General features: G+C 38.3%; 16 protein-coding genes and 2 pseudogenes across 27 annotated transcripts; 10 read left to right on the top strand and 8 right to left on the bottom strand.

Moving 5' to 3' along the window:
* Positions 1 to 5874: 5874 nt before the first annotated feature.
* LOC110751771 (uncharacterized) lies at positions 5875 to 7367 on the top strand. The gene is made up of 2 exons (XM_088248190.1): positions 5875 to 6821; positions 6941 to 7367. The coding sequence occupies exons 1-2, from the start codon at positions 5934 to 5936 to the stop codon at positions 7175 to 7177; spliced, it is 1125 nt and encodes a 374-aa protein (XP_088104316.1). The 5' UTR covers positions 5875 to 5933; the 3' UTR covers positions 7178 to 7367.
* Positions 7368 to 13119: 5752 nt separating this feature from the next.
* Positions 13120 to 14492, top strand: LOC110751833 (uncharacterized). Of its 2 annotated transcripts, none has more exons than XM_021952362.2 (2): positions 13120 to 14100; positions 14189 to 14492. In XM_021952362.2, exons 1-2 carry the CDS (start codon positions 13204 to 13206, stop codon positions 14312 to 14314), a joined length of 1023 nt encoding a protein of 340 aa, XP_021808054.2. In that variant the 5' UTR covers positions 13120 to 13203; the 3' UTR covers positions 14315 to 14492. The 2 variants fall into 2 exon arrangements, with proteins under 2 accessions (XP_021808054.2, XP_021808053.2); XM_021952361.2 differs by having other exon boundaries at positions 13121 to 14100; positions 14186 to 14492.
* Positions 14493 to 16239: 1747 nt separating this feature from the next.
* Positions 16240 to 19356, top strand: LOC110751758 (uncharacterized). Of its 2 annotated transcripts, XM_021952262.2 has the most exons (8): positions 16240 to 16386; positions 16502 to 16747; positions 16869 to 17081; positions 17956 to 18026; positions 18144 to 18290; positions 18406 to 18543; positions 18635 to 18846; positions 18956 to 19356. In XM_021952262.2, the coding sequence occupies exons 2-7, from the start codon at positions 16531 to 16533 to the stop codon at positions 18839 to 18841; spliced, it is 993 nt and encodes a 330-aa protein (XP_021807954.1). In that variant the 5' UTR covers positions 16240 to 16386; positions 16502 to 16530; the 3' UTR covers positions 18842 to 18846; positions 18956 to 19356. The 2 variants fall into 2 exon arrangements, with proteins under 2 accessions (XP_021807954.1, XP_021807955.1); XM_021952263.2 differs by lacking the exon at positions 16869 to 17081.
* Positions 19357 to 19464: 108 nt separating this feature from the next.
* Positions 19465 to 22617, bottom strand: LOC110751760 (PIN domain-like family protein). Its single transcript, XM_021952264.2, has 9 exons — positions 22393 to 22617; positions 22223 to 22288; positions 22035 to 22140; positions 21764 to 21806; positions 21448 to 21520; positions 21066 to 21153; positions 20157 to 20213; positions 19994 to 20072; positions 19465 to 19716 (listed from the first exon to the last, which is right to left on the bottom strand). The coding sequence occupies exons 1-9, from the start codon at positions 22461 to 22463 to the stop codon at positions 19703 to 19705; spliced, it is 597 nt and encodes a 198-aa protein (XP_021807956.1). The 5' UTR covers positions 22464 to 22617; the 3' UTR covers positions 19465 to 19702.
* Positions 22618 to 23009: 392 nt separating this feature from the next.
* On the bottom strand, positions 23010 to 24204 carry LOC110751817 (acidic endochitinase). Its single transcript, XM_021952341.2, has one exon. The coding sequence runs from the start codon at positions 24154 to 24156 to the stop codon at positions 23215 to 23217; it is 942 nt and encodes a 313-aa protein (XP_021808033.1). The 5' UTR covers positions 24157 to 24204; the 3' UTR covers positions 23010 to 23214.
* A 4296-nt stretch (positions 24205 to 28500) lies between these two features.
* Positions 28501 to 29544, bottom strand: LOC110751861 (basic endochitinase pseudogene; annotated as a pseudogene).
* Positions 29545 to 32691: 3147 nt separating this feature from the next.
* LOC110751766 (acidic endochitinase-like) lies at positions 32692 to 33729 on the bottom strand. Its single transcript, XM_021952271.2, has one exon. The coding sequence runs from the start codon at positions 33689 to 33691 to the stop codon at positions 32789 to 32791; it is 903 nt and encodes a 300-aa protein (XP_021807963.1). The 5' UTR covers positions 33692 to 33729; the 3' UTR covers positions 32692 to 32788.
* Positions 33730 to 43090: 9361 nt separating this feature from the next.
* On the bottom strand, positions 43091 to 48819 carry LOC110751859 (hevamine-A-like; annotated as a pseudogene).
* A 758-nt stretch (positions 48820 to 49577) lies between these two features.
* On the bottom strand, positions 49578 to 50480 carry LOC110751792 (acidic endochitinase-like). Its single transcript, XM_021952306.1, has one exon. The coding sequence runs from the start codon at positions 50478 to 50480 to the stop codon at positions 49578 to 49580; it is 903 nt and encodes a 300-aa protein (XP_021807998.1).
* Positions 50481 to 53841: 3361 nt separating this feature from the next.
* BAG6 (BCL-2-associated athanogene 6) lies at positions 53842 to 64059 on the top strand. Its single transcript, XM_021952305.2, has 3 exons — positions 53842 to 54014; positions 54648 to 56654; positions 62147 to 64059. The coding sequence occupies exons 2-3, from the start codon at positions 54714 to 54716 to the stop codon at positions 63914 to 63916; spliced, it is 3711 nt and encodes a 1236-aa protein (XP_021807997.1). The 5' UTR covers positions 53842 to 54014; positions 54648 to 54713; the 3' UTR covers positions 63917 to 64059.
* Positions 64060 to 64606: 547 nt separating this feature from the next.
* Positions 64607 to 66166, top strand: LOC110751838 (Calcium-dependent lipid-binding (CaLB domain) family protein). The gene has a single exon (XM_021952368.2). It carries the CDS (start codon positions 64882 to 64884, stop codon positions 65698 to 65700), a length of 819 nt encoding a protein of 272 aa, XP_021808060.1. The 5' UTR covers positions 64607 to 64881; the 3' UTR covers positions 65701 to 66166.
* A 5769-nt stretch (positions 66167 to 71935) lies between these two features.
* Positions 71936 to 75236, top strand: HWS (Galactose oxidase/kelch repeat superfamily protein). 6 transcript variants are annotated; one of them, XM_088249342.1, is made up of 3 exons: positions 71936 to 72449; positions 73530 to 73679; positions 73770 to 75236. In XM_088249342.1, coding segments are annotated over exons 2-3 (1245 nt in total). In that variant the 5' UTR covers positions 71936 to 72449; positions 73530 to 73677; the 3' UTR covers positions 75013 to 75236. The 6 variants fall into 6 exon arrangements, with proteins under 6 accessions (XP_088105468.1, XP_021808016.1, XP_021808017.1 ...); XM_021952324.2 differs by having other exon boundaries at positions 73619 to 73679; XM_021952325.2 differs by having other exon boundaries at positions 73626 to 73679.
* A 1608-nt stretch (positions 75237 to 76844) lies between these two features.
* On the top strand, positions 76845 to 89417 carry PIPK10 (phosphatidylinositol phosphate kinase 10). Of its 4 annotated transcripts, none has more exons than XM_021952350.2 (9): positions 76845 to 77114; positions 77942 to 78095; positions 78607 to 78772; positions 79176 to 79286; positions 79655 to 79842; positions 80854 to 80945; positions 81787 to 81904; positions 88252 to 88560; positions 88955 to 89417. In XM_021952350.2, exons 1-8 carry the CDS (start codon positions 76907 to 76909, stop codon positions 88544 to 88546), a joined length of 1332 nt encoding a protein of 443 aa, XP_021808042.1. In that variant the 5' UTR covers positions 76845 to 76906; the 3' UTR covers positions 88547 to 88560; positions 88955 to 89417. The 4 variants fall into 4 exon arrangements, with proteins under 4 accessions (XP_021808042.1, XP_088104964.1, XP_088104962.1 ...); XM_088248838.1 differs by lacking the exons at positions 88252 to 88560; positions 88955 to 89417 and adding exons at positions 82617 to 83692; positions 83983 to 84167; XM_088248836.1 differs by lacking the exons at positions 88252 to 88560; positions 88955 to 89417 and adding an exon at positions 82617 to 88223.
* Positions 89418 to 91372: 1955 nt separating this feature from the next.
* Positions 91373 to 94766, top strand: LOC110751815 (uncharacterized protein At5g41620). Its single transcript, XM_021952338.2, has 3 exons — positions 91373 to 92010; positions 92405 to 92530; positions 93159 to 94766. Exons 1-3 carry the CDS (start codon positions 91615 to 91617, stop codon positions 94617 to 94619), a joined length of 1983 nt encoding a protein of 660 aa, XP_021808030.1. The 5' UTR covers positions 91373 to 91614; the 3' UTR covers positions 94620 to 94766.
* A 24609-nt stretch (positions 94767 to 119375) lies between these two features.
* Positions 119376 to 123154, top strand: LOC110751805 (BTB/POZ domain-containing protein POB1). The gene is made up of 6 exons (XM_021952327.2): positions 119376 to 119952; positions 120827 to 120952; positions 121348 to 121469; positions 121557 to 121620; positions 121748 to 122027; positions 122136 to 123154. Exons 1-6 carry the CDS (start codon positions 119688 to 119690, stop codon positions 122947 to 122949), a joined length of 1671 nt encoding a protein of 556 aa, XP_021808019.1. The 5' UTR covers positions 119376 to 119687; the 3' UTR covers positions 122950 to 123154.
* A 798-nt stretch (positions 123155 to 123952) lies between these two features.
* On the bottom strand, positions 123953 to 126750 carry LOC110751808 (CURVATURE THYLAKOID 1A-like protein). Its single transcript, XM_021952329.2, has 5 exons — positions 126475 to 126750; positions 124930 to 125027; positions 124656 to 124763; positions 124416 to 124487; positions 123953 to 124238 (listed from the first exon to the last, which is right to left on the bottom strand). Exons 1-5 carry the CDS (start codon positions 126617 to 126619, stop codon positions 124173 to 124175), a joined length of 489 nt encoding a protein of 162 aa, XP_021808021.1. The 5' UTR covers positions 126620 to 126750; the 3' UTR covers positions 123953 to 124172.
* A 2849-nt stretch (positions 126751 to 129599) lies between these two features.
* On the top strand, positions 129600 to 131210 carry LOC110751806 (uncharacterized). Its single transcript, XM_021952328.2, has one exon. The coding sequence runs from the start codon at positions 130124 to 130126 to the stop codon at positions 131048 to 131050; it is 927 nt and encodes a 308-aa protein (XP_021808020.1). The 5' UTR covers positions 129600 to 130123; the 3' UTR covers positions 131051 to 131210.
* A 246-nt stretch (positions 131211 to 131456) lies between these two features.
* On the bottom strand, positions 131457 to 134229 carry LOC110751736 (GDSL-like Lipase/Acylhydrolase superfamily protein). Of its 2 annotated transcripts, XR_015833419.1 has the most exons (6): positions 133858 to 134228; positions 133209 to 133424; positions 132952 to 133109; positions 132261 to 132525; positions 131708 to 132026; positions 131457 to 131632 (listed from the first exon to the last, which is right to left on the bottom strand). XR_015833419.1 is itself a non-coding variant. In XM_088247830.1 (5 exons), exons 1-5 carry the CDS (start codon positions 134108 to 134110, stop codon positions 131758 to 131760), a joined length of 1161 nt encoding a protein of 386 aa, XP_088103956.1. In that variant the 5' UTR covers positions 134111 to 134229; the 3' UTR covers positions 131457 to 131757. The 2 variants fall into 2 exon arrangements, 1 of the variants encoding a protein (XP_088103956.1); XM_088247830.1 differs by having other exon boundaries at positions 131457 to 132026; positions 133858 to 134229.
* Between the last annotated feature and the right edge of the window lie 5502 nt (positions 134230 to 139731).

The raw sequence follows: 139731 nt of genomic DNA on the forward strand, positions 1-139731 counted from the left end.
CACATCAGCTTTGACAATTCGGTTGGAGTGATGTGAGATGTTATTTCTAGCCGTTAAATATCTATATGACACTTTTAACATATCGGTTGGAGATGCTCTAATGAATATTAAATAAGGTTGAAATGAATTGATATAGTTAAAGCCATATAATAAGATTTGTGTAGGGGTCTTTTTCTTCCGGCGGCAGGTGGGCTTAGCTAATGAAATTGTCCCCTTTGTCTGAGTTCGAAAATTAAGCCCCAAAATGCTTCGAAAGGGCAGCAGGGCCTTAGGAAGTATTTTGGTTACCTTCACCAACCAAAACAACAGCAACTTACAGATAATTTATTCATGCTTACAGATAAAATCTTGGGCTTTGCATGAGAGGCATGTGGCATGGAAGCAAAATCAACATGAGTTTAGCACTGAGGGAAAATTAAGTGTTTCTAGGGGAAAGATGGGGTATTAAGGTAGGAGAGGAAAGGGTTTTGCAGACAGGTTTGGTTGAGATTGAGGGAAAGAGAGAAATGGGTGACTTTAGTATCACTTCCGGCAGCTCATCGGTGACTCTGAGCAGCCTGCCAGAAGAGGAAAAAATGAGGGGAATAAGGGTGATAGACCAGCAAAGCATGAAAATTACTGAGCTTGCAGGTAGGAGAGGAAGCTTGCTCTCCCAAGTGTGTGTTGTGTTGGGTAGAGAGGGGTCCTATTTATAGCTGCTGGGATTTGCTCTTCTCCAAGAAACCCTAATGGTTTCCTCCCAATCTAGCTAAGCTTTCCTCCTTCTTTCTTCTCCTCCCCCTTGACTTACCTTATGGTGGCAACAATTAGCTCTGTCCAATCCCACAAAATCAGAGACTTTTGGGGGCTCAAGGCTCCATCCCTTGGCTGCTTCAGAAGAGAGCCTCTATTTTCACCCATCTTCTTTATCTTCTTTCTTCCTTTTTCCATGGCCAAATTTGATGAAGGAAAGAAACTGGGTTTGTATGCTGGTTCAAGGGATGGCATCCCTCCTTGCGTGCTAATATCCCTTGGTTCCTTGAAGGATTTTTGCTTGGAACTTGCTCTCCCATGTGCTGGAACCTCCAGCAGCTTTACTCAATAAACCTTCAGACCTCCTTCTTCGTGGCTTTTGTTCTCCCAACCAGCTGTGGTAATTGTATGGGCCAAGATGGCTCATTAAGTAAGTGGGCTTTTTGGTTGAGTCAATATGCTACTTTTTGATTGGGCTATTTTCATTAAACGTTTGGGCTTTTGGTAAGGTTCATAGGCTATTTTGACTGGGCTATTTCTTCCTCTTGTGCTCACCCACATGTTTGGGCCTAAGAAATGGGCTTGAGTCCCGAGGCTCCCAAGCGACTCGGGGCTTCCATTTCTCGGCCCATAAATGGGCCTCATGTTGATTTATTACCATCCATACCACAACCCACTCAAGCAAGCCCCGGGCATTTGAGTAGCTTGGGCCCACTTAAGCTTGTAGCGTGACGTGTTGCTTATTTGCTTGGCGTGGCATGTGTGCAAGTGCGTATGAAGAACTTTCGCGTGCCCTAATCGGGCTTCTCCTCGGTAAGGTATTGCATTAGGCCGAGAATTTATTTAGGCCGAACCGTGGATTTTTTGGGCCTCAACAATTTGATAGGCTATAGATAGATTCATTTGGGTTGCCATACAACTAATATATATATATATATATATATATATATATATATATATATATATATATATAGTATTGAAAATTAATAATTATAATTATTTAATTTTCATGAAATATTAATATACGTATTTAAAAATAGGGAAATTTGCATAAATACCACTTGAACTTTTAGGCATGTGCGCCATTACCACCTGAACTTTTAATTTTTATTTTTAACCGCCTGAACTTTGTTAAGTGTTGTAATCCATCACCTAAGTCTAACTCTGTTAAAGTTTCCGTTAAATATAAGGGCATTTTTGATAATTCAATAGAACTAAAAAATAAAAAATAGAATTTAAAACAAAATAAATAAATAAAGAAAAATTAACCTAATTATACCACGCCTTCCCCTACCCTTTTCCAAAGCCACTTCTCCCCAAATCCCCCACCCGTTTTGAAGCCAGGTTAAAAAAAAAATTAACACGCCTAGCGGCATCAGTTCTTCCCAAAACCTATTTTTTTTTCTTCAAAATTCCCTTTCCTTTAAAAACCTAACTAATCCCCAACCTCCACCCCGTTGCCGTCGCCAACCACGTCAAGAAAAAATTAATGTTGTTGATTCAATATATTAATTAATTAATTCAATATAGATTAGTCTTTATGATTTCCCTCTCTAATATAATTAATTAATTGATTCAATATATTAATGTTGTTGTGTGGGTTTATAATTGATGGATTTAATTAATTTATGTGTAGAAAAATTATCATGGAACGATTAAAAAATAAAAGTGCCTATGGATAGTGAGTCTAATTCGGGTAGTTCTAGTTCTAGTGGACAATTGTAACTTGTATTTTTTAGTGTTATTTTCTTCTTGACAAAATTTCAAGACTTTACACTATGACCCCATGGCAACACAATCCTGCGTCCGCCACTGCATACACCCCTAACTTCTCTTTGTCTTTGTCTTTTGCCGTCTCTTGGAGTGGGTTGTTGAAATTGAAGGGGCATGCCTTAAATGAAATGGATCATAACTTCATATATTTACTGGGGAGGCACCAAATTGTGACAGCAACAACCTCAAGCGAATCCAAACAAAGTTGCAAGTATGCATAAGGAAGATTTGCAATTCCTATTTTATAGAATATAGTTATAAAATGACTTATATGTATATAAAGGGTGTTTTGGAGGGGAGTGGCGTTGGAAAATGGGACGATGGGTGGCGGGTGAGTGGCGTTGGAAAAGGGAAGGGTAGGGGAAGTGGCGTAGGTTAACTTTATTTTTTACTTTATTTTTTATTTTTTAGTTCTATTGAATTGTCGAAAATACCCTCATATTTAACGGAAACTTTAACGGAATTAGACTTAGGTGGTGGATTACAACACTTAACAAAGTTCAGGTGATTAACAATTAAAATTAAAAGTTCAGGTGGTAATGGCGCACATACTTAAAAGTTGAAGTGGTATTTATGCAAATTTCCCTTAAAAATATGGGATTTCACATTAACACTACAACCCTATAGACGATTGACAATCCGCCATTGGCCTCGCTCGCTTCACTTCTCTCACTTGTTTTTCCAAACTACTATTCTAGTTGGCTCTTTATGCTGTGCGTTTTGGGCATCTTGCTGTTATTTGGTTGGCTGCTGCTGGGCTTGGCTCGTAGGCTGTGGGGACAGATCCAAACTCCCACGGCTGCACAATGATGGCTTATCAGATGCCACCTTCTTTTTTATAACATATCAGCCATTGTTTTTATTTGGTAGGCAGTTTTATTTAATATTATTTGTTGTCTTTTTCACTGTATTTATATTTTTCTCTTGACTTGTATAAATCTATTCTCGTGTATCTCAAAAAATAGATAAATACTAAATAATTGTATTTTCATGTATCGACGTTGTATTTTTCTCTTGACTTGCCACACAAGTAATTCGTTGTATTTATATATGCTTTTCGTTTCGTTTTATGAAGTGATTGAATTCTTGATTGTCAACCAAAAGTTTTCCTTCTTTGCATAACTAAGTTGATGAATTTAGTCCAAAATAGGCAACATATAACAGTTAATTTGATGCAAAGTCATAGCTGGGGTCAAAGTTGGACCAACTTGGTTCAACACTCTAGCTCAAAAAATGTAAACCTCTTTATTCCACTTTAATAAAACTTCTATATTCTAGCAAATATGTTGGAATTAAGTGAGATATTTAGGGCATGTTTGGTATTCAACTTGAATCCAACTTTTTAAACTCAAAAACAGAATTTGAGTCCAAAACAAAGAAAACCTGTTTGGTAGTCCTATTTTTAAAAACTCAAACTCAAGAACAACTAAAAAACACCCCAATTATTAAAAACAAAAAATATATATTTTTTCAGTTTTTTTCTAACAACCCATAAGTTCTCACATTTTTAAGATTTGAAAACAGTTTTCAAGTTGGATACCAAACAAGTTTTTGAATCTTAAAAATAGATTTAAGAACTTATTGTTTTTAAGAAAAATTAAAGTTTTGAGTTCTCTATTTGAATAGGATACCAAACGATCCCTTATTCTTTTAAAATCTCATAACTAAGTATCATATGACGGCTAAGTTAAACTAAATCAATATAGCACATGACCAACACTTTATTTTGAAACTTTTCAACAAACTCCAATCGAAAATTATTAATTAAGGGTTCGTTTGATAACTATTTCTTTAGTTTTCAATTTTTTGTGCTAATGTATAAAGGAAAAAGAGGGAGAATGAAACTGAGAATGAGAGTGGAGATGAGATTGATGGGGAAGATGAGAGAGGATGATGGGAGGAATGAGTAACAAAACTGAAAATAAAAACTGAAAACTGAAATCTATTTGAAATTAAATTCACTTTCAAGTTTTTGTTTTCACTTTTATTACTCCTCCCTCCAACCCTCCCCTCTCATCCTCTATCTTGATCTCATCCCCACTTCCATTCACTCTCATTTTCCTCTATACTCTAGCACACAAAAAAAAAAAAAAATTATCAAAAGGGCAATTAACATAATGCTAATATTAAGTCACTTATTCACTCGAAGCTAAGTCGGCTCAGTTGGGTCTACCACCAACCTCCATGCCACAAGCATATTATTTTACCTTGATTAATTATAATTAGCTTCCCTTTTTTTTATTGATTTGGTTGTTTGACCCCTTCGCAGCTAGTTGTGTACGGTTTGGTGGATAAGGCCGATAGAAAGATGATGTGTCCTTATGGTGGTGGTGGTCTCAATCGGGTCTTGGCAAATTTTTCTTCGCAGCTAGCTGTATTTACTTTTTTTCATAATCTTCTGTCAAATTATTTCTGACCCAGTTTTTAAAATGAGACTAAGTATTTCTAATCCAATATTTTATGTTTTTTCAATATATGATTTAGAGTTGGGGCTACCGGACACTACATTCCAAAACCCCAACGTGATGATCTCTCCCTCTCTCTCTCTCTCTCTCTCTCTCTTTCTCATGACTAGGTCAATCCCAAATCAATTCAGAATTTATAGCTAATAGATTTTGTCTGTCATATCTTTGTTTGAAAATTAATTAAAATGTCGTTGAACTTGAACATTATTATACTGCCAAAAATTAATTAATTCCTCAGGTGTGAGAGAAAATGGATAATTATATTAATAAATTAATCATAAAGACCATTAGCCACAAGTGCAAATACAAATGCCCACAAATTGTCCACTACTGTTCGCTCTAGAAAGATAAAAATGAACTCCTTCTAAAATGAAGATGTGGCTCAATCAGAAATGGCCATATGTCCATACAATTAAAAAAACATTAAACCCACCAATAGGACTCAGAAAAACTTCCCACCCCACCAGCCACTTGCCTATCCGAACTCCCCCAAACTCAAAACACGAAGGTGATAAAAATACTTGAATTGTCAAAGGGCATAAAATCAAAACACCATGGGAATTCTTTTGTGTTGCTTTGGAAGGTTCTGAGTTTCCGACGCACGTACAGTGTTTCTGACGTTGATAGTAAAATGTGCTTTAAAATTTGAATGACGTATTTAAATTCATTTCAGTGGAAACAGTCACCTTCTTTTTCATGTATATTCACATTATGATGGGTGAAATTCAACAAAGTAAACAAATTTCATATAAATTTAATGCGTGAAATTTCATTATTAGTTTACTGTTTCGTATATATTAAAAATATTCAAAAGGGTCCCATATCTACAAGTTGATGAAATGGATCCTTTCATGGGAAAAAATTAATTAAATTTCTCTATAAATTAACGGGATTCAACATTCAAACACCCCTCACCTCTCTCTCCTCTCTCTCTCTCTAGTCTCAGACTCACAGAGCTAAGCTATGACTATCTCGTCTCTTCTTCAAAACCCCTTTGAAATGATCACTTCTCCTTCTTCTTCTTCTTCTTCTTCTTCTTCAGTCAATTTATTCCGTCTCCACCAACAAGAAGTCCGTTTCCATGCGATGAAAGCTGCAGAGGTTGAAGAAAGCAGTAACAAACAAGAAAGGGTCCGTTCACGCCCAATCAATGGACCCTCTTCAGCTGCTTTCATGTCACCAAATGCCAGTCTACTCTACTCGGCTGCAGTAACCAACGGCACAAACAGTACCACAAGCTTGAGCCCAGAGAGGGTCTTTTTGTCTTCGATCCCCGTCAACGGCCCGAGCCGAGAAGATGCAATCGCTGCAAGCTCGGCCTTCCGCTTGAAGATGGACTTACACAGCAGCAGCAGCAGCCACCAACTCTTGGGTTTCTGTTTTCTGCCGCCACCAGAGCTTTCCGACATGAACTACACGGCGGAGGGAATCCCGGACCTCAACTTGCCACCATCAGATGTCTCAGCTTCGGAGCTGGTCCTAAGAACCAAGAACAGAAACATCTTCCGTTTTATCGATGCTGTGTGTTTGTTGGTTGCCAAGCACGGGGGCAAAGAGGAGCTGGCGGAGTATATGAAGAACAAGAGCAGCTTGACCGAACTCCAGTTTTGGAATCTGTATACCATTCGGATCTGGCATATGCTGTCCCTCTCCCTGGGAGGAGAAATTGAGAAGGAGCTGGTGGAGGAAGGCCTAATCGAAGCCCTAATCCGCGTCGAGGATGTTCCATCGCCGCTGGAGCTGGTCCTCGCTCCACCACATCACTTTAAGGCCCCCGCCAACCAAGATGCTAGGATTGATTACAGATACAAGCAAGCATCAACTGGGTTCGACGACAAGAAAGAGACTTTGGTATTTATAAATTTTTTATGTATCCAGCTCTCTCAGACTGCCGTCTTTTTTTTACCTTTGATTATTATTATCGATTTTTATTATACATCCCATATTTGTTTGTTAAACCCAATTTTCAGTCGGATGCTCGCAATTATGATGTTGTTGATGATGAGGAAGAGGACCAGGGCAGCGGTAATTATGATGTTGATGAGGAGGAGGACGAGAGCAGCGGTGATGAGGCTGATCATCATCAGGACCAGAAGCGCAAGGCGGTGGCTGTAATGGACCACCAGGATCCGTATGATGAGCATCTGCAGAGGAAGAAGGCCAGGCACGGTGGAGCTCTTCGTATTGATGAGCCCGCCAATCCATGAGTCTGAAGCTGCAGAGGAGAGGACTCATCATCATCAGCCTCAACCCACCCGTCCAAATGCCCCCATCCATCCATCCACTTTTTTCTTTAATTTTTTGGTGCAATTATATATACACGAATGTATGACTTTAGTTATACATAAATAAGATGCTGGTGGTCTTTTGGGATCATCACCGAGAATTCTATAGTGAGGGCCATCACTAAGAGCAACGTATCATTACCAGCCTTCGAACCCGAGACCTTGCGGTTTCATGCAAGCGCACTTAACCACAGGGCTAGGATGAAGGTCGGTCTACAATATCAATGACCAAAGTTTGTCCTTGCACTGTGAGTTTGGGCAAACCACGTTTTTTATTTCTTCAATTAAAGCAGCGGATGAATTATATTCAACTTTCTCCAATACAAGACACACGAATGAAGGCCGCGATATATGTCATTGGAATACTTTTTTTGAAATGTTAAAAGTTACATGAATGTGACCGACGTACGTCTACTATCCAAAATTCAAAGGCTATCTTCTTCTCTTCCATAAAAGAATAAAAAGTAAACAAAAGCACTCCATCTCCATCAGTCCATCTCCATGTCCTAATCAACCATGGTAGTAGAGATTGCACAGTTAAAAACTTTGAGAATCAAAGGGTGGAGAAAAAGGAATCTTGGGGAGATGAAAGTTGTTGGGTTTTTTTTTAAGAGATAGAGGGAATTATAGTGTATCAAGGGTATTTTTGGTAGTTAAATAGGGTGTACTTAGTTCATTTTGCATTTTGATTTAAATATTAAGGTGTACTCAGGGACGGACCCACAGTGGGGTCAAACGACCCTATGGACTCCATGAACGCAAGGTAGAAGGTTCCTTTGAAATGGTATGTGACCCCATGAATGGGTGAAAGAGGAAGCTGCAGAACCTGAGGAAGAAGAAGCTGAACAGGGGATCTGTTTTGTTTTTTTAAAAGAAGCTGACCAAAACGGCGTCGTTTTGGCACAGCTTCTAATTTTTTTTTAAAAACCGCTGACGCCAAAACGGCGTCGTTTTGGAGAAGCCCAGCGAATTTTTTTTTAAAATGCGCTGGCCAAAACGCCGTCGTTTTAGACCAGCTGCAACGAATTTTTTTTTAAAAAACCTGGCCAAAACGACGTCGTTTTGGTCCAGGTCTTTGAAAAAAAAAAAAAACATATTGTATAACAGATCCTCTTCGACCAGACATACCCTCAGAGCTCCAAAACCCCCCATTTCCTAAACCTCAAACCTAAATCCCCAATCTCCACCTCCCACCTCCCACAAACCTTTAACCCTCTCCCCCACCAAGCTTTTAAGCCCCAACTCCTCCATTGTTGTAGGGAAAATTTGAACTTTTACACTATGACCCTACGAGCTAAGAATCCTGGGTCCGTCCCTGGGTGTACTTAGATCATATGGTGCACTTAGAGGGTTTGTTTAGCAGCACTCTTTTTATAAACAAAAATATTTATATTTAGCAACATTTTGTTGTTTTTTTCATACCTCTTCCGTTTGGTTGGTTTATTTGTGCAATATTGTCTAGAAAGTAATAAATCGATGTGTGTTTTGGTTACCATTTTCGTGACTATTTACTGCCATTTTTCTATGGAAAATGCTATATATACTCAGATCAACTTATGATAATTTAATATTTATCTTGGTATCAATAATATAGTTTCTAACTAATGACATGATTCGGGACTAGGATGCCTAATAGCTCATCTCAGTCTCCTGTCGATTTTGCTGATGTGAAGTGAAGAAACAGGTTTGCTTGCATTCTACGTGGGAGACGATCCGGTGAGTTGTTGACCCCTTTTGCTAAATGGTGAATTATCAATAGATGGCGACACGTGTGTATGTAGAAGCACAAGCTACATGAAATAAAAGAAGAAAAAAATCTAAAATTGTAAACCATCTACATGCTAGTATGCTACACCTACACACACTGTATTCTCATTGATAACTAGAAACAGAATCTTTGCCTTCCCAATCAATCACCTGTCCCACCATTTGCTCGTGCATTCTGGTTGGTGTCTATTAACAACTAATTAGCATTATCTCATAGCGGGTTTGATAATTATTCAAATTTTAGTTTTTAGTTTTTAGTTTTTATTCTTTCGGTTTTTTGGCAAAACATCATCCATCTATGCTCTTGGTGATAGACAAATTAATTGAGAATCATGTGTCACAAATTTGTCTTTGAAACTGAAATTTAGATATAGGGAGACTGAATCCATACAAGACCAAATGGCCCCCTGTGCCTGTACAGATGTTGTTGAATTTGTCTTCGATTGATTTGCATGAATTCTGTCTACCACTTTTTGATTGGTGACTTTTGACAAATGGTTGCTTGTCATGATGTTAAGCTGGTATATTTTATTATCCGATTCAGGATAATAAATTAGCATAGATGGATGATGTAAGAGGCACTAAGCTATTTGAAATTATAAAAAAATAAACATTGTTAAAGAAAATTATATATAAAAAAACCCATCCAGTTTCAACACTTACAATCGATGGTAGGACCGTTTTATCAACACCACCATGCATTTTTGGTTGCTATATTTTATCGACAACTAATCGATCAGCATTATATTACTTATTATTATAAATAAATGAAAATGGAAACAAAGCTTAGCTCCTTTCCTTGATGAAACCAAACAAATTTCAACTGTCTGTTTTTGTTTCTTCAGTTTTTCTTGCCTAAAATAATAATAATAGCAGAAATTCTTGTTTATGAAGAGTACATATATAAAAGAATTAACTATAATTAATGATAGAAAGAAACATGCGCCTTTCCTAGTTCGTTGGTTTCAACTTTGTTTTGGCCTTATGCTGAACCAAATCAACAGCCAACCCATTCTTCTTCCTTTCTATGATCGACATGGCACTCTTAGGATCGTTGGTTCGGTGACAGCTGTCTGTATATGAAGAAAAAGACTTGCCTTAATTTGCTCCATCTGATCCGAGAACGCCTTTCCAATTCATAATCATGTCTTAGTCCTTCATCCTCTTTCATGTGTACTTGGATTCAATGGCGAATCTTGGATTCAAAGTCAAATAGGCGAAATTTATTTTAAAAATTTCTACGAGGCTTAGAAATTTTAGGGCCCGTTCGGTAACGTTTTAAGAGGTTGTTTTCATTTTCTGAGAACAAAAATGAGGCAAAAACACGTTAGGTGGCCCAAAAACAGAAAACACTGATAATGTTTTCATAAAATGAAAACAAATTCATGTGTATTTGTAGAAAACAGAAAAAAGTGGTTTTCATTCTCGTGGAAAACATTTTCATAAAAATAACTCACATATTATTATTTCAAATTGTACTACCAGATACGTTTTCATTGTTTTTGTTTTCTGAAGATGATTTCTAATTAATCTACCAAATGCATTTTCATTTCCTGAAAATGCAAATTTGTTTTCTTATTTTCATTCTCTGAAAATATTCTCAGAAAACACTCTCCGAAAACGTTACCAGACGGGCCCTTAAATTCTTCAATTATCTCTATGTTATCGATACTATTAGCAAACTCCAAAAATTTCTAGAAATTGCTGAAAATTTTCTCACTTGACCATTTTCGTCCACAAAATCATTACGTGTGCTAACCTGGCATGGGCATTTTAGTAATTTTAACTCTTATATCTTCTCTCTTTGCCACCTCTATCGCACCCCACCTCTCACTCTCTCTCTCTCTCTGACTCGACTCGACCCAACCCTCACCATAGACATATTTTTCGTTTAGTAATTTCATTGAAAATTTCCACTTATGTATTTTATTTTTCTTGTCTTTGCACTCAGTGGTGGATCCACAAAGAAGCAAGGGTGGTAAAGTGAACCCCGCAACCCAAAATCCTCCATTTGAGAGAAGAATTTGACCCCTGCAAATGTCCACCATCTGTTCGATAAAATGCCCCAAAGGATGCTCATTGAGCCTTGCGCGTAGTGCATTCTTATTCTTCCCCTTTTTTTTAAGCAATAAGGTAAAACGACGTTGTTTCGATTATGTTTTTTGTTTGTTTTTAAAACCTAGGTAGACAACCTCGTTTTTGCTAAATTGAAAGCGAAAAATAAAAAAGGCCAACAGTGACTGCATAGCGATAACCCTATCCCCAATAAATCCCCAACCCAACCCTCAATCTTACCCAACCACCACCCAATCCGACACCCCAACTACCCTCCCGTGCTAGAGGCAACCCTATTTAGAGGTGATAGTAAGGCAAAGAACCCACCCAAAATTCAATTTATTTTGAAATTTGGATTTCTCCCTAAAATTTGAAGGTATCTTATCCTATTTTCTAATCTCTTAATAAAGGTTATTGTTTTTTATTTATTAATTAAGTTAGGTTTTGTGGTAATATCAATATTTCAGCTATTAATAACAAACAAAATTTAAGCAAGTAAATTAATATTTCAGCTAATTAATTAAATTATTAAATGCTATATATATGTATGTTTCTTGGGAGGGGGGATTCTAGACGAGAATTTTGATGAAGTGATGAGACGGTTAAAAGATGCCCACGCCACATCAGCACATAAAAAATGTGGACATGAATGGACATAAGTGATAAAGTAAGAAAATTTTATCAATTTTTAGAGATTTTGGGGGTTAGAGCATCTCCAACCAATATTTCAAATTGCCACATGGACATGAAATGACAAAAATTAAAGGTTAAAATTGCTCCAATCGAGTAGTCAAATCCTACATAGATTTTGAAGGTTGTAAGAGATATGTCAAAAATAATATATCAAAAAGCTTGATGTCAAATATTTTTTTAATATTTTTTAGTCATGAACCCCACTATCATTATTTACTCCCTTTTAAAACTTTATGCATCATATAGGCCCTATTTGCTCTTTAAAATATAATAAAATAATATGATATTTGACATTTCGGGTGGAGGTTAATTTTTTCAAAAGTGTCAAATTGCCACATAAGCCATCAAATTCAAAATTAACATTTTGCATTTGAAATCTCCCTTAGAGATGCTCTAAGTGAGAAAATTTTAATTTTAAAGGGGTAAAGTAAGATATAGTGTCCGTTCTAGGAGTGAAATAGTAATTAAGCCTAATGGCAATGACATATATATGTTGTTGCTCATTCAATTTTTTTTTTGTTTGGGGATGATGGGACTGAAATGAGGGAAGGGGGATGGGGGGAGATTAAAAATCTTTCTAATTTGAATATTAGAAAAATACTTAACTATGATGAGTTGGAATGGAAATGACAAACCCGGCTTCAATATGCCTGTTACCATCACTAATTAATGAGATTGCCTCTTATTTTAAGGAAGGCTAGAATGTTGCACTTTCTTAATTTTATAATTTTTATGAGCCGCTATCTTTGACTTTCCCTCATAGCTAGCTCAACCCTCATTCCCTTCCCTCCAACTCGGGTGTCCTCCTTGAGCATTTCACATTGGAGCAATTCAGCAAGAAAAAGGATGTTGTCACTGATTTTATTTTGAATGACGTGCGACGTCACCTATAACTCAAACTTAGTACACAATTTCAAATCCATAACATTTTTCTTTGGCTTTTATATGATGAGTAGAGTAGGATTGTAATAGAGACATTAGATTCTATTCGCTTCCTTTCACTCAACGCGGTTTCTTTTATTTTTAATAAAATAATCATTATTTTTGGAGTTTTGTTAACTCGACTGGTTAACTCAATCAAGACTCAAGAGAATCGTTGTATTTAGAAGTTGTTAAAATCAAATGTGCCCCGAGTCCGCAGTGCATTAGGAGGTGACTCAGTTGAGTCACTAAATTTCCTTCGATCGAGTCATATCTCGCTAAATTTCCTTTTTTCCTATTCCGATTTTACCCTCCGCAGCCCTATTGCATTAGCCTGACATCACCTTTCGGACACGTGGAGTGATACAAAGTGAGAGACTGACTAGCATTCTTGATTTGGATTAAATGGTGAGCAAAGATTCTCCCCCCTTTATATATCCCAAATTTCCAAAACAAACGTCTCATCTCTCCCCTTCTCTTCATCCCGAAATTATTCATCCCTTGAAGTAACTATGTCGTCGTCTTCTCCAATTGCTCCCTCTATTTGCCACAACTTGGCCGATACGCTTCTCAAACAACTCCGATATCATCCGCTTGCCCTCTACCCCGAAATGAACCATGACCTCGTAACGGGTAACCCGGTTGCCCGTGCACCCGAACCTTTGGCCGCAGCCTTAGGACCCAAGTCAAAAACCGGTGACCCGGTTGACTGTAGTGCCAAAACAACCCGATACTACGTGGTCCTCCTGACCGCCGGAGACAAGGCTCTTAGCCCAGAAAGCATCCGAGTGATGGACGTCACCGACCTGATTCCGAAGGGCTGTATGGTCAAAGCTCGCGCCTTTTGCTCCGGTGTCGCCTTCAACTTCAATTTCTCGGCGGCGGACAAGTTCGACTTCATGAAACTTTGCGTGATATCGAGTGATGATGGAGACCGCACGATGATTGATCTGGATCGGGTCAGTAACTCCGAAATGCCCGACCCGAACATCATACACAGCCTGGCGAGTTCGGCGGCGATGAAGGCACTGGTGTCGTCCTCGAAGGAGATCAACCTCGCCGAATTTGTGGGTCGTGTGGGCGACTACGTGGCCACCAAATTCGGCGAGGAGAAGAAAACCGAGTACCTGAAGATGTTGACTTCCAGTGGACTCGGAAGTTTGGACTCGGTGGAGATATGGCACATGTTGACTCTGCAAGACCGAGTTATGGAGGCAGTGATGGAAAGCGTCCGAGTCGGGCTGTTTATGAAAAGGCCCATAACCATTGACATGCCAATGCCATCCACCGCCTCCATGACCCACCCAACTCCGCGGGCATTGGGGTGGAAGGTGGGTTGCTCTTCAGCGAAAGGGTTGAAGCACAGGCCTTGCATTCCAGACCTCAACCAAGTTGCAGTGGACCTACTGGTATATATATATATATATTCTCTGTTTTTTTGTGTAAACATATATACATTTTTGCATATGAATCCTTATGACATGATAATTTCAGCAGGAGGAGGAGGATAATGATAAAAGTAGTGTTGTTGGTGAGGTGGAGGGAAGCAATGCCAAGAAAAGGAAGGTGGAGGAGGCTGCTGGAGAAGAAGCACAGGCTGAGGTGCCCAAAACAGCTGACTGATGAACCAACATGATGAGTTTGATGGTTTAATTTTGCACTTGCTCAGTTGAATAATTTTTGTATGGTGTGCTTGAAGCTGACTAGCTAGAAAATATAAAAAAACAAAAAAATAGCTAGTAGCTTAGTGTTATATGTTTGGATATTTTATTAAGAAGCTGAGCAGATTTTCGGTGTGCCACTCACTTGTTACTTGCATATTGAATGGTTTTATTATGAGGTTGACGATGAAACAATAACTTTTTGAGTAATAATGGGAGGAAAATCACATTTTGTATCACGTTTGAATATAACATAATGAGGGATCCGCCACCGCTTCCCTCTCTCCCTCTTCCTCTCCTCTCCCCATCACCGGCGCTTCGCCGGACCTCTGCCTTCGATCCACCACCACTCCACTCCCTCCTCCTTTGAGATGATGTCTACAGTCTATGGTCAACGGTAGTTGAGGGGTCATAACACTGCTCCTTGCATCACCAGCCCCGACCACCTCCATAACCTCTCATAGAAGGACCATTATACCGCGATGATGTTGATCATGATATGGGTCTTCATCAAGCAGATCTGCAGTTGTTATTACATGTGTGCTGAAAACTTAAAAGTCTCTAATTCAGTAGGGTTAGGTTTTTTAAATTAATGAAGATAATAAGAAATTGATATGTCAAAAAATATATATAATTTTAATGAGTTGGATGTCCATCCATGTGAGATGGTATTAAAATATGATATAATTATGTGATAAGTATAGTATTAGCCTACAATAATATATTCAATGAATTAATTAGGTGTCATGCTCCTCATCTTTGTTATTGTATGCACATAAACGAGTCTTAGGGTCAGTTTGGCATTGCTGTGCTGTGAAAATAATCGTTGTTAGACTTGCTGTGAGAGAAATCAGCTGTAAGAGAAAGCAGTTTGGCGTTTGTAAAATTTTTGTTAAAAGTGTTGTTGATATTGATTTCAACAAAATCAGAAAATAATTGTTGCATAATTATTAAACCCAATGCCTCTTCGAAACTGATTTCTGCATAATCAGAAAATGACAGCACCTCATTAGCTGCTTTCCCTTATAGCTTTCTCTCACAGCAATTTTTAGCAATAAGTGATTTTCTCACAGTTTACCATACGGGTTGGGCTTCCCAATTTTTTTTTAAAATCACTTATCACCTCAAATAAGCAATATCAAACGAGCACTTAGCCTCTTACATAAATGAGTCTCTTAAAATATTAGGCCGTTATAATCATTCTGTGATCTTCTTCCACACAAACACAAATATATATATATATATACATATATATATACACACATATGAACCACAAAATTGCAAAGGGCGAGCTACCTTTGCAGCACAGCACACTCAAAAGAATGGAAGTAATCAAGATGAAGGAAGGTGAAAGAAAAAAGAAGAAGAAAAGAAGCACGAAGCAGGATGTTTTTCTTTTTAAGAGATTCAAATTTTATTATCTGATAAAAGGACAACTATCTCTCAACCATCGCTCCAGCGAAGTGAGTTATGAGCTTTGCTTCTTATTCTTAGAGTATTTATACTAGGGATTTCTCAACAACCAAACAATTTATATTATTATCACTGCTTGTATATTTTCCATGAGCTTTCAAATTAATTGTCGCTGGCCCCCCAATAATTTTGTGACTTTTGTCGACATGTAACAAAATGTCCAAAAACAAAACAGAAAAGTCAACACAAGTCGCTCTCTAAATGAAAAATAATAGAGCAAGGCTACTTTTCAATTGCGTGACAAGACAAGCAGGCCCCTCCTAACTTTTATCAAAGAAAAATTAAATCTCCAAAAACTCCTTTTATATTTGAGTGGCCAATAGCAAATAGATCTGACCTGTACCACGTTTCGCGGCACAATCTCAGCCGTCAATCTGCCATCAATTACGTGTTCGGTGGGTAGCCGCTGGTTGAAGAAAACGATGGGGGGTTAAAGATTGACAAGGACCGAAAGCATTAGATCCACCGCCACTTAATTGTCTCCTTCTTCACAAAGCGAATCGGTCCAGGTTGGCTGCCGAATCTGGGGAAATTGCATCGAGACCCAGCGGAAACTTCTGAGTAAGTCATGCTTCCCAAACGGTTGACTCAATTTTCGCATATTTATATATAGTAGATTTGGATGTTCAAGTACATCAGTTGAGGGTTTTCTCTGTATGTTCAATTTCGAATTCAGCTGTTCGTTAAATGTCCTGAATTTCTAGCATGCCAAGCTCTTCTAAATCCCGAGTGATACTATCGATTAGCAATCATCATGAACAACATGATGATTTCAGCAAGGATCGCTTCATGGATGATGCTAATGGTTCATGCAAAGGGAAGAATTTAGAATGTGTATCAGGTTGTAGTGAAAGGAATTTGAGGAGAAAATTGGATGATGAGGATGATGAGACCAATTGTTCACAAGATGCTTGTTATGCAGGTTACTAATCAATTTGTCAATTTGATGTCTATGTCTGTGTTTCATGGTATATGGTATGGTATGGTATGGTGAGTTTTCATTTTGGGAGCTGAAATATATTTGACATAGGTCTCCTTTATAGGTAGCCAAAGTAAGGCACAAATTACAACCAGCAAGTGTGTGGAAGTTGAGGTTTCAACAGGCTCAAGTTCAAGTTCAAGTTCAGTAGATATTGCAAATGAATCTTCCAACCATGTTTCTTTAGGTGCTCATGAGGATGCCCCTCTGTCTACCCAAGGAAGACTAGAGAGCAGAGATAATCTTCATGATGTTGAGAATATAAGTACTATCTCAGGTATCTCAAGTTTTGCGCCGCAATATATAAATGTTTTCAGCCCGCGCATTGTCAATTGGTTTTGGGTTGGAAGCTTATACTTATAATAGTGTCAGCGCAGATGAATCCACATGTAAGGCCCTGTGGCCGCATATGCTTCATGTCACGCAATATAATTAACGACATGTTTCACTTAGCCCCGTTGCACGTTAGGATCGTGTTGGCTAGTATAGAATTCCACGGCGGGAAAATAAAGCGTCCCAAAATGAGATATAACATCTTAAGTCTCTCCACCTATTGTCATGTGATTTTGGGTTGGATTGTCTAATTTTAACACGGTATCATATTGTGCAATACGCATGTAATACCGTATGCTCGCATTGGCTTCTCGTCAATCAATAAAGTTGACGACGTGTTCACCTCTGTCCCACCATACGCGAGGGTCGTGTTTGTGAGTATAGAATTTCATGTTGTAAATTCTAAGCATTACATAGCAATACTTAAAATGTTAGGCCTCTATGGTATCAGAGGGGGCTATCCATAAGTAAGGTCATATGGCCACATATGCTTCCCGTCAGTTAATGTAATTGATGACGTGGTTACCTTAGTCCCGCCTTATGTTGGGGCGTGCTTGTGTGTGTAAAATTGCACATTGGGAATTTAAGACATATTTTGCAATATATTGTACGTCTTCACTCATTGCCATTTGGTTTTGGGTTGTATGCACAAACTTCTACGTATGTGCTCCATTCTGTCTCTTCTATCCTAGAAAATTAATGCGTGCCTATCGTGTTGAAATCCTCTTCTCATCATTTATTTGTTGAAGTGCATGATTCTTAGCAAGGACTATTGCAATTTAGAAAACAAGTGGTGAATTTCTTATTTCTCTTTTCAGGGAGTAATGTCAGGGAAGGTGGCTGTGTAGAGAGAGTAAGCAACAGCCTATCATCGGATAGGACTAATAAGGTATGTTCTCATGTTTATAGTCAATCTTCAAAACAATCCACTTCAATTTAGTTCAGTATTTTGGTCTTCGTTATATAACTAATTTTTCTGCTTGCCTCCTTTGGAATCTCTCCTTAGGGAAGTTACACGAGTACAAAACCAACACAAGCATCTAAGATGCAATGGCCAAAGTGGACAGTGTCGCACATGTTGAGTTTGTCAAGCATGGAGCAAGTGATGAATTATTACCGTGTTTTGAATTTGGCCGATAACTTGAATGATGAGGTGAGGGGTGTGATCTTCAGTTTGTTCTTCAGTTTTATGTTACGTAATAAGTAGGGATGAAGGTAAACATACTGTCATGAAAATTAAGTACATAACAGGTCGTGTATCCTTGCAGGATCTACGTTGTTTCTTGGAGGAACAGCTTTCCAAGGAGAAAGCTGGGTTGTCAGAGACGACCATTACGAACCGTTTAAGAACAAGACTCCATGTATCAGAAACAGTGCGCGAACCCGATAGTTGCAGCATTTGCATGGTATGCTATAATGTTCACTGATAAACTGTCCCAACTCCGCCCTTATTTGTTTTCTTGCAGCATTTGCTCATCTTTTGTTGAATCTCTGCAGATTGAATACAAGGACCAAGACAAGATTGCGAGTTTATATTACTGCTCTCATGAATATCATGCAGACTGCATAAAGGAGTGGCTTCTGAAGAACAACCTTTGCCCGATGTGTAGGGCACTAGCTGTAATCCCAGAGGACTACCCCTGTTGGGATGGTGATGTGCGGTTACACCAAGCATTCTTTGTGCATTTGAAGCTTGCAGTTTGAAAAAGGTTATTCTTTTGTCCTTTGTTTTTTCAAGCCACATTTACAGAATTTTCTGTTGATATATTTTTTTGAAGTTGCTCACTGTTCGTTATTTAATTTGGTTTAAAATTACAGGCTTCTGGGTTGATGGCTTTGATTCGAGGCATTTATAATTATGGTCTTTATAGAAACTTGAAGATAATGGTAATATTATTAACAGCTGCCATACAATAGCCGAATGTGCCAGTTGAAAAAGTCAGAGACGAGTACGCTACTTAAAAAAGACCTTGAGCCTTTGATCCTAATCAGCCTGTACCCGTTGCACTTTGGAGTGTTTCTTCGAGTCAAACTCATCAAACTTTATTGAAGTAATTACAGAAAAAAAAAATCTTTGTTTAAATAAAATAGTTGTCGGTATGTGTGGCAAGTTGTGTTTTGTGCATTGTTTGTGTGCTCTGTTTCTGGGTTTTGTTATTTTTGTTTCTTTTCGTTTGGATTTTGAGTTGATTTGTAATAAAGAACCATCATTATCTGAAGCGAATTCAGAATCGATCATGCAGCTTGGCACGCTAGCATCTGATGATCCCAAAAGAATAGCCATGTAATGGATATAATTACCCATTTAACTACAAAAGTTAACAGAGTTGCATGAGTAACTATCCATTTCTTCTTTAATGATAGCATGAATGAAAAAAGTTCACAAGTTCTAACCGAAACAAAATTCACCTAACTCGAAAACGGATAACTTAGCCTTGATGAAGAGCATTACCAAAGATTTAAAAAAAGCCAGAGACGTTTTTGTTGCTGGTCTCTCAGCTTGTGATTCGCATCACATGGTGGAACTAGCCTTTGCTTTGCTTTGTAAAGGTCACATCCCCATCATCAAAATCTTGGAGCTGCACCAAAACAGAAAATACAAGTATCAATAAGTATCTTACCTGAAGTAAACTAGTTTTTTAAAACACTGAATATGGCATATCCCATTCAAATAAAATCCCAAAAGTTTGGCTCTCATCTTCCTATTCATTAAAAAGAACCGGCCATAATCATCTTGCGTTCTTTTTAGGAACACCTCAGTGACAAGATCTATAACATGAGCCCATAAATTTTATGAAAACTATAAAACAGCATTGACCATTAACAATACTTTTGTGACTGGTATCTAACGCCTACCTCCACCAATTGTTGCTTCTGGCAACCGCTCAATTGAATACTTGTGTTGAGTGATGTACATGATTGGCACACCAGGTATCTGCACTTAAACAAGAAAAGTTACACAGTTGTTACACATTAACGTCGTACTGTCACATAACATTGTTAGAAATTGCTATTCCACCTTTCGGATCCTTCGCTTTAAATCTCGATCGCATGTAGCAACAATGTAGCATTTGTGCTGTACCCAACAAAACAAGGTGGTCAGTCAATATCAGTCAGCAGAAAATTACACCCAGGTGCACCAGAAAATTCTCATAAGCTGCAACAGAAATCATCAAAACACCACAATCTGGCCAGTAACTTTGCCAGTATGTTAACAGAAAGAATATACAAAACCCATAATGCACAACCACTCTATGCAATGGACAAACTTTGAAATTATAGCCTGAAGTGAACTGTTGCAGGAGAGAAAAGATGCATTTTCTTTTTTCTTCAAAAGCCACCTGATTTCTTGTTGATGAGATTGACTATCCCAAGTCTAAACATTACATGCAGACTGTAGTTGCTTACATAAACATAGAAGAATGTGAATGAAACGTGTGACAGTCCAGACACACTGTAGCAAATACCTATTATACAAATTTAACATTCATGCAGTAGCAAACATCCACCATTTTAGTTATAAAGCAATATCCATAGTTCAATGCCTTCTCAGAAGGGTTGGATGCAATTTGTGGCTTTTTTCCAACCTGAAATTTTCCTTTTACACTTAAATAGAGCAAACTGGGAGACTGTTGTTTGCAAAAAGAGAACAGGTTATCTGTTCACATGAGCAGAATCTTGTGCCTCTCAAATGCCAAAGGTTGAGCTACGACTACTTGGAAAGGAAAAATCAAGCACACTTCAGCCAGTCTAGGCAGCAACTTACTGATTATACTACAAATTGGAAACTTAATTGTACAGTAGAAGATAGGCTATAAAGCCTCTATACTTCACCCTCCCAACTACCCCTACCCCCAAATGAAAAGAGAGGGGGTAAAGAATCCAAAAAACAAACCGGGAAAGTGCAGTTACTGGGTGTAAATCATACCTGAGTAACTCTTTCAACGAGACAGTCATCAGCGTAGGTTCCTTTATGAGTGCAGGGTAGTCTCTCAAAACGAGGATCCTTGGCAATCCTGTCAGGATACAATAATTTCTTTGTTAGAAACACTATTTTTGCCACTTCAAGCAAACAAATTATCAAGGCTAATGAGTGAAGCTGGAGTCAACTCACTGGTTAGAACCCGACCAATAGAAAAAAAGAAGAAGAAAAAACACAATTGAACAAATAGAATATGTAAAAAAAAACAGTAAAAAACTGCTAGACAGAACAATGAAGAGGGATGGAAGTACAAGACATGCATCCATGCATCCACCAATTGCAAACCATTTCGCCATGAAATATATTAGTAGAGAACATGGGAAAATACCTCAGAGCCACACGATATTTCTGACCTAACTTCTCAAGCTCTGCCATTACACAATCCGTGATACAAGGAGTGCCTATAAATTCAAAAGATACGCAAGTTGTTATAAAACAGAAGAGAAACTGAATGATGGAACACTCCCCAGCATTCATTGTACAGAAAACCAAAATGATATTTTGGCGACCATTATAAACCACCAACTGAGGAGTGTCTGCAATCAAGACGAGGTACTGATTTCTTGTATTGAAAATTCAAGATTCAAAACCAGTTCCCCATAAACAATACATAAAAGTGAATAAACGAGTGATTGAAGACTCACACTTTGCGTATAGGCAATCCATCATTCCCTTCTCCAAATCCAACTACATAAAGTGAAAGGGAAAAACAGAAGTCAAACTATGCCCAATACATACAGCTTCTAACTAAAGCTTTGGCTCATCAAAAAGAACAAAACGAGCTTAAACTTATCAAAGAGTACACCATGCATCAAGATTTTTCAACCATAACTATAGAAATGCTTAAGATGTTTCATTCACTAATCAAACAAAATTCCAGGTAAGACGGCTATATGCATAGTATTGAACACTCACCTTATTCTGAATAGAGAAATTGATGAAGTTAGTATCGACCAAAACCCGGTATGGCGGCCCCAACGCAGTGTTGTATTTGAAGAAAAGCGCCGACGAAACATTTGGCCTAAATTACAAAGACAATATAATTATGCCCAAACCAATAAACAAAAGCAACAAATTGAAAAAGACTTGATAAAAAAACTTACACATTTCTTGGTAGCTTTTCTTTGGTGAGATCTTTCTTGTTTGGGTTCAAAACCTCCTCTTTGTAGCTGAATTTAAAACATACAACAAAAAAGAATGAACTTATAAAGTTTCCTATGAAGAAAATCGAAGAAATAAACACAAATAAGAAAGATTTTATCAAAAGGCTCACCTTTTAATTGCTTTGGAGGTAACGACCTTCTTCATGACTGCGAACTTAGGACCTTTTCGTGCCCTCCCCATCTCTTTGTTGATCACAGAGCAAAACAAGCTTGCAAATTTGGGATTGCGCAGAACCCTAAAACCTTTTACTTTGTCCCTAATAAACCCTACGAAAACCAACAAATAGAGAGAGAGCTCAACTTCTCACTTGGGTCGGTTAGTCTGGCTGGGCAGACAGGAAGAAGGACAGGACGACGACAATAATTGCTTTAGCCGCAGTTTGGGCTATGAATCTGTAACAGGCCTGCTTGAGTCCAGGCCCAAGACTCCCTTGGGTTTTAGAGCCAAATATTTTTTTTACAGGCTTTGGATTACATCGTTTGGTCAACATATTTGACTGTGAGAATTTAACAATCCCCACCGCTAGATCGAAATTCAATGATTGACTTGAAGCAAAGGATCGCCTTCATCTTCCGATGGTGATACTAATTTAGTCATTGGAGAGTTCTTCTTTTTGTTTTCTGACACTAATTTTCTTAATTTGATCTAATGGTATATGATTAAAATTTTGATCGCTGTGCAAGAAAACTTGTAATTTAAGTGATTAGAAGATTGGTGTGATCGAGATTTGAGAGCAACAAGACAAATGGAAGATTATTATTATTATTTTTTAAAATCATACACTCTAAAGATTGTGCTATAGTAATAACTTTATATAAGATGATAAGCACAGGATTTTGACATCATCAACTTTTATTATAATTAAAAACGATGAAAGAGCATTACTGCTTTATTTTACTTATTTTAAGCCTTCTGATAGTCAGGGCTGAAGTTACACACTGCCTCGAATTTGAGAACTATAGCCACTCCTGTCATCGTTGAACTTATCATAGAGCATGACACCTCCATACTTGGGAGATCCCTTAACAAAAGGCAACACTTGGTTTTTCAAATCATTTGGATTCACAAAGCCACTGCCAGCAGCTTGACTGGAAGCCGGAAGCCCGACGAAGAACTGGCCGGCTTTTATGGACGAGGTCCATTTGTTCCATGAGTTCTTGAAGGCATTGGGGTTGCCGGTGGTAAATTCACATTGAGGGTTGTTGTAGAATTGAACCCAAACATAGTCAAAGAGGCCAGTGGACAAAGCACCATTGAGATACTGGTCAGGAAATGGGCATTGTGGTGCTGCACTTAAGTAGACCTTTTTGCCTCTTTTGCTGTAGTCAGACAACCTCCTAGCAAGTGCAGCATAGAAAGGTCCACCTTTCTCGATGTCGAAATCTATGCCGTCCAAAACGGCGTTGCCTAGAGGCCGTGAGTTTGATTGGCCCCCTAAGAAGTTGTTCCATAGGTAGTCTGCTACACTGTTAGCATCAGCATCAGATGACAGTCCATAGTTCCCTGCGCCGCCACCGATCGAAAGCAAGACCTTGATGCCTTTGCTTTGGCAGTTTTTGATGCCAGCCCCCACTCCTTGGCAGCCGTTTGATGCTGGGTTACAGTGGCCAGCTAAGTTGATTTCAGGTCTTTGGCCATTGCCAAATTTTGAGAGAAATCCTATGTTTACAATTCGATATTTTCCAGTATTACATGTGTCTGTGAGTGAGCCTTCACCACCATTTTGACCCCAATACACCACAACGACTCCGGCATAGGATTGGGAAAACAAGGCTGGGAGAAGTAGTAGGAAGATAGTGAGAGCTTGAGAACAAAACTTGGTGAACGAGGCAGCCATAGTTGTTGTGTTATGAGTTTGATGCCAAAGGCTCATGCGGGATTAATCTATTTATAGACTTTGCAGGATCTGAGTTTGGGAAGACATTTGGAACTTTGTTTCTTAGTCAATTTTGTGCATACGGGTTTATTGGGTTCTTGCCAAACATATGTAATAATTACTAAGGAGAAAAGTATACAAAGTTAATGTTCATATTTGTATACTTTTCTCAATAGTTGTGTACAAGTTGGACATAGAAGGGTTTTGGAGGTTGATCCCCATTATGCCAAACTAAAAAGTTATCCTAACTAGTGGTAAACAAAAGCAATGTCGAATTACCAAACATATTGAGATGGATTGTCACTCTCTCAAACATATTTGGCAATTGCCATTGCAAGATTTATTTTGGCCCCAAAAACGGAATTTGCATGATGTAGAATTTTCCATCTAAACAAAACAATGTGATCAGATCATTTGCTTGACTTCAAGTCAAGCAAGCATACAGTAATTGCTAGGATCCACCTAGCTATCTGGTGGTGGGTGGTTCTTTCGTCCTTTACCAAACTTTTCCACAGATTGAAGTAAATGGACACACTTTTGGCTTTACTAATCACGAGTGCTAAGACTTGACCAAAACAAAAAATCACGAGTGCTAAGACGTACCGGCTGGGCTACCAGGGTACAGAATATCAGCAGGAACTGGATAAGATATGCTTTTGTTTTGGGTCTGAGGATAAGATATGCTTAGACTTGAAGTCAATAGCGAACAACAGGCTTTGTCATCACTTAAAATATGTATATTTGGGTAGAATAATTCATAGTAGTTTATTCTTCTTTCTAGGAGAGTATTTATATGAAGCATTTTTGCTCACCATTTTAACCTAAGGTATATGCTTACCATCATTTTTAATACTTGACATGTATTCATAAGCATAATCATGGTTATGCCTATGAAAATGTGTAGTAAGAAGGATGGTGAGCATACATTTTGGGTTAAAGTGATAGAGCAAAAATATTTCCATTTATATATGCACAAATATATAACAATTAGGAAAGTAAATAGGAAAGTAATTACAATCCCATCTATAATAAGGGAATCCTACAATTTTACGGGATAACAATTTCTAATTAATCACAATTATATGATTTATGCCAACACTCTCCCTCAAGGTGGTGCATATACATCTCCAATGCCCAACTTAACAAGTGAATCATGGAATGCTTGACTTGATACGGCTTTTGTTAGAATATCTGCCAGCTCCTTTGTAGTCTTCACATATGGAATATGTATAATATTATCTTCCAATTTTTCACACACATAATTACGATCAATCTCCGCATACTTCCAATTTTTCACACACATTCTCTGCAATTTTAATCACTTACTGATTATCACAATAAAGCTTCATAGTCTCTTTAGGACCGAAACCCAGTTCTTCCACAAGTCTTTTCAACCACAATAATTCACATATGCCTTTAACTATAGCCCTGTACTCTTCCTCTGCATTGGACAGAGCAACCACTTTATATTTTTTACTATGCCATATGTAACTAGATTTCCTCCTACAAAGGTAAAATACCCAGAAGTGGATATCCGTCTGAAACCTTTGCCACCCCAAGTAAAGTCTATATATCCCGCAATCTCAAGGTGTCCATGTCTGGAAAACATAAGACCATTCCCATGAGCAGATTTCAAATAACAAAAAATTCTCATCACTTCACTCATATGGACTTCACTTGGATTATGTATAAACTGATTCACAATACTTACTGCATATGCAATATCTGGTTTACTGCATAAACTGACACAATGCTTATGTCAGCAACCAAAAAAAAAAAAAAAAAAACCAAAAATTTCAGAAATTTCAATTTTTTTTATAAAATAAATACCTAGCCATATTCTTTACTTCCCACACCAAAAACTCTATAAAAATTCATCTCCTCATATCTCATGTGAATAATAATTGCCCTAGCCCTAGCCCATAGGGGTGGAAACAAAAGTGACGGCCCTTGCCTTGCCCTTTTCTTGCCTTTGCCCATTGGGGTGGAAGTGCTATAATTGTAATGAGCTTAACTACAAAGAGTTTGTTCTGGAGCAATCTCTATATTTATATATGCATAATCAGAGATTTCATGTTGTACTGGATTCTCTGCAATTTTAATCACTGACTGGTTATCACAATAAAGCTTCATAGTCTCTTTAGGCCCGAAACCCAATTCTTCCACAAGTCTTTTCAACCACTATAGCCTTGTACTCTTCCTTTGCACTAGACAAAGCAACCACTTTATATTTTTTACTATGCCACATGTAACCAGATTTCCTCCTACCAAGAAGTGGATATTCGTCTGAAACCTTTGCCACCCCAATCAGAGTTGTTTGTACCATATCTGACCCTCCACTCATCCAGTGACACGTGGATCAGAGAATCTCCCCAAGTGCCCAAGGCTCCGAACGATCGACATCAGCTACCGATGAGATTGTCTCGAATCAACAAACGGTCTCTACATGCCCAGTAGAGTCTACAATCGGTACCTCCTACCGATTCTGCAGAATCAACCTCGAAGAGCCTGCCCAAAATATCTAAAGACTCGTGTCAACCTCATAGGGCCCTCCCACGAGTCCCACATCGAAATTAAGTACTAAGAGCATACAAAATGCCCTTTATAAATAGGCCCATTCACTACAATACAGGGGTAAGACTTTTCAGCTTGACTTTTATACTAATATATTGTCAACAGCAAAAGCTCTCAGAAAACAAACTTACTTTGGCATCGGAGGGTCTTAGGTTGGTTCCACACCGGTTCCATAGACCTTACGAATCCTGGCTTCCTTTTATTCAGGATCAGCATCCAAGGACAGGAAGAATCAGCATCTAGCACTCAATCGATCTCTAAGATCGTCCGTATCACTTGTAAGTTGCACTCATCTCTATCTGTTCAGTTTTAGTGCCAACAAGAGTCTATATATCCTACAATCTCAAGGTGTCCATATCTAGAAAACATAAGACCTTTCCCAGGAGCAGATTTCAAATAACACAAAATTCTCAGCACTGCACTCATATGGACTTCACTTGGATTATGCATAAACTGACTCAGAACACTTACTGCATATGCAATATCTGGTCTAATGTGTGACAAATAAATCAGTCTACCAACTAACCTCTGATATCCTTCCTTATTAGTTGGTACTTGATCTGGAAGCTCTTCCATACCATGATTCTGCTCAATGGGCGTATCAATAGGTTGACATCCCAACATTCCAGTTTCTTTTAATAAATCTAAAACATATTTTTTTTTGGAATAGATATATACCTAGCTTTGAATGAGTAACTTCTATGCCCAGAAAATATTTTAATCCTCCAAGGTCCTTCATATCAAACTTAGAAGCTAAATAAGTCTTCAACTTCTCTATCTCCTCAACGTCATCGTCTTTTTCCTCTACAATTTCTCTAAATCTAAACAATATTTTCAATCACTAACAATTTTCTTATTCAGAGAACCAAAATTAAAATGTGAGTGTGTGATTATGGGAAGTTTTAGAACTACGTAGGGTTGTAAAGCAAACCTCTTAGTGGAGAGAACGTTAGGCCAGTGTTGTGAAGTTTAAGAGCACTTCCACTGCTAGTGTTTGACCCTGGTAGGAGGGGGCCCAAGGGCCAGAATCCAACTCCACTGCGCCAAGTCCAGCTCGGGTAAGGGGTGGGTACCACGAGCCTAGGCCCATGGGCAAGTTCAGCCCAAGCTGCTGCCTGAACAAAATGACACAATGTTGACGTCAGCAACAAAAACAAAATTGAAAAAAATACCAAAAATTTCATATTTTTTTTATGAATACCTAGCCATATTCTTTACTTCCCACACCAAAAACTCTATACAAATTCTTCTCCTCATATCTCATGTGAATAGTAATTGCCCTTACCCTAGCCCATAGGGGTGGAAACAATAGTGACATCCCTTACTTTGCCCTTGACTTGCCTTTGCCCATAGGCGTGGAAGTGCTCTTATTGTAATGAGCTTAACTACAAAGAGTTTGTTCTGGAGCAACCTCTATATTTATATATGCAGAATCAGAGATTTTATTTTGAGAGAGAGAGAGAGAGAGAGAGAGAGAGAGAGAGATGTCTGTCTTGTTAGTCCTCATATAATTTTGACAAGGTTAGCAGGATTTGCGAGTTACTTCTAAGTCAAGCCTTAGTGGACTTCTTTCAAGCTTTTGTATTACTTCCTAAGAAACATAACTATGGACTTGTTTTCAATTATTGTCAATTAATTTTGAGTTGGACACTTCACTTCCATCATGTTCACGAATGTTAGTATCAAGTAGCTAGTTTAATGTAATTTGGAAGGAACTAGTGTATTTTCTAATAACAATTTTATTGCGTATCAGTATAATAAACTTAGGATTACAACAGCATTAACCATACCATAAAAATCAAACTGACGAAAGAGCAAGAGTGCAGCAAGCGACTGCTTTATTTACTTATAAGTTAGAAGCCACTCTGATAGTCCAGGATGCACAGATTACACATTGTTTCGAATTTTAGAACTATAGTCACTCCTTATATCCCCGGCCCTATCAAAGAGCATGACACCTCCATACTTGTCGCCAGACTTCTTAACAAAAGGCAACACTTGGCATATTAGATCACCTAAACGCAAATAACCAGTGCCAGCAGATGTCGTGGAAGCCGGAAGCCCGACAAAGAATTGTGCGGCGTGTACAAACGATGTCCATTGGTTCCATGCGTCCTTGAAGCCACTGGGACTAAAGCTGTATTCGCACTTCTGGTTGTTGTAGAACTGAACTAAAACATAGTCAAATAGGCCAGTGTTTAGTGTACTTTTGAGATAATGTTCGTCAGAGTACAGGCATTGTGGTGCTGCAGTTAACAGCACTTTCTTCCCTCCTTGGCTATGCTCGGACAACCTCCTAGCAAGAGCATCGTAGTAAAGTTCACCCCCTCCCTCAATGTCGAAATCTACACCGTCCAATACCGCATTGCCTAGAGGCCTTGACTTTGATTGGCCACCTAAGAAGTTATCCTAGATGTAGTCTGCTACATGCCTAGCATCATCTGCAGATGTTAGTCCGTAGTTCACCTTACCGTTCACTGCGCCGCCGCCAATTGAAAGCAGGACCTTGATGCCTCGATTTTGGCCGTCTTTGATGTTCTTGCCCAGCTTTTGGCAGCCGTTTGACGCCGGGGTACACTGGCCAGCTAAGTTGAGTTCAGGTGGTTGGTCGTTGCCAAATTTTGAGAAGAATGCTATGTTTACAATGTTATATCTTCCTGTGTTACATGTGTCTGTCAGTGTGCCATCCTCGTTATGTTGGCCCCAATAAATCACAATGCGCCCGGCACATGATTTGGAGACCAAAAAAGGGAGAATAAGCAGGAAGAAAATGAGAACTTGAGAAGAAAACTTGGTGAACGTGGCAACCATAGTTGTTGTAATTATGAGTGATGTGTTTGGTTGATACTTGGTGGTACCTATATATGGCTACGGGACTAGTCTATGTATAGACTTGCAAATGAGTTGTGGAGGATATTTTGAAATCTCTTTCTTCTTTCTTAATCAATATTGTGAACATGCACGGAATTTACTTGTGAGTTGCAACAATAACACTCTCTAGGCATTTTAAAATTTACCACAACGAAGGGTAAGTGCAAAGAGTTCAGACAAAAAAAAAAAGGGTAAGTGCAAAGAGTGGTTTAATTGATCCACCTAGCACGGTGGTTCTTCGTCCTCTCACGAAACTGTGCATAAAGGAGATGACGATTGACTTTACTTGAAGTCAAGCGTGCTACTGGGGAATGGACTATCAGCAGATGGTTAGACTTGAAGTAAAGCCAACTATGTCTATATGTTCATGGACCTACGCATACGACAGATCCAACGGTTCATCTACAAGTCTAGTATGGAAAGACAAACCCGTCAAATCCCAAGGGTTAATTTATGTGAAAGGAATGGTACTGATTACTGGTGTGGAAACACAGTTCTTCCACAAGTCTTTTCAACCACAATAATTCGCATATGCCTTTAACTATAGCCCTGTACTCTTCCTTTGCACTGGACAAAGCAACCACTGTATATTTTTTACTATGCCATATGTAACCAGATTTCCTCCTACAAAGGTAAAATACCTAGAAGTGAATATCCGTCTGAAACCTTTGCCACCCCAATCAAAGTCTATATATCCTGCAATCTCAAGGTGTCCGTGTCTAGAAAACATTAGATTCTTCCCAGGAGCAGATTTCAAATAACACAAAATTCTCATCATTGCACTCATATGGACTTCACTTGGGTTACGTATAAATGTCCAACACTTACTGCATATGCAATATCTGGTTTACTGCATAAACTGACACAATGCTAACATCAGCAACCAAAAATTTCAAAAATTTCAATTTAAAAATAAAAATAAATACCTAGCCATATTCTTTACTTCCCACACCAAAAACTCTATACAAATTCCTCTTCTCATATCTCATGTGAATAGTAATTGCTCTTGCCCTAGCCCATAGGGGTGTAAACAAAAGTGCTAAGCCCTATCTACTAGGCTACTAGGAAACATAACAGAAAATATTAATGAAAAGGATCGAAGACGGTTTTCTGAAAGAACTTCATATATGGATGGAAAGAAATAATAAACCATTTAACAACATATCCATGTCTCTCAGCCTGACAAATTAAACAACTCTCATGGAGAGGATTAAGAAGCCTGCCGTGATCCAGGTTCCTAATCCAAAAACTTAAGCCATGTATATATGCACCAAATGTCTCTCTAAGACAATTTGATTTCAATAATATATATTTTCCTAATAAGAACAGGCTTTTGAGTTATGATGAAGTCCAAATCTTTCTTTGCATTATATATTTTTGCTTTTGTGATTTCAGAAACAATTAACAAAAGAATATTGTTATAGTAGAGCTAGCAGTGAATTGCTTAGATTAAAGTAGAGCTAGCTGTGTTAATTCTTTCTTTGTGATTAAAGAGCTCATCGATCCGTAGAGGGCCCTACAGGGAAAATGGAAAACTTTGGGCTTTGTGGTTATTTTGGTCTTAACTGGCAGGCTTAGTAAATGAGGTTTTTTGGGTTGTACTTTCTTGTTAGTCCATGTCAAGGGGTGTGTGTGAGCATGTGATTGCTATAAAACTCCCCATACTCACAACGCCTAACCAAAACTGATGCAGGTGCATAGGGGTGGATCAAGATAGATATTTGCCATTTACTTATATTATAAGCCATTTTGATCACAGTCCAGGCTTAAATTACACCTTGCCTTTTGTCATCATTGAACTTAATTGTCATAGAGCATGACACACCATATTTTGGGTGACTTCTTAACAAAAGGTAATACTTTGTTTATCAGATCATTCGAGCGTACAAAGCCACTATGGACCACACACATGATGAAGTCGACACACACCACCATTCATAATAGATTTGCAACTCACCACCATTCATAATAGATATTTGCAACTGAGTGTAAGACTAAACAACGAGTGCAAAGGATAAGTTATATTTTGATAGCATAGTTAGTATATTTGCAAACAATACTCATATTATACACGTTCAAGAATACTTTTGTCTCATGTATACATCTCAAGAATAAAGTAAAAATACATGTTTCTTGAAATCAAATATACTCACCTTTAAAACATATATTTTAATAATACATGTAAAATTAACGTATATTTCATATATTATCGAATAAAAATAATAAAAATTAAAGCATTTAAATAAAATAATAATATAATGGCTGAATTTTTCGCTATATTTTTTTTATAAAATAAAATTTACCGAATAATATAAGTACACATTTTATTCTTATATTATCGAATAAAAATTAAAACATTAAAAATATATATATAATATAATGGCTGAATTTTTTGCGGTTGAGCGATATTGTTTTTAATTTACCGATAATATAAGTATGGGAATTCACATGGTTGGATTTTTTTTTTGCGGTTGAGCGATAACATAAGTATGGGAATTCCCATAGTCATCATTTTGAGCCAACAAGACTTGTTCCAATCCTACTAAAACTCAAAAACAAGAAAAAAAAAATCATACATTGTAACATTGTACAAGTGAAACTTTAGGGTTAATTTTAGTTTAGTACCCTGAACTCTTAACTTTAAAGCACGTTTGTCCCTGCTCTCTCAATTTTAACGATTACATACCCTAAGCTTTTCAATTTTGTGCAATCTAGTTACGACGTTAACTTCATTGTCAAAATTTCCATAAATTGCTTGTGTGACAAGCCTGGGTCCCACCTATTCACTTCTTTTAATGTCAATTGAAGGGTATTTTGTTAAAAATTGATTTGGTATTAATGCATGTAATGTGTTCTTCATAGGCTGGAAGACACCAATTACCTGAAAATACTCTTCAACTGACATCGAAATAAGCGAATAGGTGAGACCCATGCCTGCCATGCAAGCAATTAATTGAAATTTTGATGTGAAGTTAATGCCGAAACCATATTGCAAAAAATTGAAAAACTTAGGGTATGTAATCATTAAAATTGAGAGTATAGGGGCAAACGTGCCTTAAGGATAAGAGTTCCGGACCAAATTGGAGATTTTCACATCATCAACTTTAATTATAAATCAAAACGATAAAAGAGCATGACTGCTTTATTTTACGTATTTTAAGCCTTCTGATAGTCAGGGCTGAAGTTACACACTGCCTCGAATTTGAGAACTATAGCCACTCCTGTCATCGTTGAACTTATCATAGAGCATGATACCTCCATACTTGGGAGATCCCTTAACAAAAGGAAACACTTGGTTTTTCAGATCATTTGGATTCACAAAGCCACTGCCAGCAGCTTGACGGGAAGCCGGAAGCCCAACGAAGAACTGGCCGGCTTTTATGGAGGTCCATTTGTTCCATGAGTCCCTGAAGGCATTGGGGTTGCTGGTAGTAAATTGACACTGAGGGTTGTTGTAGAATTGGACCCAAACGTAGTCAAATAGGCCAGTGGACAGAGCACCATTGAGATACTGGTCAGGAAATGGGCATTGTGGTGCTGCACTTAAGTAGACTTTTTTGCCTCTTTTGCTGTACTCAGACAACTTCCTAGCAAGTGCAGCATAGTGAGGTCCGCCTTTCTCGATGTCGAAATCTATGCCGTCCAAAACGGCGTTGCCTAGAGGCCTTGAGTTTGATTGGCCCCCTAAGAAGTTGTTCCATAGGTAGTTTGCTACACTGCCAGCATCAGCTTCGGATGACAGTCCATAGTTCCCTGCGCCGCCACCGATCGAAAGCAGGACCTTAATGCCTTTGCTTTGGCAGTTTTTGATGCCAGCCCCCACTCCTTGGCAGCCGTTTGATGCTGGGTTACAGTGGCCAGCTAGGTTGATTTCAGGTTTTTGGCCATTGCCAAATTTTGAGAGAAATCCTATGTTTACGACTCGAAATTTTCCGGTGTTACATGTTTTTGTGAGTGAGCCCTCACCACCATTTTGACCCCAATAAACCACAATGACTCCGGCATTGGATTTGGAAAACAGGGCTGGGAGAATCAGTAGGAAGATAGTGAAAGCTTGAGAAAAAAACTTAGTGAACAAGGCAGCCATAGTTGTTGTCTTATGAGTTTGATGCCAAATGTTCCTGTGGGATTATTCTATTTATAGACTTTGCAGGATCTGAGTTTGGGAAGATATTTGGAGCTTTGTTTCTTAGTCAATTTTGTCAATACGGGTTTAGTGGGTTGTTGCCAAACATGTAATAATCACTAAGGAGAAAAGTATTATGTCGACAATTCTTCTTTTAAAGCCTGTGCAATGGTTAAGGCCAACGCAATTTTATTGCATGAATTGAACTAAAACAGTAAAATCTCAATTGTAATGATGTGATTTAGTTCATTACAATAGATGCAATTGTAATGGAAGGTGCTATGTGATGAACCCTCTATTGAATTGCAATAGGCTAATCATGGAACTCACATGCCAATAAAAAAACTAGAAAAAATACAGCAATTAATGCATTATGTCGTTAATGCATAATACAACAATTAATGCATGTGTAGCATGCATACTTGAACCTTTCTTTGCCTATATCTTTGAAAAAAATCCAAATATACAAGTTTGGCATGAAATTTATTTATTTATTTAAATATATTCAAAATTGGTCTCCTTTTAAAGATCTCTTTGAGAATATTTCAATGGTACAATTTTTAGTGTTATTAAATTCATCCATTTTATTTTATTTGACTATGTAAAAAAACATGTAAGAAGATAACTATTGATCTGAAGTTATTGTACTGTACCATTGTAAGTAAATTGCAGTTCAATTCAATAAATGCCAAAATAGTTTAATAAATTAAACTATTGCATTGAACTATTAAACAACATTGCGGACGCTCTCAACAAAATTGATGCTCATCATGAATTTTGTATATACTTTTCTCCTTAGTTGTGATAACACTAGTTAGACATAGAAGGGTTTTGGAGGTCTTTTTTTTTTGGTCTGAAAGAAGGGTTTTGGAGGTTGATCCCCAATATGCCAAACTAAAAAAGTTATCCTAGTGTTAAATAAGAAAAGTACAAAATTGACTTTGAGCATGAATTTTGTGGACATGGTTTCTTGAGTTCTCGCCTAGGGTACATGTTGATATTTCTTTTTCTTTTTTCAATAATTAATTAATGACGTTTTTTGATAGTGGGACTAGCTAGTCAGGCGTAAGAAGTTCCGAAGGTTGATTCCCAATAAACCACAATGCGCACGGCACGTGATCGTGGACCGACAAAGGGAGAATCAGAAGGAAGACAATGAGAGCTTGAGAACAAAACTTGGTGGACATGGCAATCATAGTTGTTGTAATTAAGAATAATATTTGTGTTTGACTAATCTTTTGTGGTACCTACCTATGGCAGCATGGCTACGGGGTTAGTCGACTAATTATACACTTGCAAATGAGTTGCGGAAGATATTTTGAAACCCTCTTTCTTCTTTCTCTGTGAATATGTGATGCAGTGGAACAAGAACAAAAGATAATTTTGAGCAAACTTAACTCCGTTGATTTTAAGAATACCCGGAATTAAAACTCTATTATATTAATTCTGAGAATACACAGGAAAAGAGTAAAGATATGAGAGAAAAATCTCAATCTTCATTCAATAACAAACATCAACTGCCCCTTTACAATTTCATGCATTATTTATAGGAGCCTCTTAATCAAGATGAGATAACTCCTTATAACTCCCCTAAGATGAGATAAGATAAGATTAGACAATTATGATGAGATAACTCCTTATAACTCTCTTAAACCTATCCTATCCCAACTTCCCTCCTAATGATAACTTCACATTAAATCTCCCTATAACTCACAAAGATGATAAGACTCTCCATAACTTTATTCATGAACCTAGATAACTCCCACATACAAAGAGATACTCATTTAATGTAGGTTATTAAGACTTTCCTTATGCATGAACGTGATCCCAATGGTCCATGTATGTATTTGCTAAACTCACTGCATCATCCTCTCTAGATTGACAAAAATTCACCCTCGAATTTGGATCATCATCGGAGTTGGAGCCATGGAAAGGAACAACATATTTCACATTGAACACATCAAACGTGCGAACATGGCTGGGAAGCTTCAATTTGTAAGCATTCGGATTAATCTTCTCAAGGATTTCCATAGGTCCAATTTTGCGAGCAGCCAATTTGTTATATTCACCAACAGGAAAATGATCCTTGGTAAGAATGGCCCAAACAAAATCTCCAACATTAAACTCCATAACACGACGCTTCTTATTAGCATCATGTTTATACTTGCTAGTAGCGTCCACCAAGTGCTGCTGTGTTGTGCAATGGACATTTTGGAGTTTTGAAATCAAATCTTCAGCCTGTCTGCCGCGCAAATCTCACGGCCTGGAGTTCTGGGCCGAGGGGATATGCGTTAACACGCAGTTTCCTGCTTTTGGATGTGGTGCGGTTGTGCGCGGGCGTGCCAGCACGGTCTACCGTGCGTCGAGGTGTTGATGAGTGTTGGATGGATAAGTGGTGTGCCTGTTTGAACTCGTCTTCTTAATCAAACGATTGTAGCCGAGAGAGGAACTGGTCTCGGCTGTAAGGTTCACGGCCTGAACTACAAGGCCGTTGAGTGATGGTGTTGGTGGTGGGTTTTGGGCGGTGCTCCGGCGCGCTGCTCAGGGAGCGGCGGTCATGTGATATATGGGGTGAGTGAACGAACAACAAGGATGGTGCTCCGGCGCCTTGAAAATCAAGGGTCGTATGATATATTGATGAATGGATTTTCCTTACAATCTAACACTACTCCTAGGAAAGCAAGTAAAGATATTGAAAGTGCATTACAGGAAAAAATAAGTTGCTCCGTGGGAGGCTTTGTTTTGGTGTTGAACCCTTTGAATGTAGCTCGAGCCCTGTATTTATAGGGAGAGTCCCTGGAGGAGTAATCGAGGCTGAAAATCTGCGTGGTGGAGCTTGATTAGAGCAAGTGGGCAGTCCAATCGACATTTGGGATCGTGAAGTATGGTGGTGTGACCCCAGAAATCCTGGTGAATCTCGGCCGCCGCTCCTGATCGTGGGTTCTGAGCTTCTGGCCGTGGAGACGCATTTATGGCCTGGATAGCTGGTGAACCAATATCTCAAGCTATCAGAATTCTTGTGAGAATGTCCACGTCTAATCATTCTGATCCGCATCACCAAATCCTGACTTCAATCACTTCCCACCTTCCCTCGTGCATTAAATGCTCCTTCGTGGCCAGTGGGTTTGCTGCATTAAACAGGCACTACTTCATTAAATGAAGCCTGGGACCCTGTTGTCACGTGATGATTTGCCTTTAATGCCTCTGGCAGTGAAATTGCCCGGCCTCGGCCTCGACCTGAGCTTGAGGCCGAGATGACCATGCCTTAGCATTTCTTCTTTTGTCTTTAGAAAGGCGAAGTACCCTGGCGAAACGCCGCGTTTCAGCATTACGAACAAATGCCAGGGCCGAGACAAAGGGGCTCCTTCGGCCAGCTTGTGGCCGTGATTTATTAGGCATAAACACAGCCTTGCTATGAACTCGCTTTAAATCAGCAACAGGGGCTAAATCAATTAGAGCTCGGGGATTGTAGCCATAGTTGACAAGAAATGGACTAAAGCCAGTGTTGCGATTAATTGAGCGGTTAAAGGGGAATTCTACTTGATATAATTTTTTATCCCAAGACTTGAGATGTTCACCCACCAAACTTCGTAATAAATTACCCAAAGATCGATTCACGACTTCGGTTTGTCCATCGGTTTGTGGATGGTAAGCGTTGCTAAAATCAAGCTTGGTGTTAGATAGACGCCACAAACAACGCCAAAAATGATTACGGAAGCGGGTATCTCTGTCTGACACAATGGACAAAGGCAGCGAAGATGATAAACTTCTCGAATAATGCAGATAAAGAGCCATTAAACCGTTTAGCAATGGAAAAAGAAACTAAACAACATCTTGAAACACTTACGTCATTTTCTTTCTTTAACCACGATAATTTGTAAGGATGAAGATGCTTCTCTATCGCCAATCCCAACTTTTGAACCGTCTCTTCAGCAACTACATTTTCACAGCTACCAGAGTCGATAACAAGTCGACAAACCTTGCCCCCAATTGTGCATGTGGACTAGAAAATATTATTACGAAGCCATGAATCACCATCAGCTGCTCATGGAGTGAGACAAACCCTTCGAACCACCAATAAAGGGCCATTATCACCATGAACATGTGCTTCTTCAAAATCGTCATAATGGCTATCATACTTGGGGTCTTGTTCAATACTCTATTGCTCGTCTGGTGGTGTGTCTTCATTGTCAATGAATAATCCCTTCCCGTACTGATCTCCCTTCTTGCAGTCAGCCATTTTGTGCCCAAGTTCACCGCATTTAAAACAGCGTGTTGCAACTCTACGGGCTCCGCTAACAGCTGTGCGAGTAGGTGGAGGGTTTACTAGTGGTTTTCCAATTTGTGCTATAGAATTGACACTTTGGGACTGAATTGGGGATGAGGTATTCTGGCAATTACCATCACTACCTTCCATTCCTGGCTTTCTATTCATTTGCTTTTCTAATTGCAAAGCCCGCTGGTGTGCTTTAGAAACAGAAATAGGATCAAATAAATTCAATGAATCTTGAAATTGAATTCTCATACCACCAATATAGCGAGATACCAACTGATCTTCAAACTCTCCCAAATCAATATGGGTAATCTATTGATAGAACTATGTTGTGTATTCATTGACAGAGCGAGAACCTTGGCGCAAATTATGGAGTTGTTGATACAATGTTCTGGAATAATTGTGTGGAAGGAAGGTGGAGTGCATATACTTTAGCAATTTTTCCCATGTATCGATTTTCTGCTTTCCTTTTCGGACTCGAGTTTGCTTCAGTTGTTGCCACCATGCAGCCGCTCTGCCTCGAAATTGAGTAGCCACTAAGGGAACCCGCTTATCTTGTGGCACATCTTTGAAATTCAAAACTTCTTCAACTGCAGCAACCCAATCTAAGAATTCTTCTGGTTGCAAACATCCTTTAAATTCTGGAATTTCGAGTTTGAAACCCGACTCCCATCTTCCATGATCTCGTGGAGGAACATGTCTTCTCTGTCTATGATTCCCAAATGGATTTTCAGTCTCTTGACTTTCATACCGTTCTTCCTCCTCTTCATGACGACTTTGAGATCGGTTCTCGATATTGAGTGCATCAATCTGTTCTGCAATCATGTCAAAGCGCTCCTCAAATTGCTGGATTCGTTCCTCCAAATGTGCGTACCTTGCATCTTCAACATTTTGCCGTCCACTGCGTCCTCCACCTCTTGGAGCCATAAAGCTAGACTTTTTCTTTTTGTTTTTGTTTTTGTTTTTTTTGGGCACCAGGATTTCGGAGTGCAAGCCGAAAGCCCGCTCTAATACCAACTGATGCAGCGGAACAAGAACAAAAGATAATTTCGAGCGAACTTAACTTCATTGATTCTAAAAATAACCGAAATTAAAACTCTAATCTGTTCATTTTGAGAATCCCCAGGAAAATAGTAAAGAGATGAGAGAAAAATCTCAATCTTCATTCCATAACAAACATCAACTACCCCCTTTCTTACAATTTCATGCATTATTTATAGGAGCGTCTCAATCAAGATGAGATAACTCCTCATTACTCCCCTAAGATGAGATAAGATAAGATTAGACAATTATGACGAGATAACTCCTTATAACTCTCCTAAACCTTTTCTATCCCAACTTCTCTCCTAATGATAACTTCACATTAAATCTCCCTTTAACTCACAAAGATGAAAAGACTCTCTATAACTTTATTCATGAACCTAGATAACTCCCACATACGAAGAGACACTTATTTAATACAAGTTATTAAGACTTTCTTCATGCATGAATGTGATCCCAATGGTCCATGTATGTATTTGCTAAACTCGCTGCATCAGTATGCATGGAATTTACTTGCAAAGTTGCAACAACACTAGATAGATTCCAAAATTTTCCAATTATGCATATTGCTGTTCTTGAACAATTTCCTTGTTTATGCATATATCGCTAAAATCAAACATAACTAACATGTGATGAGTTAATTTGGGTATTGAGTTGGCCGTACGTCGTCAACTTAAATTTCTTTGTACAAGATGTGAGTATGGCGAATTTTAGAGTTTAGAGAGAGTTAAGACTTGGGGTTTGATGAGTCAAGCTTACAGTAATTACTAGGAAAGGAACCAACCACCTAGCTAGCTGGTGGTTCTTTTTGCGTCCTTTATTACAAAATTTTTTCCAGAGATATCAACTAGATGATCCCCAATGTCAAGTTTGCTAAGACTTTGCTGCTAGGAGGGACGGTCCCTCAGTATTATGAATTGAACTATAGTCTATAGCCCATGTGGGATCTTTTTTTTCAGCCCAAAATCTCTAATACAGCCCACCCGAGCCTACTCATATAGCACAGCACCCCTTCATGCGTAACCCCTTCATGTAAGGTAAATTAAGTCAACCCCATTTTGAAATCATGGTTCGTCGGTCAGCAGGAGCTGGAATATGCTTAGAGTTGAACTCAAGCCAACCGTAGATGCGTATGTCCATTACCTTGAGTTTGTGGACAATTTTCGTAAAGGATGACAGAAGCACTGGGCTAGTTGTGTTCGCGAGTTCGTCTTTAGTGTGGATTCGTAATTGTATGTTTTAAGACAGATCTAATAATGAAGTGGTTCACAAATCTAAACCTATAAAGGATCTGGCTGCATGCCATACAAATATCTGCACTGTAGAATTTTATGTTCTAACGAATGTGATTACGTGAACATTTGTTTGTTTGCCTTGGAGTCACACTTGCAGAGGAAAACAAAATATGAGAAGATATGTTCCTTCCACCTTTAATTAATCTAAATGGAATGGTACTGATTACTGGTGCTATGTGATCGGTTCATAATTGTATATCATTTTGTACCCTTCTAGCTTATGATTTGGTTATGTTTTTGAGTTAAACTTGTGCTTTTAATCCTTTTTGTGTTTATCTTTCAGTTCATTGAGCTTTAGGTAATAATGATGGCTTTAGAGAGCATAATTCATGCAATTCAAGCATGTTAAGGCCTAATTTGGATGAATGGATGAAGAGCTTAAAGACAAACTCATTTTGGCTACAGCCCCCTGCCAGTCCAGTTCCGTAGGTCATATTGCAAGCTTTGTTTCAACAACCTACATAGCTCGAATGAGGCCACATTCTTCATGAAAGTTGTTCCAATTGGTGTGTACTATAACATATCCAAAATTCAACCCCATTGGATAAATCTGGAGTCCGTTACCTAGCAAACACAGAACCATGCTCAGGATGGATCTTATCAGCGCGGAAAATGAGTTAGCAATTTGTTTTGGCCTTAACTTCCTCCTCCGACCTTGGATTGGCCCAAATGATATATGGCTGGAAAGAAGACATTCTGAACTTCAAGTTTGAGTGCTTCAAGTCTTAATTTGCTTAAGGGAAGCCCAAGTTGTAAGCCCTTGAAGTTGCTGGTCATGCTGACCTCAGCATGTGCTGGTTGGATGCTTGGTCATGGTGAGCTAGGTATGAGCTATCATTTCTGGTTGGAAGCTTGGTCATGGTGACATGAAGATGAGCTAGGGCTGTTGGTGGGATCTATTGGTGAAGTGCATCAACCAATTCAAGATTTTCTAATACAAGTGCATCACCCAATTTAGATTTTCTAATACAAGTGCATCAACCATTTCAGATTTTATAAAACAAGTGTTGTATGCATTAGCCATATTGAATTCAGATTTTCACTTCCCCTAGGCCTATAAATAGGGAGGTTCTCTAAGCTTGTAAACACACCCCAAGGGGGGGAGCTCTCAAACACTTCTCTAGAGCTCCCTTCCCTTCTCTCCCTCAAATTCTCTTAGTTACATTTTCTAGTTTTCAATTGTTGTAATGAAATATTTGTGCTGAAATTCTCTTTAAGTCTTTCCAAGTTCTACTTTAATTTTCATTGTTATGTAAATTCTTTTCTTTAGTTTCAAGTTTGATTAGTTTCCAAGTTTCAATTATGGTTCATGTTCTTATTCATTATGCTTATAAGTTAATATGCTAGTTTGAATGATTGATCACCATTTAGGCTTGCATGTTAGCTATCTTGGTTTGAATTAAGAGTATACACCATGCTTTAATTCGAATTGAACTATGAATAGGAAGAGTATGTATGGACATTCGACAACAGGGATTAGATACATACTTGGTTGTTTAAAATGTTCTTCTATGCTTAATGGGTTCCTAATGCTTAATTTTAGGTTAGACAACAAATGATCAAATTAGGGAATTAGGAACACAAGGTTATGACCACACACCATGGCTTAATCATACTTTAGCTAGAATCAATCCATTAATCTAAATTGAACTTGGGAACTTATCTGCTTGAGTTAGTTATTTTCTTTCTTTCTTGTTGTATTTATTTCCTTTTTTTTTTCATTTCTATTTTGTGTAGGGAAATGAATTGGATCATTCAATCACCAATCCTCGTGGGATCGACCTCGCACTTACATATGCTAAACTACCAACGGCTCGTGCACTTGCGAGTATCACAAGTTGAGGATGCAACTGAATCGATTTTGGTGCAGCTGTATCTACACAACACTATGCCACAGACTCTAGGTAATGTACAAGGTTGGCTTGACTTCAAGTCAATGGTGCTAAGCCGTATCAACTAGGCTACTTTGCAACAGATAATATAAAAATGAAACGGATCGAAGACGGTTGTCTGAACTAAAGTCTGAATAGCTTTAGATATGGATACAAGTGTTTTTTTTTTTGGGGTCATTCGCTAGGGAGTAATATATTGGGTTGGCTTAAGATTGTCTCCTTTTTCTGTCTTAGTCAATTTTGTGAACATGGTTTTCTTGAGTTCTCGCCAAACATGTAATAACTACTTAGAAGAGAAGTCTGCAAAATTCATGTTGATCTTTCTTCTTTTAACAAAATTAATTGATGTAGGGTAGTGGAGACTTGGCTAGTTAGAGAGGCATGGGACGTTTTGGAGGTTGATCCCCAGTGCCTAACTAAAACCAAAATTGGAGATAGCAAAAACAGAGTGATATATTTACTGCTTCTCTTGAACAATTTCCTTATTTGTAGAACTAAAACCAAAACATAATTTAGACGTAACGAGTTAAATTTGGTTACAGCATTGTTCTGGCTGCGGTCAACGTAAATTTCATTATACAAAATGTGAGCATAGGGAGTTTTAGACTTTGGTTGGAGAGAGTTAGAAGTTGATCAGAGACAATTCTAAAGCAGCCTCTCTCAGTGGGTGTGAAGACAATGTGAAGTTTCATTGTTCTATATAATCTTAATAAGGTGAGCATGATTTGCTAGGAAACAGAATTACAATTGTTATTTGCTATATATTCTTTCTTTATTATAAAATTAAACTAACGAAAGAACAGGACTGCATCTTTATTTACTTTATTAGAAGCCATTTTGATCACAATCCAGGCTTAAATTACAATTTGCCTTTGATCTCAGAACTATAGCCACTCTTGTCATCATTGAACTTGTCATAGAGCATGACACCACCATATTTGGGTGACCTCTTAACAGAAGGTAATGCTTTGTTTATCAGATCATTCGAGCGCACAAAACCACTGCCAGCAGTTGTACACGAAGCCGGAAGCCCAACGAAGAACTGACCTGCTTTTATAGAGGACGTCCATCTGTTCCATGAGTTCTGGAAGGCATTGGGGTTGCTGGAGGTAAATTCACACCGAGGGTTGTTGTAGAATTGAACCCAAACGTAGTCAAATAGGCCAGTGGATAGTGCGCTATTGAGATACTGGTCAGGAAATGGGCATTGTGGTGCTGCACTTAAGTACACTTTTTTTGCCTCTTTTGCTATACTCAGACAACCTCCTGTCTACCGCGCAAATCTCACGGCCTGGAGTTCCGGGCCGAGGGGACGTGCGTTAACACGGGGTTTCCTGCTTTTGGGTGCGGTGCGGTTGTGCGCGGGCGTGCCAGCACGGTTTACCGTGCGTTGATGTTTTGATGAGCGTTGGATGGGTGAATGGTGCGCCTGTTTGATCTGTCTTCTTGGTCAAACGATTGTAGCCGAGAGAGGAACTGGTCTCGGCTGTTAGGTTCACGGCCTGAACTACAAGGCCGTTGAGTGATGGTGTTGGTGGTGGGTTTTGGGCGGTGCTCCGGCGCGCTGCTCAGGGAGCGACAGTCGTGTGATATATGGGGTGAGTGAGCGAACAAACAGAGATGGTGCTCCGGCGCCTTGAAAATCAAGGGTCGTATGATATATTGATGAATGGATTCTACTTACAACCTAACACTACTCCTAGGAAAGCAAGTAAAGATATTGAAAGTGCATTACAGAAGAAAATAAGTTGCTCCGTGGGAGGCTTGTTTTGGTGTTTGAACCCTTTGAATGTAGCTCGAGTCTTGTATTTATAGGAAGAGTCCCTGGATGAGTAATCGAGGCTGAATTTACGCATAGTGGAGTCTGATTAGCGCAAGTGGGCAATCCAATCGACATTTGGGATCGTGAAGTATGGTGATGAGACCCCAGAAATCCTGGTGAATCTCGGCCGCCGTGCTCAATCGTGGGTTTTGAACTTCTGGCCGTGGAGACGCATTTATTGCCTGGATAGCTGGTGAACCAACATCTCAAGCTGTCAGAATCTTTGTGAGAATGTCCACGTCTAATCACTCTGATCTTCATCACCAAATCCTGACTTCAGTCACTTCCCACCTTCCCTCATGCATTAAATGCTACTTTGTGGCCAATGGGTTTTGCTGCATTAAACAGGCACTACTTCATTAAATGAAGCCTGGGACCCTGCTGTCACGTGATGATTTGCCTTTAATGCCTTGGCCGCAAATTTGTTCGGCCTCGGCCTCGGTCTATGCTTGAGGCCGAGATGATCGTGCCTTAGCATTTTCTTCTTTTATTTTTAAGAAGGCGAAGTACCCTGGCGAAACACTGCGTTTCAGCCTCTGCAAACAAGTGCCAGGGCCGAGATAAAGGGCTCCTTCGGCCTGCTCATGGCCGTGATTTATCAGGTACAAACATTGCCCCCACATCCCTGGATTCTTCGGCCTCGGCATGGGTAGGGGCCGAATGGATTCCAAGGGATGGACCCTTTGCATTCCTTTCTGAAGTGATTGACAACTGGGGCATTAAATGCGTCAGTCAGTCGGCGCTTTTAACGTTTTGGGGCACGTCGTGCAGGTCATTATTGCCCAAGGCGTCGCTTCACCTTGTCAAGTGAAATGACGGTCGCGGGACCTTTAACACGCCATTGCCCCCTTTATTCGCACGAGCCATCATTTCTCTTGCGAATCGAATCGCCGGCCGCCAGGCTCCTGCCATAATTTCACGTGCTCTGAATATGCTGTCGGGCCATTCCGTTTTACGAGAATCACACCCCCTCATCTCGAACTCCAGTATGAGTATAAAAACCTAACTCCTTCGCCCTTTCTTCATACCCCAAAAATCCCCGAGTTCATCCCTTTCAAAAAGCTACTCCGAGCCTCTCTTTTAATTTCTGCCCTAATAGCCTCTGCTGCAGCCCTTCCAAAAAAAAACAAAAAAATCCCCTCTGCTGATCCCCATGACTCGGCAGTTTGGCCTGGCCTAGATGGCTTCTCCCTCTCTGCCGTCCACTAATCGTCTTTTTTTTTTCTGGAAAGTCGTTGTGGGCCAGGGGCAAAAAACGGCCGAGATTCCTTCTCGCTCGTGGAAGAAGACGACATTTCTTCGTGCGAAGCCGAGGAGGAACTGCAAAGTGATTGACGGAGATGGAACGACCTGGCATGATGACTTCAAAACGGTTGTATTCGTCCGGCTGAGTACCGTGGTTGCGTCTACGGCAGAAGCGACGGCCCTCAATATGGCCGGAGTGACGACCCTTAATTCGGCCAGAATGACGGCCGCTTACCGTAGGCAGAGGGATGGCCACTTACCATGGCCGGGGTGACGGCCCTTAACGTGGCCGAAGTGCCGGTTCTAGCCACGCCTGGCTGCGCCTATATCCAGAAATACGGCCCGGCCACTGGTCATAATGACGGCCTTGGGTTTACCCTGCCGCACCTGTATCCTGAGTGAAGGCCCTTACGTTTATGAAGGCCGGAATAAAACCCTGGTTTTTAGGCTAACACATCTGTGTACCGTTTTGGCCTCGACTGGCCGTTCTAACCCTCTGTACAAATGATCTCTCAAAACATGAATATAGGGTGGATCCCCCCTTTTCTGAATGACCGAATGCATGTCTTTTCGCTTTATATTGACCGCACCGTTTATTTGAATCGCTCACCTACCTCCCTCTTTTCTTTTTCTTAACTTTTTTATCATAGGTCCTCGGTGCCGTCTTCTTTTGAACTTGCGCCGAGTGGTAGTCGTCGAGCTTCGACCGCCCTGATTTCTTCGATCTCCTGAGCATCATCTGTGAGTGAGCCTTCCCCTTTCGGCCACGTTGCCCGACAGCCCGAAGGACTCGAACCCTTCTCTCTAATAGTTTATTAGGGTCATGGCCGTCGGCCAAGATATAGAGAGGCATGACCACGACCGGATTCTCTGAGGCGCGGCTGGCCCAAAAAACTTTGGGAAACAAGTTGTGCCGCTCGCTAGGTCCCCTTGGTAGGCACGGTCTTGGGTAACAGGGTGCCCCCGGTTCCCCCTGTATCACACCGTCTTTTGTGACAGGCCGGATGTGCTCGGATTGAAGCCTTTGAAGCGGTCTGTCCTGTTGCACGCCGTTTTGCGGCCTTACATGCTGGGCCGTTTGAACGTAAAGCTCGGCCGTCATAACCGGGCCGAGTTGTTTTATAGAGACGCCGTGGGTTTGGCCGAGATAATCTCGGTCGGCTGGCCATCGAGGTATAGTCACCTGATTCTGCTGATCTATACCATGGAGGGAACCTGGGCGCGTTTGCGTTGTCGTCTGACTGACCGAATCCTGTATTTGCAACGATAGCGCAGCAGTAGTGCCTTTTTGCTCGTATTGTTGTGGTGACGCTTCGGTCATACTGCTCTGGCCGGACCGTGCCTGATCGGCCAAAGTATGGGTTGGGCCGAATTGCTCGGCCGTAGACACCATAGGACTCCCCCTCAAAGCCTTGGCTAGAGCGTGGAGTGGGCTACATGCCTTCTTTGCCGGTTGGTTTGGCCCGGGGTTCGCCCTTGTAGGCTGGGCCTGCCCCCAGCTGTTGGCCGGTCGTAGAGAGTGCTGGCCGTAACCTAATACCTCGGCATGGTTAGAGACGCCGAGACTGCTGTTTTTGTCACCAGGTTCGGCCTTTCGTGCTCTCGGCCTCTTTGTCCAGCTCCAGGAGACAACGCGGGCGAGGCCGTCAGCATCTCCTCTTGGAAAAGTGTCCGCAACTCGGAGGAGAATCTGTCCATTGCGGCCGCGAAGGATGTTTCTATCCTATAGGCCTGCTTGGACATCAGTTCTTCCATCACTGCCGGTCTCTGTATGGACCTGGCCATGCGGTCCGTCGTGATTGGAACGCTGGTTTCCATCATAAGTTTTTGACAAGAGTCCCACCGGGCGTGCCAAAAGTGTCTGCCGCGCAAATCTCACGGCCTGGAGTTCCGGGCCGAGGGGACGTGCGTTAACACGGGGTTTCCTGCTTTTGGGTGCGGTGCGGTTGTGCGCGGGCGTGCCAGCACGGTTTACCGTGCGTTGATGTTTTGATGAGCGTTGGATGGGTGAATGGTGCGCCTGTTTGATCTGTCTTCTTGGTCAAACGATTGTAGCCGAGAGAGGAACTGGTCTCGGCTGTTAGGTTCACGGCCTGAACTACAAGGCCGTTGAGTGATGGTGTTGGTGGTGGGTTTTGGGCGGTGCTCCGGCGCGCTGCTCAGGGAGCGACGGTCGTGTGATATATGGGGTGAGTGAGCGAACAAACAGAGATGGTGCTCCGGCGCCTTGAAAATCAAGGGTCGTATGATATATTGATGAATGGATTCTGCTTACAACCTAACACTACTCCTAGGAAAGCAAGTAAATATATTGAAAGTGCATTACATAAGAAAATAAGTTGCTCCGTAGGAGGCTTGTTTTGGTGTTTGAACCCTTTGAATGTAGCTCGAGTCTTGTATTTATAGGAAGAGTCCCTGGATGAGTAATCGAGGCTGAATTTACGCATAGTGGAGTCTGATTAGCGCAAGTGGGCAATCCAATCGACATTTGGGATCGTGAAGTATGGTGATGAGACCCCAGAAATCCTGGTGAATCTCGGCCGCCGCGCTCAATCGTGGGTTTTGAACTTCTGGCCGTGGAAACGCATTTATTGCCTGGATAGCTAGTGAACCAACATCTCAAGCTGTCAGAATCTTTGTGAGAATGTCCACGTCTAATCACTCTGATCTTCATCACCAAATCCTGACTTCAGTCACTTCCCACCTTCCCTCATGCATTAAATGCTACTTTGTGGCCAATGGGTTTTGCTGCATTAAACAGGCACTACTTCATTAAATGAAGCCTGGGACCCTGCTGTCACGTGATGATTTGCCTTTAATGCCTTGGCCGCAAATTTGTTCGGCCTCGGCCTCGGTCTATGCTTGAGGCCGAGATGATCGTGCCTTAGCATTTCCTTCTTTTATTTTTAAGAAGGCGAAGTACCCTGGCGAAACGCTGCGTTTCAGCCTCTGCAAACAAGTGCCAGGGCCGAGATAAAGGGCTCCTTCGGCCTGCTCATGGCCGTGATTTATCAGGCACAAACACCTCCTAGCAAGTGTATCATAGTGAGGTCCACCTTTCTCAATGTCGAAATCTATACCGTCCAAACCGGCGTTGCCTAGAGGCCTTGACTTTGATTTCCCCCATAAGAAGTTGTTCGATAGGTAGTCTGCTACACTATTAGCATCAGCTTCAGATGATAGTCCATAATTCCCTGCGCTGCCACCAATCGAAAGAAGGACCTTAATGCCCTTCCTTTGGCAGTTTTTGATGCCAGCACTCACTTTTCGGCAACCGTTGGATGCTGGATCACATTGACCTGCTAAGTTGATTTGAGGTGCTATTGCCCAATTTTGAAAGGAATGCTATGTTAACAACTTGATATCTACCGGTGTTACATGTTTTTGTTAGTGAGCCCTCGCCACCATTTTGGCCCCAATAAATCACAATGACTCCGGCATTGGATTTGGAAAACAAGACTGGGAGAATCAATAGGAAGACAGTGAGCTTGAGAACAAAACTTGGTGAACAAGGCAACCATACTTGTTTTCTTATGAGTTTGATGCCGAAGGTTCCTTTGGGATTAACCTATTTATAGACTTTGCGGTATCTGAGTTCGGCATATTTCAATTTTGTGAACATGGGTTTTTTGAGTTCTTTCCAAACAAGTAATAATTACCAAGGAGAAAAGGTATACAAAGTTCAAGTTGATGGTTCTTCTTTCAACAAATTAATGGTGGTTTTTAATTCTATTATTGTAGCTAGAAGGGTATTGGGACTAGCTAATAGGCATATGGAAGGTTTTGGAGGTTGATCCCCCACTCCTAACTAAAGGGCTACCCAAGTCGTAAACAACTAAGGAAACTATTAGGGAGAAAGGTATACAAAATTCATGGTGAGCATGAATTCTGTGAATTTGGATACTTTTCTGTCTTAGTCAATTTTGTGAACATGGTTTTGCTATGAAACAGAGTTATCATTAATCTTCGATATATCTGTTCTTTCTTTTTCATTTTCATTTTTTGTGACGTTAACTAGTGTCGACAGTTAGTTTAATGCAACTTGAAAGGAAGGTGTACTGATAACAATGTTTCATTGGACCAAAAAAACTTGGGATTTATTACAGCGTTAACTTTATCATAAAATTACACTGATGAAAGGGCAACAACTGCTTTATTCATTTATTTTGAGCCATTTTGATCATATTCCAGGCTTAAATTACAACGATGAAAGAGCAGGACTGCAGCAACTGCTTTATTAACTTGTTATAAGCCATTTTAATCATAGTCCAGGCTTAAATTACACTCTGCCTCTGATTTTAGGACTATAGCCACTCTTGTCATCATTGAACTTGTCATAGAGCATGACACCGCCATATTTGGGAGACCTCTTAACAAAAGGTAACACTTCGTTTATTAGATCATTTGCAGGCACGAAACCACTGCCAGCAACTGTGCTCGAAGCTGGAAGCCCAACAAAGATTTTGGCACGTATAGAGGAGGTCCATCGGTTCCAATATCTCCTGAAGGCATTGGGGTTTCTGGAGCTAAATTCACACTGTGGGTTGTTGTAGAACTGAACCCAAACATAGTCAAACAGACCGGTGGATAATGCAGCATTGAGATGCTGGTCAGGAAATGGGCATTGTGGTGCTGCTGATAAGTACACTTTTCTGCCTCTTGTGCTATGCGCAGCCAACATTCTAGCAAGTGTAACATAATGAGGCCCACCTTTCTCAATGTCGAAATCAACGCCGTCCAATATGGCATCACCTAGAGGCCTTGAATTTGATCTCCCCCCTAAGAAGTTGTTCCATATGTAGTTGGCTACATTCTTAGCATCATTTTCAGATGATAGCCCATAGCTCCCAAAACCACCACCAATCGAAAGCAGGACTTTAATCCCCTTCCTTTGGCAGTTTTTGATGCCAATACTCGCTCTATGGCAACCATTTGACTTCGGGTTACAGTGGCCGGCTAGGTTGATCTCAGGTGTTTGGCCTCTGCCAAATTTTGAGAGGAATCCAATGTTGACAATTCGGTATCTTCCAGTGTTACATGTTTCTGTTAGGGTGCCCTCCCCACCATTTTGGCCCCAATAAACCACAATGCTCCCGGCATCTGATTTGGAAACCAAGGAAGGGAGAACCAATAGGAAGACTATGGCAGCTTGAGAACAAAACTTGGTAAACAAGGCAGCCATAATTGTACTTCCAATGAGTTTGGTACCAGGGTTCCTGTGGGTTTACTCTATTTATAGACTTGCATCTGAGCGTACTGAATGTATATTCTGAAACCTTAAAATTCTTTCTTGGAATAATACCAGACCCATGTATAAATATAATCAAAATTTTGAGCTGTACTTTGGACTCAATGACATTACTCAATTTGCTTGAGTTGTGGTCAAACATTTAGTAACTTACTGACAAGGACAATACAAATGATTGTATTGGGCTAGCTATTTTTTTAGGGGTTGACAAACTTGGCTTGGTGCCATTTGTCAAGCAGCACCAGTAGGTAGAGAGTTTAGGGTTGAGAAAATAAATAGGTTAATCCCATTTTTTTTCAGGGGTTGATAAAAAATATTGTAGTCCAGCCTGCTGGTTGGCTTGACTTTAATTCAGACGTGCTAAGCACTAGGCCACTACTCTAGGTCACATTTTTCTGAAAGGAATTATGAAATTGATGAACACATAAACATGTAGCTTTCTACTGGTTTCAATGCATTGCTTCCCTTGCTAGACCAGAAGCCAATCAAAACAGCTTCAATATTTGCAATTAGGAGGATCTTATATCCTCCAAGTTGTACCAAAACGGGGATCGCTTTTGCGTAGGAAAAACCAGTCTGGAAAGGTTCATTTCCCAGATTGCTAGATACAGAAACAAAAACGATATCACTTGAAGTTAAGCCTGCAGTACATGGTTCGCTTGACTAAGCACCAGGCCACGACTATCTAATAGGGGTTTGTAAATGCCCCTAATTGGCTGTGTAATTTCCTTGCTCTAGGTCACATTTTTTTCTTTAGGAACGTATGAGACTGATGAACACTTGTAACTTTCTACTGATTTCAATATATTGATGCATCATGCATTGCTTCCTTTGCTGGAGCAGAAGCCAGAGTGGTAGACACTATATTTAACCAAACAATCAGCTAATTAACTAATAATTCATGTTGACAATCTTTTCTTAAACAAAAACAAATCAGATTTGAGACCCGAAAGATGCCTTTGCTCTTCTTCTGTCCTGCATAATCTTAATAAGGCGGGCAATGATTTGCTTGGTTACTTCAAGTCAAGCCTCTAGTATTACTTGCTAAGGAACGGAATTATCAAATGGTATATGTACATTTGTTCGACTTTTCAGGATAAATGATCTACATCCAAGTTCATGAATTTTAATGCACTTTTTCTTGCTGGTTTAGAGGTTAGTTTTATGCAATTTGAAAGGAAAGTCTACCAATAATGATTTATAGGACATCTTATATAACTAACTAAAGATTATTTCAACAGCATTAGCTTTATTATTAAATTAAACTGATGAAAGAGCATGAGTGCTTTATTTTAAGCCGATCTCATAGTCAGGGCGTAAATTACACACAGTCTTGGTGTAAGTGGCTCAATACAAGCAATGATGTGTAAGTCCCGTGTGGGAACCGAATTAATTCATAACCCTAGGTCAAATAATTCCTACCATTTGGGGATTATTTGACCTAATTAGGAATTATTCAATTTAATTGGAGATTACCCAATTAAATAGAATGTTACCTAATTAGGTTGAGGATTGATTTGATTCCTACGACAATTCTCAATTAAAGGAGGAGTTACCTAATTAAATTAGGTATTGATTTGATTGATTACCACAATTAGGGATTTGATTTATATCCCTAATAAATCAAATCCCTAATTAGTCAAATCTCGCCAAATGGGAGAGAAATAATTCCCTTTCAGCTACGGAATTATTCCTCTGAAACCCTAGCTCCCGAGACCTCTATAAAAGGATGGTCACACACAAGGGTTGAGGGACAAAAAAAAATTACTACCAAATCTCTGCAGAAATTATTTCTCACAAACCCTAGCCACCTCCTTTCTCTCCCTCTTTTACATAAGGCTCCGGCCGCCCGGTTTACCCCATAAACACATATAACTCCGTACCCTAGTTAGCTAGTGTTTTCTTTACAAAACTCTTGAACTAATTTAGGCATCGGAGGGCCTTTGGCCAACACCCCCCGGGTGTGGTCCTCTCATTTGTTCTATTTTGCAGGGAGAAAGAGGCGGCGAAGAAGACGAAGGAATCTGTCAACCGAATATTCCCGTGGGAGGAAATTTGCTCCCACATCCCGCATCAGAAAATACAACAATAATCTACAATTCAAATATAGGTGATTCGCATATAATCAAACTGTGAATTGTATGCCATGTGGATTGTTGTAGAATTAAACCCAAACATAGTCAAATATGCCAGTGGAAAGTGCACCATTGAGCCATTTCCAAATTTTTAGAGGAATCCTATGTTCACAATGCGATATCTTCCTGTGGTTTCTGTTAGTGTGCACTCCCTTCATTTTGGCCCCAGCAAACGACAATGAACCCAGCACATAATTTCGGAACCAGTAGGAAGATTACCAACACAAGTTGGTGAAAAAGGCAGCCATAGTTGTTCTAATGAGTTTATTTTATTTATTTTTATGCGAGAAAGGAAAACTAGCTGAGACACAATCCTTTAAGACAAGCAGGCCCAAACAAGTCCAAATAAAAGGAGGAACCAACATAAAGGGGGAGACCACTCTCCCAAAGCTACGAAGGCGAAAGCGAATGACTAAGGGAAGCAACTTGCAAGGGCATCCACAACCATATTGACTTCACGGAATGTGGTGAGTTGTTCTAATGAGTTTGATATACCAGTGGCTTCTTTGGGCTTAATCTATATATGGACTTGCACCTGAGTTGTAAAAGAAAGTTTTGAAACCACTCTCCTCTGTCTAAGTCAACATTGTGAATATGGCCCACTCGCAATAGTTCTAGATTCATTCCAAAGTTTTTGTATATTTCAAGCACTAGTATGTAGAGAATGACATGAAAATATTTGAGGGGGTGTGAGAAACTTTGCTTTGTGCGAGTTGTCGAGCATCATCAGAAGGGAGATAAATATTTGAGGTTGTGAACATGGTGCCTATAACATATATAGGTTAAGAACTTTTCATCTTTTATAGTAATTGAAGTGGTTAAGAACATCATGATGATATATGTATTTGATAGAATTCTCTACAAATATCATTTTCACAGAAAATTAAACAATTAAAAAAAAAATCTCCCTCCAAATAAGAAAAAATAAAAATATTGGACGCTATTATTATCACACACCCCAAAAAAATAAAAGGCCGTAGAATGATTTACATTCTTTGGGAGAAAACTGACACGTGGTGGACAAAGACGAAGTGCACGTTATCAGAAGGGTCTCGAAACTTCACCGTTAGATGGCGCGGGAAACATCTCGAAGACAAAGCTTAGATTTTTTCCCGTTATTTCCGATTCTAACCCTTCTATAAATCTCCAAGCATCTGACGCCCTCCCTTATCAGAACAGAGACTGATTTCTGAAAAAAGCCAGAGAGAGACACACAACAACAAGCTTCCATTTTTCGCCTTTTCGGGTTTGTGGACCGATTTGCTCCGTTAACTGAGTCATCCGGATTGTGGAACCGTAATTGGCTGTTTGATATTTCTCCAGAAAATAAATTGTAAGTTGTGGTTCTTCTTCTTCCTCTGTTTTGCCTTACAATTTTGATTTTGGCTTGTTCTTTGTTTCTATAATATTGTGAGATCCACTGAGAGAAGATAAGCAGTAGATAGTGATAACCCATGAATTAAAAATTTGAACTTCGTAAGAGCTTTTGATTTTGCATCTTCTAATTTGCTTTGTTTTCAAAAATCAATTCATCTGAATGTAAATTTCCACTGGCTGCTTGTTGGCTCTTTGTCTGATGTGGTTTGAAAGTTGGATTTTTAAGCATTTTCTTTCCCTGAATCTGGAGTTTTTATAAATACTTGGTTATGTATCTTTTCATTTGCATTGTCCCTAAGCATTCATCAATTTGAATTTGATGCTTCTCTGTTTGCTATGACTTGGAAATTGGAGTTCTCAGCATCTCTTTCCTTCAATTTGGGCTCTATGTAAAATTTTGATTCTGCATCTTCTGATTCCCATTGTCTTCAAAAACACATCAATTTGAATCCAGTCTGCATTTGGTCCTTGTTGGTTCCTTGTCTGCTATAGTTTGAAAATTGGAGTTTTGAGGAGCTTTTTTTTTTTTTTTTTCCCCTTTTAGTGATTTATGAATTTTCTTCTAATTTTCATCTTGTTCTTTTGTCAGCTCTTGGTGCTGCTTAAACGTTTTGGAGGACTTTTTTGGTGTTTGTGTGTATAAATTTGGTCAAAAATGATGCCAGTGTACAGATACATGGATTCAGACCCCTACCAAAGAAACCAAACCTTCTCTTTCCCTCAGCCCCATTATCCTGGTCTCAGAGCCAACTCACCTAGGCCATTCGAGCCTTGGCCCTATGGTGGCAACTACAGCTACCCAACTCCGTGCCATTCGTGTTGTAGCCATAACAACGTCCCCGGCTTCAGACCCTCTCACCCTCATGCTTCAATGCCATCACCAGTATACTTTTATGGAGGTTATCCTGCTCCATATCAAGAAGCCTACCCTGTCCACTATGTACCTCCTCCTCCTCATTATTCTATGGAGATTCCTAAATATGAGTATGATAAGAATATGCCTCCAAGTTTTCACTGCTGTGGGTGTCCTAATCATGCTTGCCACCAGAATATGGATAAGGGTGTTAAGATTGAAGAACAAGGACCGGATGTTGAAAAGAAGACGCATGACTCTTTAGTTCCGGTTCAGTTGAAAAACTACCCTTACCCAATTGTGTGGATTCCGCCCGAATCCATGAATGGTGGAGAGAAAAGGAAGCTTTCTGAACCAGAGACCATAGATGAGAAGAAAATTCCATGCAATTCGAAGCCTCATGAGAGTTTGAAGTCTCAGGAAGGAGATCAAAGGCATGGGTGGTTCCCCTTTGACTTGAACAACATTGGGTCTTTGATGCAAGGTGGAAATAGGGGGCAGGTTCAGGATCAACAGAAACAGATGGAGGATAAAAACAAGGAATTTCCATTTCCAACTTTCTGGGTGCCATCCTATGAGGAGATTGGAAAGAAGGATAAGGATGTGAATGCTTCTCAGGATCAGCAGAGTGAAGACCAAAAGAAGCAATTTCCATTTACATTCTTCTTGTTGCCTTATGAAAACAAGCAAAAGGAGGAAGTTGGAAAGGAGGATAAGAGGGAAATGAATTCCACTCCAAAGATTGTTCCAATGAACATTTATGAGAAGGGTGATGTTACAAACGAGACTGGAGTGAATGAAGAGAAACCTGCTGGTCAGGGTGTTGTTGAGAGGAAGGAAAAGACTGCTAATCAGAAAAGCATACATGTGAAGCAAATGAATGAAGAGGAGGAGGAGAACAAATATGAAGACACTGAGAGAAGAGGAAGAAGTGTACCTGTGAAAGATGTAGAAGATAATGTAGCTAACAAACCTTCTGGTACCAGTGTTAGAGGACAATCCTCTTTCCCGAAAAAGTCATCTGAGCTGCCTCCTGTTTGCCTCAGAGTTGATCCTTTGCCGAAGAAGAAGAAGGCAAATGGGAGTTCGCGATCTCCTAGTCCTCCTGGTGCAAAAGGACTCAAGCAAGAGAGTTCAACTGATGCTACCAAACCCTCTGGTTCTTTGGGCTTGCAAGAGAACGCACAACAAGATTCAAAGTCTGCTCCAAAGAACAGCAACGAGGTGGAGCCTTCCAAAAAGGAGAAGGTTATTCCAGTGGTGGATAGGAACATCACTGTAGACAAGGATGCGATGCGTACTCCCCAGATTCCTGTTAGCTCCAAAGAGGGGATATCCAGGAAGCCAACCATTGGGGAAGCTGGGAAAGATGAAAGTAGATGTGAGGTCAATGAGGTTGAAGGACCAATAAAGGCACGAGGTACAACAGTTGACAATGTGGAAGAGATAAAGAAGCCCATAGAGACGGTCAAATCAGTCGTTGATGGAAGGAAACTCGAGAAAAAGACCATGTCGGATATAGAAGCTGCTGTGCGTATTCAATCTGCCTACCGTGGGTTCGAGATTAGGAGGTGGGAACCATTGAAGAAACTGAAGCAAATAGCTGAAGTGCGTGAGCAGGTGGGTGATGTTCGGAATCATATCACATCTTTGGAGACTTCTGATCTCCAGAACTACGACAAGCAAAAGGTGGTAATTGGGGAAACCATCATGAGAATTCTTCTCAAATTGGATACCATTCAGGTATGTGCTTGGCTCATTTAATCAATTTTTACTTTCTTGTTGGATTCTTATGGAAATAATTGGTCTTTATCTTTTAATTTATAAATTTGGGTGTATGCTAACCAAGATTTAAAAAAATTCATGTGTGCATCACTGCGTGGTTGCCTCGCATGTGAAAATCCTTTATGCAAACACATGCACACACTATCATTCAGACGCATATACAGATGGACAGATAATGAACCATTTTTCACGTATTGTCAGTTTAGAAGTAATTGAAATGTTTGAACAAAAAAGAAAAAGAAGTAATTGAAATGTGTGCTGGTTTTGTGATGCATGGTGTTGGATAGTATTGGAAGATTGGTAACCGTTAGCTACCTATGATTAGCTTGGTGGCTGCTAGCTGTGATTGGCTAGTGGTTGTCTCACTTCCTTATTTTAGGGGATGTGTTGTAATTAATAGTTTTTCCTATAATTATGGGTTAAAGTTAAGGGTTGGTGTGTGTTGGCAGACAGCCCCTAAACTGACCACGTGTGTGTGTTGGTAGACAGCCCCTAGAGTGGCCACACCAGCTTATGCATATATATACCTCTGTAACCGTGGAAACATAATATAATGAGAAATTACATTCTCTCTGTCATTTTCAATATGGTATCAGAGCAGGAACCTTAACAGGCCTGTCTCCATTTTCTTTTCCTTCGTTCCTTCTGTACATTCTATTCAATAATGGCAGAAGATAATCCTTTTGGCTCTGAAACTGAAAGCTTCACAGCACCTCGTTCTAGTTTTCCAGAAGCTGAAGTCAACCCAAACCAACGATTGTGCTCTGTGTTGTTAAATGAGTTTAACTATCTTCCATGGTCTAGAGCAGTATCTCTTGCCCTTGGAGGAAGATCCAAACTTGGATTTATTAATGGAAGCATTGAGGCACCTGACGCCTCATCTCCGAAGTATGAAGCATGGCTGTGCAAAGACCAATTGGTCATGTCATGGCTCCTCAACTCCATGGATCCTAAGCTGTCTGAAATCTTCAGTTTTTCAGAATCCTCTCTTTCTCTTTGGAAGGCAGTCAAAGATATGTATGGAAATCAAAACAATGCAGCTCGAGTGTTCCAACTTAAGAGGAATCTTGCAAGTCTCCAACAAGGTGATAAATCCTTTGTTCATCATCTCGGTTGCATGAGAAATATGTGGAACGAACTAGATATGTATCGACCACATACTATCGATGCTGACGTACTGTTAAAAAGGTCTGAGGAAGACAAAATCTTTCATTTGCTAGCAAGTTTGGGCTCTGAATATGAAGATCTTAGAAGCCATATTCTAATGAACCCCGAACTTCCATCATTTGCAAGTGTTTGCACTACTGTCCAGCGAGAAGAAGTACGTAGGAAAGTCATGAATGTTGACATAAATTCTAGTATGTCTGAGGCTAGAGCTTTTGTGACAAACCAAAAATCATATGGAGATAAAGTGTACAAGGGAAAAAGGCCAGATCTGAAGTGTTTACACTGCAATAATGTTGGACATCTAATAGATCGATGTTGGATATTACACCCTGAGTTGAAGCCAAAGTTTGAGAACAAGCCTTCAAGAGACTACAAGGGCTCACAAACCAGATCACATACAAACAAAAACCATGCTGCTGCTGCCACATCAATTAAAGGGCTGACAAACTTCACAGCCAATCCGGCTGACTTGATAAATGAGTTCTCAGCCTATCTTCAAACCAAAAGAGGAAGCACAGGTGAAGTATTGACTGGTGAAAATCAAACTGCTCTTCTTGGGCAGTTTGCAGGATTCTTAGCTGAGTCTAATCGTGTACCTCAAGGAAATATTCCAGGTATTATGTGTGCTCTTTCAACTGCTCTAAATGTTAGTCATTCTCATGATTTTTGGATTATAGACTCAGGTGCCACTGATCACATGACAAATCAATATTCAAAGCTATACAATTTTGAAAGCTACACTAAACCATCACTAGTTTCTGTAGCAAATGGTAGAGGTGTACCCGTTCTAGGTAGAGGGAAAGTTAAACTGATTTCAGATAGTGTTGAGTCCACAGCATTATATGTTCCATCCTTCCCTTTTCAATTGTTGTCAGTAGGAAGAATTACAAATTCTCTCAACTGTCGTGCAATTTTCTCTCCTCACAATGTTGTTTTTCAGGATCTAGCCACCAAGAAGCTGATTGGTGAAGGTCACTACCTAAATGGGCTGTACTATTTTTCAAAGGACCTTAATGTTCCAAAAGGGTTCCAAGTCAGTTCAAATCTAGAACATCAGTTGTGGCACCAACGTCTAGCACATCCCTCAGAATTTGTTTTGTCTACTTTGTTTCCTAGTTTATGCAAATCCTCACTTGTATGTGAAATTTGTCATTTGTCAAAATTTACTAGACTTCCATTTAACTCTTCCATATCTAGAGCTAGCAAGCTTTTTGAGATGGTGCACTCCGATGTTTGGGGACCTGCACCTCTAGAGTCTTTTGATGGTTATAGGTACTACGTTACTTTTGTTGATGATTTTTCAAGAGTCACTTGGTTGTACCTCCTAAAATTCAAAAGTGAAGTCATGGATGCTTTCAAGAATTTTCATAATCTTGTCATGAACCATTTTTCATCTCAAATTCACATACTAAGGTCTGATAATGGCACTGAATATACATCCAAAAATATGACTGACTATTTGAGCACACATGGAATTATACATCAAACAAGTTGTGTAGGTACTCCTCAGCAAAATGGAATTGCCGAAAGGAAGAATAGAGACCTACTTGAGAAAACCAGGGCCCTAATGTTACAAATGAATGTGCCTAAGAGGTTTTGGTCTCAAGGAGTTCTTGCAGCCACCTACCTCATCAACAGACTGCCTAGTCGTGTTCTGGATTCAAAATCACCATATGAGGTCATGCAAAACAAAAAAATTAACCTTTCCCATCTGAGAATCTTTGGATGTACGTGTTATGCTCATATTCAATCCCATCACCGAGACAAGCTGGATCCCAAGGCAGTTAAATGTGTTTTCATGGGTTACTCCTCCAGTCAAAAAGGTTACAAATGTTACAATCCATGTTCCAGGAAGCTATTTGTCTCAAGAGATGTAAGGTTTGATGAGATCAAACCTTATTTCAACAAACCATCAGATCAAAATCGTCAGGGGGAGCAATTACTAGATCTCTTTCCATTACCAAATTCAGGGGAAATAAGTGATTGTGTTCATTCAGTACCTCACGACAGTGACTCTCATGCAACCATTAATGACAACGTGATTATTGGAGATGAAACTGAAGCCTCAGAAGCACAAGTTGTTCCTCATGACAATGACACATCATCTATAGAGGAGAGTGGAGCTGAACCTACTATAATCCCATCTCAACCTCGAAGGAATCCAACTCGAAATAGGCATCCACCATCAAGGCTACAAGACTATGTAACGTACAATGCAAGGTACCCAATTCACAAGTATGTAAATTACTCCAAAGTCTCTCCCTCCCATGCAGCTTTTCTCAGTAAACTGTCAAATGAAAGTGAACCGAGGAATTTTCAAGAAGCCAATCTTCAAGATGTTTGGAGGCTAGCCATGGAAGAAGAACTCAAGGCTTTGGACGAAAATAAAACCTGGAGTGTAGTCCAACTTCCAAAGGGAAAGAAGGTGGTAGGCAGTAGGTGGATCTACAAAACCAAGTTTAATTCTGATGGCTCAATTGAAAGACACAAGGCAAGATTGGTGGCTCGCGGTTTCACTCAAACGTTTGGAGTTGATTATAAGGAGACATTTGCTCCCGTGGCTAAGATGAGTACAGTGAGGGTTTTGTTATCTGTTGCAGTTAATCATGAGTGGCCGTTGTACCAAATGGATGTAAAAAATGCCTTTTTGCATGGAGACCTTGAAGAGGAAGTTTACATGCAATTGCCTCCTGGTCATCCACAAGCACAAAATTCAGGTATGGTTTGCAAGCTTCACAAGTCAATTTATGGATTGAAACAATCTCCACGTGCTTGGTATGCCAAGCTGAGCTCAGTACTTGAAAAATTTGGTTTCAAGAGAAGTCATGCTGATTCATCCTTGTTTGTTCGAACTGGATTAGTTGGTAAACTAGTTGTTCTAATCTATGTTGATGATATTATCATCACAGGTGATAATATTGATGAGATTAACACTCTTAAGCATTCTCTTCATCATAAATTTGCCATTAAAGACTTAGGAGTGTTAAAATACTTCCTTGGGATTGAAATGGCTACTTCTTACAAGGGAATGTTTTTAAGTCAACGAAAATATGTGATTGACTTGCTTCAAGAAGTGAAGATGATGGATTGCAAACCGGCTCGTACCCCTCTTGATAGCAAATTGAAGTTGGACTTGGAAGGAGAGCCTCTCAGTGATATAAGTTACTACCAAAGACTGGTGGGTAAGCTTATATATCTCACCATTACTAGACCGGATATAACTTACGTCGTCAGTCTTGTAAGCCAATTCATGCATGCACCCAGTGAGGCTCATTTAAATGTTGTTAAAAGAATTCTAAGATACCTTAAGGGCTCTATTGGTCGGGGAATTATCATGAAGAACAATGGTCATACTCAAATCATGGCATACACCGATGCTGACTGGGCAGGGAATGCTATTGATAGAAAATCCACTACTGGCTACTGCACGTTTGTTGGAGGAAACATCGTGACATGGAAGAGCAAAAAGCAAAATGTAATTGCTCGCTCAAGTGCCGAAGCAGAGTACAGAGCCATGGCTTCCACTGCATGTGAACTCATTTGGCTCAAGGGCCTTATCTCAGACTTGGGTTTTTCAAGCAACAAACCTATGTCTCTTTTTTGTGACAATCAGGCAGCTATGCATATTGCCTCCAATCCCGTGTTCCATGAACGCACCAAACACATTGAAGTTGACTGTCACTATGTTCGTGAACAAGTTCAGTCCAAGGTAATTCAAACCACATTCACTCGGAGCCATGATCAACTTGCTGACGTTTTCACCAAGTCTCTTGCTTCCACGCAGTTTCAACGTTTGCTCTCCAAGCTTGGATCAATTAACCTCCTTGATCCAGCTTGAGGGGGAGTATTGGAAGATTGGTAACCGTTAGCTACCTATGATTAGCTTGGTGGCTGCTAGCTGTGATTGGCTAGTGGTTGTCTCACTTCCTTATTTTAGGGGATGTGTTGTAATTAATAGTTTTTCCTATAATTATGGGTTAAAGTTAAGGGTTGGTGTGTGTTGGCAGACAGCCCCTAAACTGACCACGTGTGTGTGTTGGTAGACAGCCCCTAGAGTGGCCACACCAGCTTATGCATATATATACCTCTGTAACCGTGGAAACATAATATAATGAGAAATTACATTCTCTCTGTCATTTTCAATAGATAGGGAATTTGGCATCTGAATCTGCTCTAGTTATATTTGGTTTAGGCCTCTAAGGATTGCAGATATATTTGAAATTGTGGGATTTTTTTTCAATATTTATGCTCATCTGGTTCCTTCTTTTATTGTTGTTCAACAGGGTTTGCTCCCAAGCTTCAGAGACATTAGAAGATCCTTGGCAAGGGAGCTTGTAGTTTTGCAGGAAAAGCTTGATGATCTAATCGCTAAGAAATGTCAAGATACGCCACGGGAGGCATCCACTATTACACGTGTGGAAGAGTTCAGTTCCAATGCCAACAACAATAACTACATGCTAGAGCAAAAAGATGAAGTGAAAGGACTTGGTGAAGGACCGGCTGATGGTGGTAGTGATAGCAGTCACCAAGCGACAGAGCCTTGTCAAGGGCATGTGCTTCACACTATCGATTATGTGCTTGCTTTGAGAACCAAGGAACCAGACCTCTCTGACCATGGAGAGCTGCACAAAGCATCTGAGTATAGTGCTCAAGAACTGCCAGTGGCAAGTGGTCTAAAATCTGAAGATCTTGGTTCGGAGTCCGTTATGGAACAGAAGAATGATGTGGTTAATGGACAAAATAATTCTGGAGAAATCAGTACGTTAAACACAGAAATGGGCAATGGTTCCACTGAGCTCGAGCAATGTAGTGAATCTCCATCTCTTGTAGAAGACAAGACAGTTTGTACAGGTATCTCTTCTGAAGTTGTTAATACGAATCCACAGACAATAGAGCTTGAAGAGTTGCCTCGAGGAGCAACTGATAATGAGCCTGCCATTTCAGAGCCTGAGAAGGATGAAAAAATAGAAATGAACAAGAATGGAGTCCAACAAAGTGGAGAAGTGGAATTAGAAATGTCACCAGATGTAAATTCACCCAATGCTGGTGCTAATGTGACTGATAAGGAAGCAGAGATGCATGAGCAAGCAAATTTGCCGCAGAGCATGATCAATGAGGAGAGTCTGGCTAATGAGTTTAAGAAGATCGAAGAAGTCGAGGTAGTGAAGGAGGATGATGTCTTAGAAAGTGGAGAAGAAGAACATCAAATGGTACTTGATGCCACTTCACAGCATGATGGGACTCCAAATTTGGATCAATTAGAGCTACAGCCAGAGGGAGAAATGGAGGAGCAGCCTATTCTCCAATCGAAGGAGCGAGTAAAGATGGATTCTCACGAGGATGAGGAACTCCCTGGAGATTCAGTGCTCAAGGCAGAGGTGGAGCTCCCTCCACAAGAAGAAGCCAGCAAAGATGATTTTCTCCCGCTGGTCTTTGAGTCGATCGAATCCCAACCATTGAGCTTACCTGTTCAGATCGAAACTCATGATGTCATGCATGAAGATGGACCTTCAGATATAATCGACAGTGATATTACTTGCTCCTCTGTATTGGCTGATGCAGGGAGGCCTATCGAGGATGAAGTGCCAATTGAGAGAAGTACAGAAGACTCAAAATACCAGCCAGCAGCAACCGCCAGAAAGGACAGAAAGGTGGAGGATAACAAAGTTGAATGCGAGGACGACAATAGACTGGCAAGTGGTGCTGAAACTGCCAAAGAGAATCTCTTGCTTGAGACACAATCTACTCCAGTGCAGAAGACTGAATTGGCATCCCCCACCAAGGGATGTGTCGTGGGAGTTGAAAATGAAAGAAGCCTAGTTGAAGAGAATGAGAAACTCAGGGAAATGATGCAGAAGTTGATGGAAGCAGGAAACGAACAGCTGCAAGTTATATCTAAACTGACCGGAAGAGTGAAAGACTTGGAGAAAAAGCTGGCTAAGAAGAAGAAAGTAAGGACAAGAAGGTATAGAGCAGCATCACCACCTGGAACTTCTTGCGTCAAACCATCAAACAATCCGCTGAAGGAGAGGGCAGTTGGTGTTGCAATGTGAAGAAAGGTCACTCCATGTCTCGATCATTCTTGAAACAAATGTTGAGTTATTGTCTGTGGGGTTTGAATCTCTTTGTATCTACAATGTGCGAACTTTGTATGGTCTTTCTAAGTTTTACAGAATAATAAAGAACTGTTTGAATATATATCTTCCATCTTGCGTTGTTCGATTTCTATCTTTGATACAGTAGTTCTCGAGTCTTGGGTAGTTTGCGGAAAAAAAAAATGTTGGCTTGTCACGAATTACTCTGCTTAATGACGAGCTCACTATCGAAGGGTAATCCGAAACGTGAATGCAAGATTGTGAGCTCACTACCCTTCTTAATTAACTTAAGCTACACCTGCTTATACATGAACTTTAGACATAATTCATGGAACTCATAAGTCATCTTAGTTCTTAATTTTCAACTTTTTTTAATTGAACTCTTAAATTATCATAATTCTAAATTTCCACATTTTTCGCCACTAATTGCCACTTGGCGGGTGGACATTTCATGATGGCAGTAGGAGCTACCTATTACAGGAAAAGTGGTTAACAATAAAAATGGAATGCCAGTTGGAAGTTAAAATTAAGAAAGATAAACGGTTAATAACACCATTAATTTTATTTTACCATCCAAGTGCCAACTAAAATCCACTGGTTTTACTTTAACCCCAGTTGCACCACAAATTTTACTCAACTAGATCATCCACCCTGTAAACACTGGACTCTGGACAACATGGCCAAACCCAAACCAACCACCTCATTTCCCAGAGAATATTCCCCCAACTAAATCGGACCCACCGACTTCGGAAGCTCGTGTTTTTCTACACAGCCCCCCGCCCCTCCAATCCTTCCCGCTCTGGCTCTCTTAACCGGCATGTCTTACGGCGACTGCCCTCTGGTTCTTGAATCTCATCAAGACCGTCCGCTTTCTTCACTGCTTTCTTGATCGAATCGCGTCCGTCGATTCGCCCCCGAAAGCGATGATGAAGAAAGAAAACGGAGATCACGAGGGCACGATGCGCGTGCTTGAGATCCACCTCATCTCCGCCCAGGGCCTCAAAGCCCCCGCCGGTACCTTGCGCCGCATGCAGACCTACGCCCTCGCCTGGGTCGACTCGGCCCACAAGCTCCGATCCCGGGTCGACAAGATCGGAGCCTCGAACCCCACCTGGAACGACCGGTTCCTCTTCAAGGTCCCGCCGGGCTTCCTCTCCAGCGAGACCTCCGCCGTCTCCGTCCAGATCTACGCCATCGGTACCTTCCGCGATCACCTCGTCGGCTCCGTCCGATTTCTGATCAACAATTTTCTTGACGTCCACTCCAAGATGCCGTCGTTTACCGCGCTCCAGATCCGGCGACCTTCTGGAAGGTTCTACGGCGTGTTGAATATTGGAGCGATGGTGATCGACGGCTCTGATCTGGCCCCGGCGGTGAACGAGATGTCGGCGATCGGATACCGTGATCTGATGGGGAAGGGAGAGAGCTTCGGGCGCAGACGCCGCCACGGCGACAGCATGAGGATCAAGTCGAAGGATTACTCTGGCGACTCAAGGGAGAATTCTTGTGCCGAGTCAACGGAGAACTCGGACGCTGGCGAGTCGGTGGCGTCATCTCCGGCGACGCCATTGCCGCCTCTGAAGGAGCTGAACGGGGTAGGAGATTTGGCGGGAACAACCAAGGTGTTGAGGACTGCTCCATCGGACGGCTCGCGTTTCTTGTGCTGCTTGCTGACGCAGAGGAAGATTCAATACACTCCGACGGATCAGAACCCGGATGGGGCCCACAGCAGAGAAAGGTAAAAGTGAAAAAGTTAAAAACAAAAAAGTAGAAGATTGAAAAGAAAATGGGTTTTGATTTTGAATCTTGATGAGCGTTGATGGAAGTGGAGGTTATTCGTGGGTTTTGATTGTGGAAGAAAAATTGCGTGAATATTGCCGGTGGAGATGAACACAGGTTGGATTAATTGCTGAAGAAGAGAGCATTAACAAACTACAAATTACAAGTTACTGAGAGTTGATTACTACCCAGACTTTAGTTTCTTCTTGATTCTGAATGTACAGGAATCAGGCAGGCACTAGAGAGTGGCTTAGAATCTTCTATTAGAAAAACCATGTATGAATTTGTGTTTTTTTGTGCAAAATGTGCATCGAATCGATCTTGGTCATGTCAAAAAGCTGATCAAATTTTCCTTCTAAACTTTGATTGTCATGTAAGCTGTCTACTTTGAGGTTTCAATGACAATTCAAGAGGTGTGGACTTTTTGCACATTTCATCTTTTGTTTGATTTTTTATCTTTAACTTTTATGATGTTGCCATTGATCAAACCCACTTCATTTTGGGTACCTTTTTGCTGCAGTTAATCTGTTAAATGCATGTGTTTTATAATTTTACACTAGTACCTGTTAATGCGCTTGAGCTACTACTTATTTGGTATATTACCTACATCTAAAGCATGATATCAAAGAAACCCCCATTCTGAGATCAAGAGGTTAATTCGGGTGTTTGAATCTCCTTACTTACAAGCACAGTCGGACTTTGATAATGTGTGTGAGAAAAATCTCTCGGTCAAAAAAAAACTTGTAGGCTTATTGGGTTGGGCTGTGGTATGCAACTGATGGGCCTTGCATGAACCCAAGTTTTATATATGTATGGGCCCAAATAATGTTAGGGTTAGATTAGTTGAGTCATTCTATGCTAAGTATTAGCTAGTAAAAATAAATAAAAACTCGCCAATGCGATTGTGATCTGTATTTATGGTGTCTCCTTAAATCAACCCATCTGCCCTTTGATTTGATGATTTTAATGAACTCCATAAACCAAAGCAAATCTCTTCACACCTTTCCCAAAAACTAAGAACACCATGACACGTTTCGAATGAATAGAGCGAGTAGTATGCCACGCATGACATGAACCCCCTTCTCCCTGGGAGCATTTTTGCTCACCACTTTAATCATAGGTGTACTCTCACCACCAACTTCAATGCTTAACACGTGTCCATAAGTATAATCATGATTCCATAAATACAAAGCAAAAGTTAACTATGGTTATGTTTATGGACACGTGTCAAGCATTAAGAATGATAATAAGAGTACACCTATAATTAAAGTGGTGAGCAAAAATGCACCCCCTTCTCCCTCCCCAGTTACAGTGACAAAAGCAGAAGAAAATCAGCAAATTGCAGAAGCAGCAGGCTGGGTGGGTATATGTGCCACCTATATATTTAAAAAAACAAATTACTAAACGTGTAGCTGTGCTAGAGTGTAGTAGTGGGATAGGATAGTGTAGAGTGCAGTGCACGATGTGATTGATTGAAATGAATAACCAAACAAGTAAGCCAAATCACAGACACACGTTTTTGTTTTTGTTTTTTAAATGTGGGATGGGGTTGGTACGATTTTAATGGCTGATGCAAACTGCTGTAGATCCGGCTGTCTCTGATCACAATCTCCGGATCCCGTGCCGATTCTGATTGATTGGCATATATATTTATATCACCTTTATCGATTGTCGTCAACGTTAATCTGATCAGTGATCTCTGTGATACTGACTTCGTCTGCCCTAAATATGAAGCATTGATCAAATTCTTTAACCCCAAGACATAAGCATGGTAGAAAGACTTCCACGAAACAGGGTATCAACATTTTGCTATTCTCAATTAATAACGTTATGATATGCATGATAACACATTTGCGTGATGTGACTCTTATTTCCATTGCAATTAAGTTTCTCTCAAACATTTGGTTAAATGGCCAAATAACAAGATCCTTTTTAAAAGTTATTTAATTTAAACCGTCGAAGGTGCATCCTTTTTAGATACAACATAAGTTGTAGCTTGTAGCAAAGATCAAAGGGTGATGATGATAATTTGGTTGGTATAACTAAAATTACTTGGGGTAGATAAGAGCCAAGATGGTTCCTGAGTGAAAGATAATAGGAAATAAACACAAGACTTCGTGACGGTCTTAATCCAACTAAGAGTACTAGTAGCTAGCGAGTTAGACAACCTGAAAAATGCGTCAAAATCTAATAACGACCCGAGAACCGACGTGATGTTTGAGCATACAACATTATCTCAATAGACATCTCTAGATGCTCAAGCACTGAGTGAACATAATTTGTACACAAGCGTGAAGGATAGCATTCAATCCTAAAACTAATTAACTTGTGATTTTCGAATCGCTATTGCAACACTTTTTCACTTTGGCTTTATGCACTTGAAATGACAAACTGGACATGCGCATGGCATGATGCCTATCGACTATATGATTATGTCTGTATATATATTCTTAATGTGTCACATTTGATTTGATACACATTCTTACTTTTATGTCTTTAGGTTTACAATGATCCACACTAGCTAGATGGATAGTGGATTTGGTTATTCAGGATATTTAAGGGATTGTTTTGGAACTAACAACGGTTATGATTTCTCAAGGGCTGAAAAAATAACAACGAGGGTTATAATTATTTGGTGGCCACTTTGAATCTTAGAAAGAAAAAGTCAAATGTCATCATAGAGCAAAGTGGGGAAAATGTTGGATTTGGTAGTGATCTTAATAGCCACGACGACAAGTTTATCTTGATTTTGCTAACTAATTATTGGTTTTTCTACATGCATGCATGCTCTTTGGTTTTCCTGCATTCTTATCCCTTGGTTGTACATGCATGCATCCATTTTTCCAGACAGTGAATAGTTTCTTCTTATTTTTCTTTTCGAAATTGACTACCATGTTCCATGTTTTAATCTAATTAAGGAGCTGAAAGAAAAAAAATTAACCTAGGGAGGAAGATTCAGAGTACCTAATTATTCGTTTATTAACTGATATAAGAACCATGATCCAACTTAAGGAGGAAGATTAAGAGTACCTAATTACAGAGAACAAGAAAGGCTATTGGTCCCTTTCTCCACATGCATACATAAAAAAGCAAATGCATTTAGTCATGTTAGAGTACCTATAGTTAGGGGTAGGGCTCTTACTCTCTTGATTATTATTTCATGATTACTCAAAGCTTTAAAAAAACGCCGGCCATATATCGGAGATCGAGTAGCCTGCCCCGGCGAGGAGAACCAGCCGGTAGAGGAATGAATTTGGTCTCCTTTTACGAAATGAGCTTTGTCCCATCATTTGCTTGGGTTGGGAACTTGGGAGAGAAGAGAAATCACTTTTTATGACTAATGATTTTTTCTTCTTTTTTGCCTCAAGTAGTAAGAGGTCTTGAGTGTCCATGTTCCTCATCATCTCCTATTTGGAAGATGTTGAAACCTTTTTGAAATGAAAACCCAGCAAACAAATGCCTAGAATCCATTAATGGATCTGCTTGCAACTGCCGATTACCAGTGACCTATTATTTGTCCAAAAACGCTTAGACGTACAGCCAAGCAAAAGCACATTTTCCACATGCATTTCCCACCCACAATATTTGTACGAGACTAGAAGCACTTGTGCGGTACTTTGGTTCCACAAAAATCTATAAGCTCCACTCATTGCTATCACCAAACTTGCATGACCCATAAGTTTGTAATAATTCCCTTTTGGCCATTCAACCATGTGATGTCCCTTTTCCTTGCATACTTGCTCCACTATCTCTCCCTTTGCGTTGTTACCTTTTTCTATCATGCATTAGGTGTTTGAAGTCCATGCTCAGTCGGAAAGCTGCAGGCCTAATTAAGTCAACTCTACATTGTTCCAATTATGCTGAGGGCCAAAGCTAAGTATATAATAATTAAGACCTCTCCTACTCAGAATTTACCTGAAAAATCTTGTACCCCGATGAGAGAGTGAGTCGTGGAAATTATCCTCTCATTACCCAAAAACATGGTTAGATGAATGCTCCAAAGGCTAATCTGACCTAATTTGATCACTCTTTCATTTCAGGTCTTGCTGAGTTTCAAATGTATTTGGTCGCTATTTCTTGACAAAACCCACACATGACAAGACAGACATACATTATATATATATATATATAAATATTGTTGTGTAAAGCTTGTCAATAAACTATTACAAGTGAGTCATGACTTAATGTGCACAAAGTGATTTTATTTTACCAGAAAGAGGTTGCTACATAGTGGTGCAGCCACTACAATTTGTTCCATTTCCCTTAATTGCTACAAAAAGAACTCTGTGATACAAGTCCAGACCTTTGACCCTTGGTTTACCCATTCAGCCATTTATTTCCCTTATTTTATTTTATTTTTTAAATTCACCCCTTTATTCCTTTGGCCTGAAGAAAAGTTGATCCATCAGCTGATGAGGCTCCACGCACTAAGCATTATTTATAAATTTGAACAAATTTTTGTTGGTATTATTATGCAGTAACTGCACTAAAAATATTCCATAATATATTTATAATGCTTTGTTTATAATGAACATTGGGATCCTATATCCTACAGCATGTTCTATTATCTTACTTGTTTTTTCGCCCGGCGGTTTCTGCCCTTGTCAATAAAGGTAGGGTGGGGTTTAATGCCTAAGCTGTGATTACCAAATTTCTTGGATTTCACGACAGACTTTTATGACTTTTATGTCGGAATTTCTTTAGTTTTTTATGGTTATGTATGGAGGTATATTTGTGCACCTAATGTTATTGGTGGAGTTCTTCATATTTGGAGAGGTTAATGAGCTTCCGTATTTGTAATAACCTTGTGTGATTATCTATATTTATACTGGCTCTTGTGATTGATGGTCTTTGTGCTTAAATTATAAATGAAATCTATCGTTTTTGTCTATAAAAAAGATGTCATCACTTGCTAGAAACTATAATAAATATTTATGGTCTGCTTTTAATTATATGTTTAACATCATATTGTCAATTCCCCTTCTGCAATGGGCAAATCTAATTGGGCTTCCTAATCTTTGCCTCAATTAATTTGTTGCGTGCTTTCTGTTTTTGACCTAAATCTTGATTATATTTATTTCGTGGGGAAACCCAAAGCCACTAAGCAAGTTTTAAAACATCTTGCTTTATAGAATATGGACAGCTTGGGAGCTTAACTATATTAAATTTTTATTAGATGATTGTTTAGCATGCATGAATAATGAATTATTGCACTGCTGATACCTCTATTATGGCAAATAATTTCCTCCTCTTGTTTAGACGGAAGCCAGATTCTGACTTTTTTGTTGAAAAGCTGTTTTAAAAAAAACAATCAAGCTGGCCCTTGAGATTTTCAAGATTTGAGGTACAATGTTTAACAGAGTAAACGTGTGTATCCACGCCACGTCTGTTTGGAGTTTGAAAGGATTTTTTACATCACCTGAAGGCGTTTAGCTATACAGGATTATTAGTTTTCTATTTTTCCTGTAGTAATGTTAGGGATATCGCATTATTGTACCACCTATCGGAATAGGGGCAGCATTACCCAAAATTAGGAAAAAATGGGAAAAGCATCTAAGAACCTGCCTACCCTATCCCTAACCTCCCCTCACACCAAGGTCATAGCCCACCCCAAGTTGACAACCAAAATTATAGAGCATAATAATCATTCTTAATTTATGATTACAACTCATATGCTTACAAGAGCGAAGTTGTTCAAATGCGAGTTATGGAAGCATGAAACATGAGATTTGAGTTAGGTAAAGAAGGGCCAATGTGCCTCTAACCCACAAAAAAGGCTCTTACCACATCGCCTCCTTATTCTGTTTCAAAGAAAATGGAAGGAAGAAAAGAAGGCTGCCCATGTGGTTTGGTATGGACAGCCTTGTTATGGTTGGAAAAGCATATGCCAATTTCACAAAAAATAAAAATTGCAATCAAAGTAAAAAAGAAAAAAGAAAAGATGGAGTCCCAAAAAAAAAAAGTGAGTGGGGAAAATAAGGGTGCAAATTGCAATAAGAAATTATGAAATAAAAGAATTTTTTTGGGGCCAATATGAAATAAAAGATAGAAACAAGAAGGAAAAAAGAAGCAGCAAAAAAGTAAAAATTAAGGGGTGATGAGTAAGACAGCATTATACTTTTTCTTTTTTGGTTGTGTTGTGTCGTGGCCAAAAGTCACCTTCTTCTTCTCCTCTCATTAAAAATCCATAAAATGCTTGAATAAAACCACAGAACCCATCTCTCGAGCTCACTCTATGTTGTGTGCACAAAAACAAAACTCAAAGTCTCTCACGCGCCTCTCTCTCTCTCTCTCTCTCTCTCTCTCTCTCTCACACACACACACACACACAAACAGAGAGACGCAGACCCTATAGAAAAAACGCCTTCGCACTTCACTACCTGCCTGTCGTTTTTGTTACATCGAAAAAGAAACGGAAGTCACTTCTCTCTATAAAATCTCTCTCTTTCTAATTGGGTTTGCTGAGCTGAGGCATGGTTGCCGGCCAAATCTAGAGTAGCCCATTTCATGGTTGTCTACCATTTGAAGGAAATCTTCTTCTTTTGGGCAGAGCCCTTCCCGTTTTAGCTGGTGCTTTGTTTAAGGAGGTTCGGTCGGTGAAAGATCAATTCTTTGGCTCATTTATTTCTTAACTGGTGTCAATATTGAGTCCCCGAACAAATCTAAGCAAACCCATTTGGTCAGTGACAGTGGAAGAGGCTTCAAATTAAAGGTGTGTGCTTGATGGATTTCGTTTTCGGAAATAAATTTTCTGCTTTTGCTTTTGTGAAAAAACTTGGTTTTTATGCTTTCACTGATCTGTTTGTGTCACCAATGTTAGGTGTAAGTTTGGTTTGTTGATGTATCGCTTTCTAGTTTGTGGGGTTTTGATGTTTGATTGATTGGTATCTATGGACTAATCGCTCTTCATCTAACTTTTTTTTTTTCAATCACAAATCTCTCTTAGGGTTTGATTGCAATACAATGATGTTTTTTTTTTTATACGAAAAGCTATTTTGTCTGTAAAAAAACAGAAGTTTCATTGATGTAAGAAGTCTGGTTAAACAGAAGTTCATTTTTTCCATAATCATTTTGGTGTTGTTTGTTTCATGGCTTTTTTGTTCCAAATGTAGTTGGATGTGGGCAGTAAAGTTTTGGAATTAGTCTTGGCCATTTGATGCTGAGAGAAGTATTCTTTTTTCTGATACCTTCACCTTCTGGGTATGCATTTTAATTTGATACCATTTTCCTTCTGGGTTTGCATCATTTGGCGCAATCTCCTATGCCTTTGCTTAGTTGTGTAATTTTTTCATTTTGGTACGAAATGAAATTTCTGACATTTACAAGATTTTGTTGCGCTACATATATCATATCTGTAAGTTGGAGGTGCGGGATTTTCATAATTGAATCTCCAGTATTCAATCACCTAGACTGTCTGAACTTTGAAGTTTTTTTTTATCATTTCTGGCTGCATTTTTTTTTATGTCGTGCTTGAAGGTTTCCCACATGGATATCGGTCTGGCAATCCCGGATATAAATCTCTGCCATGGGAATAAGGAATAATATCTTGGAAGGTGGATAGATTTTGTTTGTGTTTTTGTTTTCTCCTTTTGGCTTGTAACTATTCATTGACGGGGTTGTGGCTTAAATCTGAGATCTACATGTTGATTTCTGCTTATTTGTAGCCTTTTGATTAGTCCGAAGCATGTTTCATTTCTCTTCTGTAATTATATAACTTTTAAATTATTACAGACAGATAGAAAGCAGTACTGTTTGCTGATTATGATGTCTTTAATCCGTCAATCCTAATTAGGACTTACTACACCTAACATCTGGAATTGATATGCCATCCCGATTCATCAATTTTGATGTGATCTCAGGCTCTGACTTGTATTGGTTTAGACCACAGGTTTCATATTTCATACATTGTCAGGTGATGCTAGTCTCACTATCCGTAACTCATGTACTGGCAAGAGGCTCTAATCTCCTTTAACATAATTTCATGTGGTATATTATATTGATAAGATTTTGCGCATTAAATTTGTGTATACAGGTTTTTCTGTTTAATCTTCTTGATCATGGAGGGAGAAACATCATGGTTTAGCCATTCCCTTGATGACATGGCAAGAGAGGTTGGGGAGTTTGATTCTTTCTCAGAGCTCAGTGACGAAGGGAATAAAGAAGCTAATGCAGTTTCGGTGGATTTGATTCTTCCTGATGACCTGTTGGAACGGATATTAGCCTATCTACCAGTTGCAAGCATTTTCAGAGCACGTTGTGTGTGCAAAAGGTGGTATGAGATTGTTAGTTCAAAAAGGTTTCTATGGAACTTTTCACGTGTGCTATCACAAAAACCTTGGTATTTTATGTTTACCAGCTCTAATGAACCAACTGGTTATGCATATGATCCTATCCTTAGAAAGTGGTATGGCATTGAACTCCCCTGCATTGAGACATCTAATTGGTTTATTGCTTCATCATGTGGTTTGGTTTGCTTTATGGACAATGATAGTAGAACTGAGTTATTTGTCTGCAACCCTATTACCAAAACACGCATGAAGCTTCAGGACCCCCCTGGCTTGAGATTTTCTGATTACAGTGCACTTGCAGTTTCTGTTAACAGGAAGTCACATGGTTATACTATCTCAATTGTGAGATCTAAGCAAGTTACTGGGAATTTTTTCCAATGGGATGTCTCCGTTCATATTTATGATTCAGAAACAATGATGTGGGTGACCTCTTTGACAGAGGTTCTGACAGGATGGAGAGGTGGGGATGAGAGTGTAATCTGTGATGGGGTTTTGTACTTCTTAATTTACTCAACTGGGGGCGGGGCACCAGAAAATCGTCATGGTCTAATCACATATAATCTCTCTTCTTGTTCTCCTGATGGGTTGTTGATAAGGAGTTTTATTCCTGTACCTTGCCCTCTTACATGTGGCCGTCTGATGAACTTGAAGGAGAAGCTGGTTATGGTGGGAGGGATTGGTAAACAGGATCGGCCTGACATAATTAAGGGGATTGGTATCTGGGTTCTCAATGGGAAGGCGTGGCAAGAGATTGCGAGAATGCCGCATAAGTTTTTCCAAGGATTTGGGGAGTTTGATGATGTTTTCGCCAGCAGCGGCACAGATGATCTTATATACATCCAGAGCTATGGAGCTCCATCTCTTCTTGTCTTTGACATGAGCCAGAGACATTGGAGATGGTCACAGAAGTGCCCGGTAACAAAGAGGTTTCCACTTCAGCTCTTTACTGGTTTTTGTTTTGAACCGAGGCTTGAAATTTCTCCCTGATATGTTTCCTTGTGGATTGATATGATGTGGTGGTGCAAATTGTTTTGCCTGAAATCCCTGTGTTTCACCTTTGTTTTGTTTTCCCACTAGTTTGAGTTACAACATCTGTGTTTTGAAAGTCGTATAATGTACCTGCAGATAAGCTGCTCATTATTCATGGTCATGGGTATATTATTCTTTGCATTGGAAAGGCCACTCTGGTAAATACAATCATGAGTTCCTGACGTGTACTCCTATTCACATTAAATCTATGTGCTTGCATTTCTTTCTGCTACAATCATGACCTGTAAGGAACTTGGTTTTACCACAAAAATCTGACAAACTCCTTATCATGCTCTTTAGATTTTAACTCTTGCATCTCTATGCGACTCTTTTACACATATATAACCACGAGGTACGGTTAGTCGCCTACCTATGCGTGAGATAATCTTGATTATTGATACATGATTTCACCTCCTAGCGTGGTGGACGACTGATACTCGCAAAATTCATAAAACCATTAGGGGCACTTTGATTTCTAGGGGCCATGGTTTTGGAGATGTTTTCCTAGCAAGAGGTAATTGATCATTTTTTGGCAATGAGTCAATAACCAAGCTTTCAAGCATCATATCTTTCCGCAAAACCATGTGTTTTCCACGTAAAATAATTAAGAATTTAATGTGGTATTTTGCCCTTTAAAAAGTGGGAGTTAACAGTTAAGCCAGCTTTGCCTTGCGTGGGTTGGTTGAGAAGTGACGAAGATGAACACTTTGGTTTAGTGGAGGTAGATTTTGTTTGGTGGAGATGTGACGATGGAAGATTGTGATTTTATGAATTCTAATGCTGCTTTTGTCTAAATGGACATTGCCTTGTGGCCCAAATGCTTGTGCCCACTACCAAATATAAAAACCTGCAAAATAATCATATTCAAATCCCTTGGCTTTTCAATGAATCTGATTTTTGAGATTTGGAATTCAGTGGCTAGAATCTCCCTATATTTTTTAAATAAATATATTTTTAAAAAAACAATTTATGTTCTAGAGACATCTCCATCTTCATAGCTGTATGTTTTGTATGTTTCTATTTTAATCACCCATTGAAATTTAATTTCACAATGTATATAATTCACTGTATGATAATGATATTTGTTCAAATAGAAGAGAGGACAAGTTCAAAACATTAGGATCAAAAACACCCAATGAGATCATTACAATCAATAAGCCAATAGGGTGGCACCCATCATCTCTTTTTGTAAAATATGTCCAATGGTCCATTCATGGGATGACAAGAATTCTCTATGAATTATAATAAAAACACATTACAAGTAGGGTAATATTTTAAGAACATATATATAACTGAATTTTTTTTAAAGTAAAAAGGGTTGGCAATTCATTGGCTAGCCTTTTGACAGTTTTTTTTTTAAAAAAAAAACCTCGACAGTACGAGGGAAGCCTTTTGGCAATTTAAGCATACAATTCGAACACAAATTATCTTCTAGATGAAGGGTTACTAGTCAATACTTGTAGTATGTTTGTAACTATTTTTTTCCCTACATTTAGAAAAGTGGGAAGATAAGAATCGAACTTTTACCGTAATTATAGGAAGATAAATGTTTTACCACTAAAATTAGATTCCTAACAATTTTGTAAAAGAACTAACCAATTGGATTAACATAGCAATCAAACCTTCTAACTTGTATTGAGTTGGAAACTTAGGACATATTGCATAGGATTTGACCAAGATAGACATCCAATAAGCATTTTCAACATATCAAAATCAAGGGCAAAATGGTCAAATTAATAATAAAAAAAGGACCGTTAAGGGGTACGTCGTTACCAGACGCGTAATTTTGCTGGCATTAATATTTCAGAAACGGCATTTCGGTTAAGATGATCCTCGCGCGCGTAAAAGGGCAATGGTTTTTGGTTCAGTAAACAGTCCGGTGGGCAATCCTCTCCGCCTCTCTGTCATAACCATGACAACAACTACTAAAGCTGAAATTTTAGAACTGATGATGATGATGCAGCAGAAGCCAAAAAGTTCGATGAAAAACCAAACCCCCTTGTTCTCTCATTTGCCTCGGAAATTCTTGGAATTCCAAAAAGGGATTTCTTCTGACAAAGGTAAATCTTTGCATACTCAATGTTCCTGCTGAAGGGTTTTCTTTTATCTTCTGAAATTTGTTTTTGGTTATGTATGTGTCAGCTCATGTTTCTAGGATTTTTCTCTTTTGATTGGTAGGTTTTGTAGCTTTTGGTTTGATGATGTCTGATACAGGAAGACCCCCATCTGCAATTTTGCATCAAGTTTACATTTTTTTTTTTCTTCCAATGAATTTTGATTATTTGTATGATAGTTTTGATTATTCGAATAAAAGTAGTTCTTTTCGTTGCAATTAATATGTTGAAGAAAGTGATGAAGGAAGTTGGAGGTTATCGAAAAATAAAAAATAAAAAAAGAAGTAGGAGGGTGCAAAATAGCTGCTTCATTGTGATAGATGGTGCTCTTTCTCAATGCGGATACGAATAGCTTTAGAACGAGTTATGAGTATGTTGCAGCGCATAACAAGTCACTTTGAATGAAAGGCTAGGATGTTGTTCAGTATTTGTGGACCAACACAAAAAAGAAATGATAACCTCTTATGTCAATTGTTCTGATATACATCACAGATAAGTTACAACAGATTAACCAAAGCATTTCAGATTTGTGGCCATGTTTAATTCTCATATTCAAATTCTTTTTGTAGTGCAGAAATGTGTATATCAAATTTATGTTGCATTACTTTGTCTTTAAAACAGTACATTTTATGCAAACGAATAACATGTTGCCACACTGTGAATCTGAATTATTGATTAGGTTGCCACACTATAATGTAGTAAAGTGTGATGTATGGCTGACAAGTACAATATTCAGCACTCATTACATCTTTGTAACATGTGATACTTTGCAGGAAAACACATGGAGCTTTTGAAAGAGGAGTTTTCACCAGCTGACTTCAAAGCTACTAAAACTAACAGCATAAAATATTCTAGACAGGACTTTCTACAACTTCCTTATATCACAACTGACTTTGAATGGAAAGATTACAGTCCTGCAGTTTTCAGGTTTCTTTTTAATTTTCTTTCAAATGCAATTATTCGTCCAAATAGATTTAATTTATCAAGTTTTTCTGTTCATTTTATTACAAGCGATTTAGTGCACTGCTTACCAAGAACAAAAATGCAAGAGTGATGCTATTTAATATAATAAAGCGATAGAAGATACTGAAATGTAAAACTAAGGTGCATATCTGAACCCTACCTTGGAGGTTGGTCAGTTCAACCCTTAAAACTTGCTTACATGATTTTGGCCCATTGGAGAAAAAAGTGGTCAAGAAAAAATAGTTATGTCAGACAGGGTATGAAAATAGGTGAAGAGATGCACATTGAAAAGAAATTGAAACATGCAAAAGTCTATCCTTAAGATATGATTATGTGCAGTTAATGTAATTCTAATGCATGTTCGTATATGTGTGTGTGTGCACATATATGTATACAGTATATGCTCATATATGCCTGTGTTTGTTGCTAATTTTTTTCGACTTTGCAAAAGCTGTAACCAATAGATTGTTTTCAGACGTATGCTGGAGCTTGATAGTATTGATTATGACCAGTATCAGCTGTCAATATGTGGACATCGGACTCTAAAGGAGGTTTGTTTACCGGGAAGATATGGCAGGGTAATTGTATCATCCAATGACAATCGATTTGTGATTAAAACCCTTCGGAAGTCTGAACTGAAGGTAACCAACTAAACTTCTAGTGACATTTGGCCATTAATGAATGGAAATTTACTAAACGAACAATTAATCATATACACATTTCATGGAATTTTTTTTGCCTTTTGTATTAATATGAATACTGCAAGTTGAGAACTTGTTAATTCTTTGATTTAAAAATAATAATACTTGAACAAGAGTTAAACTAGTAGCTATTACTTGTTTCTGAAAGGATTCTCTCCCCATATATTTTCCTCTCTCTCATTGTTTTTCTTGTTGTTCGATCAGAAAGCGCAGACTTAAGTCATACTATGTCCACATTTTTGTGTTTCAAAAGATTAATTTATTTATGAATTGCGAAATTTCCTTTGCTTTTATATCTTTATTAGCAGTCTAAGAATTTTACTATCTTTACCTTTTCACATAGGTATACTTAGAGATGCTTCCAAACTACTACTGCCATGTTAAGAAGTATCGGGCCTCACTATTAATAAAACTGTATGGACTTCATGTTGTCAGGCCAGCGGGAGGGATTAAGGTATGATCTTCTCAGTAGTTCAGAAATGAAGTTTTTTTAATTCAAATTTTATGAAATATAATTTGATTGGTATAGTTAGCATATTATATAACCATTTACTATATATGGAAAAATGCATGTGATTAATTACTTATGTTGGTCTTCACCTTAGCATTGTTAACCCCAATTGAGAACTTTATAGCATGTGAGTAGCCTAGAAGGCTGGAGGTACCATGTCAGGTAGATTTACCTTCACCATGTCAGGTAGTCCCACTAGATTGAGGGTGTTCAAAAGAGCTATACCATGAAAATTCCAACCTACTTGAACAAAATTGATCCTTTATTGTATTCAAGTTTCTTGTAATCAATTGTTGCTTTTTAATGAGCAGGTTTACTGTGCTGTTTGGGGAAACATGATGCCATCAGAAATTTGCATAGATAAGTGTTATGATCTCAAAGGCTCTTCAATAGGCCGAGCCTGCAGTAAAACAATCGTTGAGGATAGAGCCATACTTAAGGATCTGGATTTTGATTTTTGCTTTTACCTGGATCCATTAGTCCGAGCTCGGCTCTTAGCGTAAGTCCCTTGGTTTATTTGTCATTTCTCAGCAAATCGACGTATAAGAAAACTTTTATGCATAAAACTTGAGTCTAGTTTGAACTTTTTGGATGTTAATGAATAATCTATACTTTGAGTTGGATAGCCTCTTTGATTATTTGTTTTATTTTTTGGTTAATTCATTACTTAAAATAGAAGTTTGGAAGAAGTTTTGAATGAGCAAACTTTCTTTTCTGTTATGTACTGCATCTGTTTCAGTAATTGCCTGTTTGTTTTTGTTGTTTTTAATTGTTCAGGCCATGTTGCCATCGTAACCTTTCAGAGGTACACGAAAAAAATAATATTGTTTTCACTTCTTTTACCTATTGGATGTCTAGAGATCTTCTGAATCAAGAAACTTTACTTCTCTATTTTGCGCTGCAGCTGCTCCACAAATTATCTGATTTGTATCTCATTTCCAAAAATAAAAATAAAAATTTGAGTCCATAATATTGCCATTGTTATTTGACAGGTAGACCAAAAATGACATTGTTATCTAGCCAAGATAATTTCTATGGATGTAAAAGGAGATTAACATTAGTTTGAAGAGTGCATTCACAAACTATTAAATTGGAAATGCATTCCATTGTACAGTACTGTTTCTAAGTAATTACCTAGTCCTAGTTAGACATTATGAGCTTAATGGATTTAGCCGGTGGTATCTTATACAGAGGGGCCTAGCCAATTAGCCAAATTTGCTTTATCTTGTAATGAGACATGTAACTGGATGGAAGAGGGGCCTAGCTGGCTTCACTCTTATCTTCAGGATGATTTGTGTTCTCTGCATTCTATTGATGAATAAAGTCTTTGGCCTTTGGCCTTGAATAATAATAATAAAAACAAAACTTATCACGTTCCTAAAAAAAATGACTTATCTCAGAATACAAAATTTAGATAAAAAGCATGCATAAACCCTTTTGCTTCCTGACATATGAATCCCTTTTTCTTTTCCTTATTAACGTCTTTTATTTGTTGTTTTTGTTTCTATAGACAAGTCAAGTATGACTGCGAGTTTTTGGAAGCTGAGGGCATCATGGATTATAGTTTTTTGCTTGGTATACACATAGAAGCTTCACATGAAGGTGATTCTTCACATTAGTAGTCCTCTCTGACTTAGTGAGGGTTTAAGTTTCATAAGATGCATAGATATTTTGTATCATGCAAATATATGCAGATAAGGAAATTCTAAAATATGAGAGTACAGTGACCATACACTGAAAAACTAGTACAAAATTTAAAAGAAGTGTGATGGTATTTTTGTTTTCATGTTCTTGTCGTTGTTCTAATATTGTGTTAGAAATGCATATTCTTTCATCAGTTGAACATATGATTGATTCTTCTTGTTGATTCAACTCTTTCAAATATATGCTACATAAGATTGATCATTAGTGCACCCCTAATGAAGCAGGTATTTATATCTTACAATTTGTTTAAGGTATGTTCAGTTGTCAAAATTTTCATTTACTTGAATTTTTATACCTATTTTGTAGGATCCATTCAGGAGTTCAAGATGTGTGTTTGTCCTGATTCTCAATTCTTACCTTTTCTGATTGTATTGTTGTGTACATGTGTTTGTGATCTCTTTTCCTTGCTTCCTTGTGATGTTGCCCCCCAGACATACTGTGGCTTTCTTTGCTAATCTGCATATTTTATAGTATCTTTTCATTCTCTCTCTCACTCACTCACTCACACACACACACACACACACACACACACTCTCACTCTCTCTCTCTCTCTCTCTCTCTCTCTCTCTCTCTCTCTCTCTCTCTCTCTCTATTTTTTTTTTGTACTTAAAACTTGCACATTTAGTGAAGAATTATTTGCAAAGATGATGTCTTACTGCTACACTTCTCCACTCATCTGTCATCGGTCTTTGAAATTATGCTAGCAGTAAGTGTAAAAAATCTATCTCCCCTTTGTCAGGTTCAATTGATGAAAACGCTTCCAGAAGTTCTAGTGCCAAAAAGAAAACAGATGATACTTCAGAACAAAATGAAAGCTCAGAGTTAACTCTTGCCGATATCTGCGATCTACTTGACAGGTATATTGTATTGCCGCATAATCAATCTGTTTGGTGTAAATATAGGGCCAAAATGAGTACCCACTTCAAGTTGACATAGAATTGTGCTAAAATGAAAGAATTGGCAAAAACACAAGTTGGAAGTTTGCTAAGCTTTGTTTTTCATTACTGTTATGTCAATTGTAAATATACTGAACTGTATAAATAGACCGGGGTTGCAACAACTAACTCACTGAAGAAGTAATATGACCATTGAGGCTCTGCTGCAGAGATAATTGTTAGTCAAGTCATAAGAGTTAGGCAAGTAAGTTAGGCAAGTAAGTTAGGCAAGTCATAATTAGGCAAGTCATAGTTAGGCAAGTCTTAGTTAGGTATGTTTACATTTTCCATGTTTTAGGGAGACACAAATCCTGGAAATGCTCCATGGTTTTGTATACTTGTTTGTAACTAATAGTTACCCTTTCTACATTGTGTATAAATATCTCCATGATAGCAATACAAAGAGATAAGGGAGAATTCTCTGCAAAACATCTATTATTCCTCACTCTTTACTCTCTCAATTACACTATATTTGACATGGTATCAGAGCAATCGATTTTGGTTGCCTCTGCATAACCTTATCCTTGCCTAATCTCTACTTACCCTTGCTCATACTTTGCTGCTGTATTGCTCCTACCTCTACCCTTGCCTTGCCTCTACACCTTGCTGAAAATTGTGCTCTTGTTTGCTGAAGTTCTAAGCTATCTTCCGCTGCATCTCTTTACCTCTTTCCTGTACCAATTTTCCAGCACCAACTTTTCCTCTTCCCAGCATCAATCTCTTCACCTATTTACCTCATGGAAGACACCACCAACTCCACTGCCGACTCCTCTAAGATCGACTCCACCAAAAGCGACTCCACAACTCCACCACTCCGGTCCTCTCATGATTACTCTCAAATTACTCCTGATAAGTTGGATGGGTCCAACTATCCTGCATGGTCTCGTAGTGTTCGCTTGGCCATCACTGCTCGTCGTATGGCTGGTTTCATTAATGGTAAAAAAATTGCACCTGCCATTGATGATCCTAGCTATGAAACTTGGGATGAAGACAACTGTTTGGTGCAGTCATGGCTCCTCAATTCCATGACCAAAAATGTACGTGCCTTATTTGACCATTGCTCAACGGCTTATGCGGTGTGGGATGCATCTCGGAAGACTTACACTGTTACTCAGAATAGCTCCAAGTTGTACCAACTCCGTCGCCAGTCCGTCACCACCTCTCAAAATGGTGAGCCTGTAAATGTCTTCTATGAAAAGTTACACATCATATGGCAGGAAATTGACAGCCTCCGTCCCTGCAAACATACCAATCCCGATGATGTGGCTCTTCATCAACAAGCACTTGAAGTTGAACGTGTGTACGATTTTTTGGGAGGACTCGATCCCAACTTTGATTCCGTTCGTAGTCGGATTCTTGCTATGAACCCGCTTCCAGCAGTCATTGAAGCTTATGCACTTGTGGTAGAAGAAGATAACCGACAATCCTCCATGCTTGGCGGGGGAAGTGCAATGGCCGTCAAGCCCTATCGACCACCACACCGTACGTCCTCCGGATTTCCCCCCCGGGGTCCCAAAACTGACGATGCAAAGGGAACTCAGAAGTGCACTCATTGTGGTGGTAATCATCTTGTTGAGAAGTGCTTTAAGCTTCATGGTTATCCTGAGTGGTGGGATGCTCTCAAGTCCCGCAACAAAACTCCCAAGGCAGCATGTGTTATAACTACCGATGCTTCTCCATCTTCCACTCTACTTTCTGACTCCGAATCAGGTACACGACCCACTACATGGATAATTGATACAGGTGCCACTGATCATATGACTTTTGACTCTACTATGTTTTCCACATTATCTTCTAAGTCTTGTCATCCATACATTACTAGTGCCAATGGAGTTCCTTCTAATGTTGCTGGTGAAGGAACTATATCACTTTCCCCTTCCTTATCTTTATCTCATACACTACTTGTTCCCTCCATCAATTGCAATTTGCTGTCTGTTGGAAAATTACTTGACTCACATAATTGTTATGCCACATTCTATCCTTCCCATTGTATTTTTCAGGACCTCACGACTCACGCGACGATTGGGCATGGTAAACGAAGAGGGGGGTTGTATTCCTTGACGGTATCTCCACCACCAAGGGCAGCTCATACTCATAGTTCCAGCTCACAAGCTCGAAATCAACACCAGATTTGGCTCTGGCATCGTCGTCTAGGGCATCCATCATTTGGCTATCTTCAACGTTTGTTTCCGTCTTTGTTTCGTGGCTTAGATAATCACCAGTTTCAGTGTGAAACCTGTGTATTGGCCAAAAGCCATCGAACTGTTTTTCCCTTAAGTGATAATAAGACAGAATTTCCTTTTGATTTGGTTCACTCTGATGTTTGGGGTCCTGCTAAAGTCTCTTCCAATGGCAAAAGATGGTTTGTTACATTTATTGACGATTGCACTCGCATGACTTGGGTATACTTACTTGCTCATAAAAGTGATGTTTCCGCTGCAATCCGTGAATTTCATGCTATGATTACCACACAATTCCAAGCCTCCATCAAAGTATTCCGGTCTGATAATGGTGGGGAATATGTGAACAAGGTCTTGGAACAATTTTTTCGAGACCACGGCATCATTCATCAAACCTCCACACCTTTTACTCCACAACAAAATGGTGTCGCAGAGCGAAAGAATCGACAATTACTTGAGGTTGCTCGTGCATACATGCTGGATCAATCGGTCCCTCACTACTTATGGGGACATGCCCTCCTTTCTGCAGTCTATGTCATTAATCGAGTGCCTAGTAGTGTTTTGAAGTTTGAAACTCCACTGAACACCTTGGCTCGTCACGTCTCTCTTCCTACAGTCCTCAAGTTGCCTCCTCGCATATTTGGTTGTGTTGTATATGCTCATGTTCCATCTCATCAAAGAAGTAAACTGGACCCTTGTGCCATTCGTTGTGCGTTCGTTGGGTATGGATCAAATCAAAAAGGATACAAGTGTTACCATCCTCCTACTCGCAAGCTCTTTGTCACTATGGATGCCACATTCCATGAAGATTTATCATACTTTAAAACTGTTACGCCCCCTTCTCTTCAGGGGGAGAGGAGGAATGAAGAGAAGGAAAACAAGGCTCAAGAAGAAAATCAAGTCTGTTCAAAAGCGACCGGTCGCCCGAACCTCAGCGACCGGTCGTCGTGCTCCAACAACACTGAAAATCGTCCTGAAACGACCGGTCGCCTCCCAGAAACGACCGGTCGCTTTTTCACAGAGTCAAAAATGCCGGAAACGACCGGTCGCCTTCCAGAAACGACCGGTCGCTTTTTCACAGAGTCAAAAATGCCGGAAACGACCGGTCGCCTTCCAGAAAAGACCGGTCGCTTTTGTACAGATTCAGAAACGACCGGTCGCCCAGAAGCCAGCGACCGGTCGCCGAGACTTGAAACTGGATATCTGGACAGCAATGAAGGTACAGAAACATTATCGTTCTTATTTGGTGAAGATCCCGGAGATGACAATCCAAATGTTTGCTGTGATCAACTACAAAATACAACCCCTTCTTCTCAACCATCGGACCAATCGTCTCGTGATGAAGAAACACTCGAGGTAATTCCCGAACCACCTAATCCTATACCATACACTCTCCCACCTAGGACCACTAGAGGAAAACCCAAACCTCAATATTGTCCTGACCTTGCTGCCAAGTCTAAATATCCCATTAATAACCATGTTTCAACTCATAGATTGTCAAAGTCATATGCATCATTTGTCAATCAATTATCTACTGTATGTGTTCCAAATAAGTGGCAGGATGCTATAACAGATTCCAGATGGGCTGAAGCAATGGCAATTGAAATGGAAGCTCTGGAAAAGAATTCTACATGGGAGATGGTTCAGTTACCACAAGGGATGAAACCAGTTGGATGTCGGTGGATATACACTGTTAAATACAAAGCTGATGGATCCATAGACAGATACAAAGCTCGATTAGTAGCCAAAGGGTATACACAAACATATGGAATTGACTACCATGAGACATTTGCACCTGTTGCCAAGATCAACACTGTTCGTGTTCTAATGTCATTGGCTGCAAATCTTGATTGGCCACTACTGCAGTATGATGTAAAGAATGCGTTCCTTCACGGGGACTTGCAAGAAGAAGTGTATATGGAACCACCACCAGGGATCTCTACGACATTCGGTCCCAACACCGTTTGCAAGCTGAAAAAATCACTATATGGGCTCAAGCAGTCGCCACGAGCTTGGTTTGGAAGATTCACTGATTCCATGAAGCGTTTTGGATACTCTCAGAGTCACTCGGATCACACTTTATTCTTAAAGCGTCGTGGTAACAAACTGACGGCCCTCATCATCTATGTTGATGATATGGTGGTTACCGGTAATAACAATGAAGAAATGAAGAATCTGCAGAAGCTCCTTGCTAGTGAATTTGAGATGAAGGACTTGGGTGAGTTACAATATTTCCTTGGCATAGAAGTTGCTAGATCAAAACATGGCATATTTCTATCCCAACGAAAATATGTGTTAGATTTGCTAACAGAAACTGGAATGCTTGATTGCAAGCCAGCTGACACACCTATTGAGCAGAACCACAAGTTAGGGATGTATCCAGATCAAGTACCCACTGACAAAGAAAGGTATCAAAGGTTAGTTGGGCGACTGATCTATCTGTCACACACACGCCCCGACATAGCTTATGCTGTAAGTATGGTGAGTCAGTTTATGCATCAACCGAGTGAGACACACATGAATGGAGTAACTCGGATTCTGAGGTACTTGAAGGCTGCCCCTGCAAAAGGATTAATGTTCTCCAAACATACACATATGTACCCGGAAGGATACACAGATGCTGATTGGGCAGGATCCATCACAGATAGACGGTCTACATCTGGATACTTTACATTTGTGGGTGGCAACTTAGTCACTTGGAGAAGTAAGAAACAAAAAGTTGTGGCTAGATCAAGTGCTGAAGCAGAATTCAGGGGAATGGCTCAAGGAGTGTGTGAATTGCTCTGGTTACGGAGATTACTGAAGGATCTTGGAGTTAAACCCTTAAAAGCTACAAACTTGTACTGTGACAATAAAGCTGCTATCGAGATAGCACATAACCCAGTACAACACGACCGTACCAAACATGTGGAAGTCGACCGACACTTCATCAAAGAAAAGCTTGAAAGTGGTATAATTAAGTTTCCGTTTGTAAACTCGGAAAACCAACTTGCCGACATTCTGACAAAGGCCGTATCAAGTAAAGTTTTCTATGCCTCACTTGACAAGTTGGGCATGCGTGATATCTTTGCACCAACTTGAGGGGGAGTGTTAGTCAAGTCATAAGAGTTAGGCAAGTAAGTTAGGCAAGTAAGTTAGGCAAGTCATAATTAGGCAAGTCATAGTTAGGCAAGTCTTAGTTAGGTATGTTTACATTTTCCATGTTTTAGGGAGACACAAATCCTGGAAATGCTCCATGGTTTTGTATACTTGTTTGTAACTAATAGTTACCCTTTCTACATTGTGTATAAATATCTCCATGATAGCAATACAAAGAGATAAGGGAGAATTCTCTGCAAAACATCTATTATTCCTCACTCTTTACTCTCTCAATTACACTATATTTGACAATAATTCCAGTCATTCACAATTCCATTTCATTTCTTTCTTTCTTTCATTTATATTCCAACTATTGTCAGAGTTAAGCCTTGTCAAATTAGTATCAGAGCGGTTCGTCCTGGATGCCAAATAAAGCAATGGCAGAAGGCCCACGATTCTTCCCATTTCAATTCCTGTCTACATTCGTGAAAATCTGCAGTAATTTGCCATTGCTTTCTTTGGCATCGAGGACGAACAGCTTTACTTCTCTGATACTAATTTGTCAAGGCTTAAGCCCTGACTGTAGTTGGAATGTAAATGAAAAAATGATAGAAATGAAATGGAACAGGGATGACTGGACTTCTCTCTCTAGCAGAGCCACAATGATCTTACTATTTCTTCAATAAATCTGTTAGTATAACCCCTGTTCTAATGATACAACAAAGTGGCTTTACAACTTAGGTAACATTTCTAACTAACAAAACGACCTAACAAACTTCCAACCATATTTTTTGCCAACTCAGCTGCTGATCCGTTGTTTACTTGTCACAGCTTCATTTTCTTCATTTTGGATGGTTTCGTTGGTAGTCGGTACAAAACAGTTTCATAGAGGAAAAAAAATCAAATTATTATACCTTTAATAAGGATTATGAAAAACCTGTAATTACAAATTCATAGATAGATGTTCAACATAAAACTGACGATCCATAGCTCATTATTCTTCCGCTGCAGGCCTGGGTTTAAATTTGGGGATAGACTGCCAGCACGTGCTGTCCGGGCATTCAGGAATGCAATGGAAAGTAAATCATATAGGTCGTGCACCAGTGCACAGGAATGCTTCAAGGTTCTTTTAATCTTTGGAATAGTAGATTTTTGTCAGAATTACAATATGAAAAAGCGCATTGAGCATGCTTGCAAGGCAATAAAATATGACTCAAAATCCATCAAGACTGTGAATCCCAAAGCCTATTCTTCTCGCTTTCAAGAGTTTCTGAGCGCAATATTTCTGCCTGAAGAGTCAGATTAGTTTGATCACAACAGGTAGGTTCTTTCTGTTCCTTAACAATCTAACCTTTAGATTTCTTTTATAGACAGATTCATGTTACCCTTAGACTCCAAAAAAACAAGGAGAGATTCATATTAGACCTGCTCAGGCCACATTGGGCCTTACTTTCAATGGGGCCTCCCTTCAGCAATGGAGCCAATATGCAGTGCTTTTCCATGAGTCAGCTCTCAAACCTAACAAAACTCAAATGTCTGAAACTCTGGTAGATTTTCACTGAGTGCATGCCTGGAGGCACACATATTGGTGTTTAGTTTGTAATAATTTTCACCTTTCATGTAACACAATGTAACTACGAAGGGTTTCTATATCTAGACACATCATTAATAATGTGAAGAGTTCTTAGCATAACTCTAAATATGTTTTTGACAGGGACTCAGCCACAGGATAGTCGAAGATTGCGCTAGTCGATTATTTTAGAAAACTTAGTGAAGAGGAGATGCTTCAGATCAACACCAAGAACTCTACTACTCGTGTCGGCAATCTCAGGATCGGAATGTCACATTTTGTGCATGAGGTAGAAAATATAGCTTGATGCATTAGTAGGAGTGAGAAGTAATGATAGTTCTAAAGATAAAGAAAAAATGAAGATCGATGAAGGGGCACGCCGCACGGCATTATGCACAAGTTGTTCATATAGACAATTCTTGCTTTAAATTTCAATGTGATCATAAACTTTCACTGAAACCTTCAAGTAATATTGTTCATAAGTGGACTACTGCATGCCATTGTTCATACGAGACGATCCTTCCCTGTAAATCTCTTTCTGTAAATTTCATATGATCATAAACTCTCATGTAATATTGTTCATCGTAGACTATTCTTTCTTGCTACAGATTTCAATATGATCTGTCAATATGTCATAGGAGGCCAAGTTCAAACTACTAGCCTCAAAATCACAGGCAAATCCAATCTCTGTAACATGGAAACACCCAAAAAAGTGTGAAATAAACTTGGAAGGTACAATTTACAAAAACAAGGAATAAAAAGAAGAAGTCCCATGTTACTGTAACCCTTTGAGGCCTAATCATTGCCCATGTTGGATAACAAAAATGGGATGTTTGTAGATGTTTACCAAAAGCAAGCCCTTGGACCACATTCAGTCAAGAACAAAACCCAACCACACAAGTGGTCCAATTATGATTTTGGTGGTCCTTCTATTATGAAAATTCAATTAGTTTCCAAGTTCTAGGTGCACTGGAGAAGTGGTGTTATATTTAATGTTGGAAACTTGCTAACCAAAAAATCCTAAGCTAAACACTTGTTGCCTGCAGAAAAAAAGCAGAAACACAACTAGAAGAATAAAGAAACATAAAGCCTATTGGCATATTGCAGATAGGCTAAGGACCACAAATTGGGGCCTTGTTGTTCTGACTGGTCTGGTCCTGGTGGACCAGTCACCAGAGCTAAGATTTTGGCTTCAGCTATGGTTATGTCAAAAGCCCCAGATTACAATGCTGTGGACAGCATGCTTCCCCAATGACCAAGTGACCATAATCCGCATGGTTAAGAGCTTAATTTCCTTTTAATCTTCCCCATAAGAGATATTTAGCCAGCCATGATTATACTTAATAATATTTGTTTATTAACAAACTCAAAGTAGCCTAGTCCCTATGCAGGGCAGATCATGAAAGCAAGAAAAGGACCACCGCATTGTATGCTATGCATATCTTGTCATTTCTCTCTCAAGAAGAGTCAAGATCATCTGTTATCTTACCATGTGAGTGAAAGTTTTGAAAATGGACTAACAATATGATTGCAGCCTTTTATTTTAGCCCTAGGGCCCACAAAAATGTCGATATGCATGTGAGGGAGTTTGCGAATTCTTGGTAAATCAAAGTTTAAGAAGATAAAATAGGAGGGAAGTGAAAAGAGTAAATATAGAGCTAGAGACAAAAGAAAATACAGTAAAAAAAAAAATTAGTTTGTCATATGCACTTGCTTTCTTCCGTGTAAGGAGATACTCCTCTTTTATGCGAATCACAATTTGACATATATGCAAAAATAATTCATAAAAAACACAAAAAGAAAAACTTCTGCACACATATCACATTGCTATTGGCAAAAATGTAGGGACTCCTATTTACATGATAAGGAGGGAAGTATTTTCCTATGCATAATACTTCTCTCTTCATATTTTAAGATATTACCAAGTGAATTCTCCTAATGTCAAAGTTCATTTAGAATTTAAATAAAAGATCATACATGCTTAACCTAGAACTACCTAAAGTGCTTTTTAATGTATGAGATAAATTTATTAAAGGATACTTGGGCTTGAAGTCCTAAGAATCTTAATTTATGATGAACAAAGTTTAGTTCCTTAAAAATAGGAGGAACTCATCCTTAAAATAAATAGAATATGGACACTTGTTCAATTTCAAAATAATAAAATAATTTCCGAAAAAAGAAAAAGAAATTGACAAGTGTAAAACCTCATTTGTTTAGGGGAGGTCCTTAGTTTTAACTTTTAAGGATGCAACCTTAGATCCTAACAGTGCTCAAATGGCAAAGTTTACAAATAAAAACAACAGTTTTTTTTTTTTTTTGGGAAAATGCTCTCAGATAATACTATTTAACATATGACAAATAAAATAAAATAAATCACTATTTAACAGTTGTATTTGAGAAAAAAATTTCAAATGTCTTTTTGTTTTTACTTAAAAAAACAAAAACAAAAACATGATAAGTGTTAGAATCAGCGGGCCCAGTTTTGAAGGCCCCTGTCCCGATTTCCTTGGCATATTAGCGCTGAGGTGTATAAGCTTTCGGGGTAAATCGGGGGACAAAGAAACAGAAAACATAAAACTCAATGCTCACTTAGAAAATAGAGATGCAAAATATGTAGGACAGAGCAGTGCAAGCAAGCCCCAGTCTGTAGCTTTGAGGAAAAAGAGAGAGAGAGAAAAAAAGAAAGAAGCAACCTAGTAATCTTGATGCTCCCAAAAAAAGGAAAAACAAAAACGTGGGTGAAAGAGCTTAGAAGCTCACACAGATTGAATTTTGAATAGAGAGAGAGAGAGAGAGAGAGAGAGATGGAAAGAAAAGAAAAGGGTGTGGAAAGTGAAAGAAAAAAGCAAGAAGGATCATCAATGGTGAAAAAGTTGAAACGCGGTGTATTGGTAGGGAAAAGAGGAGGGCTCTGTAGCACGCCACCACCTATTTGGAGGCTTGATGAGTTTTATAACAACAGCAACAACAAAACCAGCTCTGAATTTCTCAACCTTCACCCCACAACTTCACTCTCTGCTAGAAAGCTCTGTTCCAGCCTCTGGGAAATTGAGTCTTATCAGTTCCAGCATAACCCACTTGCCCAAATGAGCAAAGCAGGAGCTAGACTTCGACACAAGCACCAGAAGAGAAATGGGTTTGAGCTTCCCAAGCATCCGATCGGGCTTGACACTCCTACTAACTCACTTCATCACCACCAGGTATCTATACAATGTTAATGTGTGTTATTTTGGGAAGTGTTTGATGTTGACTTTGTGGTTTTCTTTAGTTATTTGGACTTGAATTTCTTCTTCCGGGAGCAAATATGGCTCTCTTTTTTTTCTTTCTCAGAAGCAACATTATAAGTGGTTGCATTACTAAGTTTAATTCTCAAGGTTAATGTCTTTGGCATAGAACTATCTTGATGGAATGATTATGCAGCAGTAACACTAGGAGAAGTTTGTAATGTTGGGAAGAACTGCTAGACTTTGTGTATGGCTTGAGAGCTCTGATCTAATTTTTGCTCCTCAAGCTGCTAGACTTTGTGTATCCGAATTCGTGTTTTTCTGTATGTTTCGATTTAATCATTGATCCTTGCCCTTTGTCTCATTCCAGCCAGCAACTGCAAGCAGCTTGGGGAGGCTTGTACCAGCATCACTGATACAACACCATCAATCAGTTGAGAGCGATGGTTGTGCTCTACAACCCCTACCTCCTGCTAGTTGTAGTAGCTCAATGGAGGTGAGTAATTATGTCGCTCTTGTTCTGAATAAGAAAAAGAGTCCCTCTTGTGAAAAGGAAAAAAAAGAGATTGTTTCTATAGCCTACTTCTTCTTAAATAACTTATATATAGAATAGAAAGAAGATACCATGAGTCAAGTAGTCTTACAAATTCAACAATATTTACAATGTGGATTAAGAGCTGACTTTCCAATTCTTTGAAAGTGCTTCTTTTCACTGACATTAAATTTTAGAAGGCTGATTCATTGTAAATTCTGGGAGTGATTACTCAAAATGTAACTTAATGGTGCATCTTCCTGGATGCCCTTAAGAGAATCAACTGATAAGTAGACAACAATGTAAAGTAATACAGAGCTTTCTCTATTAAAATATGAACTGTTTGCTCAAAGAATTCATAGAAGTCGAGATTCTATGCTGAGTAGAAATGTTTTGGAACGACAATATAGTGATATTGTATTATGTAACTACAGATATTCAAGACAGAACTTTGGAGTATAAAATATTAATGATATCATCTAATACATTTGGAATGATGTTTTGAGGTATTTTCTTTCACCTAATCAAGTGAGAGGTAAAAGCTCTGTTATCTGCTGGTTTGATGGACTCAAGTATCCTTTGATTTTCATAGGTGGCACCTTATAAGGGAAGGATGGGTGAGTCAAGTCGAAGCTTTAAAACATCCACAGAATTACTCAAAGTGCTCAATCGTATCTGGACTCTTGAAGAACAGCATGCATCCAATATAGCATTGGTAAAAGCACTGAAGATGGAACTAGATCATTCTCAGGCAAAAATTGAAGTGTTGTTGCATGAGAAGCAATCAGATAGGCGAGAAATGGACGACTTGATGAAGCATGTTACAGAAAATAAACTTGTTTGGAAAAATAAGGACCAGGATCGGATCAAAGCTACAGTCCAATTGCTCAGGGATGAGCTAGAAGGTGAGAGGAAGTTGAGAAAGCATTCAGAAAGCCTGCATCGGAAGCTAGCTCGAGAGATTTCTGAAGTGAAATCTTCTTTCTCTAATGCTTTGAGGGAGCTTGAAAGGGAGAGAAAAGCGCGTATCCTATTGGAAAACTTGTGTGATGAGTTTGCAAATGGAATAAAAGAGTACGAACAAGAGGTGCGATCCCTGAAGCAAAATCCTGAGAAGGATCACAGTGGTATGACCAGCTCTGACAGACTAATTCTCCATCTTTCAGAAGCATGGCTTGATGAACGGATGCAAATGAAGATAGCAGAAGCTCAGAATGACCTTGCAGAGAGGAATACAATTGTAGAAAAGTTAGGTTTTGATATAGAAAACTTTCTTCAGGCTAAACGATCTGTTGAATTGAAGAAAAATAGTAAGTTCTCCCCAATGGAGCTCAAGGGAAATTGCTCACGCCGGCATTCATTAGAGTCCTTTCCATTGAATGAGGCTATAAGTGCACCACAACATGTAGCTGATGAAGATTCTACTGACGGTGATTCACACGCTTTAGAAGCAAGCAAGACTGCCAGTGGAAAACAAATCAAGCTCAGCGCTAGGCAGCACAAAAAAAATGTTGCAGAAGGCCAACATAAAGGACTAGTGAAATCTAATTCCATGAAGAAAAAGGTATCACAGGAGAAAACCAAGGGTAATAGCTTGTCTGGTTTGCAAGGGCAGTTTGAAGAACGTATGGCCAGAGCCATGTCCTATACTGGAAACAGGAGCCAGTCTGCAGATAATAAACATGGTGAAATCTCTAAAATGGGAGAAGAGAATCGAGCTCTGATTGACAATCTTGAAGAATCTGAGTACTGTGATTTAATCAGAGAAGGTCTACAAGAAATACAAAGTAAACGGGTTGCGGCACATGGATTGAAATCCAATCCTCCTGAAAGTAACTGCATGGTAGAAACTGGTATCCAGCCTGTGTATACGGGTAATGCTAGTCCAGTACAGCAATGGATGTCAAAATTAACAACCCCAGATTTTGGAAAATCTGAATCTACTTTGGAATGGCCTCCGGGCCTTAACGAAAATACGCTGATGGCAAAATTACTTGAAGCCAGGTTAGAAGCAAAGCGCTCTCGCTCGAAGACTTCCAAAGGCCCTGTCTAGTTTGATCATGTTAAGCTCAATCATGGAACATAGCTGTTCATTGAATTGAGGCCAGGATCTTTGTAAACTGAGTTTCTAGTGCAGTGCACTTGTACATGAGAATTGTTTTCTTATCAACCTTGTTATACATATTTTTTTTGTTATCATCCGAGTCTCAACTTCTTATCAGGCAAACCTCTCAAAATTTATATGATTTTTCAAAAACCTCTCAAATTTCAATCAATCAGTCTAAATTACGAAATGGAGTCTGGACATGGATACTGGAACCAGTTGAAGCCTAAATCAATGCCTAGTTGTATGATAGTTATCTAAAAGACTGATGGCCATGAAAGCTACTCCTAACTTTCCTGATTGTAACGAGGAGACAATTGGCACCACCATCAGTGACATATATTTATATATAATTTTCTCAAGCTCTTCAAATGAAAAATTTTAGGTTTGCTCAATTGCTTTTGACCATATAAAGAATTATACTTTAATCCACCAAATGGTACTTTGATATTCTATAATATTTAAATCCCAAATGCAGACCAAAATTCTGAGGCAGTTGCTGACTACAACACCAGCCACCCCCTTCCCAATTGAGTTCACTGAAATATTAAAACTGTTTTCTAATTTGTCAATAATATTTAAACAATGCAAAGAAACATTTTTGTTAGATTAAAATTCACATGGGATTAAGTCCCACCACCCACCACTACCTGCAAGTAAGATTCAAGAAAAGTGTTCAGTGCATAGAAATATTATACAATTTGCTTGACCCAATTTCTTGGTACTTTTAATGATCCAATTAGTTTTTGGAACTTGGAACTTGGTAGCATAGTGAGTGTGACTGGATACCTCTGAGTTTAATTTCTTCTCATAAATTACTGGCTTATATTGATAAAATTGACAAAATCGAATCGATTGAGGCTTTAAAAAACCTAAAAAATTATGTGCCTACTATGTTTTGTCTGTCAAAAGATAGTGACCATACTGAAAGTACTTCTTTTTCATTATCCAGTAACCAAATTAAGCCTCTAAAAAAATTAATACTTGTGCGGCATGATGGTGTTCAAATCTAAGCATAACAATTTTTTTTTAATTTCCATCTTGAATGTAGTGGACCACTATGAAAAGCAACTTAGCATAAGAATAAACTTTGCGATAATGATAGTAGCAATTTTCTTTCTTATATTTTCATGGAAGTGTACTTAATTTCAAGTACTTAGGTGTTGACGCAAGGTAATAACCAAGTCCAGTCTACCCAACGCAAGCGTGACACGTGGCGTATTGCCGACTTTACCAACACAAACCGCCCATTTATCAAACTGAGGAACCAGTTATCTAGAATCTGCTCGGGGACTGACCCGACCTGGTTCACCGACTCAGGTAGTCTCTCGGCTCGATATATTACCTGAGAGCATGTCCTCACACTTGGCCATGAAGAGGCCATGTCGACAACAAGACCCATCTTAAATGAAGACGGTAGGTACCACCCTCCTTTAGAACCACCGCTCTCATCACCGCAAATTCCACGTGTAGACTTGTCATTCGTCCTTCGACAAGATGTGATAACTAGTTAACGGCTAGAAAAGGGTTCAATTAATATACAATTTATTGCTTTAAAATGGTTCCATTAATTCAGCAAGGATTTGAATTTTCAACCCCTTACGCTAGAGTGAAGCTATTACACACTAGAGTGAGTATAAGCAGCGTCTCAATATTTTCTGATTAATCTTAACATCACGTGACTTATTACAATTATACAAAGTGTTGAATTTATATATTGAAACCGTCCCAATTCCATCCCAAGGCTAAATACAATCTCTTTCATGGTATATTTTTAAGACTAGCTAGTAAGTTTAGGGTTAACTTTCCTTCTTGTGTACTTGTGTACTTGGATTAAGTCATGTTTGACAAAATTTTCAGGACCCCTGTGCTGTATATCTAAATATGCACAGGCCATGACAGAAATATCTAAATTAAGGTGACACCAATTCCACTTAAAATATACAACATACCAATTACCAAACAAGATTATCATCCAAGCCACACAAGCACACATTTCTTTTTTCTTTGACGAAACACTTTACAAGCAACTTTCGTGTATGGGACCTACAATTTTAAGAGCCTCTGATCATAAAGATGGACACGCACTTACCTATATTGATTATATATAATCACAACCAATAATAACCCTAGTTGGAAAGTTAATCAGAAAAAGATGCTCTCAATCAGCAATAATTGATTTCTCTGTACTAATCTTGCAACGTTTCACCAATTCTTGGACAAGAAAATCCCATTACGGGATTCTTTCATTACTATTAAATCTGGGAAAATTAATGGACCCTAACCTAAAGCCGAAGTCCTGGCCTATATAAAGACCCCTCAAGGCTTCCAATTCTCATAGCCAATATCGCTTCCATTGATACATATGTATATGTTTAGCTAGTAGCTTATAGGGTCAAAATAGGGTCTTAAGTGGGGCCCAAATGGAGTTCTCTTCACTTCAACTCCGAAAGGAGGTGACGGTAGACCACGACTGCTAGTTCATGAATACCCTTAGATGCGCACAATAAAACTCAATGCGCGCATGTTAAGGGTTTGCATGAGGTGGGAGACGAGGCTACTTTGATCTTTTTGGTATTGGAGTGAAGGGAGCTCCAAATGGTCTTCCATACTTTGCTTCTTTTTTCTTTTTTATCTTTTATTTTTCTATCTTTTTATTGAACCTCCTTCCCTGACTCAAACAAAAGCATGGTGGTGATCAAACTTTCTGCACATTTGGTAAAGTCAAGAATGCCCCAATTGTCTACTTGGATTACAATGTGCATATATGTGCCTAGATCGATATATACCAAGTATGGGTTTGTACAATCCTTTATTTTATATGTTAATTAATCTGCTTTTTTAACTAATGTTTTGCTAAGTTTGTTTTGTCAATTAGATTACAGACAGCAGCCACTTTACGAAGCACCAAGACTCAGCTGCTGCACCGTGCAGATATGATTTTGATTTTGACAGAAGTCTTCATGGCCTAGCATTAGAACAGAGCTTTTATTTTGTTTGCATAACAGACATGTTCCTTCCAACAGCCCATTTTTCATGCGACACCCGTATTATTTTTTCGATGTTCGATTTGTGATCAAGTTTAAGGATGAACGAATGAAACTGGAGTATTATAAAATGTCTGTACGTACATTGCAACTTTGGAATAAAATGTCCCACAAATCATACTTTTCGGGGGTAAAAGAACTCCCCTACCTACCATCAGTTGGTTTGACGAAAGAGTATATGTACAGTTCTGCAAAGGGGATATTAGATATGAGCCCAAATTTGTACAGTTATGCAAGGAGAAAATTCACATTAACCAAATTAAATTGTACACATACATTACATATGCCTTCGTTTGAGGGGTATTATCAACTTCCGTATGAACACCGATCTTCGATAATCACTTTCAGGCCTTAATTAAACTGAAAATCTAATTTCTTCAATACAAGTGCTATACGCCATCATCCCCATGTCTGGTTTTCCCAGACGGGGGTAAAGCAGACACTCCTAGCTTCAACTTCAAAATATGGGGGATTTTCCGCACTTCCAAAATCACACCTCTGTAGAGTCAAGAGTCTCAACTCAATGCCTCTTGAAGTGGCTAAATTTTCTGCATTGCAACTAACAAAGCGACTGAGTAATGTAGAAAGAAAAAAAACATTATATAGTTTCATGTTAAAGTTAAAATATAAATGCGCTGACATGTACACAAGCACAAGCACAATAAGAACCAAAGTTTAGGAAGATCCATTAGGAGCTCTCTTCACTCCAAACCAAAAAGATCAAGGCAGCCTCGTCTCCTACCTCATGCAAACCCTTAGCATGCGAACATTCCATCGCTAACGTGCGTACTTAAGGGTATTCATGAACTAGCAGTCGTGGTCTACCATCACCTCTTTTCAGAGTTGGAGTGAAGAAGAGCCCCAATCGAACCTCACATAATACTCTATGCATATAAAAGCAAGAAACTTTCGAAGCAAAATGGCTTATGATGAGAATCGACAGACCTTGAGAGGTCCTTCATGTAGATCGATTTAACAATTGAAGCTCTAACTCATTAAGTGCTTACATTTCATTGTATAGGCTGCGGCTGGGATGAGGTGAAATTAGGGTCATTAATGCCATTAATTCTCAAAGATCTTGTAATATTAAAGAAAGAATCTCATATGCGTTTTGCTTGTTTGCCTCTCCTATGTATCTGGGCTTTTTCAGAAATCCAAGACGAAGAAAAAGAAAGTAAATTTGACTTGAAGGTGAAGCAAATAATGGGGAAACCAAGATCAGCGTATCAAGAAAAATCTCGTTTAACATTGGACCTTATATAAGGTGAAACAGGAAGGTTGTGCTTGAGGCTCAAGTAATGAAAAACTTATCTCTTGTAACAAGTCCTATTCAATTACTTATGTTTAATGAGATTTTACTTGTTTCAGTATATACAAGTTTTTGGGGTTATTAGTTCAAGTAGTGAAACATTTCGAAGCACCCCAATCAATTTTGAAAAACGAAACATATCTTTTTTTTCAGTATTGTTTATTAGAAGATACAAGAGTTTTATTTTTGTTACAATAGGCAAGATATAGTTTTTGTTTTTGTTTTGTTACAATGAGAAATGATTGGTTAACGGTCGGGAGTGAAATTTTTTATATATAAAATTATCATTGATAAAAGCTGAAAGGCTCGATTACAATAGTGACACATGCAACTAATCACTTGAACCCATACTCATACCTAAACAATGACCCAATACAGATTTCTATAGGTACAAAAGATAATCATGGTTATGGTACTCCCCCAATCACAGCCCTAAGGGCTCAAATCTAGCAGCAAACCAATGTCACATGGCTTTACTCCAGCGACTTTTTCACGAAAAGCCGAAAAATGCCCCATGACACGGCTTGGATAAATTGAACACACACCAACATAAATAACGAAACAAAAACTCTCCTAATGAGACTTAGAAAACCAACTTAACCTAAACAATGACTAAAGCTCTCCTGAATGGAGACCAACAAACCATTCAACAATCTCATAGAGAATTGATGCACTTATTACAACTAAACAAACAAACAAACAAAACATTATGCCCTATCATCAACACCACTCAAATCAGGCCCTTTAGAGGACGGAGATGAACATATTCGCACAGATCTGACATAAATCCACCACAACAACCCTTAGGGGTTTTCTCTTTAGGCTTTCACAAGCCTAAATTTGTGGCTTTGGGAAATAGTGAAATGAATAGTACATATTTTTATCCCTCAGATCATGTGTTACTTGGTTTGAAGAGCCCAATTATTATACAAGATACTCTTATTCAGGATTGTAATTGAGCTACCAGTAGGATATAGCTAAGTTGGTTGAGCTCTTCTACCTCCACTTATGTGGACAGAAGTTTGAACACCCCAATCGCTAATAAATATTTCTGTAAACTCCCTCTCCAAATCGCTTATACTAAAAAAATATATTATAAATTGAGCTTTCCAATAAAATATCGTTCCTTCTTTTTCTTTACGTACCCCATGTTGTTGGTTTTGAATTTTGGCCAAAAGCCCATCCGAGGATTGCGCAACAATTTTGGTTTTCTTCGTTATTCCACTCTAGGACCCTTTTTTGGGTTAGATTATTCTTGATGCACTGAGATTTCCATCCACCTTTCAAATCGTTTGCTTGTCTGATTTTGCTTCAAATCAAAATTTTCAGAATGCAAATGATTGAAAATTTCCAAATAATTATGACTTTCCGGGTGGTCTTTTGTCTTATTACAAGAAAAAAAAATCACATTTTTGTCCTTTGATAAGGAGAAAAATCACACTAAGGAATAAAATTAAAGGAGATTCACTATTATATCTAATATAGAAGCTCAAATTATAAATAAAAAAACCATATATAAAATAGACTTTAGAAACACACCCAAAGTCCATTTACAACATAACAAAAAGGCTTTTAACTTCTTTTAAATTACAAAATTGTCATTGATTTCTTAAAATAAACACAACCCCAAAACCTCATAAAAATGCCCAAAGCACTCAATAGGGTATTAAAGTAATTTAATAATCAAAATTAAATTCAATAGGGCAAGTTGTCATTTTTTGGGTTTTTTTTTGTTTGTTTATAGAAATTGAATGGTGTAGGGTTTATTTATATTATTAATGTTAAGAATGAGTATATCACTAAATATCTCTAAAATTAATGTCACATCCAAGGAAAACTACATGAACCAAAAGTCATACACGTACATGCTTTCTTTTATCTAGTTTGATTACACATCAACACCCATCTTGATCTTGAATAATAATCACTTCGAGAGCTCATTTGAAATTAAACAAAAAATTAATTTCTTGAATACAAGTGTCATACGCCATCGCCATGTCAGGTTTTCCCAGATAGATACATTTCCAATTCCAACTTTAAATTATGGGAAGGTGTTGCGTAGATTCAGCTGCACCAAAATGGGTTCAACTGCATCCTCTACTTGTGATACTCGCAAGTGCACGAACCGTTGATAGTTTAGCGTATGTAAGTGCGAGGTCGATTCCACAGGGATTGGTGATTGAATGATCCAATTCAGTTTTCCTACACAAAACATAAATAAAAACAAAAGAAACAAAACAAGAAGAAAGAATGTACATTACAAGAAAAATAAATTACAACTACGAAAACATTAAGGAAATTAAGAGAACTTTGAGGAAGAGAAGAAAGTGTTGAGAACTTTGAGAGGGAGAAGAAAGTATTGAGAACTTGGAGGATTTTGGAAGAACATGTGTTTGAGAGCTTTGAGGATTTTGGAAAGGTTGAGACATGTGTTTGAGAGATTTGGAGACTTTTGGAAGAGAGGAGAGATGTGTTTGAGAAAGAGAAGGGAGGAGTGTTTGGGAACATTGAGAATTTGATGAAGGAATGGAAGAAGTGTTTGGAGAGTGTTTGAGAATATGTAGGCTTTTTGGAGAAGAAAGGAAAGTGGTGTTTGGGAACTTTGTGGATTTTGGAAACTTGGAAAATTTGAGAACGTAGAGACGGGAGGAGAAAGTGTTTGAGAAGTTTGGAGAATGTTTATGAACTTGGAGAATTTGAGAACTTAGGGAAGGGAGAGAAGGGTGTTTGAGAAGTTTAGAGAATTTGATGAAGGAATGGGAGAAGTGTTTGAGAACATGGGGAATTTGGAAGAGAATGGGAATTGTGTTTGGGAACTTTGTGGATTTTGGAAGAGAGAGTGTTTGGAAAATTGGAGAACTTTGAGAACTTTGGAAGGGAAGAGACATGTGTTTGAGGAATTGGAGAATGCTTGGAAGAGAATAGAGAAATGTTTGGGAAGTGTTTGAAGATTTAGTAAAAGGATCATATTACAACAATTGAGAACTACAAAGGGAAATTAAGAGAATTTGAGGGAGATAAGGGAAGGGAGCTCTAGAGAAGTGTTTGAGAGCTCCCCCCCCTTGGGGTGTTATTACAAGCTTAGAGAACTTCCCTATTTATAGGCCTAGGGGAAGTGAAAATCAGAATTCAATAAGACTAATGCATACAACACTTGAATTATAAAATCTGAAATGGTTGATGCACTTGTATTAGAAAATCTGAAATGGGTGATGCACTTGTATTAGAAAATCTTGAATTGGTTGATGCACTTCACCACTAAATCCCACCAGCAGCCCTAGCTCATCTTCATGTCACCATGACCAAGCTTCCAACCAGAAATGATAGCTCATACCTAGCTCACCATGACCAAGCATCCAACCAGCACATGCTGAGGTCAGCATGACCAGCAACTTCAAGGGCTTACAACTTGGGCTTCTCTTAATCAAATTAGGACTTTAAGCACTCTAAATTGAAGTTCAGAATGTCTTCTTTCCAGCCATATGTTATTTGGGCCAATCCAAGGTCGGAGGAAGAAGTTAAGGCCGAAACAAATTGCTAACTCATTTTCCGCGCTGATAAGATCCATCCTGAGCATGGTTCTGTGTTTGCTAGGTAACGGACTCCAGATTTATCCAATGGGGCTGAATTTTGGATATGTTATAGTACACACCAATTGGAGCAACTTTCATGAAGAATGTGACCTCATCCGAGCTATGTAGGTTGCTGAAACAAAGCTTGCAATATGACCTACGGAACTGGACTGGCAGGGGGCTGTAGCCATAATGAATTTGTCTTTAAGCTCTTCATCAATTCATCCAAATTAGGCCTTAACATGCTTGAATTGTATGAATTATGTTCTCCAAAGCCATCATTGTTACCTAAAGCTCAATTAACTGAAAGATAAACACAAAAAGGATTAAAAGCACAAGTTTAACTAAAAAACATAACCAAATCATAAGCTAGAAGGGTAAGAAATAATATACAATTATGAACCGATCAAATACCCCCAAACCTAGATTTTGCTAGTCCTCGAGCAAAACAACACAAAACAAAGTTAAAAACAAAACTAGAAGTTAACTAAACCACTTTCGTAGGTAACTCGATTGCATTTAGCATATGCAACAAGCCTTTAAACCTCTAGGCATCCCTAGTAGGAGGAGTTGTGTCTCCTGAGGGTTTAACAGATACGATACCCACAAACGTTTTACTGACTCTGTAAAACAAAGTAATTAGAAAACTTAAAGATTGTTAGTCCTTAAGCAAAACCAAAAACAAAAACAAACACAAAAACACAAAGAACTTAAAACAATTTTTCCGAACATTTTCTGAAGAGAAATGACTCATGCACATGACTTAAACGTTTTAACAATAAAAGCTCAATTTTTAGACATTATTTACAAAGCGGCAAAGTTCTAAACACAATATGCTCAAAGTGTAGTAGTGTGATAGCCAAATGCAACAAATTCCCCAATCTTAGTTTTCACACAATTTCAAAAATCATACAAAGCATAAGTTCAACTTCAAATCTCACCAAAGTTGTCCTCTCACAAATGAATCACTCAGAAGAGGGCTATAATGCACACTCAGTTATAAACATGAGAATAGAGTTAAACCATAAGGGACTTAACTCGCAATAGAAATATGAAGAACTTGCATTAATATGATCTCAAGAAGGATGTCAAACACTTAAAAGTAGAAAAATGAATGCAATTCAACCACATGACATTTAAGATCAATTTAGGTCTTTAACATGGGTTGTAATGGGGCCAAGGGTGTAAGGTGAGTAAGAAATGAAGGATATGGATAATACAAAGTCCAAGGAACTCGCAATGCAAGAGCATAAAATAATTGTTTACAAGACTTCGAATCATCACGATTAGATTTTTTTCTTTTACCTGATCAAAACTCCTTATACCTTTCATTTACATTGATTCACTCCTTTCCTGAACAACCACCAATTTATTTTGAAGGCCCAAAAATGAAATTTCATTCAACCACCACTTAATCACAACTTTTCTCTTTTCTTTCACCAATTGTGTGATTTTTTTTTTCTTCGAAATTCCCAAACTTAGTATGAAAAACACATCCCAATTAAAGCTCATGAGTTCTTTAGAAAGGTAAATATTTGTTTTTCAGGCTAAGGCGAGGAAATATAATTGGTTAAATGAAAGAAAAGGTTTACATGTAGGCTCAAAATGGTTAACAATGGAAAATCATGCTTAAGCATGCATAAGGTTAGCTTGAAAGGCACAAACGATCCAAAGAGGGCCTTAATATCACTTCTTAAATGTCGTGAAGTCAAATTGCATAAGAATGAATGACTTTTAAGTGTTCAACCAAATCAATAAATAATGAGATCAAACAACAACTTTGATGACAAGAAAATAAGAGTATGTATATAACACTCATGAATTGAAGTACAAGGCTCAAAAGCTCACTTTATATGGTTATATAAGTCTAATTTGTGCTTGATACAATTCTTTGGGTCATGCAAATCCTTTAATTGGAAAATTATGAAACAAATGGCAAGTGTAAAGAAGGTTTCAAACATATCATGCTAGAACAATGCCAAATTTTTTTTTATTTTTTAATAAAGAAAAAAAAACACTAAAATAAAATGAAATCCAATTTTTATTTAAGTCATGCAAACATTTATCACTATCTCATCATAAGTGTTCGGAAAGTGACTCAAAACAAAAACAAAACAAAACAATACTTAAAATAAAAACAAGCAAAAAAATAAATAATTTTTTTTTTTCAATTATTATTTTTTTTAATTTTAAGAAAAACCAAATTTACTTGCTAAACTCCAATACCCCCAAACCTAGAAATGAACATTGTCCTCAATGTTTAAAAATTAGCCACAACCAATGTCATAACAACAAATGAAGGGTATTAAAGCAAATAAAAATCACAAAACATACAAAAATAAAATAAAACAATTACAAAATAAAAATTACAAAACAAACAATAAAATAAAATAAAATAAAATAAATAAATAAAAAAACACGAAACAGTAAAACACTCAAAACAGTAAGCCCTAACAGATAGTCTTACACAAACTGAAACCCAAACAATTGAAAGCCCAACCCAAAATGAAATTAACCCAACAACGGTAAAACCCGACCCAACATGAAATCTGAAGCCCACACGTTTAAATTTAATTTTTTTCTTAAAAAGATAAAACGTGAATTATGAGCGCAAAGCGGGATTTCTAAAAAGAGGGAATGTGGTCCCTGATGTCGTTTCATGGATAGTCACGGGCAGAAAGCAGGAGCCACGTGTCGACGCATAGAGGCGCCGCAGATCCACAAGCGAAAATTACGGGCTCATGGAAAGGCGCGACAACTTTGCTGAACGCGTCCGTTCAGACAAAGCAAGTCGTGACAAATGTGTTGGAAACGGTTGGAAAGTGAGAAGGTTGTGGGACTCGAGGAACGCTGGATATTCAGAAAACGCTTAGACGCTGCAACGGCTAGGGTTTGTTTGTCAAAGACTACATCTATAAGAAGGAAAAAGAAGGGGAAAAAACAAAAAACAAAAAACACACAAACTCAGAAACACAAAAGAGAAAAGAAGCAAGAAAAAGAAAAAAAAAGTGAGAAATCAAATGGCTTCTTCCTACCCCTTTTCGTTAGATCTCAACCTAGCTCCACCGACTCAGACACGAGGCCAAGCAGTAGCACCAGTATGGATGCCCTACTTTGCCTCCGCACGGGGGCCTGTGACTGTCAATGACTCAATACTCCTGGACAACGATGTTGCCATTGGAGTTTGCAGAAATTTAGTGACTCCCAAAGATATACGTGTGTTCGGGACAAGGGATGACAACCGGGTCACGAGTGATGCCCTGGCACTGAGCGTGCAGAGTACAGCATGTGTCGCAAGTTTGGGTCATCGCCTACTTGCGAAGTCCCATGAGGTAGAGGTGCTTAAAGCTCAGTTGGCGGCGGAGCGAAGTTTGGTTGAAGACTGTCAGAGTGCTATAAAAAGCTTGAAAAGGGAGAGGTCAAGGATTGTGGAGGTGAATCGACACCAGCTAGAAGTATTGCGAGACGAGAATAAAAATCTATCAAAGATGGTAGAGTTGTACTCTCGCGACATGAGAAAGCAACTGGAGGACCTAGACCGACCGGGTAAACGCAAGCAAGCGGATCGCGAGAGTAGTTACGCTCAAGCTAAGATTGCGATCTTTGGGAGCTCAAGTGATGAGCCCCAAGAGGCTGTGCGTGAAGCCCCGGAAGAGGACAGCCAGAGGGCCAAACTCAAAGCTCCTATGGTCGAGACACCGAGCGCCAAGAAGAAATGATTTTAGTTTTTATTTATTATTTAATTTTAAAGTGTATGTGTGTTTTTTTTTTTTTTTTCTTTAATTGGGAAATAAAAACGTTAGCTATCTCAAAGAAACGATTGACCCTAAATGTAAAGAACGACAATCAAACAAAAACACGAAGACCCAAACAAGATTTATTTTTATTTTTATTTTTTATTTTTAGTTAAGTAAATACACAAATAACTGCTTCTTCTTTTAAGAGAAAAACTTAAGGATGACCAGTTAAGGGCCTCAGAAAACACAGCCAGGGGTTCCGGGAAGGTTGGAGGGGTCACAATGGTCCCGCTTAAAACCCTAACTTCTTAGACACCGAAGGTGTCGCCTTAAAGAACTCCTAGACACTGTATAGACTGCGGTTGCTCACTGGAGTTACCAAAAATTTAGCTCCTTCAAAGAATATCCTATGAGTTTTAAATTATACTACCTAATTAAATAAAAAACAAAATAAATAAATAAATAAATAAACTGAAATAAACACGCAATTCAAACAATAATTTAAAAGAAGAGTTGGGATTCTTGCACCAGGTGTCCAAGACGCATCTTTAATTTTGTCTCTTCTTCCAACTACATTATTAAGAAACCAGTCAAACAAGAAGAAAATAATTGAAAATAAAATAAAATAAAATAAAATAAAATAAAAACTGAAAAAGCAAAAACACAAACATCAGAAAACAGGGAGGCAAAAGTAAGTGAAAGTGTAGACATGCTCCCTTTTAAAAAAAAAACGTGCTCGCAATTTGCGCCAGAAATGAAGGGATCCGAGAGAAAAGAGCACAGGATAGCACCCTCGAGATCCGAAGTGCTTTCGGCTCCCTCATCTGCATAAGTCTATTTAAACTCATCTCGGTGAAGTAGAAGAGCACCCCGCATTTCTTCCTGCAAATTTAGAGAAAACATCAAAAAATCCAAAAACAAAACAATGGCATCCTCATGCACTCACCTTGATGATCTTAGCCTTGAACTGTCCCTTGCACCACCGAATGCGCAGATAAGGGCTCCTCAAAACCATGTCTTCCCAAACTCCACATATCATCACGGTACGGCCTCAAACTTTGCTGAGGTAATACCGAACTTTTCTGAGGCAATGTCGAACAGAGCAGCGCTGCTTGGAGGCATGATTGGCAGCAAGCTCACACCGACAGATCATCTGCATGTGGCACAGAGGTCTGACAAAGCAGCGGTGGAGGAGTCCAATAATTTAACTGTTCTCCATGCGGTCTCGGCTACCAATTTGGGTATGCGATTGCTGGCGAGAACACGGGAGTGTGCCGCGATGAGCGAGGAAATAACTTCCTTGAAGGCTATGGTGGCGGACTTGCAGAAGCGGCTCTACTGTGCCAATCAGCACGTGGAAGCACTGCAGAGAAAAAATGAGGACCATGTGGAGCTGCTGCAGATTCTGCAAGTAAGAGACAATAGAGGCATGCCATGAAGATGAAGATGAAGATGAAGAAGTTGTTTTTATTTTTAATTTACTTGAATGTTTTTTTTTGTTTTTTGTTTTTTTTGTTTTTTTTTTTTGTTTTACTTTTTTTTTTCTTTGTTTGTAATGTTTGAAATGAAATAAAAATGTGTTTTTAACACTCAGAAATAAACTAACTAACCACACCACGTAAATAAATAAACTAACCTAACAAAACAAAAAAAAGAACATAAAAGAAAACAAAGAAGTTCCAAATTGATTTTTTTTTTTAATTTATTATTATTTACAACTAACTGACCACACAAAGAAAAAAAAACAACAAAGAAGTTCCAAATTGCAATTTACAAGGAAAATTAAATAAAAACTCAAATTTCAATTTTTTTTTAAACTTTTTAATTTTTTAATTTTTTAATTTTTGTTTTGTTTTGTTGTTTTTGTTTTTGTTTTTTTGAAAAAAAAACACACAAATATACAAGCAACTCATGGATGACCAGTTAAGGGCCTCAGAAAACACAGCCAGGGGATCCGGGAAGGTTGGAGGGGTCACAAAGGTCCCACTTAAAACCCAAACTTCTTAGACACCGAAGGTGTCGCCTAAAGAACTCCTAGACACTGTATTGACGGAGACGCTCACTGGAGTTACCACGAGTCAGCTAATATAAAAAATCTTTTTTAATTTTTTTTTAATAAAAGAAATAGAAAATTAAAATTACTGAAGTAATAACAAAACAACTAAAGAGAAAGGATTGGAATACTCCCCCTTGAAGCGATTAGGTCGAGCATGATGCATTTGGAGGTCGCGACTTCTCCCACTGCTCCACACTCCCCATTCTTATGATTGAGGTTGTCATCTCTCTCCATTTTTATTAAGCTATCATAAATTGCTAAAACGAACACAAAAAACTTGAAACAGAATTAAAGGATTACGAAATATAAAAAAAAAACTAAAAATGAAAAGGAAAAATCAACACATGTCCAATTCCATGCTTCAAAGCAACAAGCACCAATGGGTTGTGTAAGCTGGGACTTAAACCCAGTTCTCTTGCTTGTTGGGCAATTGTCCTTTTCTGTTGGACTACAAACACAACTTGTCCATTAATGTCATTAACTTTAAAACTTGAAATTGTCCAGTTAAGAAAAAAAAAATAAAGTAGGAAAGCCAAATAGAATCAAACAATGTTACCGATCCCCGGCAACGGCGCCAAAAACTTGTTGCGTAGATTCAGCTGCACCAAAATGGGTTCAACTGCATCCTCAACTTGTGATACTCGCAAGTGCACGAACCGTTGATAGTTTAGCGTATGTAAGTGCGAGGTCGATTCCACAGGGATTGGTGATTGAATGATCCAATTCAGTTTTCCTACACAAAACATAAATAAAAACAAAAGAAACAAAACAAGAAGAAAGAATGTACATTACAAGAAAAATAAATTACAACTACGAAAACATTAAGGAAATTAAGAGAACTTTGAGGAAGAGAAGAAAGTGTTGAGAACTTTGAGAGGGAGAAGAAAGTATTGAGAACTTGGAGGATTTTGGAAGAACATGTGTTTGAGAGCTTTGAGGATTTTGGAAAGGTTGAGACATGTGTTTGAGAGATTTGGAGACTTTTGGAAGAGAGGAGAGATGTGTTTGAGAAAGAGAAGGGAGGAGTGTTTGGGAACATTGAGAATTTGATGAAGGAATGGAAGAAGTGTTTGGAGAGTGTTTGAGAATATGTAGGCTTTTTGGAGAAGAAAGGAAAGTGGTGTTTGGGAACTTTGTGGATTTTGGAAACTTGGAAAATTTGAGAACGTAGAGACGGGAGGAGAAAGTGTTTGAGAAGTTTGGAGAATGTTTATGAACTTGGAGAATTTGAGAACTTAGGGAAGGGAGAGAAGGGTGTTTGAGAAGTTTAGAGAATTTGATGAAGGAATGGGAGAAGTGTTTGAGAACATGGGGAATTTGGAAGAGAATGGGAATTGTGTTTGGGAACTTTGTGGATTTTGGAAGAGAGAGTGTTTGGAAAATTGGAGAACTTTGAGAACTTTGGAAGGGAAGAGACATGTGTTTGAGGAATTGGAGAATGCTTGGAAGAGAATAGAGAAGTGTTTGGGAAGTGTTTGAAGATTTAGTAAAAGGATCATATTACAACAATTGAGAACTACAAAGGGAAATTAAGAGAATTTGAGGGAGATAAGGGAAGGGAGCTCTAGAGAAGTGTTTGAGAGCTCCCCCCCCTTGGGGTGTTATTACAAGCTTAGAGAACTTCCCTATTTATAGGCCTAGGGGAAGTGAAAATCAGAATTCAATAAGACTAATGCATACAACACTTGAATTATAAAATCTGAAATGGTTGATGCACTTGTATTAGAAAATCTGAAATGGGTGATGCACTTGTATTAGAAAATCTTGAATTGGTTGATGCACTTCACCACTAAATCCCACCAGCAGCCCTAGCTCATCTTCATGTCACCATGACCAAGCTTCCAACCAGAAATGATAGCTCATACCTAGCTCACCATGACCAAGCATCCAACCAGCACATGCTGAGGTCAGCATGACCAGCAACTTCAAGGGCTTACAACTTGGGCTTCTCTTAATCAAATTAGGACTTTAAGCACTCTAAATTGAAGTTCAGAATGTCTTCTTTCCAGCCATATGTTATTTGGGCCAATCCAAGGTCGGAGGAAGAAGTTAAGGCCGAAACAAATTGCTAACTCATTTTCCGCGCTGATAAGATCCATCCTGAGCATGGTTCTGTGTTTGCTAGGTAACGGACTCCAGATTTATCCAATGGGGCTGAATTTTGGATATGTTATAGTACACACCAATTGGAGCAACTTTCATGAAGAATGTGACCTCATCCGAGCTATGTAGGTTGCTGAAACAAAGCTTGCAATATGACCTACGGAACTGGACTGGCAGGGGGCTGTAGCCATAATGAATTTGTCTTTAAGCTCTTCATCAATTCATCCAAATTAGGCCTTAACATGCTTGAATTGTATGAATTATGTTCTCCAAAGCCATCATTGTTACCTAAAGCTCAATTAACTGAAAGATAAACACAAAAAGGATTAAAAGCACAAGTTTAACTAAAAAACATAACCAAATCATAAGCTAGAAGGGTAAGAAATAATATACAATTATGAACCGATCAGAAGGCCAGCAGACTTTCAGCAATCCTAAAAGGACACTGTTTTCCTCTTTCCCTGAAAATATGTTCCTGCAAATCACAGTTTGATATATGTGTAAAAATAATTCATTAAAAATATAAAAAGATAAATTTCAACATATATGTCAAACTGTGATTGACAGGAAATTAGGAGTTCTTACTTCAAGGGAAGTAGGCAAATATTTCCATCTCGAAATCACACATTCATAGAGTCAGAGTCTCAATGCTCGTGAAGTACTAGCTCTAGTTTATGCACTATAATTAACAAAACAACTGAGTAACATTAGTAGACAAACAATTTGTCCAAATCTAGGTGTGCACGAGATCAAAAGTAGACAAATAATTTGCCAATGGGGTCTACTCCAGTTACAAAGGACATTAACTTATAAATCAGTGGTCTCATGTTCGAACCTTCATGACACCTTGACAGTATGTGTGTGAGAAAACCCCCCTCCCCCTTCCTAACTTTGACAAAATAAAAAGTATACAAATAATTTAGTAATTTATCTTAAAATTAAATAGATACCCAATAACGAAAATTAAAGCATACAATCCACCAGGAAGATAGTACATACAACCAATATAAGAGCGATTCCACCGGATAGCCCAGCCAGAGACTAGGGGGTGGTAAAAAACAAAAACCCAGTTCCAGCGAGGAGCCCAAGCCTGGGTTAGGAGTGGGACCCACGAAGTTGGGATGGCCCGAAGGTAAGTCTCGCCCGAGCTCCAGCTCGAGGGGGAGGTGATGTCATGCGCCATGTGGCGCGTTCTGGTGCTCCGATGGGTTTTTTTTCCAAATCCAACGGTTGAGGTTTTTTTGGGCAAAAAAAATGTGAAAAAAATTCGAATAATTATTTAAAAATTCACCAAAAAGTTTTGAACTATTTTTTTATAAATACATACCATTCTTCTTCATTTTCAACACAAAATCCTCTTATAATTTCTTCTCCTTCTATTATTTTTCATTTTCTACACAAAATTTTCAACACATTCAATACATCAAACAAAATATAATTAAAAGAAATCTTATCCGAAATATTCTCAAAGTTAATTCTTTAGGTTTTAAAAACAAAATATTATCCGAAAATATTATCCGAATTAATTATTGAGGTAAAAAAATTTGTGAAAAAAATAAAAAAATGAATAGTAATTGCCATTAGCCATGGCAATGGGTGGAAACACAAAATACTATTTGCGAGGGCAACTACTATTCATGTGAATAGTGGCTGCCCTAGCTCCCCCTTGCCATGGCAAAGGGCAAATGGGTGGAGTTGCTCTAAGAATCAAAGTTTAGGAAGATCGATTAGGAGCTCTCTTCACTCCAAACCAAAAAGATCAAAGCAACCCCGTCTCCTACTTCATGCAAACCCTTAACATGCACACACCCGTCGTTAACGTGGCACACTTGAGGGTATTCATGAATTAGCAGTCGTGGTCTACCATCATCTCTTTTCAGAATTACAGTGAAGAAGAGCTACAATTGAAACCCAGATAATATGATCTAAAACCTTAGCATTCAGGAGCAAGAAGCATAGGAAGCAACATGAGTTTAGGAGAATAGCAGACGTTGAGAGGTGTTTATATAGGCAACGGCCGGCTTAGGGCCATTAATGCCATTAATTTTCTAAGATATTGCAATATTGAAGAAAGAATCTCATAATGGAAATTTCTTGTTGAACAGGAGAAGGAATATTGCATGAGTAGAGAGAAATTGATAATCTTTTATCGCAACTTTCCCCAGAAAACACCGCATGGCCGACCCTACTCTCCCAAAAGACCACCCCCACCCTATAGCTAGCTTGACAATGCGTCCCTATCATACCTTGGTTTTACATTTCTCCATTACTTTAATTTTTTTTTTTTTTTGGGTGGTAAGAGATTTATTTTCGATTCCTGATTTAGTTCTTTGATTTACTCCGTTCCTTTATTTTCCGCAAGATTAGTTAAGTCAATAATATGTGAATTTCATGTATTTTACTCATCTTTTATTTTAAGCTTAAATTTTACTCAAATATTTAAAGAGAAGTAGTATAATCCTCGAAACACTCTAAGATGACAAAAAGGTTGTGCATGACCTTTGATTTAATTGAAGTTTTTGCGAGAAATTCTTGTGTGTAGTTGTCATATATAACATGATAATTAACTGTGTGTGGGTCATTATGAGAATGAGTGAGATCAAAATACAAAACTCCCTTTATTGTGTGAGTGTGACTAGACAATCCATGTGATCCGACAGACAGACCCAACAATTTCTCCCAAAATTGCTAGAGCAAATATTTTCGACAGAAAAGTATGAAGGTAAAAATGTAACTGTCAATAATAAATGTTTTATATTTTAAATCATAAAACAAAATAATAGAAATAGATTTTTGTTCTTCACCTTCACTAGCTTTCTAACACATAGAGTTTATTATTATTATTTCTAATTAAATTGGTAATTAGAGTAAAAATCTACCCATGGATCAAACGGTGAGCATCATGACCCCACCAACCATCACTCTTGAACGGAGAATCTAACAAAAACGTACAGATGCTTTTATACCACCATCATATTTTCACTGTTTTCTGCAACGTTAATTTAATAAATTTGGTACAATCAAGAAAGAAACTTAAACATATTAATATCTAAACCAATCCCAAATGTATGATTCCATTAATTCTTTTGCCTTCTTTATTAATCCATAACATTCACATTAGCGCAAAAGCCAACTGATTTTAATTAATAATAAATAAAAACAAGTTCTGCATCCAGACGCATCCCAAACCAGAAACCAAAATCTAGCCGTTGCAGCGCCAGTGTACCACTTACCTATTTCTAAGAGTCGGCTTTCTCTTCAATATCTAATAGTTATAGATTTTCTATTAATACCATGAGTCTGATTTTTGTTGCCTTTATCAAAAAAGAGTGATGAAGAAAGATGCCCTTGTCTGCCATTACCAGTCTCTGTTTCCCAAACAAACCCATGAATGATGCATCCAACTTTTGTCAGAAAATTAAACAGAAAATCTAACCCTCAGATTTTCTTCACGGCCCCCATTAATGTCTTTATTTATTTCTCAATCCTATCCTGTGGTCCTTTCTCACCTACTAGGGTTTTTACCCATTACTTCTATCTCTATTTAAAGGCCCTTCAGACCCACCATTTCTCCTCACAACTAGAGCAACCATTTGGGCAGATTGGCATCTTTTACCACTTTCTCTTTTCTTTTCTTTTCTTTCTTCTTTTTAGTTTGTCTTTTTGGTAGCATTTCTTGTACTGTTTGAGGGTTAGTTGGGAGCTTCCTTTGGTCCAAAACCAGGAGGGAGAGATGGTTTACGCTGCTGCTGGTTCATGGATACCTCTGGGGTGCGCACGTTATGAAACTGAAGTGCGCAGCTTAAGGGTTTGCATGACCTAGGAGATGTGATTGCCTTCTCCTCTCCTTACTTGGATTGAAGGGAGCTCCATATTGGCCTCTCTCTCCCTTCTCTCTCTCTCTCTGCTTTATTTCAGTTTCCCTGTTAATGTTTTAGAACTATATATATATATATGCACTTTGAATTTGATATCTAAACCTATATGGTGTTCTTTGTTAAGCTTTGGTGATTTGCAGGATCAATCAGAAAATTCATGTTGGCGAATCTGAATAACTTCAAAACCATGGACATGCAGATCCAAGGGACCAAAAGCCATGTTAATTTCTCTTTTGTTTGTCATCTACAAAAATCAGATGTTTCCACATTTTCCATGGATTTGTTTTAGGCGTTTTTCCAATGTGTGTAACTTTGTACTTTAAAATACATTAACAAGATCCATCGATCTACGGTTTTGGATCTGTTCTCAAATGACTTGAGAAACTATTCGAAGGAAGAGACTTTGTATAAAGCCATTTCTGTATTAAAAGCTCATACATACGCAATGCCAAATTAATGTTATTTGTTTCTTACTTTTGTTGTAATCTTACATTGGTTTTTCGGGAGATGCTCTAATAAGTATTTTATGTTAAGAATTGATTCCATATTTTTAATTTTGACGGTTGGATTGCATGTATATTATATATTAAGGGTTTGTTTGGAAGTGATTCTGGATAGGCCAGAATCACTTCACGGGAGAACCATCTTCCATGTGCTTTTTCTATTAATCACTTTAAATGATTTAAGTTATTCTGCACAAAAGCACATTTCATGTACTTTTCTATAAAATTATTTAAAATAATTATATAGAAAAATAATTCTCTATAGAAGTACTTTTTGGTCTATTTAAAATCATTCTCAAACGAGCCCTAAAATACCTACACATTTAATTTCTAATGAATGCAATATAATTGTCGAAATTATGTTGGCACTTTCACCTTACAAAGCTCGATTCTTGCAGAAAATAAAGTCCGATTTCGCTCCCGGAGCCGTATTTTGAATACCTACATTATACATAGCAGACGTACTACATGGTTTGACTGGGTCAATTGCCTAGCTCGATAAAGGAATATTAATATTTTGATAATTTAACCGCGGGAATAGTTCATATATTTTAATCAGATTTTTAGTAACATGCATGTGGATGCTGGCCGTCCATCTCTATCTAATTTTGTGCCCTTTTGTGAACTTTGAGGTGGTCGGTCAAATGCACCGTTTTTTATTTTTATAATAAAAGACCAAATTTTATTGAAACAGCAATTCTTAACTCTAAGCTCTTTTCTGCAATCCGATAGATAAACTTGAAACGCGTCCTCAACTCAGTCGATGATATATTATATAGCAGCATATAGAAAAGTTTGCTTTTTCTGCGGTCTAACAATTTGATCGGCTTTTATTTAGGGGGTTGATTGGATGTGCTATTTCAACAACACGTGCATGTTTAGGATAGTGTACATCAAAGAGGAAATAAGGCAAATTCCGGTCAAAAGATTACATCAAGGTAAGCGGAGCTTATGGGGACTATCTGTTTAAAGGTCATACCACCACTACCGTCCTACCAATCAAACTGTACTAACGTCTTTATCCAACTAACTCGGTGGATTATAGAATCACATTGTGAACGTCATTGTATATATTATATATATATATTTCATTGAGAGATCTCTTAAATAACTTGACCCACTCCGCATTGTATTTCACTAATTCAAACTGTCTATTTTGTAGATATTTATTCGAAGATCATCTCTATAAATAAATAAAAATCACTTGAATCCGATTTCATTTGACTACTCAATTAAATGATTGAAATTTAAGTATTTTCTTTAAACATCGTGTACTCATTGATTTTGTTAGTCTCAATTAGATGCCTTAATAATTTTCAATTTGCATGATTTTTTGCAAGAGACCCTAATAGGTGTCCCTCAAATAAAATTATTTGAAGGATCCCCAAATTTCGGGAAGTTGATTTTTCTAGTATAGTAAAAGGAAATCCCCAAGTTCTCGAAGGCAGATTATCCAAATAATGGAAGTTTGAAGAGTTCTTCAACTGGAAGTTTCAAGCTTAATTATATGTCTTTCGCATATATAGCTCGATCCTCCTTGAAGTCTATGGACTGTTAATTTAACTTCTTCAAGTCTATGAACTCCAAAAAGAGTGCAAGACCATCCCAACTTCTTTTTTGGATCTGAAGACTATCCGAACTTAAAACAGAATCCCTGGACGGTGCCTGCACGGCAGGACTTGGTGATTGGGAATAAGGTAGGATGTTTATGGTCTTACCGACCAATATTTTTGGTTGGCACCTAACCTAACTATATATTCTACTCTTCTTACCCTACCCAATACATTGTTTGTACACATCTTGGTTGGACATAATACCATTACCAAACAAAAGAATCTAAGTTGGACCATTAAATTGCATTTTTCCTGTCCAGACTTGTGTACTGAATCTGATATTACATTTTATATATGTAACTGTTTGGTAGCACAGCATCCAGGACTTGGCCAATGATCTGAGCCCGGACTCAGTAGACCGAAACGATTGCGAGCCGGCGGCCAATAAACAATGTTAATTAATTTCGTCGTTAAGGATTTGGCAATGGCATGCAAATTGATCATATTTTTATCGTTTAAACCGTGTGTACAACGATTGACTTTAGACGTTACCAAGAACTCGGAATTGTGTACAACGGCTTAATTGGTCCCTTCAAGCCTTCCACACGACATTAATTTATGAGACCAATTCCATTCATGGATGGAGGGGCTTTCTCGTGGCCTCCCCGCCCATCACAACCAACCATAGCATGCACTAATTTTAATTCTAACGAAACACCCATTTTGGAGAATGGGAGATTTGGTTTTTTTTCTTCCATATTTTTGTTTTGAACACAAAATAAAAATAAACTATAAGAAATAAGTACACCGTGATCTTCAATCATATTGTATATACGTGCCATATAATACAATTGAATGAAATTCTTGTAATGATGGAAAAAAAAAAACACCATCATTGCAAGAATTTCATTAAATAAAGAATAATTTTTTATTTATTATGTGTTAGTAAATGTGGGGAAGTCAGGACACAAGAATTTGAATCCTTTCAATATCTATATGTTAGTAAACACAGAAGAAGCAGAAATTGAAATCATTACAATACTCATTCCTAATAAGTAAAAACATGCCACAGCTAATTTAATGAAATTCCTACAAGGGGAATGCTAGCAACTTTCTCTCTAACATTCTTCCTTTTTTTCATGACATGTGTCACTTTCTTTACACTTAAAACAATGTAATTAATGAATTAAGCAAGCTAACATTTATTTTCCAAATTTACACTTATTATATGTATTTATTTTAATATTTCCCTAAATTTATTATTCTAATTTTTTACAACTTTCTTATCACCTTGTTAAAAAATTAATCAAGAAAAAACGTTTAACTTTTTTAAGACTCCAAAGGGAATAAAGAGACATTCAAATAAGACTTAAAAAATTAAATAAGAAAAAATGTTAGTTTTTTTTTTCTTTTCTAAAAGACTCCAACAAATGAGACTGACCTAATTAATGGTTTAGAAAAAAAAGAATTCAATAGTTAGACTTGGCGAATTAATGATTTGAAAATGCAATCAATGAACTTACTTTGAAAACAAACTTCGTTTTGTGGACATCTTTTGTCTATATAAAAAAATGATCTTTCTTTTGTGGATTGTTTTTTTTGAGGTCATTCTTGTGTTAAAAAATAAAACACGGACGTTTTCCCTCTAACAAAACATTTTCTTTTTAGAAAATTTGTCATTTGTTTTTTTTTTTTTTTTTCATTTGCGAAGAGAGTTGTAAAAATATTTGGATAGATTAAAGGACAATATATTTAATAAGGGTAAACTTGGAAAACAAAAGGTGGTTTGTTTGATGTATTAATATCATTGTTTTTTTTTTTTGGTGAAAATTAATATAATTGTTTTAAGTGTATGGCAAGTGACACATGTTATGAGCAAAAAGGAGAAGATCCATAAGAGAAGGTTGAAGAGAAGGTTGCTAGCATTCCCCTTCTTGCAACGGTGGAAAGAAAACACCATCATGTTCTAAATTATTCTTTATTTTGCTTAATCATTTTTCTTATCTTTTTATTCTAGTTGTTTACTATTTTTCTATAATTTTTTTATTTTGAATATTTGCAATTTACAAGGTAATTTACAACTTACAAGGCAATGTACGGTGTAGCCATTCTAGGAAAAGGAAAAAAAGCTTGTCAAGGTAATTTACAACTTACATCTAGAAGAAAACCCATAAATGTTCCTTTTTCCATCTAGAAAAAGCTCTAGTTTAGTATTTTACAGCATGTCATAAAAAGCAAATTGCAGCTCTTCCTTCATGTCACTTGCTTAGATTAATTTTGAGTTAATTACAGTTTAGTACTCTATAATTACATCCTGAAGACATGTTAGTCTTTACCTTCTTAATTTTTACAATAACATACCCTGGTCTTTTAAACTTGTTACAATATAATTCCGCCATTAGGGTTTCCGTCATATCTCTTCGTCAGTTATTTGTGTGGCATTGTGATTAACCCATAAATTTTCTTAATATAGTAACCACAGTTCATAAGCAAAAAGCAAATTATAATTTCTTCTGTTTTTTTCCCATTGGTCAGTGTCTTATCCTATCCAAACAAAAGAAGATAACACAATACTTCTCTATTTTCAATTTTCTTTCTTCTAGAATACCTTCAATATTAAAGAATTAATTACCGGAAATGCCAAACAAGATATGTACCAAAACCTAATGCAATATCATATGCCAATAATACTATAATCACCAAAGTTTTTCCCAAAATTTGAAATAGGAATTGATCTAACAAATTATATGAAATATGTTAGGAATAAATAAACTTATGAAAATACAAAATAAATAAATAATAAAAAATTGGAATTCGTTAGAAAGTGTAGATATTAGACATGATGTGGCCACCTTAATTGACCTGTCACGCCCTCTAATTACGTGTGTTTTCCTTGCTAACAATAAACTTAAAACTAAGAATCCAAGTCAGATACAGAAACTAAACTAAACCAAATCAAACCAAACCCAACCCAAATGACAGAAATTTCAGTCAAGAGAGTAACAAACAAAACCAAACGAGCACATAACAAAAGGGGTTGAGAGAGAGAGGAGGGGTCATCTGCCGCTTCAGAGATTATATTATCACGACTTTATGACCCTCTCCCTCATCTCCTCCTCATTTCTCATTTGATTCAAATTCACCTCTCTCTCTCTCTCTCTCTCTTTCTCTCTCTCCTCACCCAAACCCCATCCCACCACCTCTCCCCGTACTCTGCCACTTCACCCTCTTCTTCTCTTCTGGGGTTTTAGGTTTTTGAATGATGAAGGAATTGAATACGGATCTATTCGACCCGAGATGTACGCTCATGGACCCCGACTCCCGGGACGCGACGCCGTCGGCCGATGCCGATGCCGACGACTTCGCCTTCGCCTTCAACGACAGTAACTTCTCCGACCGACTGCTTCGGATCGAGATCATGGGTGACACACCCGAGTCCAGACCCGATTCCGAGGCCTGTACCAGTATCGCTGATTGGGCCCGCCACCGGAAGCGGAGAAGAGAGGACATCAAGAAGGAAAACAGTACGTCTTCTTCTTTTCGTGCTTTTTAATTGTGTGGGTTGTTTGGTTATCGATGATATTCGAGAAAGTATGAACATTTTGGGGTTTTAGGGTTTCGTGTTGGGCGTTACTTTAGAGCTGTTTTGGGCTGAGAAATGGAAGAGTTGAAATTTGGTATTTGTTGAGGGCGACCATAGGATTCATTTTTGGAGATATTGATTATGGCCGAATGATTGTGTGCTTAAACTAATGGGAGAGCTTTATAGGACATTTTTCACTTCCTTAAAATCAATTTCAGATGCAACCAAATGGAAAACTTTTGATTGAGCTTATTATTTGAGGAGTAGTGCACATCTATGTCCGTTTCATTACTCCCTTTGTTTGTTTGGGTGCTGAGAAAATTGTGGAAATGGAAGTTAAGGGCACTTTAATTTCATATAAATTTTGATTCTACTTCCTATGTTGTCTGCCTCATATGAAATCGAAGTATTTGACTTTATGGAGCCATATGACTGCCCAAAGACTGACTGGGTTTGACCTTGAACCTATTGGAAACCAAAGTAACTAGTAAGTATGGGATTTTAATTTTCACTTTTTTAATTCATTTGTTCAACTTTTTTTGGCCTGCATTTATTCGACTTGGTGTTTCCCTGTATTATTGGGTAAAAGATACGGAAGCTTCTAATACACTGAATTATGGACAAGACAAAGGCATAATTGCCGTTTCTCAGTTGGTTTATTTTCCCTTTGGTTATTTCAGTTTGGGATTTCTGTTATCCGGTACTGTTCAGTCACATGCTTGCCTCTTCATTCCTTCAATTTCATGCATTTTGATTATGCTATGATGTATTTTTTTTTGGGTAATGCTGGTTAATGTTTTAGAATTTGTTTTCAGTTCCGGATCTCCCTGAATGCCCAGAGGAGCAAATCTTGAATGACAATCAGCCTGATATGGATGATTGTGAGGGTTGTGAAAATCAAGATGAGGAAGCAGTTGCAATGGTTGAAGAATCGCCTTCAGGTATTTGAATGCATCTTTAATCAATTGTGTGATTTTGAAAAGCACATAAACAAACAACCTTACTTGAATGGGATCTGTCCTATATGCTCGGACATATATGTTCTGAGTTCTAAAAAAACCCACCCAAATTAAAATTAAAATTTTAAAAAGCTGCTTCAATAGCATTGTGTTCTGCTTAGGTGTTTCATCTTCTATTGTGTGTCTAAGATTTCTTAGGTTTATGAGAATAATTACCGGAGTGAAACCCTAATACTTTAGTCTTAGTTCAGTATGTTATTGTACCTCTCTGTGAGCAAAGTTTACAGTCTTAGGAAGAGCTCTGCAGTTTAATTTCCTAATTTCCTAGGGTGTTATCATGTTGTAAGTTTTCTAAGCCAGAACCCGTATTCTTGTAGGGGATGAAGCTGCAAACAGCAATGATTCAGACTGGGGAATGGATTGTTCTACAGTTGTAAGAGTTAAAACTTTGCACATTAGCTCTCCAATTTTGGCAGCCAAGAGTCCGTTTTTCTATAAGGTGAATATCCTCTGGTGTTATTCGTTTTCCTTTAGTTCTTATCACTTGAAGGTTTTTCTCATTTACCCCCATTGTATTATTATGCAGCTCTTTTCAAATGGGATGAGGGAGTCTGAACAACGACATGTAACCTTGCGGATCAATGCCTCTGGTGAGAACAAATTTCAGAAGCTTACTATTATCTTTTATATTTAGTAAATTTTAGTGCTGTACGTCCATAGAAACTAGTTCCCAATGAAGTCACCTTACAATTGTTGTACTTGTTTTCCTGTGTGCAGAAGAAGCTGCCCTCATGGAGCTCCTGAATTTTATGTACAGCAATACCTTATCCACCACCTCAGCTCCTGCTTTACTGGATGTGCTGATGGCTGCTGACAAATTTGAGGTTGCTTCATGCATGAGGTATTGCAGCCGGCTGTTGCGGAATATGCCCATGACACCTGAGTCTGCATTGCTTTATCTAGAGCTTCCTTCCAGTGTCCTAATGGCTGAAGCAGTCCAGGCGTTGACTGATGCAGCAAAGCAGTACCTTGCTGCCCGTTACAAGGACATAAGCAAGTAAGTTTCCTTGTTACTCACATGTGAACTTAATCTACCAAATTTTTGTTAAGTAACATTGTTTGCTTTTTTGGGAGGTATATTTCTGACTTTGATTCTTTCAACCAGGTTTATAGAAGAGGTGATGGCCTTACCCCTAGCTGGAATAGAAGCAATTGTATCCAGTGATGAACTCCAGGTTGCATCTGAGGATGCTGTATATGACTTTGTATTGAAATGGTCTAGGACTCACTACCCAAAACTGGAGGAACGGCGAGAAATCTTGGGTAGTCGACTGGCACGCTACATTCGCTTTCCTTACATGACTTGTCGAAAGCTGAAAAAAGTTTTAACCTGTAATGATTTTGACCATGACGCTGCATCCAAGCTAGTGCTTGAGGCTCTTTTCTTCAAAGCTGAGGCCCCACACCGGCAGCGAATCCTGGCAGCAGAGGAGTCTGCTACCTTGAATCGTCGCTTTGTGGAGAGGGCATACAAGTATCGCCCTGTTAAGGTGGTGGAATTTGACCTTCCCAGGCAGCAGTGTGTGGTGTACCTGGACTTGAAGAGGGAGGAGTGCACAAATTTGTTCCCATCCGGACGGGTGTATTCCCAGGCATTCCACTTGGGTGGGCAAGGGTTCTTCCTCTCTGCCCATTGCAACATGGACCAGCAAAGTTCTTTCCATTGTTTTGGGCTGTTTTTGGGGATGCAGGAAAAAGGGTCAGTGAGTTTTGCAGTGGACTATGAATTTGCGGCAAGATCAAAGCCAACTGAGGAATTTATTAGCAAGTACAAAGGTAACTACACATTTACTGGGGGCAAGGCAGTTGGCTACCGGAACTTATTTGCCATACCATGGACTTCCTTCATGGCTGAGGATAGTCTTTACTTCATAAACGGCGTGCTCCATCTTAGAGCAGAGCTTACTATCAGACACTGACTTCTACATCATCCTGATTGTCGAAGCCGAAGTTTGATTTTCACCTCCAGGGACGAGTACGCCTGACCATTGTCATTTTGTTTGTCTGTGTTTTCTTTTTACCATCCTTTTCCTCCTAACTTGGAGAAGGCATTGTAATAACTAGACACATTGTAGCGCTCTCCGTTGGAGGCTTAAACTTTATTAGAACTGTTTATTTCTTGTTCCCGTGGACCATTATATGTAATGTATTATATCCACCCAAGTTCTTGCTCAACTGGTAATCTATCACTGTACGTATCAAAAACATTCCAAGCAGACTGGAAAAGTCTAACGGCTCACTTTTCATCTGGCTACGCTTGTTTTGCTTGCTATTGCTCACAAAGGTGACCTACCAAGTTTCTCTCATTGATTAATTACGGATACTGCTTGCCTCCTTTCTTGCAAATCAGTGTTCAAATGTGCAAAAATAATTCATCAAAAACACTCAAAGAAAAACTTATGGGCATAAAAAAGTAACCACAATTATCAAAGTTGATAGAGATCAACAAATATACTCTCTCTCATAATAGGGAGAATCAAATGGGAAAACAATAGCGAGAAAGTTAAAATAGAGGAGTTGAATTGAAGTAAATATTTTTATTCTTTTTAAAAACAAACAAACATTATCTAAGGTGGGGACTACATGATTAATCATTTTTAAAGTGATCAAGTAATAATTGAGAGATCGTTATAGCTAAAATTTGGTGTTTTTATAATTATTATCTACAGAGCATCATCTCCATACTCCGTGGAACGGAATTATAATTTTCAAAATTCAAAAACACTGGACTATAATTTTCTTTAAACTGTGGGCTGGTTAAACTTAAAAAATACTCGGCAAAAGAATAATTTCATCTCTTAAGTCCATCCAATTCTTAGACCCGAATGCGATGCTTGGACTCAAAGTCTTCGTTGAGCTGTGTTAAATTATATTTGCTAAACGTCTTGTAATATAGATTTTCAATTCAAACACAACTCACAATTTTGAAGATGGAAGTGGACGAGCCAACAGACCCACTGACATAAAATTGTCAAATATTATTCCAAAGATGGAAGTATGGAAGTACAAGACTAACAATCAATCACACAAAACCTATTTTAGATTACAGGATACAAACGCCTCTTACGGTGGAGATACAGAAACAAAATGAAACGACGGCAAAGATAATTATGCTTGACTTTCGCCGCGCAGTCATTACGATCTATTCAGTTCCAGCAATCTTCTTCTTCAATGCTTCAATGTCCGTAGCTAGTTCTTTTCTGCTTGACTGAGGGTAATAGCAATACAAATTGCAGTTGTTAGAAGAATTATGGGGTCTACATGCCAATTCATGTGCTTTAGCTAAATTGCTTTCAGGTGCTCAATTGCAGAAAGCACAGATGTTGTCATAGTTATTAAAAGAAAACAAAGATATACAACTTTAAATTGAGAGTTTTAAACTTGCCTTGAAGAGTAGGTAACGGTAGACAAACCATCCAGTGTAACCTAGCCCTACCAACTCCAGGACCTTTGGAAGCTGAAAGTCAATTCAGAGTAGTTCAATTAATTTCTAAACAGGAGATAATGCAAACACACACACACGCACAAAGTTGTAAATTGAAATATAGATTCATCATTTCCATAATCAAAATAGATTCTAAATTGCAAAATCTAGAGGCAACTGGTTTCAAAAGAAATCTCTTACAAGTGGCACTGAATTGACGGCACTAACAACTATTGAAGACAACCACACAGCGACTATCGCCCCACCTCCATACAGAAGTACTGTGGACTTGTTTTCAACTGCATCCCACTGGTAAGGAGAACATAAAGGATATCATTTTCAAACAAACTAAGGGTTTCACTCAATCAAGAAAAGTCGTAAGCAGCAGAAACTTAGAAAAGGATTATAAAAAAGATTCAATACAAAGGGTAACAACAAGCTTCTTGCAATTATACGGTGCCAGCTTATTTCTTACCTTCTCCTTCAAGTCTGTTAACAGCTCACCAGTGTCAACGGAAGTGGATGTCTCTTCTGAAGATGATGCTCTGATCTGGAGAGAAAGCCTCCGGGATTCTTTGAAAGAAAAACAATGCTTATTTAAGCTTAAAATTTTGATTCAATTTTAAACAGCTTATATAAAGAGAAACAAGTATTGGAAAAAAAAAATTATAAGAAATCAAATCTAAATATCAAATAAATAGTGAAAACAATTAAACAAGGAAAAAAGTATAGCAATTAGTCACATGTACAAACAGCCAAAATGCACAAAAGGGCAAAAACAAAAAGGGTACGGAAATTAGTCCGGCTTAGGTAGAATGAACTAAATTGAATTAAATAAATGCGACCAATCAAGTTTGGGTTCTGCCATACCAAAAAGAGAGAAAAAAATCACACTCCAAAACTATTTTAAACGTCATGTTCGTTTGTGTGTCTTGGATTACATGTACAGAGTTGCAACAAATCTTGAGCAATATATGAGATTGGTCGATTGAAACTCCTACTCTGACTGTTGGTTTTTCACAGAATGGGGTACCCCAAGGGCTAATACCCACACCTATCGCAGAAACTACCAAAGAAACAAGATATGCATCCACTTGGCTGCGGTGGTGGTATTCCCAGTTCACAATATGAACCCTAAGGTTCCATTCTCCTATCATTGGCTGACCAATGTATGTGAAGTGGACTTGGAGCATGGAAAGTTATAACAATAACTTTTAGTTCATTTACTTGGAATGTACTAAATCAGCGACAAGCCTACAATTTTTAAAGTGCCAACACATTTAAATAGATGTTCAAAATCAAAAAGCTCCAACACTCCCAACTATTATATTCCCACCCTTAAAATCTATTGAGGCTGAGTTCAACATGAAACTAAGGATGGAATTCTGCAGGCGCATTATAAGGAAAGAAGGGACTATTACGACTATTGAAAACATAATCAACTCAGATACATCCATTCCTTGTAACTTCAGCTTACCTTCATTTTCAGTGTATTACAGAAATGCACCAGATCCCTCCTAATCATTGCCTCTCAAATAACATTCATGCCATCAGCACATAATAGAAGACATTATGTTCATCTCAATCAACACCCTACTTTCAAAAAACGAATAGCAAGGTTCAAAACCTGTGCTTTAAGAACCAGAGGCAAGATTTACAGCCCTTATATTCTATTTACCTTTCTCCTACATCTATTAGCTGGAGAAATAAAGGAAAACACCAGAAAACAGAATCAAAATTCTTACTTTATAAATCCATAAAGAACTTAAGCAGAGCAAATACTTGACTTGCACTAAGTCAACTGCAGCTAGCTGATAATTTCATTGAACCCAACAAAATTAATTCACAAATAAATCAAAAATCCCAAAAAGTTTCCCTCTCTCCCACATTTTATCAGCAGCCAAAAGTCGCAACGAAAAGAGCACACACATAGCTTCAACAGCACAAAATTGAAGAAAACCCCACAAAAACCGGCTACATAAAAATAATACAAAAACACAAAAGACAACAAAAGTAGTACCTGGAAAGGCTTTAAGAGGGAAGGAAGATGTGGTGGGCGAGAGGCGAGGAGGGAGGTAAGGCAAGGCAGAGCAGCGAGTGGGTTTGGCGGGGAGACGCGGCATGAAGACGGCGGTGGTCGCCATGGATGAGGCTGTCGCTGCCATGATATTGAGTGTGTACTCTGAGAGAGAGTCGTATCCTCAGCTGCTTTGCCTCTTGCCGTCTGACTTTGTTGATTGCTTTGTTCACTTGCAAATGATTTTTTTCCTCGAAGTGTTGGGTGTTGGGTGTTGGTTCGCTCATTATCTTCGGTGGGTTGTATTCCTTCCTCAGACTCATTGGATAGTTGACACGTGGACTTTTAAACCTTTTTGATTGGATGATTATTTATCTGAAATCCACGTTTGGGGTCTCCCTTTCTCAAGCTCAAATACAAAGTGATCTCTCTCTTAATTTGCAATACTTCTTTTTTCTTTTTTCTCCTTAGGAAATGAAGAACAAAGATTCTAACTTCTGTTGCAAATGTGAAAGATGAATAATCCACTAATTAGATTCTCTATTTCTTATAACTGGGAGAGAAATAAGAGTTATATAGAAAGAAATAAAGAGAACGAGTGTATGTATACACAATACGTCGTTTTCGTTTTTGTTTTCTACGATTAGAGTAAGAAGTTCATAGCAATATCTTGGTAATATAGATTACTTACATTCTACAAAGAGGAGGTAGTGTATCACCCTATTAAGATTTGGAACCCTTATTATGGAGAATATTTGGATTGTAAAAGTGTTTGTTCATGTTTGGTACAAAACCTAAGAATAAAAAAGAACGTAAAATGGGTATGCGAGAGAGATGAGAATAATGGGGGTGTTGAAATGTTCTTTTTTGTTCCAACTATATGAACATTTTAATTAGAGCTTGTAATCAACATGTTTAATAGCATTTGTTCATACACCTTACAATCTTGTTTCAACTCTTTCTCTCTTCTAATAGATCGGAGATTCTGTCTTGGGTCTTTTCTTCTTCTTCTTCTTTTTTTTTTAAAAAACAATACGAACTTTTTTAGGCCATGATTATATTGAGGGAGAAAATTGTTATCAATTTCTTTCTTTATTCATGATGTATTGAATATTGATCAACCCAATTGAGCCAACTATGGGCTTCTTTGATGGGCTTCTTAATGAACCACAGCCCAATTGAGTCGGTGACCCACCCGGCTCAAAAATCCAATTGATCCGAGATTCTGTCTTGTGTGCTCATCTAAGCTGACCAATGCATTGACTAAATATTATATACTAATACGACAGTCTTAACAACAACGGAAGCACCAATCTTTAATTATAATCAAACGGCCCAATAATGATTAATAACCGAAATAATTCCATTGCTGACAGTGATCACTTTTCCTTCAAGACCCGGCATGTATTAAACTATGCATTAGGTTTTTAGGTGTTTTTTATTTTTCGGGTTTTCAATATGATTTTTATAATTAGATTTGTTGATACTCCAAATTGGATCAATGATTGCCCAAATAACTCTAATCTGTAAGGGACTTGTAGCTCAAGTGATTACAAATATTTATTCATGCACTCGAGGTCCTAGATTCGATTCCCCCTTATCTCAATATCACTTGTAATTTTTTTTTTTTAAACTCTAATTTAAAATCTTAAGAGAGACATCGGTGCAACTTAAATAAAGATTTTCGAATGCTTAAGTAAGTCGGGAAATTAAACTTTAATGCACCGATAACTTGTAATTAACAAGTGGCTCTTAACCTTCCATAACATCTCCCTTTGATGTTCTCACTATTGAGGTGATATTAAGTGTCATAACTCATTGATAGTGTCAGTATGATTTAGTCTAAAAAACGATCAATTTTAATAATAATAATGGTGACAGGTGACTTTCTGTATTATCAATTTTAATTCTGCAATGGTGATGAGAAAAATGATGTGAACAAAGAAATGGTAGAGGTGGGGAAGAAGTATAGACAACAGATGGAATTTTGAACTTAAACTTATTTGCAGTTTTTAAAATTTCATTTACAAATCATTGTATGTATTTTTCTTATTTTTTCCTCTCCTCTAGGGCATTACTAAATGGAAGTCTTTTTTTGTCTTCTGTTTTATGTGCTCTAAAATATTAGTTGTTTAACAGTTGAGAAAGTCAATGCTTTTAGCAATAAAATAAAAACATGTTATATAACGTTTTTTTGGTACAAGTTAAGGAGATGGGTGTTTCTCTCACACACACAAAATTATGAATTTATGATGTCATTGAGGTTCGAATCTAAGACCACCTAAGGTCTCCAAGTTAAGGTCATTTTCTACTAGATTAGACCCCTTTGGCTATGTTATATAACGTTGGAAGTCATAAAATCCTCACCAACATGATTGATTAAGAATATTAAATGTAGCAACAACTCTGTTAAATAAAATTACAATTTTATTAAATTTCACAGAACAAGTCTCATTATTTTCCTATTTATTCATCATTGTGGTTGGACCTTAGAATCCGTACCTGTTCCTTAATTTTAAGGACGGGATAAGACATTTGAACCAGAACCACTAGGTCCACTACAAAGGCCAACTCAATTGCAATATATTATCAACAAGACCCTTCTCAAATCAAGGGACAGATCAGATTCCCTTGTGTAGTTGTATTGTATGTGTATAAAACTATTAAACCTTTGCATATAATTATAAAAGACATGGGGGTGGAGAGAGAGAGAGAGAAGAAATGTATATGCAGCTGTATGCACTATGAACATGAAACCAATAGGCTAATTTTTGTTTCTCAATGCAAAACCAAATATTTATACCCTCTGAATCATCTATGGGGTCTTTGGCCCTTCCATTTTTTCTCTTGTTTTTTATTTTTTTTATTTTGAATTTCCTTGAACCAAGGGGATCCCAAATCAGTTGCCTAAAATAGTGCTCAATTGTAGACTTTAGAGGGTCCAGAGCTTCTGTCTTTCTCCTGTGGAGCTATAACCCTCCAAGGCCTTGCTTGCACCCTCTGTCATGAGCAACCCAAGTCACTCTCTCTCTCTCTCTCTCTCTCTCTCTCCAACTAACCCAACTGACTATCAACCAAAATATAACCCAAAAAAGAAAACAAAAGAAAAGGGATAGTTAGTGATAATAAAATAACATATTAAACAACTCAATTGGACCCCTTCATCTAGCATGGCCTTCCATTTTCATATAATACACACAACACAACCAGACCTCTTCCAAATTCTACTCCCACATTTCTCCCTCACCCTCTCCAATACATCCCAATGCCTTCTATTTCCTAGGAAACTCCAAGAAGATCGCGACGAACAAATGCGATTTGAAGAATTCAGAGCTAGCAAGGCTGTCATTTTGAAGAATATTCATTTGGTGATGTGATTCTGGTTTACCTTCTCCAAACCAAAGCCAATGTCTTTCATTTCCAGGGCCTGCATCACATCATATCCTGCAGAACTTTTATTGCAGGATGATGATTCTTTATTGCCTTTGAGATTGTGGGTTTGATTAGATTTTTTTTATTTGTTTATGAATTGTGGGAGGTTTGTTTGTATAATATTAGGAGTTTTAATGGGTGTGGCATACAGATGGCTATATGCGGCTGCAATTCAAGAATTTAACAACAAAGGCACAAGAAGACTTTCAGGGTGGTATTGATGGAGTTCTTCAAAAGCTGGCACATCCTCTGGCTGATCTTTTCTCTGTCATTTTCATCATCATCATCTTTTGTGCAAGCCTCATATGGCTATGACCCTGAGTCCTTGAGCACTTTTTTCCATGATTATGCAAACACAAGTCTAAGGAACCCTCATACCGGCACGCTATACAATATTTCTCTCCCTGCTAATTTCTCTGGCATGGAAGCTTCATTTGTTAGGGTCCTTAGTGCAAAGTTTTGGAGTAGAGGGGCAAATTTCAGTTCATTTCAAATACCACCAAGGGTTATACCAATTCCTTATAAAAGAAGGCTAGCTATAGTGTTTGAGAATTTAGGCAATTGGTCTTCAAGTTACTACCAAATGTCCAATTACACATTGGTTGCTCCTGTTGTTGGCTTCATGGCTTATGATTCTCCAAATGCAACTCCAATAGGCAATCAGAAGCTCAATTTCACTACTCAGGGTGACCCCATTACAATCCGATTTTCGCATATTGATGCCGTGCAAGGGAAAAATGTGACACCACAATGTGTCCAATTTGGTGCTGCTGGGAGCTTTGAGATCAAAAACATGACCAAGGAAAATGAGTGCATTACACATGGTTTAGGCCATTTTTCCGTTGTTGTTCCATCTCCGCCTAGGCCAGCACCAAGTCCAGCCCCAATGCCAACTCCAGAGAAGAAAAAGAGGCATCGGAAAGGGTTGGGGAAAGGGTTTGTAGTTGGAATTGTGTTTGGGTTGGTTTTACTGGGATTGGTAATGATAGCCACATTCAAGTTATGGAGGAGGAAGAAACTTAAAGCTATGGAGAAGCAGTCTGAAAAAGATGTGGCCTTTGATACATTTTGGGTTGGAAGAAGTAAAATGCCTTCTGCATCAATGACTAGAACCCAACCATATCTTGAACATGAATATGTTCCTTGAGTACTTAAATCTTCTTTGTAGTTCTTTTTCTTGTGTACTTTTTCTTTTGCCATCCAAATTTGTAATAGTGAAAGTTATTTTAAATCATGAACTTTAGACTGATGACAGAAACCTTATTTTCTTTTTTGGTCAAGACAGAAACTTTATTTTCAAGTTTCAATTTCCCTGCCAAATGGGGTTGTGCAAAATTTGGTCAGTCAGTACTTTAGCAGTTCTTCAATTTGATCAAAGAATACATGCATGTTTGATTGGCTGAAATTAGGTTTAGAAGGGGCGGCAGCTTGGCTCTTGTGTCAACAACATTCATCAGATATATGTAAAAGACAAATCTAAGGTCGTTTGAGCAGAAAATGATTTGCATTTTGCAGCATTGGAAACTGAAAGTACCACATTCTACACAAGTCACTGAGCCAATCAATAAATTTCCTTATTTAAAGAGAGAAGAGACATGGTTTAATAAATAAATAAATAGTTCGATAACCTATCTCCATCAGTGATCAGTGAACACTGAAAGAAAAAGTCGAAGATTCCACATGCCGTTTTCAAGAACAAGCTTCCAGTGTCAACCAACAACAAAAGGCCCTGCTGAAAAACTGATCAAGGACATATGCTTTGGAAAACAAAGTTACGTTATTGCTTTTGAATAAATCATTTTACCTTATGGGGGCCGAAACCAGACGAGCCAATGTTTGAGAGCAAAAGATTGCTCAATTTAAAGGTTGGAGGTCACAGAAGTCGTGAAATGGAAAAGGAGGATCTGAATAAGAGCCATTGAGGATAGCCCATGTAACAAGCTTGTTTGCAGCTTCTGTGGCATGGACTCCATCCCAGCTTACATAGTTATAAGGATCACTACTAGCTGTTGCAGTCACAGTTCTCCCATTGATCACCTTTGTGTTTCCACAAAAAACTTTAGGGTCAAAATTGTAGGCACCACCCCCATGCCCACAACATGCTTTGGTACCATACTTGAGCCCTGTTTTCAAAAACAAAGCAAAACTTAATTCACATTGACATGGTATACTATATATATGTTATCAGATTATGAATCAGGATTATCGATTTAGAATAAAACCGTGCTTGATTCACAATTTAGCAACATAACATGTCATATATCATAAAAGCGATTATTACGAATTGTGTATATTTGTTTATAGCTATATATGTAGCCCAATTAATTAAGTGACAAAACCTTAGTTGGGAGGTATACCATGAGATGTGGGATGTCTGAAGAGCTCTAGCAAAACAGAGAAGGTGTCCACGTATATGAGGGAAGCATTTGGGAGAGAGCCTCTGGTTTGTCTGAGTGTCTCCTTCAACATGTTGTTGTAGTCTACAACTGCATTGTTGTAAGAAATCGAGCATCCAAACGCATCAAGTTCATAAGGAGGTAGCCCCACCAAAAATGATGGGTAGCAACCCACTGGTGCCAGATTAAGTACCAGAAATGCCCGCCCTCCTAAGGCATATAGCTCCTAGAAATTTTGAAAAGTATAAGCACAGCATAAAAGTTATACAGTTTTTTTTATATTTTTTTATACCATAAATAGTTTTTTTTTCTTTGGTTTCTCAAGATTAGCATGCAATTGTAAAAGACTTGTAACTCAAGTAATTAAAATTATTTACTAAGTAATGTAACACATATGGCTATACATCAAAGTCGTTATTTCCATCCCCATACTTGCCTTCGTACCCGTAATATTCAAATAGGTCCCCACCTCGCCCCATTACAAAAATACCAATTTATAAATGAGGACAATACTTAATGGGGATGGGATGAGAGCCGGTAATCGGGGCGAGTATGCCATTCTAATCTCTATTAAGGATTTCCTTGGAGTAAGAACCCTAATGAAATTTTGAGTTGTAGGCCCAGACCAAACAATATGAAAGTAGTCACTTACCTTGATAGTACCAGCAATTTGGGAGACCACTTGAGGAAGATATTGCTTCACCCCACCTACACCAATGGCTGCTAAATTGGAGGTGAAATCGTTTTGGCCAATGTAGAACGTGTAGAGTGATTTCCCGAAAATGTCCCGGGACGGAAGTCTCTTCGATTCTTAAGGAGCAATAAATTGAAATAGTTAGTACTAAGAAAAATCAAGGGTTTGTTTGTCATCTAACATAGTATTTAAAAATGTGAGTTTACAATATTCACCTTGTTGATCCCAGGAGTGTTCTTCAACTTGGGTCTTGAAAGCCTTCATTTGGTTGAGCTGGATGGCTAGAGAGAATGGGCTGATTCCAGTGACAAATAAGGACGTGTTTGGCAAAAGCACAGTAGATGCCAATGTAGCATAGTTGGCCCCATGTCTATAGTCGGATCCAATCGATTGCAGATATGGGCTTATGAATGGCAACCCTAGAGCTTGAGCTGCCAAGTTCAATAGATTCGAACACAAGAACTCAGTGCATTATAGGTAAATGTTTTTAATCACTTAAGCTACAAATTCTTCGTAGTTTGTTAATTTATTTTTAAGCATAAAATTAGAAACCAACAAATAGAAAATCAGTTGTGGGTTTCCCAAACAGTCCAAACTTTGTCCAGCTTGGAGTCTTTGTCTAGTGGTATAAAGTGGCCTTATAATAAAACAACCCTACTCTACTACTGGCCTGTCAAAGTAGGGCCTTTCCATGTCCTATATCCTAGAGGATGAGGAAAATATCAAAGCAAATGACAAAATTGCTGAACAAATACAAGCACATAAATAAACTAAGTCTCTGTTTGGATGAGAAAGAAAAATGGAAACAAAAACAGAAGATTGAATACAAATAAATGTTAGAAAAACAGTGTATGAATTAGTTACCCAGGAAATCAAGCATGAGCCTCCCATCTGTAGCCCGACCAACAGGTCTCTTGAAGTAGGTCATGCCATAGGGTCCAGATTGTGCTGGAAAAGCTGCCCAAAACCCACCTGTGTCTGAATTCGAGTCCCCGAAATTGAAAATCGCCTCAAACTCACATTTGGAATGACTTAAAAAACTCAGAGTTGCCACCATTGCCATCCCTGCGAGCAAAAGCTTCTGCAGGTCACAAGCTTTTGGCAAACGCAGTCTCATTTTTCTTTCTCAGAGCATGCAAAAGCTATTTTTCTCAGTGGGATTTTGATACTCCACTCACTCTGTGTGAAACAAGCGTCGTATGAAAAGGCTGAACCACATAATTATACAAGTTTCAGACCCATCAAAAATTTAGCATCATCATGTACTGTCGGTCATGCTGTGAAAATGTTTGTTGCCCACAAATTGACAATTATTTCTGATTAGTAAAATACTTTGAATTAATACCATCATATTATTTGTCGTTAATGGTTGAAATTTGGAAAAATGTTTATGTCCATGGATGCGTGTAGTTGTAGATAAATTTAAGATTTTGAATACCAAACTTATGTGATATGACTCTGATTTATATTTTATCGGCTCTTTTCTTTTTAACTCCATTTTTTTTTTAATGTAATATTATGATCACAGATTCACAGCATATCTGAAACTTGATATTATGTCAATTATTTTTGCCTTGGTTGTGAAGTCTAATCACTTTACAGTATCAAAGGAATCATAACCCATCAATGTCATTTGACTGTTTGAAGACATTCGTTGAAATGGGTATTGTGAATTAAATATTTATAATTTTGTTGTAACCTTCAATCTGAAATGAAACCAAGATCAGAATTGGCCAAGAAATGGCTAGCTTTATAAAAACTAGATTTATACTTGAAGGTATAGTGGCCCGTTTGCGACTTTTTTTAGAAGTGCTTCTATTAGAAAAACGTCAAAAAAATTATTAAAAATCAAAGTGCTTCTTAAAAAAACATAGACACATTCACACTCACACTTGGAAGTGATTTCTGAAAAAAAAAAAAAAAAACATACTTCAAAAAATGCTTTTATGAGTATTCTTCAAACACCATCAAAAGCATTTTTAGTTGTCATAAAAATCTCTAAGCAATTTCAAACAAATCCTTAAAAAACGCTATAAGTGAATTGATAACATCGACTACGCGAGACTACTACACTCACACTCAAAAATTTCTCCCCACAATTTTCTGTCACATTATGATTTCTTCTTCATTTTTGAAGACTGGTAGTTTCATCTTCTTCTTCTTTTTCTCCTTAAAAGTCGCATTATGGTAGTTGGACTTGGGAATTCAAATTTCCACATCACACTCGTTATTTTTTGGGAGATTCATTATTATATCCAATATAGGAGTCTGAATTATAAAAAGAACCCGATATAAAATGGACTTTAGAAACACACCCAAAGTCCATTTACAACATAACAAAAACGCTTTTAACTTCTTTTAAATTACAAAACTGCCATTAATTTCTTAAAACAAACCAAACCCCAAAATCTCATAAAAAAAATCCAAAACACACAATAGGGCATCAAAGTAATTCAATAATCAGAATTAAATTCAATAGGGCCAGTTGTCATTTTTTGGTTTGTTTATAGAAATTAAATGGTATAGAATTTATCTATATTATTAGTGTTAAGAATAGGTGTATGACTAAATATCTCTTTCTTTCTTTTTTGTCAATAGAGATAACTTTCATTCAGATGAAAAGAGAGCAATCCAACAATTCAGAAAGGAATTGGACTTGTCAATCACATACAAATTGAGAAAGGGATTTTGCCGCCAACTATTGGGCCGTGTTTGGCTGTTCCATTTTTTACACTCAAGGCCTGTTTGGAGTTTGGTTTTGTGGTTGGGCCTATGACCCCTGCACAATAAAAAATAATAATTCAATTAAAAAAATAAAGAAAAAAGAAAAAAGGAAAATTAGATCGGATCTAAGACAAATGCTTAAGGTCCACCTCAACTGGGCCCCACAAACGTGGCGTTGTAAGCCATGTGTCTGAAAGACACGTCACGTTGTCGGTACGAATGGCTTTTTCCTTTTTTTGCCTGGCCTGATTCACCCCGCCATTAAAATTATAGAAAAAAAGGAAGCTACCACGTCAGACCCCTCCAATCACACGTCCTTTTCCTAGTCCACCGCAATAACCGCATCGCCGTTGATCCTCCCTTTCTCTGACGTGGCCCTTCTGACTCTTTCCTCGCACAAAACCCACTAGGCACACTCGCATAATCTCTTCTTTTTCTCAATTTCCATATTTCGCCCTACCATTAGCTTTCAATCTCCTCTCCTCAAATTATGTAAAGGGATTAGACTGTTATTAGATTGATAGCCAATTCACCTATAACAAGATAACTCAGACAACTCATTGTGGGTTGGAATCGGATGAGGGAGTTTATGGTGTGTTTTCAGTTTTTGTTCTTATTTGTTTTTTAAAAAATTAAAATTATATTTTTTTAAAATTTCATTTCTTTGTAGTTTTCAAATTCACTGTTATTTTTTAAAAATAACTTTAAGTATTTTCAGTTTTTATTTCATTTCTTTTTCTGATTCTATTTATTCACCAATTTAGATCACTCTAAATACCCGAATTCATAAATTTCCAAAATAATATGAATGACTCACTATTCACTCAGTTGTTGGTATGAGACATTCCGACTTGGATATGGTCACTTGACTCTTGTGTTTGGCTGCGGATCCAATCGAAGCCTTTAGACATCCAAATCTAACCCTCACCATAAAAATACTCTTAAATCCGATAAATTCAATGAAAAATCCTACAAATTCTCTGTAACATGGACTTTCATTCTATGACCTCCTATTCATAATTTGACCCGCAATAAAATTTTAATTTCTAAGTTCTACATAAATACTTTTTACTTGAGAGTTTCATTATAATTAAAGTAAGGAAAAATGAAATTATAATATGGGACTCGTCGTCTTGATTAAGCAAACAATTGATTTTCACAACATATAATTTCATCATTTTGACATTTTAGCCCATCTTAACTAGTTTCTTCATACAATTAGCTAGTACCCAAAAAAATTCTTCATAAGATTATATAAAAAAATTCTTCAGACATAAGGCTGACACATAAGATTATAGAATCTTTCTCCTACATGCGAGAGTTGAAATAAATAAAAAATAATTAAAATAAAGTTGGTTTTTATAAGATTTTCGTTAATCAGCATAAAGACTAGGGCGGCCAAAGATAGGACAGCACGTAGCTCCCACGTGGATGAAGGGTATGACACCTGGGCCATTTTAACATCTCTAGGAAGCATGGGGAGATGATATTTTGGGCTGGCTCCCCATGATATTTTGGGCTGGCTACGCAACCTCTGCTCGCATGGATGGACCCCACACCATTCTCAGTCCATCTACGTGGAACACGTCAGCCGCGGGGACCAAAAACACCGACATATGCGGACGCCGGTAGGGCCCAGTGGCTAGTACGTGTTGACACCGATGCTTTAGTATTTGTTAAAGCGGGAAAGGCAGCGTCGTTGGCAGATTGACAGTTTATCTCTCTTATGTCAGGCGTCGTGACCGATTTCTGTCCGTTGGATTAGATTAACGTAAACCGTTGGATTGTCGTGACGTCAGAGGTGGGACGCAAAGGATATTTAAGTAAAGATACGGTTTCAATTTTTTAATTTTGTATCTGGGATAGGTGTGGGCCGTACACGTGGCAAGATGAGCGTCGTCGGAGATGAAGTGTGGTGGGGATAGGTGGCAATTGGGTGAGAGATTGGAGTCAAAACATCAGGATGCGTCAGACAGAGAGTGCACTCCGCGTCGGACTGGCGATGATAATGATGCTGATGATGAGAGGTGCCTGCTTTGCTTCCACCTCATAAAGTACCTGAATTGCCCTCCGCTCCTTCATTTGGCATCTAATCTAAACCGAGGCCTAATGGGCACCCAAAGTCAAATTGTTGTTAATACTTTTCTTTTGTCCCTTTTTTTTTTTTGTTTACAAATCGATATTTTAAACCGTTTAAAAAAACGAGGAGATGGATCCTATTCGGATGTAAGAGCATCCACAGTGGGGGGTGTATTTTCGGGGGTGTAAAGCTACTTTTACATTCTCTTTACACCTCCGGGGGGTGTAAATACGCTTTGTGCTCCAATGAGAGGGTCTATTTTCGGGGGTGTAAAGCCACTTTTCTCCATTTTCCCTCACCTTTTTGCAGTTGGGTCCCACCTGCAAGAGATGTAAAAAAATATGTACAATTGCATCTAAATATACATCTCCAAGGTGGTGATGTAATTATACATTCATATACACCCCCCCATTGCGGGTGATTCCGATCACAATGGGTGTATATTTAACATACACCCCCTTATACACCCCCCCACTGTGAATGCTTTAAGAGGTCAAACACCTTACGAGACCAACTAAATTAACTCACATCTATTGTCATATGTAAAAGGAGATGAATTTACTCTCAAATTAATAAAAACCCAAAAGACCAACTAAATTGATGAACAATATTTTTCATTAGAAAAAAATATATATTTGAAAAGGTCGATTTCATATTTAAATGATTCATCATGTCTAACGTTGATGGGGAAAATTTGAATTTGACAACTATATATAATTTGCAAGGGGTTAATCATTTTATTAGTCCCTGAACTTAGATTCGATTTGAATTTGAGTACTACAATTTTCAAAATGGTTCCCGTGGTCCTTTAACTTCACTTTCGTTATGACAAATAGTCATACCGTCAATTTTGTTAACTTTTTATGTTAAATATAGGGAGCAAAATCGCATTTTTATATTAAAATAAATAAAAATGAATAAAAAAATCATATCTTTAAAATAACAATAAAATCAAATTTTTTATTAAAAAAAAAAAGAAAAATTAAGTTTGGGGGAGGAGTAGAAATCGGGATAGAGGGGGAGAGAGAGTTTAATTTTAATTTTTTATTCATATTTTAATCCATTTTAATACAAAAATACCATTTTGCCCCTGTATTTAACAAAAAAGTTAACAAAATTAACGGCATGACCATTTGTCCGAACGAAACTGAAGTTGAAGGACTACCGGAACCATTTTGTAAATTGAGGTACTTAAATGCAAATCGGGTCTAAATTCAGAGACTAATAAAATAATTAACCCATTTGCAAGTGATGTAATCATATCACAACTAACCTTGCTCATTTTTTGGTCTGAACCATGAGATGGTCTTGGATGAGCCCCAAATATGGGTGGCACCTTTAAGCCTTAACCACAATCCAGACTAATCGCCACTCACACCGGGTCGGCCCGTAAGGGATAAAGTGTTGGCCAAAGTGGTGACTCTGTACAAGAGCAGGGATCGAACCCCTGACCTCTCTTAAGGAATGAGAGTGCCGAACCACTCACACCAACCACCTTTGTTCATTTTTTGGTATTATTTTAAGCTAGTGACATTGTCTCTTCTCTAGAAATAAAATAAAACTAAAAACCCATACTTTGAATGGGATGGTAAATTGAGGTTCACAAACCTCTTTTGACAATTCTGGAAATGCCCACGACCTTTTTGCATATAGAGTAGGAAGAACAATGGATGAAGATGTTAACCCCAAATTCAAATTCAGTATGCTGTTTTTTTCAATACTTTATAATTAATTTTGTTCTTTTTTGTTCATCCTATTTCCTATTCTACTCTTATTCTGCATAAATTTGTTTCTTCTTTATCCCGTGTGAGTCTGCAACTTCAAAAAACAAAGTTTGATTGAATTTTTTTTTTGGTTAAAAATTACAACTTTCTCTCTAATTGTCGGATTCATGAATCGTTTTTACTTGCATGATCGTGAAATGAAGCCCATTA

This window comes from Prunus avium, chromosome 2 (genome assembly GCF_965620075.1).
Source record: "Prunus avium chromosome 2, drPruAviu1.hap1.1, whole genome shotgun sequence".
Taxonomy (NCBI): Eukaryota; Viridiplantae; Streptophyta; class Magnoliopsida; order Rosales; family Rosaceae; genus Prunus; species Prunus avium.

What these genes read in the sequence shown, in the direction of transcription:
- LOC110751771 (XM_088248190.1), top strand. Translation starts at nt 5,934, where the DNA reads ATGACTATCTCGTCTCTTCTTCAAAACCCCTTTGAAATGATCACTTCT. An exon ending in ACGACAAGAAAGAGACTTTG is followed by an intron (nt 6,822 to 6,940) that starts GTATTTATAAAT and finishes CCCAATTTTCAG; the next exon opens with TCGGATGCTCGCAATTATGA.
- LOC110751833 (XM_021952361.2), top strand. Translation starts at nt 13,204, where the DNA reads ATGTCGTCGTCTTCTCCAATTGCTCCCTCTATTTGCCACAACTTGGCC. An exon ending in AAGTTGCAGTGGACCTACTG is followed by an intron (nt 14,101 to 14,185) that starts GTATATATATAT and finishes TGATAATTTCAG; the next exon opens with CAGGAGGAGGAGGATAATGA.
- LOC110751758 (XM_021952262.2), top strand. Translation starts at nt 16,531, where the DNA reads ATGCCAAGCTCTTCTAAATCCCGAGTGATACTATCGATTAGCAATCAT. An exon ending in ACAAGATGCTTGTTATGCAG is followed by an intron (nt 16,748 to 16,868) that starts GTTACTAATCAA and finishes TCTCCTTTATAG; the next exon opens with GTAGCCAAAGTAAGGCACAA. An exon ending in CCGATAACTTGAATGATGAG is followed by an intron (nt 18,291 to 18,405) that starts GTGAGGGGTGTG and finishes GTATCCTTGCAG; the next exon opens with GATCTACGTTGTTTCTTGGA.
- LOC110751760 (XM_021952264.2), bottom strand. Translation starts at nt 22,463, where the DNA reads ATGGGGAGGGCACGAAAAGGTCCTAAGTTCGCAGTCATGAAGAAGGTC. An exon ending in GAAAAGCTACCAAGAAATGT is followed by an intron (nt 22,141 to 22,222) that starts GTAAGTTTTTTT and finishes TTTGTAATTTAG; the next exon opens with GCCAAATGTTTCGTCGGCGC. An exon ending in GGATTGCCTATACGCAAAGT is followed by an intron (nt 21,521 to 21,763) that starts GTGAGTCTTCAA and finishes TTGAATTTATAG; the next exon opens with GCACTCCTTGTATCACGGAT.
- LOC110751817 (XM_021952341.2), bottom strand. Translation starts at nt 24,156, where the DNA reads ATGAGCCTTTGGCATCAAACTCATAACACAACAACTATGGCTGCCTCG.
- LOC110751766 (XM_021952271.2), bottom strand. Translation starts at nt 33,691, where the DNA reads ATGGCTGCCTTGTTCACTAAGTTTTTTTCTCAAGCTTTCACTATCTTC.
- LOC110751792 (XM_021952306.1), bottom strand. Translation starts at nt 50,480, where the DNA reads ATGGCTGCCTTGTTTACCAAGTTTTGTTCTCAAGCTGCCATAGTCTTC.
- BAG6 (XM_021952305.2), top strand. Translation starts at nt 54,714, where the DNA reads ATGATGCCAGTGTACAGATACATGGATTCAGACCCCTACCAAAGAAAC. An exon ending in TCAAATTGGATACCATTCAG is followed by an intron (nt 56,655 to 62,146) that starts GTATGTGCTTGG and finishes GTTGTTCAACAG; the next exon opens with GGTTTGCTCCCAAGCTTCAG.
- LOC110751838 (XM_021952368.2), top strand. Translation starts at nt 64,882, where the DNA reads ATGATGAAGAAAGAAAACGGAGATCACGAGGGCACGATGCGCGTGCTT.
- HWS (XM_088249340.1), top strand. Translation starts at nt 72,894, where the DNA reads ATGCTGAGAGAAGTATTCTTTTTTCTGATACCTTCACCTTCTGG. An exon ending in CTGATACCTTCACCTTCTGG is followed by an intron (nt 72,938 to 73,769) that starts GTATGCATTTTA and finishes TTGTGTATACAG; the next exon opens with GTTTTTCTGTTTAATCTTCT.
- PIPK10 (XM_088248836.1), top strand. Translation starts at nt 76,907, where the DNA reads ATGGTTTTTGGTTCAGTAAACAGTCCGGTGGGCAATCCTCTCCGCCTC. An exon ending in TACAGTCCTGCAGTTTTCAG is followed by an intron (nt 78,096 to 78,606) that starts GTTTCTTTTTAA and finishes GATTGTTTTCAG; the next exon opens with ACGTATGCTGGAGCTTGATA. An exon ending in ATCTGCGATCTACTTGACAG is followed by an intron (nt 81,905 to 82,616) that starts GTATATTGTATT and finishes TGTTTGCTGAAG; the next exon opens with TTCTAAGCTATCTTCCGCTG.
- LOC110751815 (XM_021952338.2), top strand. Translation starts at nt 91,615, where the DNA reads ATGGAAAGAAAAGAAAAGGGTGTGGAAAGTGAAAGAAAAAAGCAAGAA. An exon ending in ACTCACTTCATCACCACCAG is followed by an intron (nt 92,011 to 92,404) that starts GTATCTATACAA and finishes GTCTCATTCCAG; the next exon opens with CCAGCAACTGCAAGCAGCTT. An exon ending in GTTGTAGTAGCTCAATGGAG is followed by an intron (nt 92,531 to 93,158) that starts GTGAGTAATTAT and finishes TGATTTTCATAG; the next exon opens with GTGGCACCTTATAAGGGAAG.
- LOC110751805 (XM_021952327.2), top strand. Translation starts at nt 119,688, where the DNA reads ATGATGAAGGAATTGAATACGGATCTATTCGACCCGAGATGTACGCTC. An exon ending in AGAGTCCGTTTTTCTATAAG is followed by an intron (nt 121,470 to 121,556) that starts GTGAATATCCTC and finishes ATTATTATGCAG; the next exon opens with CTCTTTTCAAATGGGATGAG. An exon ending in CGTTACAAGGACATAAGCAA is followed by an intron (nt 122,028 to 122,135) that starts GTAAGTTTCCTT and finishes TCTTTCAACCAG; the next exon opens with GTTTATAGAAGAGGTGATGG.
- LOC110751808 (XM_021952329.2), bottom strand. Translation starts at nt 126,619, where the DNA reads ATGGCAGCGACAGCCTCATCCATGGCGACCACCGCCGTCTTCATGCCG. An exon ending in CCCTCTTAAAGCCTTTCCAG is followed by an intron (nt 125,028 to 126,474) that starts GTACTACTTTTG and finishes TTTCTTTCAAAG; the next exon opens with AATCCCGGAGGCTTTCTCTC. An exon ending in CCGTCAATTCAGTGCCACTT is followed by an intron (nt 124,488 to 124,655) that starts GTAAGAGATTTC and finishes ATTGACTTTCAG; the next exon opens with CTTCCAAAGGTCCTGGAGTT.
- LOC110751806 (XM_021952328.2), top strand. Translation starts at nt 130,124, where the DNA reads ATGGAGTTCTTCAAAAGCTGGCACATCCTCTGGCTGATCTTTTCTCTG.
- LOC110751736 (XM_088247830.1), bottom strand. Translation starts at nt 134,110, where the DNA reads ATGAGACTGCGTTTGCCAAAAGCTTGTGACCTGCAGAAGCTTTTGCTC. An exon ending in ACACTCCTGGGATCAACAAG is followed by an intron (nt 133,110 to 133,208) that starts GTGAATATTGTA and finishes TTGCTCCTTAAG; the next exon opens with AATCGAAGAGACTTCCGTCC. An exon ending in AAATTGCTGGTACTATCAAG is followed by an intron (nt 132,526 to 132,951) that starts GTAAGTGACTAC and finishes CAAAATTTCTAG; the next exon opens with GAGCTATATGCCTTAGGAGG.